General features: G+C 37.8%; 1 protein-coding gene across 4 annotated transcripts; it reads left to right on the top strand.

The window, feature by feature from the left end:
- Window positions 1–31,450: 31,450 nt before the first annotated feature.
- SUCO (SUN domain containing ossification factor) lies at window positions 31,451–117,132 on the top strand. Of its 4 annotated transcripts, none has more exons than XM_035010789.1 (24): window positions 31,451–31,775; window positions 54,775–54,883; window positions 56,945–57,055; window positions 59,160–59,314; window positions 60,919–61,056; window positions 61,284–61,434; window positions 65,131–65,254; window positions 66,033–66,157; window positions 67,200–67,267; window positions 79,800–79,907; window positions 81,521–81,626; window positions 83,997–84,017; window positions 84,204–84,259; window positions 84,750–84,841; window positions 85,326–85,391; window positions 91,323–91,391; window positions 92,178–92,268; window positions 94,799–95,962; window positions 99,216–99,303; window positions 102,203–102,307; window positions 103,900–104,054; window positions 104,528–104,619; window positions 113,990–114,045; window positions 115,096–117,132. In XM_035010789.1, the coding sequence occupies exons 1-24, from the start codon at window positions 31,714–31,716 to the stop codon at window positions 115,537–115,539; spliced, it is 3,756 nt and encodes a 1,251-aa protein (XP_034866680.1). In that variant the 5' UTR covers window positions 31,451–31,713; the 3' UTR covers window positions 115,540–117,132. The 4 variants fall into 4 exon arrangements, with proteins under 4 accessions (XP_034866680.1, XP_034866679.1, XP_034866682.1 ...); XM_035010788.1 differs by having other exon boundaries at window positions 66,021–66,157; XM_035010791.1 differs by lacking the exon at window positions 83,997–84,017.
- Window positions 117,133–144,179: the final 27,047 nt, after the last annotated feature.

Genomic DNA, 144,179 nt, shown 5'->3' with positions numbered 1-144,179 from the left:
AAATTTCATAAAAGAAGTATGGAGTATACAGAAATACAGAGGAGAGGGAAATCAATTTAGCTAGGGAGGATAAAGATCTTGGGAGAAGAATAGGATTTTAAAAGATGGACCACCTTCTCCATCTCTCACTCTTGTCCCACATCTTTGCATTTGTCTTGTGAACTTGAATGATCCTTTCTCAGCACTTCCATGTAATGGCTGGAGGTTTCCTCCAAGTGTGTCAGACAGATGTAAAGCACCTTTCAAAATGACATTTGGGTACAAAGTCAAAAGGTCATCTTCTTCAGGGGCAATAAGAAACTATCCAAAACTGTAACAATAGCTCACACTACACCGCCTGCCATGTGGGCAGCAAACAACAGGGGAGTGTAGGCCAATGAACTGCAGAAGTCTCAATGGCCTTTGGGCAAAGCCAAAGTAAGTGTTTCCAAATCATGAAACCGGAACCAACAATAAATTCCCCAATGGATGGTATAATGATAATTAGCTCAGGCTCAGGTCTCTGAAGGATGCAATTTGGGAATCACCTTGTGTGCTGCAGCCTATGTGATGTAGAATGGGTCTTATAGAAATCTTGGGATATGTTTTTAGGAAGTCCATGGCCATTAAACTGGCCATCTTTGAGAAAAGAAGGAATGGAATAGAGCCTTTTAGTCCACTGATGTCAAATCACTTTATTTCCCATAAGTCCAAGTTGAGATTTAGTTGGATTGGGCTGAAACAGGTCCTTGCAGACTTCCTGGGGTACAATAAACCAGGATATTGTCCAACTTCAGGAAGAAGAAGGTAGCTCAGATGACTTCTCTACTCTGCAGCAGCCATTATCTACATCTAAAAAGATCAGCCTTTCTTCTGAAGCTCGGTGTCCCCAAAGCCACCCTGTTACTATCACAATGGTGCCCACGGTGTATGCAGTTTCAATTCTGACTCTTTGATGGAGGTAGCAAGACAGAGGGCTTAGTTGTCTATCAAAATTAAGTGAAGAATGTATGGATTAGATTTCAGTTTGATGGTCTTCTAAATGACCAGAGGCAAAGTCTAGCAGTTGCCAAGTTGATTGGGCCTGGAGGGGATGCACTCACAGACTCAGTCTCTGCCTCCCATACCCCAAGTGCCGCACCGTCACTAACCGTGCCTGACCATTATTCGACTGATTGAGTCAGTCTTAATTTGCAAGTCTCCTTTCCCCAGATGGGCAAAATGGACTTATTGCCAATTCTTTTATAGAACTGTTGTGAGGGTTAACGAGATTTTCCTTGTACAGGGCTTGAGTCCTGCTAAGTAGAATGCTGAGCAAACAGAGTACAGTCATTACTTAACCCAGCTGACATTTCCTTTCATAGTTAACTCACGAGTAGTGATATCATGAGAACTAGGCCTGAAATTGGAACAGCTATGAGCTATCCAGCCATAAAAGTCAGTGAGTCCTTCTTTACCTAAAAATGTGGGCACAGACGTAGATCTTGCCAGTCTGCTCTGACAGTTATGAATAAGCTATATTACATTTAAGTTCAGATCACTAAGATGACCTGTTCCTAGTGGGCAGGGGAGAGGACATCAGATGGTGTCCAGGCAGTGGCCTAACCTGGGAAGCTCTGTCTCAAGACAGTGGAAAAGACTAGAAGGAATAGAGCTGATCCCACCTCCCCAGGAACTTCACAGTCTGTTGAAGATATAAGAAAGTTTTGTTTTACAAATTGCAGTGTTCAGTTAAAATGTGTGGAGAGACCTCTTCAAGGGCCCTAAATCTGCCATGTGAGTTGCAGTAGATGTAAGGGACAGGGAGTGGAGAGAGAGAACTGAGTCACTAATTGGGGATAATTCATTTGAGTCTCTGGGTTTGGGGCTTTAAAAATCCAGCCTCTTTGTGTAGGACCCACTGGTGTCAGCAGTTTTTCTCAGGTTTCCCCCATTACCTGCTTCCTTGAGCCCCAACTCCCTTTCCCTACCTCACCTCTAAGGAACACTGACCTGGAACAACAGGGTTGGGGAAAAAACTCCTAAAACTTCTCCTATGGCAGGGCAGCTAGAGAGGGGCATGGCCAGGTAGAGACGGCCTCATCTCTACAGCCAAAAGGGTCTGGGAGGGAGGAACCTACAACAAAGTACAGATAGAAAATGACAGATACTTATCTAAAACTTTTTTATCATTTGCTTCCAGTTGAAAAGGAAAACTTAGCCCATGATATCAAAACTACCATCACTCATGGGGCCCCTGGGTGGCTCAGTTAAACGCCTGCCTTTGGCTCAGGTCATGATCTCAGGGTCTCGGGGTCCTGAGATCTAGCCCTACATTGGGCTCCCTATTTGGTAGGGAGCCTGCTTCTCCCTCTCCCTCAGTCCCCCCCTCCCTGCTCATGCTCTGTCTCTCGCTCTCTCTCAAATAAATAAATAAAAATCCTAAAAAAAAAAAAAGAACTATCATCACTCATAACTGTAGGGAGCAAAACTGACCAACAACCCCAGCTGCTGACCCTCCTGATTCCCCACACATTCACACTGAGGCCTATAGCTGCTGGTAGCCAGAGGAACCACAGGAGTATTGAGACAGGCCCATTCCTGCAACATTTGGGACTCTTCCAATAGGTGACTCTGGCTCAAGGACACCCCATCAGCTTAGCCAAACCTTTCTTGGAACTGTGCTTTAGTCCAGTTGTCAGGCCTGAGAGCTCTCCTGAAAAGCTCTCCTGCACCTCCCCCTTTATCCTTCATAGGCATTGACCCCAATAAATTTCTTACACCTGTAATTCGTTCTTGGATCTGCTTCTAAGAGGACCTGAGCTAGCACAATCATTAACAACAGCAATATATACTCTTCTCGTTAACAAGAAAAATCTATTGCATTCCCTGTGGAGGGTACTATACCAAGGTTGAGAGAAGGAAGAAGCATACAAAGATATATAGGCCACAGTCCCTACTGGAATAGGTAACATGAGTCCCATAGATCCAGTGGTGAACAATAAAAAGAAGTATATGCTTCTAACACAATACCTTCATCATTTATTTATATGACTGTTTCCCTGTCTATATCTCAGTGGGACCAGTGTTACTTAAACTGTGAGTCGAGACTCATTAGGAAGCTGTAAAGTCATAGCAGTGGGTCACAACCAGCATCACTTAAAACAAAATAGAAGATATTAGAAGGCAGCATACATAAATACTGCACTGTGAAATGTGTGTGTGTATACAGACACAAATATAAGATTGGGTGGTGGATTTTGATGTAAAATATATTTCTTACATCAAGAAATTTTGAAAGTGACTAAAGGAAACCATGAGCTTCCTGAGGACAGTGACAGTGTCCTTTTTTAGGGCTATATCCCCAGTGTGTAGAGCATTACCTAAGTATATGTAGGGACTCAACAAATGTTTGTTGACTATGTGTACTTTTAATGGCTAATTTTATATGTCAGCTTGACTGGACTAAGGGATGCCAGATGGTTGGTAAAAACATTTCTGGGTATGTCTGTGAGGGTGTTTCCAAAAGTTTTTAGCATTTGAATCGGTAGACTGAGTAAAGATCTCTGTCACTAGAGTGGGTGGGCATCATCCAATCCATTAAAGGTTTGAATAAGCAGGAGGGGAAGAATGAAGGGGGGACATCGGAGGGGGAGATGAACCATGAGAGATGATGGACTCTGAGAAACAAACTGAAGGTTCTAGAGGGGAGGGGGGTGGGGGGATGGGTTAGCCTGGCGATGGGTATTAAAGTGGGTACATATTGAATGGAGCACTGGGTGTTATACGCAAACAATGAACCATGGAACACTACATCAAAAACTAATGATGTAATGTATGGTGATTAACATAACAATAAAAAATTTTAAAAAAAGGTTTGAATAAAACTAAAGGGGTGGAGGGGTTGTGAATTTGGTCTCTGCTTGAGTTGGGACATCTATTTTCTCCTGCCCTCAGACATTGGCACCTTTGGTCCTCAGGCCTTCATACTCAGACCTGTACCTGCACCATCAGCTCCCTTGGTTCGCAGGCCTTTGGGTTTGGACTAGAACTACACTACTGGCATTCCAGCTTGTCGATGGCAGACTGTGGGCTTTCTCGGTCTCTGTAATCACATGAACCAGTCCCTCATAATAAATCTCTTTCTTTGTATTCATGTATATGCTACAGGTGCTATTTCTCTAGAGAAGCAGAATAAGAAAAAGAGAGAATCATTTAACAAAGGAGAGGAAACCCAAGTTAGATCTTGGGGAAAATGTTTAGAAAAATGGAGAGGAACAGAGAGAAAATGCAGGAGGTATGATGTGAGCAGAGAATCAAAGGTCAGGATGCTCATGATGTGTTAGGGAGGTTGAGTAGACCAGTTAGATTGGCTTAATGTCCATTGGCATGGAAAGAAATTCAGGGAGGAATTGAGCTTGGCCGTAAATTGATGTCGAATGGCCAACACACTTCTCTAAGAATGATTTTCTGCAATGATAAGGTAATAATGATAATGACAAAATCATAGCCAGCACTTACAAAAGGCATCTTTGAAAGGTCTCAAATCATGTTAATATGCTGCATTATTCATCTTCTTGATAATTCTATGAGGCAGGTTGGGGAAGCTATCATCTCCATTATATAGGTAGGGAAACCAAAATGGAGTAAGAGTGTCTTAATTCCATATCCCTGTGGTGAGCCAGCTGGAGTCCTAGGTCCGAAATGCAGTACTCCATCTCAGCTATCTTTTCTACAGCCAATCCTTGTGTGTCCCAATTCCCATTCTGTGTAAGTCTGTAGATGTAGATCACTTCCAGGAAACTAACTGGATTTCAAACTATTTTACCTTTTTCCTTGGTAAGATGGACCAGTTATATCTTCTCTTTTAGTGTTAACACAAGTATTTCTCACTGATACTGGAAATGAAATCTTTGTGTCTAAAGGTAACAGAGCCAAATGACACATGGGTCTTAAAGTAAATTTCTAGTCTAATGCAGGTTCCCTACCGTAGCAGACTGATCTCCTGCCCAAGAGCTCCCTAGAGACCATTTTACTTACCCTGAGGGCAGATGCAAGGGTCAGTTGTGGTTTCTCCTGATTTGCCCAGACCTCAGTTGATTAGCAGCCTATACTTTGACTACTTCAAGGTCACCTGAGCGCCAAGAACCCTGGTCATATTGCACCTCTTCCTGCTTTGCAAGGCCGATCAGTATTCCTCCCATTGATTGGATATAGACCTCTATAGTGTCAGGCTCATTCAGGTTCAAATGTGCAATACCATGATTGGCCATGGCTTGTACTTTATTTCCTAGCTCTCCCTGAGCTAGACTGGCTGTGCTTAATGCCAAAGACCAGCATAATGTATCAGAAACAGGATGGACTGTGGAGTGCTACAGACCTGGGTTGCCAGGACTGCTATGCCTACTTGTTTGGGACCATGGACTTGGCCTTTAAGTAACCCCTTTGAGTCTCAGTACTCTGTTTTAGCCTTGTCTACCGTGCTTAGCAGAGTCCTAGACGCAAAGTACATGCAAAATGAATGCCTGTTGACTTGATTTGTCTGAACCTGCCCCTAGGACATTTTAGGAAAGTTAAAGCTCATCCTTCCAAGTGGTATCTAGGTCAAAGGCATCAACAAGAAAAAGACACCGGCTGTAGGAATGGTTTCTGCAGTAGCTGAACATTAGTTGATACTTCTTTTCTTCTTCCAGCTCTCCCAGATGTAAGGACTTCCTCCTACCTCTGGAGTTGAATGAACTTACAGGCTGCTCTGGTATTGGAAAGTGGGTCACACCTCTTAGGGAAACCTCTGAAGATTATATCAGAGCTCTGCTCCTCCCTTATGACACCTACATTGACTGGCATAGGAAGAAATGAAAAACTGAAAGAAACACCCATATCTCTAAAGCCTAAGCCCAAATAAGATGGTCCTTAGAACCATGGGACCATCTGGTATTTAGATGGGGGAGCAGTGGTTGAATACCCGCAGTGCAAGGCCCTCTGGCAACTGCAAAGGTGACAGCATGGACCTTCCCTTCCTCCCTATTCTCCCACCATTTCTCTACGTATACTCCAAGGTCCAGACACACAGAACAACTTGCAATTTTCTAAAGTGCCTGCTTTTTCTTTTCCTCTAGGCTTTTGTAATGCTAATATTCTATCTTCCTAGAATGCCTTCCCCTGCCTGACCTCCTGCTACTTATCCTCTGGGCTCAGTGAGGTATCAGTTCTTCTCTTCCTATGAATCTTTTTCCTCATTGCCATCCCAGATAATGTTTTTATAGTACCTTTTCCCTATCCTCAAACGTCACATGTGATATTGTAATTGTCAATTTTCTTGGCAGTCCCCAGGATGGTGATGACAATGATAATATAGATACCATCTATTGAATGCTTACTATGTTCCACAGTCATACTTTATGTCATTAATTATCACACCAACCTTGTGATGTAGTGTTATTCCCATTTTATAGATGTGAAAATGAAGCTCAAAAAGGCTTTACCCAGATTTATGCAATTAATAAGAGGCAGGGTCAGGATTAGAACACAGGTGTGCTGACTCTAAGTCTGATTTTTCATCACTACACCATGATTTTCACCACTACGTGCAGTTCCCCGCTGGGCTGTACACAATTTGAAGGCGTGGGTCACACCTTTCATCTCTGTATCTTGTGTCTAGCACAGTGCCTGGAATAAAGTAATTCCTTGTTGATGCGTTAAACAACAAAAATTCAACTGAGTTATTTTATTTTGTTTTATTTTTCAACTGAGTAATTTTAAAGATCAAATTGGCTTTTTTCAATGATTCATGAATCAGGAAGAATCCCTGGCAATAGGAAGAAGTTCAACAAAGCTGTAGAAAAGAAAAGGTTTTTAAAGGCAGAAAGTGGGTGGGAAAAGGAAAATATTAGCAAACAGTGCATTGTTTCAGGCAAAGTTGCTTTCCTACAGGAACAGAAGGGGTCCATTGGGCGGATTATCTCACTGGTGCTGACCAGGTTGTTCCATGTTGACTGATTAAAGGTTACATTTGAGGATGGGGGAGGTGGGTTGAAACTGCAATTGGGTTAGGTACTGAGTCTTGGTTTGCAAACATGAGATTTAGCACAAGTGACTTCATTTTGGACGTGTTGTCTCCTTTGTAGCAGTGCTCAATAATGTGTTTGATAAATCAATGAATGATTGGCAATGAATTGTCACTTTAGTCAGCCTTAACTCAGTCCTGATAATCTCAATATGTATTTCCTGGCCGTAGATAATCATTTGGGGGGATCAGTTAAGTTTGAAGTAAAAAGATACTTCAAGGACAGGAGCAAGAGAATATTTTGTAACACGGCTATGACTATATTAGACATAATTGGACTGGGCTGAGTTACTGGGATAGATAGTTATAAAAAGGAGGTCAAGCATGCAGTGATGAAATGGATACAGATAAATTGTATTTACCTCCAAAACTTCCACAAAGGGCTCAACAGAGTTTAACATTCTGCTGAGGCAGGACCTTGGGCTAATACCTTGGCCTTATTTGCACAATAAACAAGTGGTCCCCAGTACAAGCTAACCTCAGTCAGGCAGCCTACTTAGAAAGTAGTTTGGGGCTCAGAACAAGTTTGAATCAGTTTCTCTGTTGGAGAAGGAGGAAAGAATAGGTCACTTTCTTCAAAGAACCTGGAAAGAGACCTAGAAAGGCTTTGTGCACATTTATACAGTTATTAAGAGTCAGAGTCAGGATTAGAACACAAGTCTGATTCTCTCCACTATGTCATGCAGCCACCCCTGGTAAACCATCCCTGGCCACCAGAAGATTGGTGGCAGTATCTAAACTAGAATCTACCAGCTCCACCAAGTTCTTCTCACCTTCTACACAATGGCTCTTCTCTGTAGAGAGCAGAGCTCAAGGAACAAGATCCCTGAGCTTCTTTTTTGAGCAGTCAAATAAGAGATTGTTTCTTCTTGTTCCTTGGGGAAATTCCTCCTATATGAGAGAAATATACCTTTGTTGATTCTTCACAGAATTTGAATTTCCCATCCTGGCTGGGTCCCAAACCTCCTTTTAGCACTGACTTCCATCAAAATTAAGCACAAATAGGTACTAACAAAATTCACAAAAATGCAGTTTTTCCCACTTGGGCAAAATAAGAGGTTATGTACTAACTAAAACTGCCCAATTCTTCTTGAGCAGAAAATACACACCAATCTCAGAGCATACCAATTGCTATGGTGCTTGTCCTCTCTTTCCAATCTTCTCTGTAGGCAGGATACTTCCCTTGGTGCTTTTTGGCTTTAGATAAATAACATGTTTTCTAGTCATAGCTGAGCCTGTGTATTTGTGACCATGGTCTTTGTTAGAGATGAAATCTTTCTTGGTGTTCTAATATATTGCCCCCTAAATTTGCCATTATGTCTCTCTTAGATTTTCCTTACTGAATTGTAATAATCTTACATATGGGCTCCAGGATTACAGACAATTATAAAACCCCAAGCTTGGAAATTACTTAGGTAGTTAACTGGTGAATCTGGGAGTGAACTTTTATAGAACATAACTAAAATTATTCATCCATTTATTCAACATTTATTGAATATATAGTATTGCGGGGCAGAGTACTAGGGGGTTGAGGATATAGATAAATAAAACATTTCTCTGCTCTGAAGGGGTTATAGCCTACTGGAGACTTTAGTGGAATTTCTACTTTAAAAGTTATTTTGTGGTGACCAGGGGCTGGGGAGTGGGGGAATCGGGGAGATGTTGTTTAAGGGTATAAACCTGCAACTAGTAAATAAGTCCTGGAGATCTATTGCACAGCATAGAGATTATAGACAACAGTGCCGTATTTTAAACTTCAAAGTTGCTAAGAGTCTAGATCTTAATTGTTCCCACCTAAAAAAGAAATAATCATGTGACATGATAGAGGTGTTAGCTAATCTAAGGTTGTAATCATATTGCAATATATAAATGCAGCAAATCAATACATTGTATATTTTAAACTTACACAATGTTATATATCAATTATATTTCAATTTTAAAAAGTCATTTGATTCCATTTCAAATCAAAATATATCCAGCCACTGAGGTTGCCTACTTGGAGGTTCAAATTCCTACTGTGAGGTTTGGATACAAATACATTTATTTTAATAAAAGAAGTTCACCTAAAATTTTAGGGAAATTATAAAGCAATTACTGAGATACAGAATGAATACATCAGGTAAGCATGTCTACTTACTAGAAAGAACTGGTACTGTTGGTGGCATAGAATCTTGATGGCTTATTTCTGTATTGACAGTAGATAATATTTATGAAAGTATCTTTTACATTTGTAAAGGGAAAACATAACTGTTGTTGTTACACACTCACATCTAAAGATCTACGACAGTGGGAATTTCATGTGATTGGATAGAAGTCTGGAGGCTGAGCTTATAGCCACTAAAAGTAATCTAGTGGAATTTTCTTGACCTTCTTAAGTTCTGGACTCTTTTGCTTATGGACTCTTTTGCTTATGAAATGAGGTTATATCTAATCTACCTACTTCACCAAGTGGTAGAGATGACCAAATGAGATTGAGAGTTAACAATGTAGATACTGTCTTTTCCCCTTACCTGGTAATCAGTGTCCCCACCTCCTGTTCAGAGGGAGAGAAGACTGCTTTATTCTGGTGACTCCCTGTGAAGAGAGAGGAAGAAGAGGTAGGTAAGGTGGTTTCACTGGCTCACTGTCCCACTAAGTACAAGTCTCAGTGGTTCATTTGCTTTTGTCACAACAGAAGCAGGTTTTTAAGAAACCCTGTAGCATATTTCCCTGTTTCTGCCTAGAACATCAAACATCAAACATGTATTAAATGTCTATCTCATGAAAGACATTGGGCTTCATAGATGAAAAAGGTATAGTTCCTACTCTCAAGGAAAATTGCAGAGGGGAAGTGACTCCTACCAGAGGCTTCAAGGAGAAATAGTTCACAAGACAGACAATGGAGGAAGGAAGATCTTTATTAGTTCATTGTATCAGGATGAAGATTAATTCAGAAACTTCAGAAGACATGTTTAAACTAAGGCTGAATAATTATTCCCATCACTTGACAAGATGCATGAGGCCTCATTTCTTATAGAATGAAACAATAGATCACCCAGAATAATGGAGCTCCTTGCCCACTTAGGAGATGCCTTGGATTTCATTCCCAAACTTTTTCAGATGTGAGGTTCTAAGAATAATCAAGGTTGAAGTAAGACATAGAAAAGAAATAAAAAATATAGAGAGAACACTGGAAAATAACAGAAATGGATGGGTAACTTCAGGAGGATTTGTAAGGGAAGAGAGATCATAGATCAACAACTGAGGGATGGACTCAACAAATAAGCTAGGTATTCACTTTGCAGCAATTATGTTACTAATTAGGGTGAAGGTGATCTAAATAAAAGATGTAAAAAGCTAACTACTGGATGGATCTCAAGTTTTTGATCAGTGAGTTATTAAGTTTAAGTCTTCTTTTATAGTGTCTAGTTATAATTTGGTCAAGACTAAGCCTGATGATATTGAATATTGAATGGATAAAGGCTTGTCTGTCACCTTCTTCTACAGCCCCTTTTAACCCTTTGCTCCAGTATATCTTTGGGCACCAAACAAAACTTGCCACCTTGGTGAAAAACCTGTGTCCATAAACCTCTCCCTGCCTAACACACACCTTCAGCACTTGGGTTCTGGATCCAATTTCAACATGGCCCTGCTCTTCACTGAGGAAGAGAACCCATGAATCAACCACAGTAAAGCTTCCACTGAAGAAGAAAATGGAGCTGGTCAAGAGACAGAGAAGTTTTTAAGAGCTAAGAAGAGAGCTGAAGAAGGGAGCTGTGCAATTGGGTTAGGTACTGAGTCTTGGTTTGCAAACATGAGATTTAGCACAAGTGACTTCATTCAGATGTGCATTTAGAATTCCACTAAACAGTTGGCATGTCTTACCTCCTTGCACAGACCCTATTAAGTAGGTACTATTATTATCACCATTTTACCCATAAGCAAATTGCGACACAGACTGGACAATAGTTTATGCACATTAATTTACTACATCCCATTACTGATAATCTGAAACTGATGAAGCTCAGTTTCAAACTTAGGTCTGTTCAGGTTATTGTGCCTCTTACTCTAGGTTTGTTTGCTTCAGAGGAAAGTAATAGTTTTATCTGAATTTCATGTGGAGAATGTGATTAGGGTGAATATTTATTAAAGCAGGGAAGATATAAGGATACATGTGAGCAGATGGGAAAGGAACAATGGTGGTGGAGGCTGAAGATACAAACGATGAGTCTAGTGGATTGAAACTTGTAGCTGATGGGATAAAATTTCCCATGGAACAGAAAGGACTCTACAGACACAGCTGGACAAGTTAACTTGAAACAGAGAAGGAAGAAAATAGTCACTGGGTTCAATGATTAGGAAATAATTTGGTTTGAAATAGCTTAAAACTTGGATTTCGCAAAGGAAGTCAGTTAACAAATTTTCAGTTATTTCTTTTATGAGTTGTGCACCCTGTCAAGTAGAGTCAACAACAGCATTGCTCATCATTTCTAATCTAATTTTGAGAAATGGATTATAATGCTGAAAAAAATTATCAGTACTCTATCATGTCAAATATTTTCATTGCTCCTTTCATCTGAGGAATTATATTCTTCAGGTTGTTTCAGGATAGGTAGGGCATGTAAATTGAAATTCTTTTGATTTCAACAGTCAGAAACCCAACTTGAACTACTCAGGTAAGAGACGATTGCCTTGTCTCGCACAGGAAGACCTTAGGAAAGAGAGGGATGTAACCACCTAGGGAAAACTGAAACCCCAAGCTGGACTCTCAGCAGGATTTTCCATCCCTTATTTCTGCTTCTGTCTGCTGCTGACTTCATTCGCTCCAACTCCAGGCTACAAGCAGCCCCTAGTCAGTCGCCATCATTTCTCTACCAGAAAAAACAAACCAAGAAAAGCCACTTCTCCCAAACTCCCAGGGAAAGGTTCAGAAAGTTCCAACCAGGTCATGTGCCCACACATGGGACTAACCACTCACCAGGAGGGTAAGGTCAGCTCCCACCTGGGGCAAGGTGCCAAGTGGGGGGCTTCAGACTCTCAGGAAGAAGGGAATGCTATTTCAGAAGAAAGAAGTCCTGATGGTCAGAAACAAATAATAAAAATCTACATAACTGGAGTCAGTTCTTTTACTGATGGGGAGTGAAGCACAGAGGCAAAATAGACTGTGTGTGAGTCAGAACTAATAGATACAGTTCTGTTACCGATCTTGGTACTAAACTATTCCAGTTACTGTGTTAAGAATTGGATTTGGGTTTTGTTGCGATTATTGCTGTTCTCCAATTTCATTTTTTGTAGACAAATAGTGTGCTAGACTAGAAGTTTTCTAGGTGCATCCGCGAGGGGCAGCTTCCCTTCCCTGCCTAAAGTGGTAGGGAAATACTTGTAACAAATTTACCCTGGAGCAGCAAGACTGCTTGCTTCAGGCCTGTCTTCACCTGGATTATTCATGGTGATCTCAGAGAGCCCTGCCTGCAGAGTCAGAGTGAGTGAGCTAAGAAACGGGAAACTTGAAACTTGCACTCCAGTTGATCAGCTGACACAGCCTCTGAGCTATCATTTCATCTTCCATGGTTCATTGAAAGTGAGGACTTGCTTCCTCCCTGGCCCAGAGAATATGGACATCTAGACACCCTAGAATATAGATATCATATGTCCAATTTGTATCTCTTGACTTTAACAATTTGTATCTCTTGACTTTAACTATCGCATATTTCACACAGCTTAAGGATATTTTTCTCATTAATGAAAGGAATTTGCAAAAGTAGTTATTGAATGCTTAGAAGTAAAGCAGAACATAAGGATGATCACACAGACAGAGTTCTTGGAAGTATGCATACATGCAGGAAGGCAACACAGACTTAAAGAATAATGCTTATGTCTGATTTATTGTGTACAGATCTTAGCCTGAATGCCAAAAAGATTCATGAGAAAAAAATCAACAATTCATTGGTTTATTGTTGAGAAAATTGAAGGGACTTTACTAGTGACCTCCAGATTAGTAAATACAACAAAGAAAATATGTTCCTCAACTAACAGAACTGCTTTTAGGACTAAAAATAGTCCTAATGGATGTTTTTGAAGTATTTTGTGTTCTCTTCCACCCACTGGTTCAGAATCAGATTCAACTAATGTTCATGAGTGACTGCCCTGTGTCCGGACACTTTGCCAGGTGCTTCTATTACTTCATTTGATTCCTGTTTCTCCTCCAGAGGAGTCTCACTGTTCTCATTTTACAGACACTTGAGAAATGAAGAGCCTTACCTAAGGCCTCATAAGTGTTGAGTGAGGGGCTAGGGTTCTGGCATTGTAGTCTGGGTTTTTTTTTTCTGATACCATGACCTGTGTTCCTACTGTTGACACTTGTTTCCATTTTATCAGAATTAATAAGTCTTATCAACACTTAGATATTAAATAGCAATGAAGGAGGCACCTGGATGGCTCTGTCTGTTAAGCATCTGCCTTTGGCTCAGGTGGTGGTCCCAGGGTCCTGGGATCGAGCTCCTTATCAGGCTTTCTGCTCCCGGGGAGCCTGCTTCTCCCTCTCCTCCCCACTTATGCTCTCTCTCTCTCTCAAATAAATAAATAAAATCTTTTTTAAAAAAATAAATAAATAGCAATGAGGGTTAGAAGAAAAATATTCTTCTTTCCTAATTTTAATTTTATAAACAAATAATAAGCAGCTGCATAGAAATAATAGAGAATAGAGCAACCCATAATTTGAGTGGTCATGAGTCACAGCATGATATAAAACCCATGTCTTTTATGTGTGTGAGTGTTCCCTTTTTGCAGTGTAAACAAGCTCACTGTGTGACAGAAAGGTGTGAAGGGTGAACACAGCAGATTAGAATTACAGAGAAAATAGGTGTGGGCTGTCCCCCAGCTCATGGAATTTCATCAAAAGCCCTATGTAGAATGTGTTCAAAGACAACTATGTCTTGGCAGAAGCAACATCACACTGGTGATATCAGAGGGTCATGCACCCATGTGGGACCTAAAGATAAGAAGTGCCCCTGCACAGCCTGTCCTAATCAGTACACTATTTGCCAGCTTCATATGAAATGTCTTTTTGGCAAATATAAAGGTTCTCTTAGGGAAACACAGGATGGACCCACGCTGTTATTTTTACCTAAAATTAAAATAATCACGTGGATTATTAAAGAACAAAAATCAATTATCCCTAAATACGTCACCCTATTAACAAGGCTAATCTCACTTTTGTTTAGACCTTACCTGAGGACATCACTGTCTTTAGAATGCATCATTTTGGTTGCATTGGTCTCTTGATAAATGACAATTTACAAGAGTTGGACTACCTGAGCTCGCATTTTATTTTGTAAGACTATGGCCCTCAGGAGCATGATTGCATGGTGTTTGTTTGTCCTCTTATATACTCCCTGGTGGTGTCTTTGTGTTCAAACAAACATAGTAAGAACAAAGTAAGTGTGCTAAGGAAGACAACTTCTCTGCAGGCCTGCCTCCCCCCCAGTTGTTTCTGGTACAAAAGGAAAAACCCATTTTTCCTGATTCCTGATTACACATTTTAAGTTTCTTAAGCAACTGCAACAGGAAGGCTGGGACTAGGCCTATTTCCTATGATGTGGTATGTTTATCAGCCCATTGCCCCTATCACAACTCAGCTTCTTGCTTTTACATTTTTAATAAATCCCTCTTTATACCAAAAACAGCACATTCATTGCTGCCATTAAAATCCACGAGGAAGGAGAAAGATATAGGATCTCTTCCACTGTTCTTTGGGCTTCCTTCACTATCAGTCAACCCTTCAAATATCGATTTTCTTGGAACATGAGGGAGGACAGAGAGGTGGCTTCATGGGGGTCAGCACGATGACTGCAAAGCAGCAGGACTTGTCATGTTCCTCATCACTCTCTCCCTTCCCCCAGCTCCTCCTTCTCTCCTCTTTCTCTCTCCTTGCACCTTGCTTATATTCCCCCGCCACCCCTATGTCCCTATGTCCTTTCATCTGGACAGGTTTTTAATGTTGTGAGGATATTAAGATTAAAGAAATAATGTCTGAGTCTTCTGATGACCTCAGAGGAAGGTTCTTTGGATTTCCTAGTTCTCTGATTACTAATTTCTTCTCTGGGCAGAAACCATTCATCAGTCAGGCAAATAAGCTCTCCTCCAGCACAGTAACCATCTGCTGGTCTTTGAGAGGTAAGAGAGTCATGAGGTGCTTTTTCGCAAGATTTCTGCTGAGAATGTGTATTGGCTCCTCCCTAGAAGGAAATAGAAACAGCTCTTCCAAGGGCGCCGTCCCTGAACCAGGAGAGAGCAGGACTAGTATGAGGAGCTGATGAGGCAGTCAAGGACTTCTGTAATCTGCCCCAAACTGCCTTTTTAGCCTTGTCTTACAACCCCCTCAACCCCCTAACATGTGTGTAGCCTTCTCTCAAGGTAAATGGAGCTTCCTTTTCTCTTGGTAAATGAGGCATGCTTCCAGACCTTAGCTTGTCTGCCCTTCCCACTGTCTAGAAGGCATCATCCTGCACCTGAACCATTGACAGGCATGACAGGCACTCACACAGCAGCTCAGCTGCCTCATGTGTCAAGAAACACATCTGTCCTTTAGAGGTCCAGGCCTAGGCCCATCCTTCCTTTGTTTCCCTTGAGGAGCTCAACTTGCTCCATCCCTCCCTTTCTCCTCTCAACACCTATAAGAGTCGGGCAAGAGTTAATCGCCATCCTGAAAACACAGAGCTGAAACCAGATATGACGCTTTTGATAAATCGAGCAGGGCTTTGAAAAAGTGGTGTGTGTGTGTGTGTGTGTGTGTGTGTGTGTGTGTGTTAGTGAAGCTAAAGGCAGACAGCATGACTGAGAGGGTGGGAGCAGAGATGATGCATACAGAGAGAATAATAAAGTGAGGTGATGAAAATAAAATACCACCTTCTGGTCCTGATCATGTATCCTACAGAATCCATTTCCATTAGGCCTCTCACACGGTTGTGTTAATTTTCCATTCTTTCCATTTTGGCCTTCATCCTGCAACCGTCAGTCTTACAGAGGCTAGAAACTCACCAAGACTTCCCAAACTCCAATTCAATATTTACAAAACATCTTCTCAGTTTGGAGAGAGCACACCACACACACACACACACACACACAAATACACACACTCTACACCCAAAATGTCAAAATGTCCCCTAAATTGCATTTAACCTCCTAAGTGCTGCTTTGGGCTCCTTCTGTATGTCCTTGACCAAAACAAAAAGCTGAATGGTTTATAGTCTCCTCCCTTCCCTTCTCTAGCCTTTTCCTGAAAGTTCTAACTTGGTATCAGAACAAGTTCAGACAGTCTCCATCTCATCCTGCAGTTTGTTGTGTACATTGAAACCTTTGATACATCAAACAAAACCTCCAAGAGCCTTTATTGCCTCATCATGTACATACAGACCTTTAGAATGTTGCAATAATATGCTCTGTAGATAAAATGTGAGTGTTAAAAAATGATTGTGAATACCTGAGCTTGTTTCTATGATATATAACAAATATATATTTGTGAAAGATAATGGAAACATTATAAACCACCTTTTCCAGATAAAATTTGAAAGATATTCATATATATATTCATAGCCACACACATGTCAAATTTATGATGATTAACAACTTGTGTTGTTTTGAGATGAAAGAATTTTGAAATAAATATGGAAAGTATTAGAAGTAAAACCTTCCTTCTACTCTTCTTTTCTTTCAACAAATATTTAGTGTCTATTACATATATATTTAATGGTGTAGGGAATAGAAAGGTTAAAAAACTGGCCTCTGCCCTGAAGTCACTTTCAGTCTAGTTGGGGAGATAAGGTGTAATGGCAAAGATTATATGAATGATACAGACATTAAAAGATAAATACATAAAATGTCATGAGGCACTATGTGATTATGTAGCAAGAAGTGCTATGATTTTGAGGTAGATGTCTCTGTGGGTTGGGTGGTCCTGGGAGTTGGGTGGCCTGGAAGGCTTCCCAGAGGAGGAGGAGCTTCAGCTGGGCAGGAAAGAGAAGAACAGGACCCTTTTGAAGGAGGGAACTAAGCTAAGCAGTAGATGAAAAGACTGTATGTGTGATTAAAATGTATCAGTAATGGAATCTTGATAATGCCTAAAACCAGATGCTTAGAGAAAGAAAAGAAATACAGAAAAACTTATTCATTGTGGTTGGCTTTGAAGTATTGTTTGAGTTACTGTTTTCTTGGTGTTTGTATTTTCCAAATTAAGTATCACTAGTATTTAAAAATGATATCTAATAACACTTTAAAAATTAATGCATCAATTTCCTATGGGCATTCTGCTCACAAACCTTCTGGTGGGAAAACAGGATTACCTCTCCTAGTTTATGCTTACAAGAGACCAGTAGATTATAATTTTTGTTTTTCTCACAGAAAAGTGGGGGCAAATTTCCATGATCAATACTTTGTTCAGTATGTTAGGTAGCCTTTGTATTGTTTCTTTTTATCAAATTAGCCGTTATTCCAGTTATCTTCTGTGTGATAAAATTATCCCAAAATTTTGTGGTGTAAAAACAATACTTTATTATGTGTATGGATTCTGTGGATCAGGTATAAAGAAGGGCACATGGGGATGATTTATCTTTGCTCTATAATGTTTGAGCCCTCAGCTCGAAGATTAAATGGTCTGGGGTAACTTGACAGCCAGAGGCTGGAAATAGCTGAAGATTTATTGGTTGTTGACTGGAATATAAAATGAGGCTATCGGTCAGAAACCCCCTCTCCATGTCATCTGGGCTTCCTTATAATATGGAGGTTGTGTTCAAAGGGTGAGTGTCCAAGAACGAGAGAGATCCAAGCAGAGTCTGTATCTTTTATGACTAAGCCTTGCAAATCACACAGCCTTACTTTTGACACATTCTATTTGTCAAGGGAGTCACAAAGCCCAAGCTGCCCCCCTCTAGTTTCAAGGGGAGTAGAAATAGACTCTGTCTCTTGATGAGGGGGTGGTGGTGGTGACAAGGTTCCAGAAGAGGTTATGGGACTGGATAAGTTCTGGTGAGACTTTTTGGAAAACACAATATACCACAGCCATTGTCACACTTTCTCCTGCAACTAAGTCAGTTGCCCCCAGTTATTGCTGAAAAGGGCAGATGAGCCACAGATTTTTCAGGCCCAGAGCTATTTCAGATGGCAAGAGACTCTTTGTTTGAATGATACCAAGAGTTTGCTGCAAGTTGCTTTCCCACTAGAGAAAGTAAAGTCATTGAATGAATTACTTTATCATTGAAATGGTTTGGTTTATAGACTGGGAACCACTGTTTATTTTATTAATATGCTGACCAAGGCAAGAAAGTTCTGCTGAGACAGTCTCATTGAAGTTGACAGTCTATATTTCTAAATAAAGCTAGAAAGTCATTACTTGGGTGTGAGAGGACAAAACAGACTCAACATAGGGAATTTGGGAAAAAAAAGCAGGAGAGAAGGAATGCTAGTACATGAGGGAGAGAGGACTGGTGGCAGGAGCTTTTCTAGTATCTTCCATTCACCTTTGCCATGTAGGAAATCTTAGATGATAGTAGTTGGGTCTTGGTGGGCAGAAGATAGCAGAATAACCTCCAAGCAACAACAAAATGAATTAAGTCACCATAATTATCAGCAGCTTCCTGCTTTGTCACTAATATACAATCTGATTAATTTCAACTCAAGAAATATGTATTTTACACTTACTATGTGCCTACTTTAGGTCTGTGAGAAGTATAGGTGAGATGAAAACATAATACTCTGCTATCACAAAGAGTCCTTGTCGGGGCGAGGGAGTCAAAGGAGAACCATATATATAATATATTTCACTTTTTCACCCTAAAATGTGAATGTGAGTTGTCAATCAGAGCAGTGGTACAGCTTAAACACTGAATGAGATCAGAATAAATAATGTTTACCAAGTTTTCCTGGAGCCACACTTTTAGTACAGAACAATGGACATGTTTATCTAGTCTTGTGAAAATGTCTCAAGGAGCCCAGAGACGAATGTTTTATTTTTTTAAATTGATTTTATTTATTTATTTGAGAGAGAGCAAGAGAGAGAGCGAGCACGAGCAGGGAGAGGGGTCCCTGCTGAGCAGGGAGCCCGACATGGGGCTCAAACCCAGGACCCCGGGATCATGTCCTAAGCCAAAGGCAGACGCTTACCCGACTGAGCCACCCAGGTGCCCCGAGAGGAATGTTTTAGAACAGTGTTTCCTCATTTATCTGACAATAAAAGTCATCTATTAAGTACAGATTTCCCAGTCCTGCACCTAAACATTCTTTTATTTATCTAGGGTAGGCTTAGGAAACTATACTTTTACAGAGGATTCTATTAAAAGGAAAATTTGGGAAATTGAGATTTAGGAGAAATTGCAATTGACCAAAGAGGAGTGAAAACCCAAAGAACTGTTCCAGCAGGTAAGAGAAAAACAGAAGCACAGCTAACTAGGTACTTTGTGCACCTTTCACAAGTTGAGTCTACACTGACAACATTGCACTGTAAAAAAGAAATTAATAAAATAAAATTAACAAAAAAGAAATTCCTTCAAAATATTCTGTCCACCTATTAAGGTTTTTTTTTTTTTTCAGCAAATGTGAGTCTCTGACTGAAAAGTAGATATAGCTTATTGTAATTGTGCAAATAAATGCATCTCATTAATTTTTTAGTCTATAACTAGGTTCTGAAAAAAAGGTAAGATTGAAAATATGTAATGTTTCAGGGTGCTTGGCTGGCTCAGTTGGTGGAACATCTGACTCTTGATCTTGGCTTTGTGAGTTCAAACCCCACATTGGGTGTAGGGACTACTTAAAAAAAATGAAAACATGTAATATTTAAAATTAACCAAAATTACCTTAAAGAATGTAAAATTTAAATTCTAGTTATAGTGATCACAAATCACTTTCTTCTTCATCCCTATTCTTCAAAATAAGCATTTTTCCTTTCAAGTCCTTAATTTTTCTTTCCCATTGGGAAATGGGACTATACTGACAATCCTTCTAAAGTCCAATTAAGGCCGAATGTTTACAAACATTCAAAACAAGTCAAACTTTCATATCCCATCTCACACATTATATAATGAGGATTATACTGCTCACCCCTAGACTTGGGGTTCTTTGGTCTGTTTTAGTGTTAAATGAAAGAATGCACACAAAAGCTCGACCTCTGTGTAGAAGATGCTCGAGACATTTAAATATCGCCTTTCATGAATCTTCGCCATCACCGTCATGATCATCCTCACAGTTACACTTGATTGAATAGCTCCTTTGTGCCAAGAATAATGCCAAATGCTGTGGAGGACACAGAGATGAAATAAGATACACTTCCCGTCCCTCCAGGGAAGGACACACTAACTGCGGTGCAAGTAAAAAGGTAATCATCCAAGCTCGGGAAGATCACAAAGCGGAGGGCTTGCAGAGGGTTGGACAATGGGAAAAGACTTCATGGAGATAGTGGCTTTGGAGCTCGCCTACAAAACGTTTCTATATTCCATATTCTCAACAGTTTCTCAGCCTCCCCTAGAAGCATCACTGTTACCCTTCCTTAATTATTTGGTGATGTGAAATGATTCATGTTGAATGCTTTCCTAGGGAACGGACTTTCCTAGTGAGATCAACTAAGTTGTTTGAGTGAATTCAGTGTAAGGAACTCAGAGGTGCACACTGGAAGGAAACACGAAGGCTCTTGGATACCAGTTTACCTGAATGTCGGGTCATGTGGATTCTTTAACGATTTCCAGACTGACACACTTTAATATCACATGAGCTCCCTGTGCAATACAAAGAGAGAAAATTACTTGATCCATATAATGATTTTCACTATTCAGGCCTCAAAACAGGATAATGGCTGCATAACCGAGATAAAGTAAGTGTTCCTCAATTATCCATAATTGCTTCACTTTGTAGAACCATTAGAAATATGGTTTTAGAATAGATGCAGATAACAGAGAAGGAGAACATGTCGGGCAAGGAAAAGATTATAAACCTGACTAGATGGTTTTGAAGGCATCGGCAGCAAAGAGAGTTCTAGAAACACTTTCGGATTCTCAGAGACAAATAATCCTTAGCAAAGTGTCCATTCGCCCTATACCTTCTCATTTTATTATCTCCTTGCATTCTCTTCCGATTTTCAAGTCTAGTGACTGAACGGAACAACTGGAAAATGGACACATCCCAGTAGATTGTGTCCTTTGGGCCATATATTCAGTATAGATGAATGGAAAGGAAAAAATATTAAAGCATTTAAAATATGAACTTATTTTGCCTCAAGTCACCAACATTATAATAAAGCATCTGATTTTTTTTTTTTTAAGTTCAAAGTTACCTACGCCCAAGAGAGTTGGACAGTTCAGACAAAGTTAGGAAAAATAGCGATTCCCCGCTGGCCTCCTCTTGCTTCTCCCTGTTCAGAAAATCCCACCGCTTCCCCCTCTTATAGTCAATTGTTATACTGTTTACCTGCATGCCCTAAATTGCATGTGTTATTATTCTTTGTTTTGGCTTTTCCAAGTTTCAGGCAATACTGATTCGCCATCTGCCGTGGAAGCTGAGGATTTTGCTTTCTCCTTTTCCCTGACCGATAACAACGACCATCCAATCCTCCCATCCTTCTGATGTAGTTATATCATAATTTTGGTTACATTAGTTTTTATTGTTATTGAGATCATGCAAACACTATTCACAGATGAATCTGTCCCACATAGCTCTGTTTTCTAAATTGTTTGGTTTCGTTTTAGTTTTCTAAATGATTTTCGCTAATCAGCTGTCTTTCCATGATTGTCCAAATTTCCTCACAAATCTCTCAGATGCAGTAGATGTTCTATCGATGCCATCTTCCTGAAAAGGTCTATCCAAGTGCCTTCTGATTTGCTCTAATCTGCAGTGGCTGCTTCCTACTCGGGGTACTCAGTAGCCGTGCTAGGTTCTTCCTTTGCTATCACCTGGGGATCCCCCTCACCTTTTCTCTTCTGGGTTGCATTTCATGTCTCCTGTATCAAGTGTCTTCTCTTTTGGTTTCCTATCTTGTTTCAGTAGAGCAAAATCTCCTGTCATAAGATATGGTGCATAGCTGGTAACCTTCTTGAGATCTTTCCTATCTCCAAACGGCTTTATTTCCCTAACATTGATGGCTTCGTTGAACATAGAATTCTTGGTTGGAAATGACTTTCTTTCAGGATTTTGAAGACATTGCTCCACTGCCTTTCAACTTCCTGTCTACATGTAGAGAAGTCCTAAACTATTCTCACTGATGGATGATTCTTTGGGCATAGTCTGTTTCTCCCCTATCTTTAAAACTTCTGTGATTTCCTTTTTGCCTCCAATATTCTCAAATTTCACAAAGATGTGCCTCAGCGTTGATCATTTTTTTTTTAAGATTTTATTTATTTATTTGAGAGACAGAGAGTGTGTGTGTGTGTGAGAGAAGAGAGAGAGAGAGAGAGAGAGAGAGAGAGAGAGAGCGCGTGCGCACAAGCGGGGGGAGGGGCAGAGGGAGAGGGAAGAATCGACTCCCTGCTGAGGAGGGAGCCCGAGGTGGGGCCGGATCCCAGGATCCTGAGATCATGACCTGAGCTGCGAAGGCAGACACTTAAGCAACTGAGCCACCCAGCCGCCCCAGTGTTGATCATTTTTATCCAGTGTGCTAGGGCACTTTCAGTTTGGAAACTCTAGGAAAATGTCTTGAAGCTGTTTATGCCTTCACTCTTCTATTATAGCTACCCTGGACCTCCTTCATTAGTCCTTTGCCTTTTTGCCTACTTTCTGGGCAATTTCTTTAATTTTATCTTCCAGTTTTTCTCTTGAGTTTTTTTTATTTGTTTTTGCATCTTTACTTTATAAAAGACCTTTGTTGTTGTTGTTGTTTTTGACTGGTCCCTTTTTTATAGTCTCCTGTTCCTGTCTTATGGTGGCAGTGTCTGGCACTGTTAGAATTTCTTTTTTTAAGGTTTCTTCTCACTGCATATTCTTTTTCTTCTACTCCAAGTTTATATTTCCGTGTTTGTTTTAGATTTTTTTTTTCGGCTGGCAATCATTTTCTTTTTGGCTGGTAATCATTAGTTGTCTGTTCCTTTTAAGAGTGGGGCACTAAAAAGCTTATTGGATACTCTGAGCACATGGCTGGACTTGACTATGATCTTTCCATGGCGTGAATTGGTTGAGAAAACTCAGGTGTCAGTATCTTTTAGGTCCCTCTTAGAATAATCACATTCTCCAGAGAAGACTCCTCTAATCTTCTGCCTGGAGAGGGAGAGACTGGCTGCCAATACCGGAAAAGGGCTGGGGTTTCAGAATCAAGTGTGTGTTCATTCCATCCTCAAATTGCTATTATACAATTTTTAAAAAATATAGAAAAGTTGAAGGGATAGTACAATGGCCACCTGTATCTCCTCCACCTAGATTTGACAATGGCTAACAGTTGGCCGCATTTCTTCTTGCTCTCCCCCTCTCTCTGAACCTTTGAAGGTAAGATGCTGTTATCATGACATTTCACTCAAATATTTCAGCATAAATTTCCTCAAAATAAGGACATTTTCTATATAACTGCAATGGCATTATTATATCTAATAAAAATAACAATAATTTATCATTTAGTGATCAGTCCTTATTCAAATTTCCCCAACCACATATTCTTATTTTTTTACAGGTATTCCTGCCTTAAATTATGCTAGGTGTTCCTCGATCCAGGGGATTGATCCCCAGTCAATCCTCTCCTGATAATAAATCCAGTCTTTTGCTAGAGGTAGGAGAAGAGTAGTCATCTAGCCATGTAGAGTGGAGGAAGGTCTCTATTTCTTAATTTGCAACCCTTTCCCCACTATCGCCACCACCAAACACGTATACCTTTAACGTCATTTCCAGGAGTGCTTTGTGTCATTTCCTGAATGAGCTGTTTGGGGATTCTGTATCACAAACTGGGTCATTTTTTGCCATTTCCTATTGCTAAATTAGGATTTAGTTTTCTCATGTCTGCTGTGTTGAGGATGGTTATATTATTTATTTTTCATTTGAAAGTAAAATTCTCTCTCTCTCCCACTGACTCTCTCTCTCTCAAATAAATACATCTTTTTTTTTAAAAAAAAAGAAAGTAAAAGTTGATACTATTATTAATTATGCCAGGACTGTCAACAGGGGTAAACCGGACTGTCTTTGGAAGACGAGCAAATGGTTACTTTAGGATGTCATTTTCTACCTATCTGCTTTCCAACTTCAAAGTTGTGTTCTAGTCCCTTCATCTGCTTGCCCCATTCTTGTGCCTTTATCTGCAAACAAACAAACCCTTTCCTGTTGTCTTATGGGGTTTTGTAAGTAGAAGTAATGGTATATTTTCACTTGCATTATCTCTATCCAAGTTAATTATCTTGAACTCTCTTTGATCACTTTGTACTTGCACCACATTTTGTTATTTTAATGTTCTTCAATGCCTTGACTGCTCTTTAAAATCATCACATGACTTAAAGTGAGGTGTTTTATATGAGTTTAATAAATATCTATTTCTTTTATTTGATTAGAGCTCACCATCACTGTTTATTTCATACATAGAATACCAAGTAAGTGTCAAGCAGACCAAAAATAGAAAGCATATGATTGTTAAGGTAGTTTTTAGTTAGACTCTAGGATTTATTGTTCTTTTTTTTTTTTTTTTAAAGATTTTATTTATTTATTTGATAGAGAGAGACACAGCGAGAGAGGGAACACAAGCAGGGGGAGTGGGAGAGGGAGAAGCAGGCTCCCCGCAGAGCAGGGAGCCCGATGCAGGACTCGATCCCAGGACTCTGGGATCATGGCCTGAGCTGAAGGCAGTCGCTTAACCAACTGAGCCACCCAGGCGCCCCGGATTTATTGTTCTTTATACCTGAAATAACTTCTCCTCACATTTCTGTGAAAATCCTAGTCATCTGTTAAGGTCCACCTCAAATCTGCCTTCTCCTTGAAGTCTCCCCTGATAATTTCCTCAGAAGAAAGAAAAAAGGAATTTTCTTTTCCTCTAAAATCGTGTGACACCCACAATTTATGTTATATTATATACACAGGCATGCGTGTACACACACATATATATCAGTGAAACAAGAGTACCTGAAAAATACTTCCCCTTACTGAGAAACACTCTGATATTTTTTAAATTATAATCTTTTACTTTTTAAAAAGTACTGATGGACTACCGAAACATTGATTTCTTTACTCTCTAATGAACTGTGACCCACGATTTAAAAAACGTTGCCTGGGGGGTGCCTGGGTGGCTCAGTCGGTTCAAGAGCCAACTCTGGATTTTGGCTCAGGTCACAATCCCAGGGTCCTGGAATTGAGCCCCAGAGCGGGCTCTGTGCTCAAGGGGGAGTCTGCTTGAGGATTCTCTCTCTTTCTCTCTCCCTCTCCCTCTGCTCCTTCCCCCCCCCCCACTCACTCTCTCTCTCTCAAATAAATAAAGCAATCTTAAAAAAGACATTGCCCTAGCGCAGTGCTTCTTAACCTTGTGATCCATGTATACAACTCACTGGTCCATGAACTTGGGTGGAAAAATAATTACATCTTTATTTTCACAACCTTTTACTGAAATTTAAAATTACCTCTTATGGGCGCCTGGGTGGCTCAGTCGTTGAGCATCTGCCTTCGGCTCAGGTCATGATCCCAGGATCCTGGGATCGAGTCCCACATCGGGCTCCCTGCTCAGTGGGAAGCCTGCTTCTCCCTCTCCCGCTCCCCCTGCTTGTGTTCCTGCTCTTGCTATCTCTCTCTCTCTGTCAAATAAATAAATAAAATCTTTAAAAAAAAATTACCTCTTATGAATATAAGATAACTAATCTTAACAGTATTAACAATATCTATAACTTTGTCACTAATAAAAACTCAGATATTTTCATATCACATTATACATATAGGATTCTTGAAATATCTTTTATACTCATCAATGCTTTGGAATTATTGAAGTTACCTGACCTGCTGCTAAGTCTTATTATTTAAAGCATTAAAAAAATACATATGTTACTATATCACAAATTTGCTTTGTAATATTTTGATGATTGTATTTCACTATAGTTGTGTTTCACTATTGTTTCCTTTGTAATCTATTATTTTACTTTATACCTTTATAAACATTCTGAGAAAGGATCAATGGGCAGCATCAGATCATCAAAGGGGTACAGTCTGGAAGAAGGTTAAGAAACCTGCTAAGATGCTGTGAGTTTCCAAATAGCTGTTGCAGTGCCTTTCATATAAGAAAGGCTCAACAAATATTTGTTGAACACATTATTTCTCCAGGTTACTCAGGAGTAATTTAAATCTGAAAAATTCTAGCTAAAGTCAAACAGTGTTATGCTAAAAAAGCTAATTTGGCTATTTGTAGTGGAAGAGATAGTTGGCAGGGTTAGTTAATTGCATAAAACCTTCATGTCCTAGGGGCTTGCTACTCCCAGGAATTTAAATTATAGGGCAGATTGTAATTCAGTATGAGTAGATACATGAAGTAATAGCTAAGTTAAAACATATTTCTTGGGCCCCTGTAATAAAAAAAAAAATCCATTGGGTTTTATATATACAACACATGACCTCTTGTATAAGGAATTCATACACTGTGTGGAGAGACAGAACATCATGAGGACAGAGAATGCAGGTGTTTCAGGAGATGGCAAGCAGTATAGTTTGGTGAGGAGGTTGAGTCATGAAAGGAAATAGTGGGGACTAAGTCTTGAAACCTCAACTGGGTTGGATTATGGAAAGCTTCAAATGCCGGCCCAAGGAGGCAAGACTTTATTCAACAAGAATTTAAGTCCTTTTGGAGATTTTCCCATCAAAACAAGGATATGATGTAGGTAATGTTTTAGGAAGCTTCATTTGAGACCACGATTCAGCAGGTGCTGAAGGGCGCAGCAGTTAGAACGCCTAACATGTTGTCTTCAGTTGCTGCTTTTCTCTTCCTATTTGGAATCTTGTCTTTGTAAGTGCTTGCTAGATACTTGTACCAGATCCTCAAATTCAATACTATACCTCCAACCAAAACTTCCCGGCGAACCTGCAACTCCTGACTTTCTTATTCATGTAATGACCACACTCTGTCCTCGAGACCATCTTTAATTTCTTCTTATCACCCACTTACTGAGTTATCCTTCCTCTGGCTGATTCCATTAATAGCTTATTAAACTCATGTATCCTCAAAATAGACATATATGATAGAAGATTAAATTTGGGATCATAAAGTAGAACATTTTTTAAAGGGAGATGTTATACTTTGTTGCTTGCAGTATAAAAAGAAGTTAACAAGCCAACATCGCAGGTTTTGATTCTATATGTTAAGGGACTGAGTTCTCAGGCTGTCCTAGAGAAGAAGTTTATTTTCTTATCATCAAGTTCTACCTTTACCTCCTGAAGTGGCCATATTATTAGTGCTCTGTTAAGGTAGATTTGACAATGTAGTTTAGGATCCCTATAGATACGGATAATAAATAAAACAGGTTTAAGCTATTTTGTGTATATAGTTACACAAACTCAAAGAAGCAACAACAAATGGAGTGGGGACAAACAGGAAGCAAGCTCTGTTTGTACTATATGTACATGTAGTTAACATCTTAAGTGCTCATTGCCACATTCATCCTTCTTTTCATCTGGTTTAGTCCCCTTTATTGTCTATTTGTCTTTCTCAATTCCCTGACCTTTCTTTCACTGATTTCAAGGGAACTTTTGTCCTAACTGGCTTTTACCTTGGAAACATCTGATATCATTGAGCCTCAGCTGTTCCTCTTAAAGATACATAGTGTCTCAGCATTGAAAGAGGCAGATAACATTTTGATTCATTCAAAATATGTCAAGGCTTGCTTGTCAAATACCACCAACTTAAATCAGACAGATATTTTTTTTTTTCCCTCTGGGGCTTCTTGAATATGATTTACATGTGAAAAAAAGACAAAGATATGAGATGGCCAGAGGAGTTGGCTCCTTTTCTGAGATCTGCAGGTTCTTCCTCACTATCAGCAGAGTATCTAATCTTTTTTTTCTTTTTAAAGATTTTATTTATTTATTTGTCAGAGAGAGAGAGAGAGCACAAGCAGGGGGAGTAGCAGGCAGAGGGAGAAGCAGGCTCCCAGATGAGCAAGGAGCCCAACACAACACTCGATCCCTGGGATCATGACCTGAGCCGAAGGCAGATGCTTAACCGACTGAACCACCCAGGTATCTGATCTTTATCAGGGCAGAGACTTGAGCTGTCCAGAGTTTCTGGACAACATTTAGGAATGAAGAACTCATGTTCGTCAGGCAATTTAGTCCTTGGTGACTTCCAGAATAATCCTAGGTTCTGCAGTGCACATGTGTGGTCAGTGATTTATAGGTTTATAGGTTTTATTGAGTTAGGAGATTCTGTTATAGCAGAGTTTCCTCAAGCTTTGTACTTTTGACTTTTCAGGTCAAATAATTTTTTGTCTTGTGCATTGTAGGATGTAGCATCCCTGGTTTCTACCCACTAGACGTGGCACTTCCTCAGCTGTAACAACCAAAAATGTCTCCAAATATTGTCATTTTTTCCCCCCAAGGGGAAAAATTGCCCCTGGTTGAGAACCACTGTGGTATAGTGAAGAGATGGTGGATGGTAGTTTCTTAGCCCATGTCTTAAAGATTTTCTATATTCTTTCTTGCCATTCTTTGGCATATGTTATACTTTAAATATGGTTGCATTTATCTATGCTAAATTTATTTTGTAATTCAAACTAATTTTCTTGTTATATTTATCTATTGAGTAACAAACTTTCCTCCCTTATGTTTAACAACCATGTAGAAAAACATCCATTTTTGTAGAAAACAGAGAACTCCATGGAACTTCTCTTATTCTCACTATCTGAAGTCTTAAAACAAGGAAGAACTAACACAAATAGAAAGTCAGGTGAAGAAGCTAATTTAGGGGGAAGATGAGTCCTATTATATTCAGGGAAGATTTGAAGTGACGGTAGAATATCTAAATGTGTGTCAAGCAACTGCTTGAAGAGAGGTTGGGCTATAGACCTGGGAGTCGAAGGATAGTTATGAACTGAAATTATGAAGTACCCATTGAAAAATGAAAAAGCTCAGATGACTGAAGACTAAACCTTAACATGAAACTACGGAAATGAAGCTAGCAGAAAGAAAAAAAGGATATTTATTGATTGAAATAGTGAAAGCTAATGATTGAATAGGTGAATGACAACCTTGCCACAGGGGTATCAATAAAGCCCAATGGTAGGAAAAAGTCAGAAAGAAGGAAGAAACAAAAGAAGAAAGAAAGAAAGAAAGAAAGAAAGAAAGAAAGAAAGAAAGAAAAAGAAAAAGAGAGTGAGACAGAAAAAGAGAGAGAAAGTAAAAGAGAAAGAAAAATTCTGTCTACCAGTTGTATATTTCAGAAGATCATTACAGGGACTTGTGGAAAAGTAGTGGGTGGGCTTGTGGTTTGGAGTGAGAAAGATAGGGAATAGAAAAGGTGCTTGGTAACTTGCCAGTCTTGAGATAAGCATGTATTCTAATCAGACTTCCTTGGCTATAATCCACTGAGGATCACCGGGGGAGCACCTGTTCCTTATCCTGAACAAAGTAATTCCTAGAATGAAAGGAAAAGTGTGCTCAACATGGTCAAGAATGTCAAATAATCCCCATCTTTCTATTGTCCTTACCTTCTTTTTAACTTTTGTAGCAATCATTTGCTACTGCTCTTGAATAGGACAAATGCTTGCCTACTGCAAGGATAAATAGAGATGAAAGGATTTTATTGTTATATACTAAGAGTGGTATCAGCAGATCATTGGAACTGTTACCTAATTATTGCCAGAAAAATTAGTTTCCATATCATCATTTATAGAACTTAAAAAATATATCCAGTTGACTTATATCAAGACTCTTAGAATGGGTCAAATCATTCAGGTCCCTGGGAATACAATTACCAATCAATTCAACTTAAAAGGTTAATAAGGAAATTTCGTTTCAAATTTAAGCATTTTACTAAGGTGTTTTATTTTTATCTCCCTACGGCCACATGGGCAATACGTGACCTATGCTCTAATACTATTTGCTTCAAACATTTTTTTTTTTTTCCCACTAAACATTATCCCATGTTCCACAGCACAGACAATTGGAGCCTCTATTCCCCCATTTGTCTGGCTGCTTTCTGGGGAAGAGAGTTTTGAATCTCCCGACAGTCAAGACAGAAAAAAAAGAAACCACTGAGTTATACTTTTATATTTCTTATCTAATAAAAGAAGCATCCCTCGGTAGAGACTAACTTAGTGTCAGGGTCTGAAACGAATATATCACCAGAGACAGAGGATATATTAGGCCAGAGGCCAAACCTCTTCTCTGAGCAGAAGCTAACGCCTCTTCCTCTCTACTCTCGGCGGTCTAAGAGAGCGACAAGAGGGGCTTGGGAAGAAAAGCGGTCAAACATTTTGGAATTTCAGGCAGAAACCGCTTCCGAGAGATCTTTAGGGACCCCAGGGCATAAAAATCTAGAGTGGGCACACTGCTCGTTACTAAAGATTGAGAACCACTTTTTTGCTCCGCACAGTAGCAATAGGCGTGTTACGTGACCGCCTTCCTCGCTTTCGGTGAACTCCAGGACTTGAGGCTCCCTCAACGTGACCCAAGTTTTCCTTTCCTTCCCCTTTGCGGTGCACCCTAAGCACGAATCTATTAGAATGCAGACCAAACCCGGCAACCCCAACACAGCAATCAGGGGCGCTGAAAATCTCCCCGACACAGTGGAGAAGCAGCGAGAGACTTGCCGCTCCAACCAATCAGGTGAGAGGAAATCTTGGCACACCCCCCCCCCCCCTTCCGCTTACCAATCAGCACCTAACTCAATGGGCCGGGCCCATCGACACCGGGAAAACACCTTTTAAATTTTATTAGTTATAGCTTTTTTTCCCCACCGTCATTCTAGGCCATCCATCCACGAACTGTGCTCAAAAGTGGAGAACTGAATATAACAATTCCAAAGCTGGTCATTCTGGCGGTGTGAAGCGAATCTATAGACCTCTCCCATCAAAACTGTGATTCTAGGAGGCTAGGGAAAGGGAACGGAGCGTTCCGGAGAACAAACTACAACTCCCAAGGGGCCTTGCGCGGACTCGGCGCGCCCTGGGCGAGGGGGCGGGCCATTGCAAAGAAGACCGCTGAGGGTCATGGGGCTCCCCTCCCACTTCCTGAACATGAGCCACTGACCCGGCGGACTTTGAGGTGGGCAGGGCTCTCGCGCTTTGTGTCCTCCCCGCTCCTCCGCCAGAGACGTCGGAGGGGGCGTGGCCCGCGCGGAGCCTGGTGGGGGCGCGAGCGCCGCGGGACGTGGGTGACGCGTCTTCTTCCAGCTCAGCGGAGTGTGAGGTGGCGCGGCCCCGCCGGCGATTGGCTGTAGAGAGAGGAGTACGCCGCGGCCGTTGGTCGCCGGCAGCACGGAGGGAGAGCCGGGCCGGGCGGGGGCGATATGGGGCGTCAGTGGCGGCGGCGGCGGCTGGAGGAGGCGGGCGCGAACGAGCCAGCGGCTGCGGCAGTCCCCGGAGTCTTCCTGTGAAGCGCCCCTGTCGGCGCCTCCGTGGGCCCCTCGGAGAGGGCGGCCAGTAAGCGAGCCGCTGAGGAGCCGCTCCCCCAGCGCCGCAGCCCTTAGGACTCTCGGTCCCATCCTCTCGCTCCTGCTCCAGCTCCTCCATCTTGGCCTCGGCAGTGGCGGCTGCCGGGAGGATGTGCCGCCTTCTGGCAGGGGGAAGAAGGAGGAGAAGATGAAGAAGTACCGCCGGGCCTTGGCCCTGGTCTCCTGCCTGTCTCTGTGCTCCCTGGTCTGGTGAGTCGCCGCGACAACACGGGAGTTTCCCAAGAGGGGAGAAGGGAGCAGCCCAGGTCACACCCCCAGATCATCTTGGCTTTCAGGGTGCGGGTCTCCCAGGCCTTTGCGGAGCGACACACCGGTTACTTCGCGCTGTCCCGCTGACTGGCCTGGCTGCGTTCTGTGCGGTTTCCACGGTGTGTTTTGGCATTTACAGAGACTAAGTGGGAGGGAAAGGTGCCTGAGTGGAAGGGACCACCTGAGTGCCTTTGTACTCAGTTACTTTGCCCCTTGGGGACGGTGGGGTGTTGGGGTAGTTCTCAGATAAATGCTAGGTAAGTTGCTCGGGTTTACTGCCAGCCACTCGCTTTCAGTGTGATAAGGGGATGTGATGTGTGCCCGAGGTGCGATTTTAAAAACGTGATTGTCACGAGGGTGAGAGTAATGTACAAGCAGTAGTTGTGGGCATGTCTTACTGTCTTTGGCCTCGAGTACACTTGGGGTTGCTGTTCTTGGAAACTTTGGGGGGCGTTATGAAGCACTTTTCAAGGGGTAGATGATGAAAAGCCGTTGGTTTACTAGAGTGTCTGAGGTGTAGTGTGTACAGTAGGTTCTGGTGGTGTGGCTTGAATAATGTCCCTTAGTAATGGGAGGTTAAGTCCTGTATTTTGAAGGCGGGAAGAGTGCTTTGTTCATAAAGTTTATGGAGTTTCTGTTGATCACTGGCACATTTGGGTGTCTTTGAGGCGCAAAGAGACCTTGTCAGTAAAAGGATTGGTATCATCATACTGGGAAAAGCCATTTTTTCCCTCCTAGGGAATTTCTTTAGAGATGTGTGACGTTAGCTGACTGAAAAGATGCTTCTTTAGTCAAAGCGATTTGCTCTTTATTAAAGTCTAGGTAAACTGAGTCTCTTGTTTATTTCCGGAAAACACCAACAATGTGTTCATTTTTTCTGTGCTTAATAGATTCCAAAGATATTGAAGTTGTGGAGTTGTTGCTTACATAAAATAATAAAAGAGGGGAAAAGGAAAACACTTGCCTAGCTGAGGAATTTTGATTGGAAGATTGATAGAAGTTTTGGAGAACAAGACATTTGGCCTTTTGACTTTAATTCCAAGCCCTTTTAGTAGGGCCGCTGTCACCCTTTCTACTTTTTAGTATCATGTTGGGTACAAAGAAGTGCATGCAGGAGATGAGTCCACTCACCCCATTTTAAATTTAAATTTGTAGGTGAGATACCAAAACCTTGTGTTCATTTCCACCTTTTCCTGGGGGCTGCTTGGTAATTTATAGGATACATATCATTTCTTTCTTCTTTCTCCTTGATCTTGCCCAACTTTAGATTATGTTATTCTTCACCAGCACTTTCTGAAATGGCTCATAGGGCAAAGAGGTTACACTTTTCATTCAAGTTTAAAATGTACCAGTATCTCTGATTTTTTTTTTTTATTGAAATATATTTGACATTGTGTAAATGTCATTGTGGTATTGTGTAAATTTAAGATGTATAACATGTTAGCTTGATATATTTATGTATTGTAATATGATTGCCATTGTAGTGTTAGTTACCACTTTTATCATGTCACATAGTTATCATTTCTTTTTTGTGGTTGGAATAATTATAACCTAGTCTCATAGTAAGTTTAATAATTGTCATACAGTATCATTATCTATATGCACTATACTCCGTATCACTCCAGGACTTAGTTATCTATTGGATGAAAATTTGTACCCTTATACATGATTTTTTTTTTTTTTAATTTTAAGTAGATGGTGGAGAGGAAATCAAACATTATGACGTATTTCCTAAAATCACTTGTGAATTTAAATTAACCATGCTTCTATTACTCTGTGTAACTTCTGGCTGTCTTCTGCTTAGGCTAACTTCAATATGGTTTCTCAGCTTTACTCATTAGTAATAGTGAGAAGATCACGATCTGTTAGGAAAAAAAATCAGTCAGCCTAGTATTGAAAGTAGTAGTCATAAAGTTCTGTAAAGTTTGTTGACTCTCACAGTGAAGAATGGATGTTGAGGGTTTAAGTAAGGAGTGAAAAGTTTAAGAAACTTCAGCTTAAATAATTGGATTAGTATATTTTGAGATTGGTTTGGACTGCCAAATTTAGGGACATTTTAATTATTCTTTATTGAAGCCATTAAAGGGCATTGAAAAGAAGATATTTAGGTTTGAGATTTTCTTGGAAGGGTGATGATGAGATTGGAGAAGAGGAGTGGTACATGGTAGTGATTGGTGGAGGGTATGTTATGTCTTTGAGACACTCTTCCTTGGGGAATTGAAATATTGAAATTACTGCAGTTATTCAACTGGAGGTCTAGTCCTTGTTATAGTCTGGTCTGTATGTTATTTCCCAGTATCTCCATTCTCCCTTTACCAATAATGGGTATGTTAAACCATTATAGGGTTAGATGTTTACAGAAGAGTAGTAAAGCTCCTTTTAGTAGCCATTTTTGTCTTCTTTGACATTTATAAATTGTCCCCAAATTTTGTGATCCATTTCTTTTTTAAGCTGTATCATTTTGTAATTTATGAATGCTCTGTGTTCATACTACAGTTCTGTAGTTTCTAAGGTTCTCCTCCCTCCTACCGATATTACTGAAATTTTTTTACCCCTTTTTTTATACTCTCACACTTCTATAGATCTTGATTATGTCTCCCCTCTCCGTTTGTCTTTTCAGCCTAGAGTCCTAACCTTAGATTGCTTTCACACAAAACCCATTCTTCCATCTTATTAGTCATTCTAGTTGCTATTTTTTACTTTCACATATTTTATGTGATTCTTTATCAAGTAGTACAGAGTATTTTAGGCATAAACATACTGTAGCTTCAGCACAGAGTGATAATGATTAATATTGTCCTCTATCTCTGTGTCTAGCTTGTGGTGTGTATTTTACACATTTTAGTACATTCAAATCTTCACAACCCTATGAGGTAAGTATTATTGTTAACCTTATTTTGCATTTTATAGTTAAAGAAGTAGGTAAATTAAATAATTTGGCAAGGTTAAGCAGCTATTAAGTTTAGGAGCTTGGATTTGAATCTAGGCAGCCTGATTTGTGGCAGAGGATCCTGACTGTTGTCAAAGGTCGGAAGGCCTGTATTCTAGATATGGCTTCATCACTTACTAGGTATGTGTCCTTGGACATGGTATGTAATTTCTTTGAACCTTAATTCTTGTATCCTGAAAGTAGGAAAACTAATTGATTCACACCTCACTGGGTTGTTAAGAGAATGAAATGAGATAATACATATGACAGGTCTTTATAAAATAGTAAGGGTATATTTATATTTCACAAAATATAAATAGGGTATAATCTATATATTTCATCATAAAATTATTCAACAAGGATTTTTCTCCTGCTTATTATGTATTATATGTTGTTATGGGCATTGAAAACCTAAAAATCGGGTGACCAGCTTATCCTGGTTTTGTCAGTGAAAGTCCCATGTCCCAGGAATCCCCTGGGGATTATTTCTTACTGCTCCTGCTAACAAGTTGCCAAAAATTTAGTGGCAGCATATATTTATTATCTTACAGTTCTGGGGTCAGAAGTCCAGAATAAGTCTTAATTGGGCTAAAGTCAGGATGTCAACAGAGCTGGCTCCTTCTTGAGTCTCTGAGGTAAAGAATCTGTTTCTTGACCTTTTCAGCTTCTAGGGCTACCTGCGTGAAGTCTGTGACTCCTTCCTCACATCATTCTAACCTCTAGCTTCAGTCTTCACATCGACTAAATGACTGATCCTCCTGCTTCTTTCTTACAAGCACTTTTGTGATTACATTGGGCCCACCAAGACAATCCAGGATTATAGCCCCATCTCAAAATCCCTAATTTAATCACATCTGCAGAGACTGTTTTAACATGTAACATATTCAGGGATTAGGACTCGGGCATCTCTGGAAGGCATCATGCAGCCTAATATACTACCCTCAGTCCTGGCAAACTGGGAAGATGAGCAATCATCCTAAAGAGGAAAAAGATTTGGTCTGTGCTTTAAGCAGTGGATAATCAAAATTTTTTGAGTGTGTCCCCCCCTCAGTCAGTAAAACCATGTGTATGCACCTTTTAATATGTGCTTAATTGTTTATAAGTTATCTGCATGTGCCAATATGATATTAGTATAATAGTATAATAATTTACATAAATTAGATGTTTAAAAAAGATGAGAAGAATGAACAGTCTAATACTTTCTATTAATAGTACTTTTTTTCCCTCTCAAATAATAATTTCTGGTGAGAGCTTTGTGATTGACCAACTAGATTATTTTACATCATGATGTGATTGATGAATAGCTTGTACTAGTTAAGAGTCTTAGCCCTGCAATTTTCTTGTTGACTTGTGCTTGTGTAGTTACTATCTTTGCAGTCTTCGCAGGAATTTTTTCAAAGCTAATTCTCCATGTTGTGAGAGTCAGTTTAGTTAAAACTAAATAATATAATCCCTAAGTCTACTTAATTGGGCACACATAAATGCCAGTGCCTCACAATGTGCTGGAAGTAAACACCATTTTGTGGGACTTCCACATTTTCCCACAGGTTTCTGACTACAGAGTCCCTGGGGTTATTGATGTGTGACCAGCTGACCTTCAGAACAAGTATAAATTCTTCTATTAAACTTAGTAAAGCTTAATTAATTAAAAAAAGACTATTTTGTAGAGCCATTTTATGTTTACAGCAAAATTGAAATTGAGCAGAAGTTATGGGGATTTCCTATATACTCTGTTCCCACCTTTGTATAGCCTCCTCATTAATCATCATCCCTTATCAGAGTGGTTTATTTCTTTAAGACTAAAAAAAATCTATTCTTGCACCCAATAGGATCATCTTGGAGAAGCTCATATTTAGAGCTAATGAGAAAAACCTGACATTTAAACAGTTCTCATACATTTGACAAGTATAATAATCACAAAAAATAATTACAAAGATCTTTAGGAACAATAAGGGTAGAATTTGTATTCTAGATATGGCTATCACTAGCTGTATGTTCTTGGACGAGTTATTTCTATGAGTCTCAGTACTGATCTGTATAAATGGTTTGCAGGATGGATAGTTCAAAATGGAAGAATTTTGTTTCAGGTAGAGGCAAGATTCCTAGAGTATATGTGGGGAGAGATGGGAAGGGAGGCTAGAGCCAGGTTTTGAAGGGACTTGATAATTATGCAAATGAACTCTGATTTTTTTAACCTGGCTGAGAGTATGAGCCAGGGCAGTAGTTTAAGTAAGAGCATGAGGTCAGATTGATCTTTTAATTAGATCACTATGAGGATAGAATGGATTGGAAGGAACAGACTTTGGAGGCTGGAAACCCTAAAGTGGCAGTCACACTGGAGACACTTGATAGATATCTAAATCAAGGTGGGTCTGTTTTGTTTGCTTTTTTGTCCTTAGTAGTAATTTTTCTGAGTATGTTACCTAGTTTTCATTGACCTCAGAGGTAATATTTCTTGGCTTGTGATTTTATTTCTATAGCCCTTATGTCGCTTTTTCTTTGATAATTTTGCTGGTTTCTTGCTCATTTGTCAATATGCATAAGTGAGCAGAAATATAAGAAACAAGAAAAATATGTAAGCAATTATATCATTTTTAAGATAATTGGAAATATCCTTGAAAATCCTAACTCTGTCTTTTGTCTTTTGTTTGGAGAAATGATTTTCTTTGTTGTGTTTCTGTAACTTTTTTTTAAGACCATAAATCTCTTTTCTGAATAAAATAATATTCAAAATAAAATAATAAAGTAATCCCTCTTCTTTAAATCATTTGATGATTTTTTTTTTTTTTAATCGTTTCTTGTCCTGGGCATGCAGTTTTTAGCATGGTGACTCTAGGTAATGATACTGTGTTGTATATCTTCAAGTTGCTAGGAGTAGATCTTAAAAATTATTACAAGAAAAAAAAATATAGCTGTGTGGTGATGGATGTACTGAACATACCACAATAATATACAAATATTGAATTATTATTTTGTACGCCTGAAACAAACATAATATGCCAGATGTATCTCAATTTTTTTTTAAAAAAAGTCTTTCTTGTGGAACTTGATGTGAAAAACTTTGGGAAGAAAAGTTTATCTTTGTCCTGGGATATACATTCCAAAGAAAGTGTATGGTACTTAAAAGAGGTGTTGAGTTATTAAGTAGGAAAAGGTCTGTGAAAGAAGGTATGACAGGGAGGTACATCTTTGTGTAAAACTCCAACACTTGTGTTCAATAAAAAAGTGGCAAATTACTTATAGTATCCTTTGAATTGTTTTTAAAAGAGTTGTATGTGTTTTATAATAACCTCTTTAGATTATTAAACATTTGAGGATATATCAGAATGGAGGCAGGAGTTGGGTTGGCTGGTAATGAAAAAAACAAAAGATACTAACACCTAAACATACCTTTGGACATCGGTTATTTCATTTTTCCATTGTTCATGAACTCCGAAATTATTCTTTCACTTTTTTCAACTGCATGAATAGAGAAATAGGTCAATACATATAGCTAACATTCTAGGGCTTGGAATGAAAGGGAAGAGAAAAATTTATAAAAACTTAAGTGCTTTATTATTCTTTCAAGCCATCTTCAAGTAGAAACATATGTATGAAATACTTTTGTTTAGTAGTTTATACATAAGTGGAACTCTTTATTTGAAACATATATGTACATGTTGCAGATTGTACTTTAGTGCCAGTTGTATGTTGGTTTGCTTTTAAGGCCATATTTTAAAGTAGTTTCAAAAAATAAAATTGTACATGTTGCAAGGATATGAGAAATTGTTTTCAAGTATTTGCAGTATAAGACTGTTAATCCCTTGGGATAAACTTATTTCATAAATGCAGATTTTTTTGAAAGCTTGATTTTATTTTAGGACTTTATTTTTGTGGAATCACTAGTTAAAATTGTTTTATATTTTACATAGAGATAACACCTAGATTTGTTAGGAAATGTTTTGTGGCTTGTAGGTACTAAGCTAATTTTGTATTTCTTGTTATAGAGTATTTGTAATCTAACAGGAGAAAATATGTGAAGTGCTTAAAACTGCCGTGCTCATAGTAAGCATTGTTATAAGATTTCTTTTTATTTCCTCTGGGTGCTTTGGTATAATTAGGAGGGCAGAGGTGTCAGGGTTCAGAAACAGGAATCCATAAAATTCATTCAAAATGTTATTTAGTTACCAACAATGTATTTGTTGTGGTGGGGAATACTGAAGAAGCAGGAGACTTGAGCTCGGTCCTCTGGAGTATACAAGCTGGTTGTCAAAATACACATTCATACTAGTGTAGTGGAAAGGGCATAAAACTAACTCAGAGCTTGGTTGTAACCCTTTTTTTGCAATATTAATAGTGAGCCTTTATTGGGTGCTTATTTATATTCTAAGTGTTTCATGTCCACCGACTTATTTTATTCTCTTTACAACTCTTGAGAGCCACGCCATTTAAAGATGAAAAAAGAGAGGCACAAAAAAGTTAACCTACTTGCCCAAGTTCTCACAGCTAGTAAGCAATGAGCCAAAGCCTAAGTAGGCTGAGTCTGAGCCTGTGTTTTGTTCTTATTTTTTATTTAAATTCAATTTAGTTAACATATAGATATTATTAATTTCAGGGGTAGAATTTAGTGATTCATCAGTTGCATATAACACCCGGTGCTCATTACATCAAGTGCCCTCCTTAATGCCCATCATCCATTTACCCCATCTCCCCACCCACTCCCCTCCAGCAAGTTTGTTTCCTATAGTTAAGAGTCTCTTATGGTTTGCCTCCCTCTGTGTTTTTATCTTAATTTTATTTTTCCTTCCCTTCCCCTATGTTCATCTGTTTTGTTTCTTAAATTCCACATATGAGTGAAATTATACGGTATTTGTCTTTCTTTGACTGACTTACTTCACTTAGCATAATACCCTCTAGTTCCATCCGTGTCATTGCAAATGGCAAGGTTTCATTCTTTTTCATGGCTGAGTAATATTCCATTGTGTACACATCTTCTTTATCCATTCATCTGTCAATGGACATCTGCTGAGCCTGTGTTTTTATCACTACTCTATGCCGCCAGTAGTCTGAGAGATGGCCTTATGCAAGTTTCTTTACCTTTTCTTTGTGTGTCAGTTTTCTTATCTGAAAATGGGCATACTGGATTGCCTCAACTAGGAATGACCATTAGAATTATTCATGAAGCTTTAAAAAAATACACATGCCTAGCATTCTTACCTTGGGGATTCTGTCTCAGTAGGCTTGGGATATTCTTGTTCATTCCAGTCATTACTACTAGATTAGATTAATTCTGAGTTTTTTTTTTTTTTTTTGTACATTTAACATTCTAAGATACCTTATTTGAACACTTGTGAACAATACAAAAAGCTGAATTGTTCAGCAGGTGCTTAAAGAAGAGAAAAATTTGACCTGGAGTTGTCAGGAAAGACCTGACTTAAGTTTAAGAGAAAATAATGTGTGGCTTATAAAGTTTGCTTCTTTGGAATGTAGATGTTTCATTAACTGAAATAAGATGTACTGGTGCTGCTAATATGAATAATGGTCTTTTCCTAGTGTGGGGTGTGTGTGTGTGTGTGTGTGTCTGTCTGTAGTGGGTAGATAGTACTTAATTGTCAAGGAGAAAGAGAATAAAAGAGATAATGTACTTGATATAGGTGGGAGTGATAGTAAGCAGACAAGCTTGCATAGAAACTAAAAGCTGTATTTTGGGAATTTTAATGGGTTTTACAAGCTAACCCAAGGAATTAGACAGTAAAGATCGAGCAAGAGAAGTAGTGTTCCAAGAATGTTATTTCAACATCATTGTGCTAGAAATATTTCAGAAGAGAGAGACTTGGAGGGATGAATACTTAAAAAAAAAAAAGGCAATTGAAATAATTGACATTTATCATAACAAGTATTTGGTAGTAAAAATGAAGAGAGGGTGCATTGAGCAGAGTTTTGAGGAAGTAAATGATCTGGTTTGGACATAGATCGGCCATTGACGGTGCAATATAGTAGAAATAACATTGGTCTAGGATTCAGAAGAGAACTTGGTTTTATTTATTTATTTATTTTTAAAGATTTTATTTATTTATTTGACAGAGAGAGAGAGACAGCAAGAGAGGGAACACAAGCAGGGGGAGTGGAAGAGGGAGAAGCAGGCTTCCTGCCGAGCTGGGAGCCCGATGTGGGGCTTGGTTCCAGGACCCTGGGATCATGACCTGAGCCGAAGGCAGACGCTTAATGACTGAGCCAGTCAGGTGCCCCGAGAACTTGGTTTTAGTTTGCCTCTAACAAGCTCTTGTTCTTCAGAACTCCCTTTCTGTCATCCATGTCAATGTCGAGAGATATTTCCTGAAGCTTCTGTGTGGTACGTTCTAAATAGGATTCTGGTAGATAAAACAAAGTTAGCTGCTTTCTTGGAGTATACTGGTTGAGAGAATAAATGCTAGGATCTAAAGTTACAAATCCGTGCAATAAAGTTCAAAGAGAGAAGAAAAGTTAATTGTTTTTAACTGAGGCAACTAGAAGAATTGGACATGTACAAAAAGAAATGGAAGAGTTGCAGAGGATTTGAATAGGATGAGCTGTTGAGATGAGTGGAATGATCCAAGTGGAATGATCCAAGTGGAATGATCCAAGTGAGGACATTATATAGGCACTTAAAAATGCAGACTTCTGATCTTTAATTTTCAGTCAGACTGGGTGACTCAGTCGGTTAAGTGTCTGCCTTCGGCTCAGGTCATGATCCCAGGTTCCTGGGATCCAGTCCTGCATTGGGCTCCCTGCTCAGCGGGAACTCTGCTGCTCCCCCTATTGTGCTCATTCTCTCTCTCGCTCTCTTCTCTCTCTCTCTCAAATAAATCTTTAAAATTTTTTTTTTAAAATGCAGACTTCAGTGCATTTAAGAATTGGGCTGGAGTTGTCCTCATAGAAGGGATCATTTTTGAAACAAGTTTGACTGAACGTGGAGCTTCTGCAGATACTTAGAATAAAGAAAGATGCCAAGCAAAGTAAAGCTCTGAAGGGAAGGAGAGTGGTTTGAAATGAAAGATGGGAAGAGGTTTAAGGAGGTCATTTGAGTGGCAGCAATATAAAATGTCTCAGATAAGGCTGAGAAAAGGGCCTTGTTTTCAAAAGAGGGAAGTAATTGGTAAAAGCTTATGGGAGTGGAAATAGAAGATACTTGAAGAGCTGGTAGGCATGAGTTCTCACACATTTGATTGGCAGACAGAGAGATAGGAGAGGCTAGAGTAATCTCACCCTTATATGCTTCAACCCATTCTATACAGTGCCATGATTTATCTTACTAACGCACAATTTTGATTATGTCAGTCTCGCTAAAACATCTTTCAAAGGCTCCTGTCATCCTGAAGAGTAAAAATGTAAACGCTCACCTTAAAGGCCTGAAGTCTGGCCCAAACCTACTTTTCTAGCTTTATTTTTCACTCTTTTTAGATAGGCTTTCTGTTATAGCATGAATAACCTGTTAGCCTGTTTGTAATTTATTTGGGGACCATCTTTGTAGTTTTGAGTTGAAAATTAAGGTCGCGAGGTATTGTGACTTGGGTTTTATAGGCTAAATACACCTGATGCAGTTTCTTAAAATATGTCATTATCAAGTAAGTTTAGTATATGTTTATCTTCAGCAGCTTTGAGAACAATTGTATTGGCTGAATTTCTAATGGTATATGTAAAAACAGAACATACCATATTGTTTAATAAGTGCTACCCCATGCTGGATCCTTGAAATTATAGGTAAATTTAGTGAAACAATCCTCTAAAGATTTTGATACATGGAATAGTTAAGCTAAGAGAATACAAGACCAGTCCTACATCAGAGTGAAAATTAAAGATCAGAACTTTTGAAATTCAAAGGTTTGATTAGAAGCAAACACTAGAATTCAGAGTTTTCTTCAGCTTAGCTCCGCAGTTCCATGTGATTTGACTGGAGACTGCTGTGGCAGCGGAAAAGAATAAAAACTGGGGAGGGAAACGAGCACAGTGTGACCTCTTGTGATGGATCAGCAGGTAGACCTCGCAGAGACAAGCAACCTTAAAGGAGCCCCCAAGCTGATAATAGATAAAGAAGAATATGTCTTTTAATACATCGTGATTAAAGAAAGTAGAGGGCTTATGAAGCGAAAGCGCTGGAGGGAGGCCCAGTGATCTTTTGGTCTCTTGGATTTTGATCGAAGTGGCTTCTATTATACCCATTTCCTACAAATCTCCCTGTACTTCATAGAATTTCTTATAATTTTTTCAAATTTCTGGACAGTGTTCAAAAGACCATAATTTTCACTCTTACCTGAAAGTTAATTTCTACTTTCCCACCTTTATGTTTCATAGATATCTTTCCTGGATTGCCTTTTTTGTTTGTTCGTGAAGGGGGATGTAGGCAGGGCATTACTTTGACCACACTGCTGTAATTGAATGGCTGACACTATTTTCCATACTACGGATTAGATTTGTACTTGTGGTTAAGAAGCAATTCTTCATTGCCCAGTTCTGTTCTTTCTTTTACCATAAATTCCATGATTACTGGGCTCTCTCCCTTTTCTAAGTTCTTATCCAAGCTGTTCCAATCCATAGTCAAAGGAAGAGCTCAGTAGATCACCATGCTGAGAACAGGGCAGTAAGTTCTTTGTCATAGAGGTGCTCAGCGTTATGTGAGGAACAGAAATACAAACAATTAATTTCAGTTCAGCGTTGTAGTAAGTGCTCAGATATGCCAAAGGGTTGTGGCCAAACCCCAGATTGTGGAAATCAGGAATGTGTCCTAGTCCCTAACATGTTCCTGCCCCCAGAAAAAAGAGTAAGAATTTAGTCAGGTTTTGGATGGTGAGGAGTGGGAGCAGGGGCAGAATAGTCTTGGAAGACAGAGAAGCATGAGCCAGAGGCTTGGAAGCATGAGACAGCATAGTATGTGTTCAGGGAACAACTACAAGTAGTTCTGTATTACTGAAGCATGAAGTGGGAGGCAGGGAGTGGCAGAAAATATGAAACTGAAGACTTAGCCAATAGAAGAAAATTTTAGATATTTTAAAATATGCAAGGAAGCTTGAATTTTGTCATGGAGAGTTGATAAAAGGTTCTAAGAAGGAGAACAGTAATTCTGACAATTAGAGTTAGGTTCTTGGCAGTGTGAAGGGTTGATTTGCAGAGGTGGTAAGATAGGAATTAGGGAACTCTGTTAGGAGGTTGCTGTAAGTAAGAGATGAGGGCTTGAGCTAAGGCAATCATAACAGGATGGAGAAACGGGTTACAGAAATTTGAGGTAAAATGAACTGTAAATAGTGGAGGGAGGATGAAAGAAAAGGAGTAGTATAGATGTTTTTCAGGTTTCTAACTTGAGGACTGGGTGGATAGGAGTATCACATGATGAGATCAAGGGTATAGGAAGAGGAGATTTGAAAAAGGAAGATTTTTGTGTTCAAGTTTGGATTTAGTTGTTTTGGAGATATCTTGGAACATGAAGTGGGGGAGATTGAACTTTTAAATGAGGTATACAAGGACGACTGAGAACAGAACCCTGGAAGCACTGGAATTTAATCTGCTGCAGTCCGCAGCTGCATATCAAAGGAGACTCAGAAGACTCTGAGATGGGAAACAGAATTGTATAATTTGACAAACCAAAGGAGAAGAGGGTTTCAAGTGGAAGCAGTAGTCAGAGGTGCCACACACAGCAGAGAAATCAAAAAAGGTAAATCCTGCTACTACCATGCTGATTTCAGTAGTTTAATGAGGGCAGAAATTAGAATTCAGCAGGCTGAGGGCTAAGTAGAAGGTGAAGAAATTGAGACTATAAGTATATGCTAATCTGGAATTTGATAAGTAAAAGAAGGTAGAAAGGACAATAGCTGTTAACAGTAGTTAACATTTGAGTGCATATTTTATGTCAGACTAAGCACAGTGCATGCATCATTTTATTTTCCTCATAATAACTCCATTTTATTTATTAGAGAGAGAGCAAGCAAGCGAGCGAGTGTGCATAGGTGCACGAGCCAGGGGGAGGGGCAGAGGGAGAGAGAATCTCAGGCAGGCTCCACCCTCAGTGCAAAGCTGGATGCTAGGCTCCATTTTAGATCATGACCTGAGCCAAAATCAAGGGTCAGAAGCTTAACTGACCAAGCCACACACATGCCCCGAAGTAACTCCATTTTAGAGTATCGATATTGAGGCACGCAGATTTTGTAATTTACCCAAGAACATACGACTAATAAATGGAGGACTTGGGAATCTTGACTCTGAAGTTCCATGTCCTAGCCACTATGTTACAAAACTTCATATTTCTATTGTTGCCACTATCTAAATCTGAGGTAAATGTTATTCCTCTTTTGTGATATTTCTTATATTTTTGTTATGCTATAACTAGCCTTGACTAATACCATCAATTCTTGAGTGAACAGATCGGTTGACCAGAGAATATTAAATATGAAGTATAGCAATACAGAAAGATCATAGGCTTTGGAGAGAGATAATCTAGGCTTGCAGTCACAAATTGAACGACTTTGGGCAAGTTAATTTCTGAGCTTTAGCTTCTTTATTTGTAAAAATTAGATTAAGACTTTCATCTAAAAGTCTGAATAAAAAAATAAAAACATAACTTTTTTTTTATTCTTATGTTAATCCCCATACATTACATCATTAGTTTAAAAACATAACTTTTTTTTTTTCCCCAAGACATCAGGTACTTAGGATTACATTGCTCATACTCGATGCAGAGTTCTGCATGGGTCCCCTTTTTCACTCCATTTTACATGATTACTCTTTTATCTTCTATCTTCAGTGTCATTCTTTTCCCCATTTTAGGCAGTTACCCCAGAGTATATTTGAGCCTTTCTAGTCAGCTTGCATGTATTTATTTGATGTTTTCTTCCCAAATAGTCGTGTTTTGCTTATATGTTATAAAATTTTACATAAATTGTATGATGCTATTAATCTCATTCTTTCTACTTTTTTTCATTTAACACTTTTAATTGCTTTGGTTATTAGAACCATCATTAAAATGAATTTTAAGTAGTTAATGATGTGGGAGATGCCCTCAGGAAAGCCTCATAATATCATTTATTCATTGAGCAGCACTTTGTGTGTGGCTGCTTCTAACGAGAGACTATATGTTAATAAATGCATTTGGGTGTATTCTGTTCCATTTGCTTGTCTTTTGCTATCCCAGTACTGTAGTCTAGTTAGAATGGTTTCGTAATAAATTTAATTATCTGGCAAGGTGAACCACATGCCTTCGCTTTTTTTGTTAATTTAGCTATTCATGGGCCACTTTTTTTCTTTTCTTTTCTTTTTTTTTTTTTAATAAGATTTTATTTATTTATTTGAAAGAGAGAATGGGAGACAGAGACCACGAGAGGGAGGAGGGTCAGAGGGAGAAGCAGACTCCCCGCCGAGCAGGGAGCCCGATGCGGGACTCGATCCCGGGACTCCAGGATCATGACCTGAGCCGAAGGCAGTCGCTTAACCGACTGAGCCACTCAGGCGCCCTGGGCCACTTTTTTTCTGTATCATATTTAGAATGAATGGATCCTTCAGGTATTTTGATAAGAGTTATATTTGAGTGATGAATTGCTATCTTTACATTGCTGTCACCAGTATTCCATCTATGAACATATTAGATTTTTTGTGTATTTATTTCTTTATTGTATGATCATGACCAGAGTTAAAATTTTTTATCTATAAATCGTTGTGTATTATTTTTCTTAGGTTAATTTCTAAATTGTTTATAATTTTTTTTATTGCCAATAGCTTATTTTCTTTTTGGTTACTGCTGGGAGGAAAATACAAACTTTTCTGTTTCTTAAATTTTTAAGTTGAGATAATTTACATACAATGAAATGCACATATATTAGTTCTATATGTAGTTGGATCAGTTTTGACAAATACATATATTTGTGTAACCTACCCCCCCATCAAGATACAGAACATTTGTATCACCCCAGAATGTTCCTCATGTCCTTTTCTAGTGAGTCCCCTGAAGCAACCTGTGATTCGATTTCTGTCACCTGTGGATTAGTTTTGCTAATTCTGGAACTTCATCTAAATGGAGTTATACAGTATTTTCTTGTGTCTGGCTACTCAGTATAATGTTGCTAAGATTTATCCATGTTGTTTCATTAGTCAGTAATTCATTTACTTTTATTGGGAGTAGTTAGTACATTCTATGAATATATTATAGTTTATTCTGCTGTTGGACATCTGGGCTGCTTCCAGTTTTTGGCTATTAGAAATAAAAGGTACTAGGGCCATTTTCATACAAGCCTTTTTGTGGACATAGTTTTCATTTCTCTTGAGAAATACCTAAAAGTGGAATTGCAAGTGCTGAAACAGTTGGGTATCGTATGCTTCTGGATATAATACCCTGAGAAAAACACACCATCACTTATGAAGGATCCCATCCAGGAATATATAACCTGAATCTGGACATGAAGAAACATCAGATAAGCCTCAAATAAGGACCATATTATTTAAAAAATTAAAGGACTGTGTTCTTAAAAAATATCAGTGCCACATAAGGTAAAGGCCAAAAACTTATTTCAGGTTAAAGGAGGCTGAAGACACATGATACATGCAGGACATGATTCTGGACTCAATTCTGTAGTTGGGAGTAGTGGAGGGGGAACGCTATAAGGATATTATTGGGTTAATTGACAAAATTGCAGTATGGATGATAGGTTAAAGTATTATGTCATTGTAACGGAAGTTGATAATTGCACTGTGGTTATGTAAGCGAATATCCTTATTCTGTGGAAATACATAGTAAGGTAGTTAGAGATAAATTAAATGGAGAGGGAGAAAGAAAGAGTGTAAGAAGGAAGATGTGAGAGTGTGCTATGAGCAAATGACAAGTGATGGAAGAAATGAGGCAAAATGTTAACAATAGGTTGATATGGTTTGTGTATGTTCTTTGTACTATGCTGGCAATTCTTCTGAAACTTTGAAATTATTCCCAAATAAAAAGTGAAAAAAACAAAAACAAAACCTGGTTTGGGATTTTTCCCTTCTCTGTGTGAGGTATTGATTAATCCACTCAAATTTCTTTAATTTTCATTAGTTTTATACTTTGTGCCAGTTTTGCTATTTTTCTAGACAAACCCATTTCTTCTAACTTTTCAAATATATTGGTATTTGTATAATTTGTAATATTTTATAATTTTAAAAATCTGTTTTATCTGTGGTTATTTCATGTTTTTGTAGCATATTTTGTTAATTCACATCACCAACTCTTCTTGATCGGTTTTGTCAGAGATTTATCTTTTTAACATTTTCTTCAAAGAACCAAGTTTTGGTTTTCTGAATCTTTGCCTTTTTCTTTATTTCAGTGTTTTCTGTCCTTATAGCCTTCCTTTTTATTTTATTTTATTTTATTTACACTCTTATCTCTTTGAGTTGAAAGATTAGCTCTTTTTTTCAGGGTTTGTCTTCCAGTGTGTTTAGAAGCATAGTTTTCCTGCTATTGTCTTATCTGCATCCCACCAATTTTGACCAGTAGTCCTCCACTATAATATTTCATAATTGTTCCTTATTATTTCCTCTTTAACGGAAGGATTATTCTGCTGCATCATTTGTGTTTCTAGACTTAGAATGTTGGCTTTTTGTTACTTCAAATATTGTTGCCATGTGGTTGATAGAGTATAGTTTATTAGATCTTCAGTCTTTGGAATTTGAGTCTTCTTTTGAAGTTTTAGTATATGATCAGTATTTGGGAAATATCCCATGTGTGCTTGAAAAGAATGTTTAATTTGATTTGTTATAAAGTTCTATATTTTTGATCAAGCTTGTTTCTTATATATAATATAAATCCTATGTTTCCTTAGTTTTTGTCCATCTCTTATTTTGTAAGAGATAATTTAAAATAGGCTACCAAGGCACCTGGGTGGCTCAGTTGGTCTAACTCTTGATTTCTGCTCAGGTCATGATCTCAGGGTTGAGACTGAGCCCTGCATCAGGCTCCATGTTGGACATGGAGCCTGCTTAAGATTCTCCCTCTACCTCTGCCCCATTCCTCCCAACCCCCACGCTTTCTCTTAAAAAAAAAAATAAGCTACCATAATTTTTGATTATTCTGTTTTCACACGTAGCTTTGGTTGTTTTATATATTTTGAAGTGATACTGTTGGGTGCATATATATTTATAATCATATCTTTTTACTAAGATAAATAAATCTCTTAGTGACATAATGCTTATCAATTTAATTGTTTTAATTAGAATTGCTACTTATTTTTTTTCATGTTTTCTCAATGTATCTTTACTCAAATTTTTAATGAATTGAAAATTATGCCTAACATTTCCTAACAAGCCTCTGTATCTAACATAATATCTGGTAATATTGGTAGTCTTAAGTGCTTATATAGTTTCTTCAGTATAACTCAGAGGGAAACATTAATTCATTTGAAAGTTTGACTTTCAAACTTCAGACTCCAGTTAGATTTGCCCTCTCCCTGCAATTATTAGGCTTGGCTCATTTGCATATTAACATATTCTTTATTGCACATTAATGGAATTTATTATTGCATTATTTTGCTAAATTTCTTTGATAAGATTATAAAAAGTAATTGTTTAAGGTAGCTAGGTCTGTATTTTTGAGCTAGCAGTTGTAAAACACTCTCATTCTAAGCCATTGGTATTAAAAAATGGTGTTTCCTCAATCACTTATACATTAAAGAATACTTTCTCTCTTAATTAAATCTTTTTTTTTGTCACTTTAAGACTTAATTCAGTTGCTATATCCTCTAGAAAAAATTTCCTGAGTCCTTCTCCTGTTCTCTTCAGTAAGAGCTAATTAATACATCTTTTACTTAACATTTACATTTTAACCACTATTTTTTGAAATATTTAGTTTTAACATACCCTTTAAAACAGCATAGTGCCTAGCAGTATTAGACTGTAGGTTCCCACTGCAAGAAAAACTTAAGTCACTATACATTCAAATTGAAAACCTTTCAAGAAAAAACTATTAGTGTCATCTGGATACGAACATTCATTCCTTCCACATTGTGGTACTTTTTTTTAAAAATCTAGTAACCATTAAGACCGTATCTAAAACAGCTTTTGTGGAAATAATAGGCAAATAACAAATATTTGTCATTAAAATAGATGAATATATATTTATTCTATTAATACATGGTAAGCCTATTTTTTGGAGAGTGAACAAAAAAAAGAAACATTAATGATATAAATACGAAATTAAAATGGAGTGCTCAACAACTGCTAATATTTCTATTGCTTTTAAGCTCATACAGTTTATAATTTATCCATATGCTTTTTGTCCATTTTAAAGAATTCTATTCTGGGGCGCCTGGGTGGCTCAGTTGGTTGGGCGACTGCCTTCGGCTCAGGTCATGATCCTGGAGTCCCGGGATCGAGTCCCGCATCGGGCTCCCTGCTCGGCAGGGAGTCTGCTTCTCCCTCTGACCCTCCCCCCTCTCATGTGCTTGCTCTCTCTCATTCTCTCTGTCTCAAATAAATAAATAAAATCTTTAAAAAAAAAAAAAAAGAATTCTATTCTGGCAACTGTACCCAGACAGGTATTACAATAATATATGTAGAAAGTAAATACAACACTGAATTATTATTTTCTATTTAAAAATGGATGGAATTCTAAAACTTTTTCTTATGGGAATTTAAAGACATGCCAAAAAAAGTATAGAAGGAAGAGTGTAACAGGCATGTACCTGTTGCCTAGCTTCAATAATAATTAGCCTTTTGTCAATCTTATTTCATTTCTCTCTGTTCCACTTCTTAAAACAGCTTTATCAGGGGCATAATTGGCCTACAAAAAACTACATAAATTGTACAGTTTGATTCATCTTGGCATATGTATACATCCATGAAACTATCCAAGCAATTGGTGAACATATCCCCTTTACCCTCAGGAATTTTCTCATGCCCTTTTGTAATCCTTTCCTCCTGGCTTCCTCCTCCAGGCAACCACTGATTTGCATTCTGTAGCTATAGTTTAGTTTGCATTTTTTGTATTACGTAAGCGGAATCATACACTATATACTATTTTTTTTTTTTTTGATCTGGCTTCTTTCACAGAAGAAGTTTTTTGAGGGTGTTGTGTGTTTCAAATTCATTCCTTTTTATTGCTGAATAGTATTACATTGCATGTCTGTAGTACGGATTGTTTATCTCTGTACCTGTTCATGGACATTTGAGAGTTTTTTCCAGTTTTTGACTACTATAAATAGAGCTCCTGTGACCTTTTGTGTTTTCCTTTCTCTTGAGTGAATACTTAAGGGTGGAATGGCCGGATCATATATAAGTGTGTTTCACTTTTAAAGCAATGCCAAATTGTTTTCCAAAGTGATTGTACCATTTATATTCCCATGAACAGTATATGAAAGTTTCAGTCCTTCCATATTCTTTGCAACAGTTAGTATGGCCAGTCTTTTAAATTTTAGCCATTTTAATAGGTAGTAGTGGTATCTCATTATGGTTTTGATTTGCATTTCTCTATGACTAAGGATGTTGAGCATCTTTCACTTTTATTTGCCATCCCTGTGTCTTCTTTGGTGATATGATGGTGAAAATCTTTTGCCTGTTTTTAAAAAATTAGGTTGTTTCTTATTTTTTTTTTAAAGATTTTATTTATTTGCCAGAGAGAGAGAGCACGAGAGAGCATGTGTGTTCACACAAACACAAGCAAGGGAGCTGCAGGCAGAGGGGGAAGCAGGCTCCCCACTGAGCAAAGAGCCCGATGCGGAACTAGCTCCCAGGACCCCTGGATCATCACCTGAGCTGAGGCAGATGCTTAACTGACTGAGCCACCCAGGCAACCCCAAAATTGGGTTCTTTCTTACTTGAGTTTTGAGAGTTCTTTACACTGGATACAAATCCTTTACCACATATATGCTTTGCAAATATTTCCTCCCAGTCTGTAACTTTCCTTCTCATTTTAATAAGTGTATTTTGTGGAACAGAAGTTTTTAATTTTGAAGTTCGGTTTCTCAATTTTTTCTTCCATGGATTGTGCTTATTTTTAAAAGAAACTTGTGGGGCGCCTGGGTGGCTCAGTCGTTGAGCGTCTGCCTTCGGCTCAGGTCAAGATCCCAGAGTCCTGGGATCGAGCCCCGCATCGGGCTCCCTGCTCTGTGGGAAGCCTGCTTCTCCCTCTCCCACTCCCCCTGCTTGTGTTCTCTCTCTCGCTGTCTCTCTCTGTCAAATAAAATCTTAAAAAAAAAAAAATGAAACTTGTATTTTGGGTTGATTTTAGATTTATAGACAATATGCAAAGATAGTACGAAGAGTTAACTATATACCTTTCACCCAGCCACCCTGAATGCTAAATCTCACATAACCTACCCACATTGGGGAGGGCGGTCTACTGAGTCTACTGATGCTAATGCTAATCTCATTTCCAAAAAACTCAGAACTTGGAGTAATAGGATTGATTTATGATATTAAAAACAAGGATCTGTTGGTCTTCACAATAACTGTGGATATTAGGAATTATATATACACACACACATAGTTCCTGATGATAAAACTAGTATATGCTTGTGGTAGAAATTTAGAAACTATAGAAAAGGATAAGAAATTAAGGGGGTATCACTACCAAAACGCTAATATCCACAGTTTTGGATATTTGAAACTTTGGTTGTCCCAAATACATACCTACCTTACCTACACACACACACACACACACACACACACACACACACACACCACCCCTCCGCCCCCCGAGAAACACCCCTCCCCCCCCCGAGAAACAATGTAAAAGTCTGTCAGTAAAGAAGTACATAATAAATAATGATGTATCAGTATGAGGTTTTGAAAAGTAATATATTCTTGTGGTTCAAAATTCAGAAGACATAGAGTATTTAGTAAAAAAATGCTCTTGTATTTTTCTTGTGATTCTGCCACCCAGTTTTCCTCCTTGGATGCAACCAAGGTAGTGCTTTTTTAAAAAAAAAATCTTTCAAAGAAATGTATGCACACACAAATACCTTTAGTACACATATATACATGGTAGCCTACTAAGTATGTATATATTATTATGTACCTTGCTCTTCTCCCCCTTTATTTTTTTAGTTTTAATTTTATCAAAATAGTATATCCATATGAAAGTCAGATAGCTCTAAAAGATTTATTTATTTATTTTGGTTTGAAAGAAACCACTTTCATCTCTTGGCTGATTAATTTTATATTCTTTGTCTCTAAAATAATTGCTTTAATGTCAGTTTTAGGTATTCTAGTGCAGATGATCAGATTCTTTTTACTATATGCTGGTAATACAATTCTGTCATAATTTGGGTTAGATCAATATTCATTATTTATATAATTATTGACATATATATGCTATTCACAGCTGAGCCATGTAGTAAAACATGATTACTTTTCCTTTTCTGTACTTCTTTTCTTTTCTCCTGGAACTAATATTTGACTTACTAAGTTTGCTTATTTTTTTATTTAATTACGAACTATCTGGCAGTTACATAGATTTGTACTTAACATTTTCAAAGACCTATCTGATGTGCTGTCAATTTCATCCTCCGAAAGAAGGTTCTTCTAGAGTTTCTGATAACCTCCAGTTTAGACTTGGTTGCTCCCTGTTCTCTCTGTATAGCTGTCATCTTAGGATTTCTGTTTCCAGTCACCAAGGGGATTCCCTTTCCCTCTCTCATCTCAATACTATATTGTTGTGATTACTGTGGTTTCATAGACATGTAGTTCCCTCATATTAAAATCTTCTTGATTATTCTTACTGTTTATATAAATTTTATATCAGCCTACCTACTTAAAAATCTTCTTTATGTCTTCAAATCTTCTGTATATATTAGCTCAAATTGTATAATTTGACTTTTCCATGTTAAAGAATTGTCAAATATTGGCGATTTCGAACAGTTCAACCAAATAGAACATTTCTTGCTAAGTTTGTATTTTAGTTTTTATTGTTCTTTTGCAAATGGGGACTTTTCTTCTGTTTCATCTTGTAACAGGTGGTGATGGTTTGAGTAGAATTGATTTGAATCTAATTTTATACCTAGGAATATAATTTTTATACCCAAGACTTCTTTTAATAGGTGGTTCTTTTTAATTTTCCACCTATATAAAGTAATTATCTGCAATTAAGGATCATTTTCTGTCCCCTTTTCCATTTTTATACTTTTTATCATATTACATAATACTAACAGTAATGGACATTCTTGTCTTGTTTCAGATCTAAATAGGGTTATTTTTAGATTACGTCACTAAGTTTGGTACTGACTTTTAGGCTTGTGTATTGTGCATATATGTTTCCATGGTAAACATCTGCTTATTCTCTATTTTAAGAAAATCTTGATGGATGTATAAGTTTATCAGATGTCTTTCAATGACTGTGGAATAATCATAAGATATTTTTCCTTCATATTTTTGCATGGTAGACTAAATAAATAGATTTTATTATATTGAACCACTTTTGAATATCAGAACTAAACTTTACTTGATCATAACAGTGGTATATTATTTCTTTGGTGTGTTCCTAGAGACTTTCTCTTTTATTGTTTTATTTAGAATTTTTGTGTCTGATTTCAAAGGTTGTATTAACCTGTAGTATTCATTTATGTGTGCTATTTCTCTTAATTTTGGCTATCACGGCTTTGTTTCCTATATCAAAATTATTTGGAAACTTAGCTTCTATTCTTTGAAATAGTTTAGGCAGCTTTAGAATTCTCTGTTCTTAAATATTTAGTAAAATTTAGAATATTATTGGCATCTGATACTTTCTGAGGAGGTTAACTCCTTGAAAACTTTTCCTTCTGTGATAATTATCAGATACTCCTTTTGTGAAATCTTTATTGTTTTACCTTCATGAAATTCATAATCCCTTACTTGGAATGCTGATAACACAGTTTATGGGGGGTTTTTAGGGCATTAAATAAAAATACTTGTCTTACGTACATTTGTCTTCATTAAATTGTTAAGTTCTTGAGGGCATTAGGGTAGGAGCCATCTATTTATTTATTGCCTAAAATTCTAGCCCATAGTAGGGAATATGTTGGCTTAACAACTTTTCCTTCTTTCTTTCTTTTGGTGATGGTGAATGTTTTACAGGCTTCCCAGTTGGCGTGTATGTTGTAAAGAGAGTTCTTCAGCTTCATCATATTACTCTCAAGATGACAATTGTGCACTAGAAAATGAAGATGTACAATTCCAGAAAAAGGTACCTTAAATAAAGTTGACAATGTAATTTGTGTGTCAGCTTTTTAAGACTTCCTCAAAACGTTTGGAATAAAAGTCATTTCAAAAATACTATGACATAGTTTTTGGTGATTTGTAATTCTCCTTGCTGTAATCGGAAGAATTACTCAGGTCATTCTGAAAGTAAGCTATCTTTGAGATATTTATATGTTTATTCTTGGAATGTTGTAACATCGTTAGTCCTAGAGTAGGGAAAAAAATAGTAGCTATTCGGAGAACTGAAAACCAGTGGTTCACTTTTTAATATTCTAAATAGTTCAAAGGTTTCAAAAGAAACCCTTATAAGTAAACACTTAGAACTGAGGATTATAGGGAGACCCTGCAGTCAGTGGCCATGTAGTTTTTTTATATAATTGGGTGGAGTGAATAGACAGAGTCCAAAAAACCAGACCAGATGGTCTTTAAATCATTTATTATTTTATCATTTTAAATTATAAAAGGTGGGGTGCCTGGCTGACTCAATCAGTAGAGCATGTGACTCTTGATCTCAGGATCATGAGTTCAAGCCCCACATTGGGCATGGAGCCTACTTAAAAAAAAAAAGAGAGAAAGTAAAATCAATCAGTCACTCAATAATAGAAGGTGAGTATTGACTAGATTTGGCTCCCCCCCCCCATCAATATATGTATTACAGTTGATCCTTGAATGACATGGGTTTGAACTGTGTGGGTGCATTAATATGCAGATTTTTTTATGGTACAATACTGTAAATGTATTTTCTCTTACAATTTTCTTAACACTTTGTTTTTCTAACTTACTTTAATGTAAGAATACAGTATAATAATACATATAACATACAAAATATGTGTTAATTGACTGCTTATTATTGGTACAGCTTCCGGTCAACAATAGGCTATTAGTAGTTTTTGGGGAGTCAAAAGTTATATGGAGATTTTTGACTGTGCTAAGGCTTGGTACCCCTAACCCCTGCATTGTTCAAGGATCAACTGTATAAAAGTAATTTATACTAACTATAAAATATTCATATTTATATCCTGTTCCCCTCCCCAGAGGAACCACAATTTACTGTTTCTTGTGAAAACATTGAGACTTTTTTTTTTGGTTATCTAAATATGGCACACAAATTAGTATTTTATTTTCCATAAAATGTCATATTATAAATATTCTACAAATGACTTCCCCCTTTGCCCCAATAATATCTCATAGATACCTTTTCATGTTGTTGTATTCTTGTGATGGTTACATTTTTATTTCATTGTATAAATTATGATGTATTTCTTTATTGACAGACTTTAGCATTGTTTCTCAGCTGTGTTTGTGCACGTGGGCTTGTGTGTGTGCATGTGGGCTTATGTGTGTGCATGTGTGTGAACATAAGTTTATAATTACATACTTGGAGGGGTTGGCATGATACTTATTCAAATTTTGGAGTTATGTTGGATTTATTTCTGGGATGGAGCAATTTTGAAGACTGTTGCTGAATATCTCTTTAAAAAGAATACAATTTTATACTTTTACCCACGGTCTGTAAAACTTTGATCTAATCTCTGCTGAAAAATTTGAAGACTAAATGTGAGAATGAATATAAGCGAAGTATTCGGGGGGGAAAACATTCTTTCAGCAAATATTTAAGTATCTGGTATACGTTATAAAGATTTACGTAAACAAAGAATATGAACTTTGCTTTTATGAAACTTACATGCTAGAAGATACATTTAAACTTGAAGGTGTCTGAAATCTTAACTTGTAAGTCAGTGTCAAAAGAGAGATGATACAAAGAGCTGTATGTACATTCATTTATTAGATATTTCCTGAAGTCTTACTGTGTGCCTAATACATAGTGCTGCGTGGTAGGACTAAAGTGCTTATTAAGAAATCAAATGAGGGTCTTCAACTCATTTAGTATACATTTTAAGTGGTGGCAAGGAAGGGAATGCAGGAAGATGGACACATTACACAAATAAAAGTAAGAGTCAAATGTGTTATAAAGTATATAATATTGTTTAGGACTGTTTTCTGAAACAGTTTTATCAGTTACCCTTTTTTCTTTGTTGCAATATAGGATAAAAGAGAGGGACCTATCAATGCCGAATTATCGGAAAAAGTGGGTTCAAACTTACCTATTCCTCCAGAAGAACATAAATTAAAAGATGACTACATTGTGGATGTACAGGTAAGCTATGTTGCTTTGATCTTTAATGATAACGTCTTTTAAAACTGCTTCACAAGACAGAAAACTTCTGTTTGGTCACCATATTGTGTATTGTTACTTTTTCTTTTTGAACTGTTGTGCAATTGGCTTTAATACTATTCACCTGCTAAGAGTACTGCTTTTGAGAAAATGTAAAATTACAGATTTAATAATAAATGTGACTATTTTTTTGTAGTAAAAGTTTGGGTGTAAGTTCTCATGTCTTCATAGATTCCATTTTGGCTCACTATAACGGATCTTTGTCTCCAGATTTTTAGATGTCGGGAAATTTTTTCTAACTTACAACAAAAGAAAGTATTTGTATGTAAAACAAAGTATTTTGATACCAAACTTTTGTCATTCAGTGTGGAGTATGAATTAATAATAGGTTAAAGTATGTTTTATATGTTTCTTATATTACATTCTGAATATTATTTTCCATTTTGTACATCAGATTTTATGAAAGATGTTAAAAACTATAAACTGACCAGAATGCTGAAGCATCTGGAACCCATTTAATATCAGGAATAGCTGAAGGAACTAGGGATATTTGATCTGGAGGACGAAGAACTAAGGAAAAACTAAGTATCTCAAATATTAACAAAAACAAACTTCAGCTCAAAATGAGGGAGAATTCTTTTTTAAAATACAGTTAGAGCTATTTTATGACTTAATTGGGCTATCTAAGTACAAATAGTGAGTTTCATTTTATTGGATCCTAGAAGATGTTTGTCAAATGTTTCTACGTAAGAGTAAGAAAGTGTTCTCTGTAGCCCTTCTAGTTATATGACTATCCCGAACAGTCCTGCCATTGTTCATTTTCTAGAATTTTTATCATGGTATACTCTTGCTCAAGTACTTTGAAGTGCTTACTGCGTCTTATAGATCTTTGCTGTTCAGTATAGTAGCCACTAGCTACATTTGGCTATTGAGCACTGGAAATGCAGTTAGTCCAAATTGAGACTCGCTGTAAGTATTAAATACATATTGGATTTTGGAGACTTAGTAAAAAAAAAAAAAAGTAAACTATCTCATTTTTTTTTAATACTGAATACATATTAAAATGATAATATTTGATAATAATAAAAACTCCTTTTCTCAAGGCCTCCACCATAAAATGCAAACTATTTGTATTCCTTTGTGTATTTTTCATTTCAGTGTAAATAATTCCCCAGATGATTATATTTTATATTCCACTGACTCTATATCTTATGTTTTCTTTCTGTTCTCATACTGGGTCCTTTTTTTCTTCAAAGTCCTAGTTTTTCTAGTCCATAATAGTCTATAGTTTCTCTTTTCCTTGAACTGAGCATGAGTACCTCACTTGATACTCACTTAATAAGCATTAAATGTCTACTATGTGCCAGGGAACATGAAAATCAAGAGAACATAGTTCTTACTCAAGACATTTATAGTATACTTGAAAAAGAGAAGGAGACCTAAATAAGGCAATTGAGGTTTTACAGATGCTCTATTAAGTCTATACAGAGAACAGTAGAGGTATAGAGGAAGAGGAATGGCTAATTCTATTTAAGGTTGGTAGTGGGGGAGAATGTGCTGATAGAGGTTTCAAATATGAGTGGTATTATGTAGATTTCAGATTGTGTTTTGGAGGAGTGAATGGCCCAGAGCATCCAAGGACTGAAGGATCAGTGAGAATCATTTATTGCATTGTAATGTTACTTGTACATGCCCTGTGTTGTTGTTTATTGATGTACATTATCTTCTAAACTGCTCTGCGGCAAGAAGTATGTGTTGTTTTGTATATTTAAATATGATTTCTGTGTTGCTACTAGCATTAATTAAAGTAAGAGGGAAATATATGTAGGTCCTGATAGAAAATAGGAAAGAAGAAAGGCAAGCTCCTTTGTTCTAGTTTGTGAAATGACATGAAAAATGTCTAGAGCTTGTATTTTAATATGAAATATATTCCTTGGGAGGTGTTGTTGGAAGATAGGATTTTTATAAAAGTACATTCTTGATACTGTCACTTTTGAGACATACTTTTATAAAATCCTGTATAGCTAAAGAGATAATTTATTAATCTCAACATTTAATATAACTGACTTTTTTTTTTTTTAAACAGAATATGGAGTCAAAAAAGTTAAGTCCATCTGTAATTGAGACACTCCCTACAATTGATCTACATGAAGATTCTTCCAGTGGAGTTGTGGGCAGTGAAAACATTGAAAATATTTCCAGCTCATCTACCTCAGAGATCACTCCAATCTCAAAGCTTGAGTAAGTTATTACAAAGAAAAAAAGAGAATCTAATTAGGTAATGATAGAAAAATGTCTTAAGAAGATAAGGCAGCTTGAAACTCAGATTTGAAGTTTAGACTGTATAGCAGACTTAAGTTATGATGCCTCTATTTTGCATTTTTATTTTATTTTAATGTAAGGATCTTTTGATATAAGGAGTATTTATTCTGTTTCTAAACCCAGTGAGGTTGATTAGATCTCAGCCATGAAATCTCTGCATCACAAAAAATGAGGTTCTACTTGTTTAAGTAACTACTTATTTGAATAATCTTCCCTATAATTATCAAAGATTCAAATGTCAGATTATTCATTTCTATCAAATATTACTGAAGCATTCCATTCATAATTGTGTCTTTTTGTGAATAGCTACCTTTTTCAAACTTGATAATAAATATTCAGAATATGTAGCTGTAAGAGTTCCTTAATTTAGAAAATCTATTGTGTACTTTCCTAGTCCTTACAGCAACACTACAGAACAAAATTCCCTTCTCTCATACTACATTAAGCATTTCCTTTATCAAATGAGTTAATATATATATTAAAAATGAATAGAACAATATCTGGCACATAATGATAATATATATGTGTCAGTTAATATTATTGTTATCTTCACTACTTTTTAAATTTTTTTTCCCACAGCACTTTTTAAACACTTATTCTTCTCAAGAATGGAAGGGACTGGGGTAGAGGAGTTGTATTCAAAGATGTTAGAGTTGCCATTTAGGGGTTTATCCTAGGTAAGGAATAAAGAAACAAGACATTCTTAGAAGTAACGGTAGTATTTAAAAATTTAAAAATACTTATTCCAGAAAGAATTTAAGGCTAGATATTACAAATCTGAACAGTACATCTTATTTTCCCATTGTACTGAACATGACTGCTTAGTGAATTGGAAGTGAGTAGGACAGAATATTAGGGTAGTATTTTTAAAAATGAAATTCTAAAAGTGCCTTAAGAACTTAGTGAAATGTTTTAAGATAATAGATTATTTTTTGATAACTATAGGCAACAACTCTAATACTGGTAGATTATACTAACAGAAAGGAAACATTAGAGAAGATACAGTTAAGATAAATTTTAAGGGCACCTGGGTGGCTCAGTCAGTTAAGCATCCAACTCTTGATTTCAGCTCAGGTCATGATCTCAGGCTCATGAGATTTGAGCCCCAAGTCAGGCTCCATGCTGAGCATGGAGCCTGCTTAAGATTCTCTCTCCCTCTCCCTCTGTCCCTCCTGTCCCCACTTGCATGTGCTAGTGCACTCTCCTTCTCTTTCTCTAATAAATAAATACATACATAAATAAATTTAAAATCTTATTTTTTATGAGATCAAATACTAAGCTATGATATTTTGTTTTAAAATTTGGTAATTACCTATTTAACAGCCAAAGCCATTAACAGATCAAGAGTCAGCAGTTAACTTTACATGATTTAAAATAAGTAAATTCTTGAAAACAGCCTGTAGAACAGTAAGGCATTCTTCTCTGGTTTAGATTATGTTTTGAAAATCACTAATACAATTTGTAACTTATGCCACATTATGTTCATTAAGTTGCCAGATTGTCTTTTTTGTTTCTATTTTTAGTGAAATAGAAAACCCTGGTACTATTCCTATAGCAAAACCAAGTGAAACTGAGCAATCTGAAACTGATTGTGATGTTGGTGAGGCCCTTGAAGCAAATACTCCAGTTGACCAGCCTTCCTTTGTCAGTCCACCTGAAAGGTGGGTGTGAGCTGTTGTTTTCCTTTTGTAATAATAGCAGTGTCATGTTTGAATGGACTTTGGTGTGTGCCTAATTCCACTTTATGATCGCGAGAAAGCTGCGAGAAAGCTAATCCCTTTGTGCTCTTTTCTTGGTTTATTTTGTACATGATAATTTTAACAGTTTAGATTACATAAACTTGTTATTCAGTTAATTTTTTTTAATATGTCTTTTTGGTTTCAAATAGCCTTGTTGGCCAGCATATAGAAAATGTGTCATCTTCACATGGCAAAGGAAAAATAACAAAATCAGAATTTGAATCAAAAGTTTCAGCAAGTGATCAGGCTAGTGGTGATACAAAATCTGCATTGAACGCTTCAGATAATTTAAAAAATGAGGTAAGTTATATACTTGACTGTTTCCTACTTTATTATATGCATTTTTATTATTAGCTAATCTTGCAATTTGCTAACCATATTTGCCATAAAATTAGGGATTAAGTAGTTAATGAGGAATGTGGAACTGAGGTGAGCTGTACTTCCTGAGAGCAAATGGTTACTTCCTGGGTACTCTTACCAGTATATTATTTATACATACAGTTGTTCCAAGTATGAACAGCCCTTAGTTGTATATAATTAAGTGGTTTTCTGTTACCATCAACTGTTTGATAGCAGATACATAAAGTCCTTACTTAAGAAGTTTCTGGAGAGCTATATAGAAGAAGTTATGACTATTAAATTCAGGTATCTTCAGAATAATAAGTTTAACTCCATATACACTGTTAAATTTAGGCTTTTCAACCAGAATTATTTTAAAGAGACATTTTTACCTTTTGTTATTTGTGTGCAGAATACAGCTTATATTGAAGAGTATGAATTTTACAATTATACTAGCCCCATGTAGCAGTTTTACTTTCCTTTCTCCTTTTGAGTTCTGCTTTGACTTCATATAGAGGCCAATGCAGAATTTCCTGAAGAAATGTTGACAGAGGAGTCTAGGCCTCCTTCAGGTAAGAAATAACTGAGTAACAGAGATGAAGTCCACTCCATGAACTTAACAAAAGTAAAACATGCGGAATCAAAGAGAGGTTCAAAGTACTGAGTACCATGTCCACATTTGTTCCTTTTTAATTTGGATCTTCTGTTCTCCACCTTCTCTGTCATATATTTTCAGTGAATCTGTACTCACAACTAACTAAACTTCCTTCTGGAGACTTTACTATCACTACCAGCTGTTTTTATGATGCTTCTTACAATTATAGGAGCTCAACATTTCGTAGCCCACCATCTTGAAGGAACTAATTTTCCCAATGAAACCAAATCAAGCATATGTTATAGTTCAGTTGTCTACAGCCATAAATAAAATTAGACAAACATTACAAAAATATCTTCTTTGGAGGTATTTAAGATTCATCTGATACTACATAGACTTCTCTGATACTACATGGCAGCCAGTTTTGTCCCAGTTTTGCTTGTTCTCCTTCACCATTAGCAGACTGAAACTGCCCTTCATTACCTAGTATATAAAAATGGTTTCTGAGTTTGTGCTAATAGGCAAAATGGTATAATTTTTAACTATATTAATATCCTGGAAAAATTATCAGATAATAAGCACATTATGAAATATCCAGTAGTTTTATGTGTTGTCCAGTTCAGGATAATTCTTCCCAGTTAAGTTTGTGTGACTGGAGAGAGTTTTTTTTCTGATGCAAAAGATCTTTGTGTTATCCCTGTTATCTCAAGAATCTGGAAGACAGTCTTTGCCATACTGAGAGACAGTACTTTACCATGTGTTTTTATTGTATTGTTTAGTTCTCTTATTTGTTGCTAAGAGGTGATAGTGATTGCTTTGCCTGGATCTCAAAAAGTGTGTGTATGTTCCTCTAACTTTTTGTTGTATTTCTTTTAGTATTTGGGCTTTATTCTTAAGTACTCAGGTTAATTTTTATAAATATATGTTTTTTGCTTATTTTCTCATTGTGCTGAAACTAGGTTTTTATTTAATAGCCACATTATTTAGTCAGTTAGCTTGTTCTGCAAAAGATGGAGGTTGTATGGGAGCCAATTTGCTGTCTTCCTAGAGGGAGATTATGGGTATTTGTATTCGTGTATTTGTGTAATTCATGTAATTCTAATAAGCTAGTGTATTAGTGTAATTCTAATATACTAGTATCAGTCCTTAAAAGTGTGCTTTAGGGGCGCCCGGGTTGCCCAGTCGTTAAGCGTCTGCCTTTGGCTCAGGTCATGATCCCAGGGTCCTGGGATCGAGCCCCGCATCGGGCTCCCTGCTCCGCGGGAAGCCTGCTTCTCCCTCTTCCACTCCCCCTGCTTGTGTTCCCTCTCTCACTGTCTCTCTCTTTCTCTCTCTCTCTGTCAAATAAATAAATAAAATCTTAAAAAAAAAAGTGTGCTTTAATATAGCGAGTATTAGTTCTCAAAATGTGCCCTACACTATATATAGCACACGTACACTACATGAGACTTGTGCTATTTACCGGAGTAAGCTGTCTAAACAGATGTTGTGCACTTCTCAGGGAACTGTTACTAAATATGTTATGCACTGTTTTAGGAATACAGAAATAAATAATGGAATGAGCATCTTTACATATATTATTCAGCTTACGGAAAAAATTACAAATTAAATTGTGTGCCTTTTCCCAGTTATATTTCTTCTCTCCTCTTCAGATAGAACACCTGTGTCAAATTCAGCGTGTCTATGTGTGTGTGTAAGAGTGTGTTTTTAAACTTTTTCCAAAACTGCATTATTATAAACAGTACATACTATTATTTAGCATATTTTGAAGCAATATAAAGTGGTATCATTCTTGCCTTAAATATCATTTTACTCACCATTGTTTTTGAGATTTGTCTGTTCATTGTTTACAATGTTGTATTTCACTACCACAATTTATCTGGTCTTCAATTCAGGTTTTTTCTAATTTTTTGATGTTACAAACAATGCTGCAGTAAGCATTCTCATGCATATTTTCCTAGGCACATGTGCATGTTTTCACTCATATTTATACATGGGAGTGGAATTATTGGGTCATAGGGTATGCACATCTTTACTTAATATGGCTAAGTCTTTTTAAGTTTATTTAAGTTATCTCTGCATCCAATTTGGGGCTTGAACTCAGGACGCCAAGATGAGAGTTGCATGCTTTTCTGACTGAGCCAGCCATGCACCCTTAATATTGCTAAATTTTGAACCCCCTTCAGCAGTCTAATAGATGTCCCATGGTCCAACAGACATGCCACACTTCAAACTCCATCAGATTGGTATAATTTATTCAGCATCTCTGGTTTTCATTTGCATTCCCCTGATTATTACTGAGATTGAGCATTTTGTATTTTCTCTTTGCTGAACTTATTGTTTATCTCCTCCATTATTGATTGTAGGTAGTGTGTAGTTGGTAGTAATCCTTTATTGGTTGCAGATATTGCAACTACTTATTTCAGCTTGTGGCTTATTGTACAATGTAGTTTATGGTCTTTTGATACATTTAATTTTAAATTTTAATCCAGCCAAATGTATCAGACTTTTTTTTATAATTTATTCTTTCTTCACCTTGTTAAATCCTTTTATATATGAAGCTTTTTCTATACTTTCTTTAAAAAGCTTTGTTTTTCTTTAGACTCTTTGTGTTTCTTTATGTTTTTAAATCCATCTTAAATTTTTATGTGAATGGTAATTCGTGTTAAGGATCTTTTAGAAACTATATGCTACATCTAAAATTAGTTCGCTTTTTTTAATGCCTATATTATTTTAACTTAAATTTTAAGATGGTTGCATTACAACTGTAGTATTTATTGATTTGTACAGTTTTATGTGTAAGTAATTGCTTAGGATATAATACAATTTTTTTTACAACCTATACTTATATTGTTAATATGAAGGAATAGATCTTGTGCTTAGGTAGAAGATTTCAATTTTTCAAGAGAAACTCAACTTTTAAGTAAACCAAAACTTTTTACATTTCATTTTTTTTTGAAATATTATCTATCAACTATAAAATTGGACTTTAATTTCACATAAACATTTGTACTTTTATAATTTATTAATCTGTTTTCTCTGTTCTTTCACATTTCTTTAAGAGTTCTGATTATACAAAACCAGGGGAAATTGACCATATATCTGTAACAAGTCCCAAAGATCCAGAAGATATACCAACATTTGATGAATGGAAGAAGAAAGTTATGGAAGTAGAAAAAGAAAAAAGTATGGAAACACTGTGATTCCATTTATTTATTTATTTATTTATTTATTTATTATTACTTTTGGGGGGGAGGGGCCTGGTTTAAATACGCATTTCTCTTCATAGTGGGTAAAATAAAATAAAACCTTTGAAAGCTTTTTAAAGGTGAAAATTACTAAGATGTATAATTATCAACCTATGTAATTTACCTGTGTATAATTATATAGTTTTAATCTTAATTAAAATCCATTTTGTAAATTATTAAATGAGGAAAAAATAAGATAAAGTAGGCAGAGCAGTAGTTTTCATTTCAGTTTATAAGGAAAATTGCACAGAAACTTTCTGTTTGTTTTTTGGGGGGCTTGTCTGGGATATGAATGAAACTTTTGAGTCATAAAGCTTTAAACTGTAAATAGAGTTGGACTGAGGTATTACAGTTTCTTTTTGTAAAGTAAGTCTCAGAGTTAAAAATTCTTAATGCTAGAAGGACAGCATTCATCTTTAATAAAATATGTATATACAATATTTTGATTCTCATGGATAAACTTTATTTTGAGAATTATATTACTTAGACATAAATCAAGTAATGTGGATTTTTGTAGTTAATTTGGTTTGGGAGAGTATTTTAAAGCCAATGAGGTAAAGCATTTTGAATTTAACAGGTTTTTTAAAACATTCTCTTAAGCATTAGAACCTGTTCTTCAGTACATATCAGCTATTGCTTTTGAGATCATTGTTTGTTGGGAGTATTTTTAATCATAATCATCATATATATATGTTTATAATAAGGTTTGTCTGCAGGTCAGTCAATGCATCCATCTTCTAATGGAGGTCTACATGCAACAAAAAAAGTGCAGAAAAATCGAAATAATTATGCCTCAGTAGAATGTGGTGCCAAAATTTTGGCAGCTAATCCAGAAGCCAAGGTACTTAACTATAAAATTCTTCTATACTTGTAGGACACTAGTAACTTTATTAAATCAAGATAGCAGTTTGCTGAGAACTGTATTTTAACATGAGCTACTTTTCTGATTCACTGATAAATGTAAGATTATGCTTTTAAAGACATTTTCTTGTATGAATTCTTAGTTATATTGGTTGATACATCGCACCTTTTTTATTTCTTTCAAAGACTTTGTTTTTTTAAGAACAGTTAAGGTTCACAGCAAAATTGAGAGAAAGGTAGAAATTTCTTTCATAACCCTTACTCTCACACATGTTTAGCCTCCTCCATTATCAACATACTTCCCACCAGAGTGATACATTTGTTACAGTTGATAACTTACACTGACACATTATTATCACCTGAAGTCTATAGTTTATGTTAGGGTTCACTCTTATCATATGGTCTATAGGTTTAAACAAATGTGTAATGACACGTTATCAATCATAGTATCATAGAGTATTTTTACTGCCCTAAAAATCCTCTGTGCTCCACCTTTTCATCCCTCCCTCCCCTCAACCCCCGATCTTTTTACTATCTTCATAGATTTGTCTTTTCCAGAGTGTCATGTAGTTGGACTCATACTGTATGTAGCCTTTTGAGATTGGCTTCTTTCATGCAGTAATATGCATTTAAGTTTCATCTGTGGCTTAATAGCTCATTTCTTTTTAGCGCTAAATGATATTCTGTTGTCTGGATGTGCTGCAGTTTATCTCTTCATTCAATGAAGGGCATTTATCCTGTCTTTTAACTTTTAAAACCTGTTTGAAATTTTAAAAAGAAAATAGCTAATAGAAAATCATTTTTCCTTTATAGTAACAGACATTTAATTTAAAATGTTTTGTTGTAAGGCTAACTTAACACTATAGACATAACCAGTAAATTTTAGCCATTTTTATGCCTTCTTCTCAGATGAGTGTTTCAGAATCTTAGTATTTTAAGATCTAAAAATAGAAATCCTAGAAATCTTTACAGTTGAAATATTTTTCCTTAAGTAATTTATTCCCTTCCCCTTTTTAAAATAGAGCACATCTGCTATTCTTATAGAAAATATGGATCTTTATATGTTGAATCCTTGCAGCACTAAAATCTGGTAAGTAAAGTGCATTCTATGTGTGTACATATTATGTTAAGCTTTTATGTTAGGATTAGATTGATTTGTTCCTATAGTCACTTAAAAAGCATTTATGATTGATAGGTGCTGGTACTGTACTTACCTTAGGTCCTGGGATACAGAATTGAAGACGAAATACCTTTCCTTTTGAGAAGGTCACAGCCACAGGCAAAAAATAGATCTAGCCAAATAATTATGAAATAGTATTAAAAGTATTGCTGAAAGATTATGATAGGAACAGTGATGATATTTAATTGTGAGAGAATAATTCCTGAGCTGAATCTTGAAGGATTCATAGGAAGTCACAAATGAGGGAGAGGTATTCAGGAACTGTAAGAATAAGGGAACAGTGCTAAAAGGAACATATTTCTTATGGCAGCTGTAAGTAGAAGCAGCCTGAAGAGGTTATTTTAGTCATGATAAGAATAAAGGTATAACTAGAGTGGTCGTGGAAGAGGAGACAGGAGATATAGTTTACCAATAACCAGGCCATCCAATGCTGTGTATACTTACAATTTTTTGAAGTTTGTTAAAGACCATGGAGGGAAGTGTTTGTTTTAAGTAAGGAAGTGACATGATTTCACTGGTGTTTTAAGAAGGCTTGTCCTCAAAGGATGGCCTACAGCAGAATGCAATTGGGAGCAGGGAAACCAGTTAGGAACCTGCTTTAATTAAGGCATTGGCAGTGTAGATATAGAAGAGAGGGCGTTATGAAAGATATTTATAGCAGATAAAATTGGCAGCTCTTGGTTAGTAATTGGATGTGGAGAGAGTCATCTAGGAAATCTCCCAGGATTTTGACTCCTACTTGGATCTATAATTCTGCCATTAACTAAAAGAATATAGGCAAAGGAACAGATTTATGGAGGAAAATAATGTGTGATATACCAACAGTTTTATTAGATTATTTGATTTAATTGCTCAAAAGCAGCTGTTCAAAAAAGAATTGAGGTAAATTATTGCCATCATATTGATTTACTAAAAATATATATATTGATTTTTTTTTTTAATTTGAGGAGAAACTCTTTAAACCTTAAAGATAATGCTTATTTTCTATTCTTGGCCTTCACTCCTTTTGGTACATTTACACCACAAATTATTTAAGGGTATTAAGGATAATTTAAAAGTGTATTTTTCCTTATCTCATAGATTGGATTTGAGGAAATGATTATCTGAGATTATAATTACAGTGTTATTTTGAGGTTTTTGTTTTTATTTGTAGGAACCTCTGTAGTCAGTAACAGCTCAAGTTTTAGTCTCTAAAATTTTGTATTTCAAGCAGAGACATGCTGGGATGAAGTTATATGAAGTAGTCATAGCTACCCATTTGTATTTTAACATTTCTGCCAAACAGCATGCATTTCTGTATATATGTTTACTGCATATTTAGTTTTCGCTCACTTACATATGTGTCTTTTCACTGTAATTGAACTTCAGAGCACCTTTAACTGATTTCACTTGATTTAAGTAGGTTAATCCTCCTAAGGTATATTAAGACCACACAGTCTTACTGTAGTTTTATAAGTCTTAATATCTGGTAGAGTAAGTTTATACCTCATCTTCCTCAAAACTTTCGTCACTATTCTTGTTTTTATTTAAATTCAAGTTAGTTAACATATAGTATAGTATTGGTTTCAGGAGTAGACTTTAGTGATTCATCACTTACATATAACACCCAGTGCTCATTACAAGTGCCCTCCTTAATGCCCATCACCTATTTAGCCCATCCCCACCCAAAACACCTCCCCTTGAGCAACCCTGTTTGTTCTCTATAGTTAAGAGTGGCTTACAATTTGCCTCCCTCTATGTTTTTATCTTATTTTTCCTTCCCTTCCCCTGTGTTCATCTGGTTTATTTCTTAAATTCCACATGAGTGAAATCATATGGTATTTGTCTTTCTCAAACTGACTTATTTCGCTTAGCATAATGCACTCTAGTTCTATTCATGTTGTTGCAGATGGCAAGATTTCATTCTTTTTGATGGTTCAGTAATAGTCGAGTGTGTGTGTGTGTGTGTGTGTGTGTGTGTGTGTACACCACATCTTCTCTACTCATTCATCAGTTGCATGGATACTTGGGCTCTTTCCATAGTTTGGCTATTGTTGATAATGCTACTGTAAACATCAAGGTGCGTATACCCTTTTGAATCTGTATTTTTGTAGCCTTTGGGTAAATACCTAGTAGTGCCTTGCTGGGTCATAAGGTAGTTCTATTTTTAACTTTTTTGAGGAACCTCCATATTGTTTTCCAGAGTGGCTATACCAGTTTGCATTCCCACCAGCAGTGCATGAGGGTTCCCCTTTCTCTGCATCTTCACCAACATCTGTTGTTTCCTGTGTTGTTAATTTTAGCTATTCTGGCAGGTGTGGGGTGGTATCTCATTGTGGTTTTGATTTGCATTTCTCTGATGATGAGTGATGTTGAGCATCTTTTCATGTGTCTGTTAGCCATCTGTATGTCGTCTTTGGAAAAGAGTCTATTCATGTCTTCTGTCCCTTTCTTAACTGGATAATTTGGTTTTTGGGTGTTGAGTTTGATAAGTTCTTTATAGGTTTTGGATACTAAACCTTTATCTGATACTTCATTTGCAGGTATCTTCTCCCATTCCATAGGCTGCCTTTTAGTTTTGTTGATTGTTTCCTTTGCTATGCAGAAGCTTTTTATCTTGATGAAGTCCCAATAGTTCAGTTTTGCTGTTGTTTCTCTTGCCTCTGGCAACATGTCTAGTAAAAAGTTGCTACAGCCAAGGTCAAAGAGGTTATTGCCTGTGTTCTCTAGGATTTTGATGGTTTCATGTTTCACATTTAGGTCTTTCATCCATTTTGAATTTATTTTTGTGTGTGGTGTAAGAAAGTGGTCCAGTTTTAATCTTCTGCATATTGCTGTCCAGTTTTCCCAGCACCATTTGTTGAAGAGACTGTTTTTTTTTTCAATGGATATGCTTTCCTACTTTGTCAAAGATTAGTTGACCAGATAGTTGTGGGTCCATTTCTGGGTTCTCTGTTCTGTTCCATTGATCTGTGTGTCCTGTTTTTGTGCCAGTACCACACTGCCTTGATGATTACAACTTTGTAACGCAGCTTGAAGTCCAGAATTGTGATGCCTCCTGCTTTGCTTTTCTTTTTCAATATTACTTTGGCTATTTGGGGTCTTTTCTGGTTCTATCCAAATTTTAGAATTGTTTGTTCTAGCTCTGAAAAATGCTGGTATTATTTTGATAGGGTTTGCATTGAATGTATAGATTGCTTTGGGTAGTATAGATACTTTAGCAGTATTTACTCTTCCAATCCATGAGCATCTAATATTTTTCCATTTCTTTGTGTCTTCTTCAATTTTTTTCATAAGTGTGCTATAGCTTTTAGAGTACAGATCTTTTACCTCTTTGGTTAAGTTTATTCCTAGGTATCTTATGGTCTTTGGTGCAGTTGTAAATGAAATCAGCTCCTTGATTTCTCCTTCTGCTGCTTCATTATTGTTGGTGTATAGAAATGAAACAGATTTCTGTACATTGATTTTATATCTTGCAACTTTGCTGAATTCATGTATCAGTTCTAGCAATTTTTGGGGTGGAATCTTTGAGATTTTTAAGAAGATCTTTGAGAAGATCATATGGTTCTTATCCTTTCTTTTATTAATGTGGCATATGATATTGATTGATTTGTGGTTATTGAACCACCCTTGCAGCCCAGGAATAAATCCCACTTGATCATGGTGAATAATTCTTTTAATGTAGGATTTGATTTGCTAGTATCTTGTTGAGAATTTTTACATCCATGTTCATCAGGGATATTGTTCTGTAATTCTCCTTTTTAGTGGGGTCTCTGTCTGGTTTTGGAATCAAGGTAATGTTGGCTTCGTAGAATAAGTTTGGAAGGTTTCCTTCCATTGCTATTTTTTTGGAACAGTTTTAGAAGAATTGATATTAACTCTTCTTTAAATGGTTGGTAGAATTAACCCCTGGGAATCCATCTGGCCCTGGACTCTTGTTTGTTGATTTTTGATTATTGATTCAGTTTCTTTGCTGGTTATGTGTCTCTTCAAGTTTTCTATTTCTTCTGGTTCAGTTTTGGGGGTTTGTATGTTTCTAGGAATTTATGCATTTCTTCCAGATTGCCCAATTTGTTGTTATGTAATTGGTCATAATCTCTTTTAATTATATTTCTGCAGTGGTTTGTGATCTCTCCTCTTTCATTCCTGATTTTATTTATTTGGGTCCCTTCTCTTTTCTTTTTGATAAGTCTGGGCAAGGCTTTATGAACTTTGTTAATTCTTTCAAAGAACCAGCTCCTAGTTTCGTTGATCTGTTCTACTATTTTTTAAAATTTCTGTATCATTTATTTCTGCTCTAATCTTTATTATTTTCCTTCTCCTGCTGGTTTTAGGCTTTCTTTGCTGTTCTTTTTCCAGCTCCTTTTGGTGTAAGGTTAGGTTGTATATTTGAGAGTTTTCTTGCTTCTTGTGGAAGTCCTGTATTGCTATATACTTCCCTCTCATGACCGACCGACTTTGCTGCATCCCAAAGGTTTTGGACTGTTGTGTTTTCATTTCAATTTGCTTCCATGTATTTTTAAAATTTTTTCTTTAATTTCCTGGCTAACCCATTCATTCTTTAGTAGGATGTTATTTAACCTTCATGTATTGGTGGTCTTTTCCAAATTTCTTCTTGTGGTTGACTTCAAGTTTCATAATGTCGTGGTCTGAAAATACACATGGTATGACCTCAATCTTTATGTACTGGTTAAGACCTGATTTGTGACCCAGTAAGTGATGTATTCGGAGAATGTTCCATGTGCGCTTGAGAAGAATGTGTATTATGCTACCTTAGCATTAAATGTTCTGAATGTATCTATTAAGTCCAGCTGATCCACTGTGTCAATCAAAGCCATTGTTTCCTTGTTGATCTTTTGCTTAGATGATCTGTCCATTGCTGTAAGTGGGGGTGTTCAAGTCCCCTACTATAGTGTATTGTATTATTATCAATGAGTTTAAGTTTGTTATTAATTGATTTATATACTTGGCTGCTCTCACGATGGGGGCATAAATATTTACAGATGTTAGATCTTCTAGTTGGATAGACTTCTTTATTATGATATAATGCCCTTCTCCATCTCTTATTACAGTGTTTGGTTTAAAATCTAGTTTGTCTGATGTAAGTATGGATACTCCAGTTTTCTTTTGATGTCCATTAGCATGATAGATGGTTCTCCACCCCTTCACTTTTAATCTGGAGGTTTCTTTGGGTATAAAATGAGTCTCTTGTAAGCAGCATATTGATGGGTCTTTTTTTTTTTTTTAAATCCATTCAGATAGCCTGTGTCTTTTGATTGGAGCATTGAGTCCATTTACATTCAGAGTAATTATTGATATGAATTTAGTGCCATTGTATTACCTGTAAAGTCGCTGTTCCTGTGGATTATCTCTGCTCCTTTATAGTCTCTGTTGCTTTTTGGTCTCTCCTGCTCAAAGGGTCCCCTTTAATATTTCCTGCAGAGCTAGTCTAGTGTTCATGAACTCCTTTAGTTTTTGCTTGTCTTGGAAACTCTTCATCTCTGCTTCTATTCTGAATGACAACCTTACTGGATAGAGTATTCTTGGCTACATATTTTTCCTATTTAGCACGTTGAATATATGCTACTTTCTTCTGGCCTGCCAAGTTTCTGTGGACAGGTCTGCTGCTAACCTTATGTGTCTACCATTGTAGGTTAAGGACCTTTTGTCCCTAGGTGCTGTCAGAATTCTCTCTTTCTCTTTGTATTTTGCAAGTTTCACTGTGATATGTCTGGTGTTGACCTGTTTCTGTTGGTTTTGAGGGGAGTTCTCTTTTCCTCTTGGACTTGAATACGTTTCCTTCCCCAGATTAGGAAAGTTCTGAGCTGTAATTTCTTCAAATAAACCTTCTGCTCCTCTTTCCTGCTCTTCTTCTTCTGGGACTCCTATGTTACGGATATTATTGTGCTTCATGGAATTGCTGAGTTCCCTAAGTCTGTATTCATGATCTGCTAGTTTTCTTTCCTTCTTTTCGTCTTCATTATTTTCCATAATTTTATCTTCTGTTATCACCTGTTTGTTCTTCTGTTTCTTCCATCCTCATTGTGATTACATTCAGTCAGTTTTGCAGCATCTCATTTGTAGCATTTTTTTCGGCCTGACTAGTTTTTTAGGTCTTTTATCTTTGCAACAAAGGTTTCTCTGGTGTCTTCTATGCTTTTTCAAGCCCACCTAGTATTTTTTTTTAATTAATTTATTTGAGAGCGAGAAAGAGAAGGCACAGGGGAGTGGGGCGAGGACAGAGGGAGAGAGCAGACTCCCCACTTAGCACGGAGCCCAATGTAGGGTTCAATCCCAGGACCCTGAGATCATGACCTGAGCTGAAATCAAGACTTGCTGCTTAACTGACTGAGCCACCCAGGCGTCCCAACAAAATACAATTTTTTAAAATATATTTACAATTGCAACAAATAAATAGCTGCTCAGAAATGAATTTAACAAGATATATATTACTTTCATGAAAATTTTTAAAAATAATCTTATTGAAAGACATTAAAAGACAAAAGGATATGTCCTATTTATACATAAGAAAACTCAATATCTGAGTCATCTGAATATTCAGTAAAATTCCAAACAAAATTCGACATGACATTTGGGGAATTCAACAGGCTAAGTCTGGGATTAATAAGGAAAAAGCAGAAGCAGAAGAATAGCCAAGATGGTCCTGAAGAATATGATGCAAAAACTTGCCCTTCCTGATACTGTGATCCATAAAGCTAATGAAAGTGTGGTGTTACTGCAGGTGGTGATAAACTGAAAAGTGGAACAGAACAGGGAGTACAAAAACAAACCCATGCTTATAAGGAAACTTTATGATAAAGGTATATTGTAAATCAGAGGTAAAGTGTGGAACTACTGAATAAAAATGTCCGCTCTCTCCGACATTAAAAAAAAAAAAAGATAGCTTAAATTTTTAAATTCTAGAGAAAATTTGCCTTTCACCTTTAGGTTTTTGATCCCAGTGGAATTTTTTCTATATGGTGTGTAGGAGGGATTCATTCTTCCCTCCCCATTTTTCTGTTAGATAATTTTTTTTTAAATCAGGCTTATCTTACCAAACAAATCAAAGCACACACCTAGTTAAAGGTCCAAGCACTCCCCACTGCAAGCAAGAAGGAACTCTGCAGAGGACTGACCTGTGGGAAAGAGCAGCCAAACACAGCAGCAGAGTGCACACAGCATACACCACAAACACTTCCTGAAGTGCCAGGCCCCAGACAGTGTATGACCCCTTCTTAATAGAGCATTACTCTCAGGAACAGGAAACATTACAAGCTTTCATAATATGCAAAAGACAGAAACCTAGACAAAAGGAAATCACAGCCAGGGATTTGCTCAAAACAGTTAACAAGGAGTGTATCTGAACAAGAATTTAGAACAACAGTCATAAGAATACTAGCTGGGTTTGGGGTGCCTGGGTGGCTCAGTCAGTTAGTGGCCAGCTCTTGATTTTGGGCTCTGCGCTCAGCTGAGGAGTCTGCTTGTGGATTCTCTCTCCTCTCCCACTGCCCCTCCCCCTGCTCACACTCATGTGCACGTGCTCTCTCTCTCTCAAATAAATCTTTAAAAAAATTACATTTTAGGGTGGGGGGATGGGTTAGCCTGGTGATGAGTATTAAGGAGGGCACATTGCATGGAGCATTGGGTGTTATACGCAAACAGTGAATCATGGAACACTACATCAAAACTAATGATGTAATGTATGGTGACTAACATAATAAAATAAAATTTTTAAAAAAATTACATTGTATTTACAATTACATTGTTGTATATAGATGTCTAGTTTTTTTTAAACGAATCTTATATCCAGCTATCTTTTTATATTCTTTTTCTAATAATACGTAGATTTTCTTTGGGATTGCTATGTAGAAAATTATAGCTTCCCTACAAATTTTTCTTTTTAAAAAAAATTTTAATCCTTTTCATTGTATTTTGCTTTCTTTTTGTCATTACATGCTGGCAAGGTCCCTGAGAAAATCGTGAATAGAAACAGTGATAGTAGTCAGTGTCATCTTATTCCTTATTTTGGAGGTATTGCTTCTAATCTTGTACCATTAGGTATCTTCTAAGTTTGGAACTTAGTTAGAAAACCATCTGGGCCTATGGGAAGATACTAATTTTCTTTTAAGGGTATAATTTAAAAACTAATACGTTCACATGGTTCAAACCCAAAAAGGTATTTCAAAAGGGTAGGGGAGTTACAGTGAGAGATATTCTTCTAATCTCTGTCATCCATCTTATTCAGTGTTAAATTTTTAGTTATCTTTTTAGTTTCTTTATGCAAATGTAAATGTAAATTTTTATTGATCTCCCTCTTTTCACAGAACTTAGTATATTATACACACTATTTTTCACCTAGAGTTGAATTTTAACTTAACAATATCTGGTCATCTTTCATCCTTTCTTTCTTTTTTAAGATTTTATTTACTTATTTGACACACAGAGAGGGAGAGAGTAAAAGCAAGCAGGGGGAGCATCAGGCAGGGCAGAAACAGGCTCCCCGCTGTGCAAGGAGCCTGATGTAGGGCTCAATCCCGGGACCTTGGGATCATGATCTGGTCATCTTTCTATTTTGTTCATAGAAAACTTTTTCATTCTTTTTGATAGCTGTATAAAATTTCATTATATGGTTTTACCAGTATTCAACTAGACTTCTGATGGTGGATATTTGGTGTTTTAATCTTTTGCTATGGCAGACAGTATTACTTATAAATAAGCTTGAGCATGTACTGTTTTGTACTGGTGTGAGTAGATGGGAATGTTTTTAAACTACTTTTAAAAGAAATAGGGTTTTTTGATAGCTGCATAATATTCCATTGTATATATATACCACATCTTCTTTATCCATTCATCTGTTGATGGACATCTTGGCTCTTTCCATAGTTTGGTATTGTGAACATTGCTGCTATAAACATTGGGGTGCACGTACCCCTTCGGATCACTACATTTGTATCTTTGGGGTAAATACCCAGTAGTGCAATTGCTGGGTCGTACAGTAGAGGTTATGTGGTATGGTGAGCACTGTGAATTGTGTAAGACTGATGAATCACAGACCTGTACCTCTGAAACAAATAATACATTATATGTTAAAAAAAAAAAAGTAGGAAGGGAAAAATGAAGGGGAGGAAATCGGAGGGAGAGATGAACATGAGACTATGGACTCTGAGAAACAAACTGAGGGTTCTAGAGGGGAGAGGTGTGGGGGGATGGGTTAGCCTGGTGATGGGTATTAAAAAGGGCACGTATTGTATGGAGCACTGGGTGTTACACGCTAACAATGAATCATGGAACACGACATCAAAAACTAATGATGTAATGTGTGGTGATTAACATAATAAAATTTAAAAAAAGGAGTAGTTATAAGACTAGGTTTACTGTTCTTGAGTTAGTTTTAGTAAATAATATTTTTCTAGGAATTTGTCTTTAATCCATTTTCAGAGTTTTTGTAATAAAGTTGTTGGTAGTATTCTTTTATTGTTTTAATGATTTTTTTAAAAATTCCTAATATTTTAATTTATGTCTTCTCTCCACAGACCAGTTTGACTTTATTGATTCCCTCTATCACGTCTTTTTTTTGTTTTGTGGATTTCTGCTTGAAACTTTATTATCTTATATTTTCTTTAACTTCAGCCTATTGAACTTAATTTTTTTTCAGATATACACATTAAGGTTATAAATTCCCTTCCTAATTGTATCAACTAAATTTTGATACATGGTGTTTCATCACGCTACTCTTGTGTTTAGATCTCTGTCTGATCTTTTAAAATTCCTGACTTATAAATAATTAAAAAGAAGCATATTAAAATTGGATTTGTCAACTTTTATATGTAGTTCTATTAATTTGCATAGAATATTCTTTGCTTCTAGGAAAACATAAAAAATGAGGCAAAAAAAATGAAAGAGCATTTTATTTTATTTTATTTTATTTTAAGATTTTATTTATTTGGGAGAGAATGAGAGACAGCACGAGAGGGAAGAGGATCAGAGGGAGAAGCAGACCCCCCGCTGAGCAGGGAGCCCGATGTGGGACTTGATCCCGGGACTCCAGGATCATGACCTGAGCTGAAGGCAGTCGCTTAACCAACTGAGCCACCCAGGCACCCTGAAAGAGCATTTTAAAATCAACTAACTGAGGAATAATTACATACCTGCTTATATTTTATATATTATGAGACTATTTATTAGGTGCATACAAGTTTTAGAATTGTTAAATCTTGGTGAATTCCCTTTTTTTTTTCGTGTTTTTTTAATTTAAATTCAATTAACCAACATACAGTACATCATTGGTTTCAGATGTAGAGTTCGATAATTCATCAGTTGCGTATAACACGCAGTGCTCATCACATTGAATTCACTTTTTATACCTGGTAATACATTTGTTTGAAAGCTCATTTTTTCTGATATATAGCTCATGTCTTAGAAATGGAGAACATTGTATGCAAAAGAAAGGTGTGGGAGAATTAGCATTTTATTTTCTTCTTAATGCTCTTTTAGATTTATTTTCTTTGTTGTTAATAACAAGCAAAGTCTGAGTTCGATTTTCTTTAGTTCCCTCCCCCAAAGGTGTTTTGGTGGTATGGGATATGTTTAAGCTTTGGAGCCAGATAGATAGAACACTTAAAGGACCCACACACTTTCTGTCATGTTCCTTTGGCTCCTCTAAGGTGTTGTCCCTGCCTGCATTGCTGAAACGATTTATTCCTACCACATTCTCTTTCCAACCTGTAAGGTGGGAGAAAGCAAATGGAGAAGTAGCAGCTCCCTTTTAAGGGCTTGACCTGGAAGTTGCACTTGACACTTCTGTTCACAGCCCTTCTTCACCCCAAACTAAATAACACAGCCAAGACTGAGAAGCACAGTCTTTGAGGTGTGGCCATAAGCTAGCTACATTTGGGGTGGTGGTGGGAGGGGGCCTCTTATTAAAAGGCAGACGAGGAGAATGTGAAGTAACCAATTAATGTTTATTGAATTGTTTTATAAAATGGAGATAATGTTCTTTGCAGTTTGGTTGTACGAATTAAGTCAAAGAGTGGATGTAAATCATCTAACATAGTATCTGACCCAGAGTAGGCATTCAGCAAATGTTAGTTTGCTTCTCTTTATGAGCTTTTCTCTGAAACCTGATTGTTTTTGCCATCTGCTAGAACTTGGTTCTTTTGCTCTCATAAATTAAACACAATATGTTAATTTTAATGCTCTTGATTTATTTGTCAAGATATTGGTATAGTAATTACTTTTTGAAAGTATTGATTAGAGTGCTAGATGTCATGAGTATTTTTTTGTTATTATTTTACATTTTTAAAATTTTATTATGTTATGTTAATCACCATACATTACATCATTAGTTTTTGATATGAGTATTTTTTTTCCCCAAATGCCACGCTGTGTGCAGTTTTATTTTACACACATGGCACCATATTTGTAATTCTTCCTAAGAAAATGTTTTATGGCATTTTTCTGTGTCCATAAATATAGGTCTCTGGCATCATTTTTATAGAATAGCTTTATTGAGGCATAATTGACATAAAAATATATATACACACATGTAAAATAAGCTGCAACATGTCAAAACGTACAGTTTCATAATATTTGACATTTATACATCTATGAAACTATCACCACAATAAAGATAATGAACATATCCACCTTCCTAAAATGTTTTTCATCCTCCTTTTCCTTCCTAACTCCTGTGCCCCTACAGCAATTACAGATCTGTTTTCTATTACTATAAATTACTTTACATTTTCTAGATTTTTATATAAATGGAATGTATAGTTTTTTTTTTTTTTAAGATTTTATTTGAGAGAGAGACAGAGCACAAGCAGGGAGGAGGGGCAGAAGGAGAGGGACAGGCAGTCTCCCCGCTGAGCAGGAACCTGAGATCATGACCTGAGCTGAAGGCAGATGCTTAACGGACTGAGCCACCCAGGTGCCCCGGAATGTATAGTTTCTAATAAAATTTTTAATGCCTGTTGGTATTTCATTGTTTGGGTGGACCATACTTGAATCGTCTATGCTAATAAATATGTAGGTTGACTATTTCTCCCTGCTCTTATAAACTGTGCCTTGCTATATTACAATGTATATACAAGGGTGAAAATTTATCCTATATGTCCTTAGGATAAATTTCTAAAAGTGTATTGTTAAATCAAAGACTGTGGTACCCTTTGAGACCATGTATATGCCAAATTGCCCTCTAGACTAGTCACTTTACATTTTTGCTAGCTTTCCTTAGTGAGGTCATTCCTTCTCCAAGAATTAAAAAAAGAACCTTTAAAAAAATATTGTAGGACAAAAGCAATATCTTGCGTTATTATAGTTATCCCACCCCCCCAACTAATAATATGCTTGGGAAATAATGAGTGACTTAATGGAAGTCTAGTTTATGCAAACCGTTTATGTTTAATATGAACTATTATTTTGGTTTGCTTATCTCAGTAATTGTCTTGTGTTCTTTTTAAAGGTTTGTTATTGAACTTTGTGAACCAATTCAAGTAAAACAGCTTGATATTGCAAATTATGAATTATTTTCTTCAACTCCTAAAGACTTCCTGGTTTCTATCAGTGACAGGTAAATGCTAAAGCTGCTTTCTACAAGTTTATGTTGGATCTCCAGAATAAAAATTTTAAGATGGGTCACTTTTTAAAACTTCATTTTATTTTTTATTTTAATATATCAATTTGTAAGAATATAATAATACGGTAGTATTAGGCACTTGCTAATCAACTTACTTTCATTAAATCATATAGTGTTTATAATCATATGATATTATTCCTTTATAAGGTGAGGAAACAGACAAGGAAAGGTCACATAATTTGTGAATTGGAGAATCAGAATTCAAACCTAGATCTGTCCTTATTTTTAATTATTATGCTCTGTTGCTGCCAAACATTTCTTTAAAAAGTTAGTAAAAACTTTCATGAATACTTCATTTTATATATCATGAGGTATATTTTTGTTAAAGTATAATTTAAAACTTTGTTATGTGTGTGTGATTATGAAAGAATTAACATAAGGAATTTGATAAAGAATCACAATCCATTCAATCAAAGATAACTTATTAGCATTGTAATATATTCCTTCCAGGCTTTTCTGTATATTCATATATTTACTAATTCTATTTAAAAAAATCAGCTTTTACTGCTTATATCCTGATAATATCCTTTTGCCTTTTAAACACCATTTAAAAATTTTTGAGTATAATTAACATACGATGTTACATTAGTTTCAGGTGTACAACATATTGATTCAGTAATTCTCTACATTAAGTATACATTTTTAATGAATGGTTTATATTTTTCCCCCACTGGAGGTGTTTACTCATTCAATAAATACTTTTTGAGTGTCTCTGATGTGGCATGTAGAGTGCTGTTATTTATTTAACCATTCTTCTGTTGTTGATCATTAATGGTTTCTCATGCTCTTCTCCCACCTCACACTCTGCACTGCATATATGCAGTTATTGAAATTAATTCTCAAGACCTCTTGAATTCCATCCATTTTTCACCTAATAACCTTGCTCAGATCACTTCTTTTTCTCTAAGCTGTTATTTTCTTACATGTCAAGTGGACATACCCAGCTTTAACAAGTAAAGTGTTTTTTTGTTTTAATAGCACTCCATTACTTTGAGGTATTTTTAAAACACTGTAGTAAACAAAAATAATACTTTAAGGCTTTTATGTTTGATTTTCTTTTAAAGATGGGGAAACAGCTATGTAAGATCTGTGAAATTCTAGTCTAATGGTAAAGGATTTTTTCTGTTTCCCTTTCCACCAGCACTTTTATTTTTATTTTATATCATCACACACTTCTTAGTACATGAAGAGTAGTACCTGCTTCCAAAACAATCTCTTGGCTACTCTGTTTTAAAACCTCCAGTTTACTTGGAAGCCCAAGAAGCCACTTTGGTCCTACTTTTTGTCTTCTCCTTTAGTTGTTTTCTCTTTGATAATGGTGTGAGTTTTGCAAGATATTCTTTCCTATAAAGAGGAACTTGTCACAGTTTAGTTGGAAAAGAAAATGCATTTCTTCAACTCAATATTTTACTATTTAAACTATGTTAAGTGAGTGTGTGCACCTGGAGAGGAAAAAATTAAACAGGATATATTTTGAAGATGTGATGGAACCTCTCAATATGTGGTTTATAAATTTTAAAAAGAATGTTTATATTTATATTTCCTAGATATCCCACAAATAAGTGGATTAAGCTGGGTACTTTTCATGGTAGAGATGAGAGGAATGTCCAGAGTTTCCCTTTAGATGAACAGATGTATGCAAAATATGTGAAGGTAATGTTTATAGCTACAGGACTATGTTTTATAATGAAAACATACCTATTATTCATACGTTTTTATACCTCACCCCACCTTTTTAGAAATCATAAAACTTAAGAGGAAATTTAATGCAATGTTCTTTTTGATAAAATGATTCTCACTTGCATTTATTATTTTATGAACAAATATTAATACATTTCCTTTTGTATAACTGGAAAGTTAGGCTAATCGTTTTGATATTTGCAGCTCTGATGAAATTTCAAATTTTTAAAAAAATTTTATTTATTTTCTCAGAGAGAGGGGGAGAGAGAGAAAGAGAAAGAGAGGACACAAGCAGGGGGAGCGGCAGGCAGAGGGAGAAGCAGGCCTCCCGCTGAGCAGGGAGCCTGATGCAGGACCCGATCCCAGGACTCTGGCCAGGATCATGACCTGAGCCTAAGACAGACACTTAACTGACTGAGCCACCCAGGCATCCCTGAAATTTCAAATTATGTCTTAATATTTTTTTGAGTCTTAATGTAAAATGTCATCTTCATAGTATCATGTCTTTCTGTATTTCAAAGTCCAAATCATTGTTAGTCACTGAAGTCTTTAAAGCAGGTCTGATTTTTTTATTAGAATCTGGTTCTTAGATCGTTTTAATTTTAATATCCAGTTATTTGTCTTACATCTTTTGCCTTTTCTGTTGTATATTCAAGTGAAATATTCTTTGTCCAAATACCAATTTCAAGTAAACTTTTAAACACTTTTATTCAGTATTTCTGCTGCTTCCTCCACCAATGTAGAGAATGAATTATCTACCAAAGTAGAATTATTACTCTTGAATTGGATTTTAGACAAAATACAGGAATTTCCTACTCCTCTCCTCCCCTCTTTTTTTCTTTAAAATAATAGCACACCTTAAAGTACCACTGTGTTTTGGAATAATAGCAGCTCTGATTTCTGTCTTTTCTTCTTTAAATGTGAGGACTTATAGCTACCTGATCGTCCTCAGGGATTTTACTGTCTGTCTTTTTTAAGCATGTATTAAATTGGCTTCTATGAATGGGTAAACTTGTAGTATTCCTAGTCTCAATATAAAAATGCTAAATTCTATTTTTAAAATACAGTTGATATTCTCAGTTAATGGTTCAGCAGTGTTCAGAAAAATGAAGGTATATTTTCCATTTCTTTTTTTTTTTATTTTTATTTATTTTTATTTTTTTTTTAAAGATTTTATTTATTTATTTGAGAGAGAGAGAATGAGAGAGAGCACATGAGAGGGGGGAGGGTCAGAGAGAGAAGCAGACTCCCTGCCGAGCAGGGAGCCCGATGCGGGACTCGATCCAGGGACTCCAGGATCATGACCTGAGCCGAAGGCAGTCGCTTAACCAACTGAGCCACCCAGGCGCCCTTTCCATTTCTTTTAAACAATTGTTTAATGACCTTTTTATATAGCAGTTTCTACACTGTGATAAGGAAAAATTTTATAAATTATTTGGCAGGTGGTACAATTAATTTTACAATTAAGGCAACCCACCTGTTAATGAAATAGTTCCAAGAATTATTCTTTATACCATCTACTTTATTAATAATGGCAGAACATAATTTATTGGTGGTATAAAAAGTGTCATTTCCTACTTGGTTCTTCTTATGGTGGGACACTATAGAGCATCTTGATGATGACTATTCTAAAAAGTTCTTTTTGGTAGCATTCTAAAAGCAAAAAACATTTAATTCTAATTCTAATATCGATAAATATATAAATTTACGTGGGTTTTCCTTATCCCAAAACTAAACCCAGATATACGGTCTACTTTTAATAGCCTATATTTTAAAAGTGGATTGATATATATCTTTTAGTTCTGTAAGTTATACTTGAAATAACATAGCATCCAAAAAAATTCATGCTTTCCCTAAAAAAATTTGTATACAGTATGGTACAAGAATAAATGCTGTTTTATATTATGCTAGTTAATCTTTTTATCAATATGTATGTACATGTGTATATCCACATATGTATCTATATATAGGTATATACATGATACATATCTATAATAATTGAATTAATATAAGACACAGGTTGTTTCTAGATACTCTTTATTACTTTTAGAATGTTTTTATCCCTGACAGATAAATAAAACAGCAGCAATGAATTTTAGGTTATTCAGCTTAACCTTAAAGTTAATTTCATTACAGTTAGATTATACTTTCTAGCTGTGATGGTAAAAATTTAAATCACTGATTTGATTTCTGCAAAGAAATAAGAGTACTACAATGTTATCCATCACAGTACATTGCTTTCTATAGTTAAACAATATAATTTACAAATATTAAATGTTGCTTATGGCATGTTATCCAGACTTTGGAACTGATTTCTTTTTCTTTTCCTTTCTCTTGCTTCAGATGTTCATCAAGTACATAAAGGTTAGCAACCTTCTCTTTTGCAATATTGAATAACAGGGCATGGCATATTACTGCATGGCAAAAAAGCAAAACTTTACAATTATTGATTTTTGGGGAAATGAGGACTTTATTTTTAGAAATGTTATAATGAAAGAAACTGCATATTTTGTTAGATAATCTCATGTGCGCTGTGCTTTTATTCTTTAGGTAGAGTTGGTATCACATTTTGGATCAGAGCACTTTTGTCCATTAAGCCTTATAAGGTAATACCGAACAACAGACATTTATTGAGTGATTTTTTTTTTAAAGTGATACACAAAAATCCCAGCATATTTAAAGTGAAGAAATAATTTTCTCCTATGTGAAGTTAATACTATAGAAACATAAGCTCTTAAGCCCTTCTTGTCCTTGAATCCGTTTTAGAAAAACGTAAAAATTAGCTCTAAGAAAAAATAACCATTATGTGGGTCTGGCCTAGCTTGCTTGCTGTTTTGCTGTGATGATAGTATATGGAAAATTCTTAGACTGATAAAACTGGCCGTCAAATTTTAAATACCTTAAATAGATAAAATTTTAAGGGAAACAGTGGATGGATGACTACAGTGTAAGAAACAGTCATTATTTTGGAGTCCAAAAGCTAATGGCCCTCAAAAAAATGACCAAAGTTAATGTATTTTGTCATGTATTATGAAGAGATGAGTCTTAACAATTTAGTTTTATTTTGAAAGTCTTTAATGCAATTGTTGTTAATAGGGTATTTGGCACTAGCATGGTCGAAGAATATGAAGAGATTGCTGATTCCCAGTATCAGTCAGAACGTCAAGAATTATTTGATGAGGACTATGGTAAGTGACTTTAAGACATGTGACTATTATGTATATTTTTTTGTTTTTTAAAGTCTAATAGCCTGAAGGGATAGGAGAAGGTTTTATGACACCCTCCATTTCTACTTTATTAAGTCCTTGTTTTAAGAGATCTTAAATCATAGCCTGAAAAAGAGAATTTTTCACTTCCTTAATTTTCCTATAAGTGAAATGAAGACATTTAGCAGGGGTTGGTAAAGTACATGGAAAACTTAATAAAGTCTCATAAATGTGATTAAAATTCTGGTAAGCAGTGGAATTATTTTCCTTGGCTTAAAACATCTGTTTGATAAATGGCTTCTGAATCTCATTTTCTTTTTGTGAACATATTTTAGGTGTATAGTGAATATTTATTATAAAATATGCTTTAAATGACAGCTGACTTCGACAGGACATAATTTGAGCTTTTAAACATATTACTGAAGGTAGTTCACAGTGTAATTACCTTCATTTTCTCTTTAAACAGATTATCCGTTGGATTATAATACTGTGGAGGATAAATCCTCAAAAAATCTTCTTGGTTCTGCTACAAGTGAGTATTTGGGATTTTTCTAGACACTATTAAAATATTTCCCAACCTTTTTTTCCCCCTGACATATGTGGATATTTTGTTGTGGTATATGGTTTGGGAAGCTCCTCCTCCCAATGTTTAACTTGAGTTGAAATCAAAGATACTAGCATTGAAATGTATTTCCTTAGGGATAAAATAGGAGGGGTGAATGAAAAGAAAGAGGAGAGGAAAAAATGCAAGCACAAGTTGGTTCTTCTACCCTAACTAAGTGCTTATATTTTTAAGCAGATTCTTTAGAAGAATAGGCTATAAATTTACTTTGGGAAAGAATTATTAAAGAGCTCCAGACCATATGAGTAGAAGTATCTGGGTAGTCATTCTAAGTGGGAAGGGAATTCGAATGGTAGTTCAGAGGTAGTAGGCATCAGTGAAATCTTAGCAAACAAGAAATCGTTGATCTATGGATGTGGTTAGTTTCCTAATTAATTACAAATATAAAGGCTGTTCTTACTCATAATAATGATTCTCGAGCAGGACAATAATAATAATACACTCTTTGTAAACTAAAGAAATAATGACTAAGATACTAGTAGTTTAGTTTTTGTCATGCCAGCCTATTAAATTCTGAACCTAGTGGTAAGCTGGCTAAGGAGACTCTTAGAAAGACCATTACCAACCGACACTTAATTTTTATTGTTATAATTCAGGTAGGTATATTTTAATGGTGGTTATTTTTGGTTATTCATAAAGAACATAAAATACTGGAGGGAGTTTTGTTTTTATTTGGAGATTAATGATTGATTATAATAAAAGTAAATCTTTGTAAAATCAATGACCAATTTCTTGTGCCTTTCCCTTGTTGCCCTTAGTGAGTTGAGTTGCTTCAATCCCAGTCTCATGGTGTACATTGTCTTTATACCTTTTTAAGTTAATCAGTCAGTAGTATATATACTTAGGTAGATATTTTGTATAGCTACAGTATATGGAGCTAGGAGTTACCTCTGGTTTTTTTCATCTTTTATTTTTTCTGTTCCCTTCTTCCCCTTTTCCTCTCCATAGAAAACTAGTCTTCAGTGGGCTGTTTTTTTTTTTAATTTTATTATGTTATGTTAATCACCATACATTACATCATTAGTTTTTGATGTAGTGTTCCATGGTTCATTGTTTGCGTATAACACCCGGTGCTCCATTCAATATGTACCCTCTTTAATACCCATCACCAGGCTAACCCATCCCCCCACCCCACCCCCTGCCTCTAGAACCCTCAGTTTGTTTCTCAGAGTCCAGAGTGTCTCATGGTTCATCTCCCCCTCCGATTTCCCCCCTTCATTTTACCCTTCCTACTATCTTCTTCCTTTTCTTTTTTTAACATATAATGTATTCAGTGGGCTTTTTAAGGCATAGGGGGAAGAATGCTAAAAGTACCTGTAGAAGAGGAACCCTTTATATAATATGTAACTTCGTTGCATATTAGCTCAATATATTTTGTTTCACTCTATTGTTAGTCAACTGACTATATATTAGTGACTACTTTTAAGTAGGATTCTTAGCTATCTAGTTGATAATAGTATTAAAAATAGGTTCTTCATTCACTGCTATGGGATATAGTTTTTTAGGAGTGAAAACATGATGCTGTGTTATCTCTCTGGATATTAATATTATTGTTCATGTCCTTAAATATGTATTAAAAATTCTGTGCTATGTAATAATCATCATAGCTCAATGATGTTGTATTAGTTAGCTGTGTGGAAGCATTGTTATTTTATGGAGTCAGAAAATAGCCCCAGACTGAAAGATCTCTAGCTTCTGATAGTTGCTGGAGAGGAAGGGGCACCTTAGGGAAGTGTATGCCTTACCATAGTTGTAGGCAAAGGAAAATCCTGTTAATATTCTTGGTTTCTTTTTCTGTATTCTTACGGTATTAACTCCTAGACAAAACCTAGTTTATATCACAGTGGAGGGCATTTCCCTGTTTGTAATCACTTCTGTGACCAAGGTATTATTTGTATTAATTAGATAAAGAATCTTCTTTATATCCCACTTTTGGGATCTTTTTCCTCAAAGATGTGTTTTTTGGTAACATATCATTTATTTTTCTTTTTATGGATCTCTCTATTTACCTTTCAGTGTTCTAGTGTTGACAAAATTTGTCTAGTGAGAGGGAGGGAGGGTGGGAAGATGTCAGCTAAGCCTAAATATAGTAGGGTTTAAAAAGATCTCCATCTCTTGAAGTTTCAGGAAAAAAGAGAGGCCATAGTAGCTGGCAGTGATAAGACTTTGGGTGTCATAAAGATTATAGACATGACCTAACACAGCTGTGTTCTATACCTGTCCTTTTGAAGAGTCTGGGACTGTTTCTGAGCCTGACTTTGCTCCCACCTCTAAGGTGGTATAATATTTAAGGAGTAAATAACAGAGTGGAATCAGGCCAAAGAGCTAGTCTCTGGCACTGAAATATCTGAATTTTACTATCATCATCACACTTTATGAATTAGCTTGAAATTGACCAATTTTGAACCTGATTTACTTTTTAAATTTAGATAGTGGCACCAAAACAGAATTCCGTGGCTTGGGGTGGCTCAGTTGGTTTAGCGTCTGCCTTCGGCTCAGGTCACGATCCCAGGGTCCTGGGATCGAGTCCTGCATCAGGCTCTCTGCTCTGCGGAGAGCCTGTTTCTCCCTCTCCCTCTGCTGCTCCCCCTGCTCTTCTCTCTTTCTCTCTCTCTGTGTGTCAAATAAATAAATAAAATCTTTAAAAAAAAAAAAAAGAATTCTATGGCTTTAATCTTTTTTTTTTTTTTTTTTTAAGCCGGGGCAGAGGCAGAGGGAGAGGGAGAATCTTAAGCAGACTCCATGCCCAGCACAGAGCCTAACATAGGGCTCAATCTCACAACCGTGAGCCAAAATCAAGAGTCGGACACTGAATTGACTGAGCCACCCAGGCGGCCCCCACCCTTTTTTTCCCTGTAACTTTAATATTAATAGAAACTCCCTTTTCCTTTTGGTATTGAGCAGTTAGTAGTTACAGGAAATATATGTCACCAGAGTACATTGATTCTGTTGGAACTTGGTTGTCAAAGAGCATACATACTGAATGTTTGGACATTCTTGACATTATATAATTTTCTTAACTACCAAAAAGGGGGAAACTACGATGTTGGGGAAAGCAGCATTCTTGACTTTGTATTCATGCCAGTTACGGCAGCTCTTCTGCTTGATTCTTTTATTTACATTCTTTAACCAGAACATTTAAATATTTTACTTACACAAAAAATTCTTAATATCATTCTGCTTTCCTTGTACTTTGTCATGTGGATTTTCCAGACCAGTCTCTACTTGGATTTTCTTACAAGTCTGCCTTTACTTCTAAATATGGTTTGCATTTTGTTAGAATCGCTTAAAGGCCAGGTTTCTGTGTATATGTTTAAGACAAAATACAGTTTTTGTGTTCTCTTACATCAAAGTATTTTTTATGAATGTATATATTTTATAGATCTAGAAGGAGAAGTGAGAATGAGGGTGGGTATGCAGCAGAGGTATCTAAATACAAGTGGTAGAAAATAGTTCTGTTGGTTTGTCTTGTTATGTTGTAGCATAGGTAGTTTGTTTTCCATATCAAAAGGAGCCTTAGTGGCTGGAGACTGAGTATAACATGTTGATGGTCCCTGGGGAGAATTTCATTCCTAAAAGAATGAGATTGGATGAATAGTGCCCAGCTCAAAGATAAAGGAGTTGGCTAATCTGGGAGAAATTAAGGACAAATGTCTAGTTTGGTACTATATTCCAAATTATTACCTTAGCCTATTCAGAAGGTCTTTTAGTGGCCACATTATGATTGTGTCAAACTATCATGTGTTTGGATGCAAATTGGGAATGGTCAGAATAGAATATACACAAAGTTGCTTTCTCTCAAAAGACAAAATAAGACTACATTTGGCAGTGTTCTGTGAACAGAAGCAAAATTAATTTTTAGATGGACTGATAATGTAGACATTTGCCAAATTTTGCTTTTGTTACCAAGTAGCCTTCTGAAATGATGATAAATAGTATTTTTAAATGAAGGATGGTGTAAATCTTTTTTATTATGTTTAGGTTAAAAAGTAATACTCTAAAGCTGCTCTCTTTACACAGATCTGTAGATGTGTTCTGTTCTTGAATTCTTTAACAATAAATACCCCAAAATTTAAATGCCAAAAAATTTGTTATCTGAGGTCAGATTGCCCTTTGAAGCACAAGAACTTCAGACTATCGATTTGATTCCATAATTTGGATTCTATGAAGCAGTCCATTTTGACTGAACTTCAGCTGGCAGGTCAGATACTATTGCAGTATTGATTGACATTAAAAGTGGATTTATGTGGAAATAAAAGAGTTTCCATTGCTACTTTATTTTGGTTTGTGTGGAAATATGTGTTTCCATTCTTGTTTTTATCTCATGCTTTAGCCTAAGAATCAACGCTGCTTCTTTGTTTACCAGTTTGTCTGGTCAAAGGAGGGGCAAGGTTGACCTGTAGTCCTAGACATTTACAAAGCAAGTGCAAAGCTTTTGTGTGTTGTACCAGTGATTGGAACAAAGTACCATTCCTGTACTTTGTAAATATCGAAATTTATGACTACCAGTTATCATTTTAAACTGTTTAAAATTTCTTAGTATTTTCTCCTACTATAAAACATGTATCTACAGGATCAGCTCCAGGTGACAGTGCTTGGCTTCCTCTCAATTTTCTGAATAGGGTGTTAGCTTTTCCTCCCTTAGAGCCTTTCCTACTTTTCACATCTATGATTTTCACTGAAAGTGTGATGAAAACCCTATGGATCTCTTGGGAAAGGAAAACAAGACAGAAATAACTGATGAGACTTAATATGTAGCCCTTGCCAGATATTAATATTTTAATAGGAGAAATACCTGATAACTGGTGAGTTAACTTCTAGTGGAATGTTAGAGATTAGATTGGGGATGGAAATTAATTTCCCTTAAAATTACATCATAGAAGGAAGCCACCTATTCTCAGCACCAGCTTTTTATGGAGTCAGGTATTTTGTGATACTCATGTGCCTTTGGCTATTTATTCAGATGTTAAAGTTTGTACCACTTTACTCATCATCCAAGTAACCTCTTTAGAAAGAGGCAGAATTTGCAGGTATGCAGATTGCTTTACCTACAGCACTGAGAGTTTTATGACTTTTATGACTTTTATGACCTGCCCATGCCCATACCCACCCAATTCACAAAAGATTTTGTGTCATGTGTTATCCATTAAACATCATTAAAAGTTACCAAAGAAATTTGATTCTGTGCAGTATCAAGTTGGGATTTAACCATATTATCAATAAATATGTTCATAGTTGAAAATAAAATTTTCCTGCTCTCCTAAGATATGTTCATAGTTGAAAATAAAATTTTCCTGCTCTCCTAAGATATATGTTCATAGTTGAAAATAAAATTTTCCTGCACTCCTTTGGATAATAATCTTCCCATTTTGTTTATATCTATAAAAATCACCTGTTTAGGAAAAACTACTTCTTCAGACTTTTTTGTTTTTGTTTTAAATGGTAGAAACTTTTAAAGAAAAACAAGCTTTTCTGTAAAATACTAATTTTGGTTGTCACGTATTTTTCCCTGCCCCAGTAGAGGCTATATGTTGAATTTTACTTGAATTTTGTAATATGCTGAAGATAGTGTTTTAGCAAAAGGTTTGGGGAAGGCTAACCAAAAAAGTATAATTAAGTTTTAAATTCCTTCTGAACATAAAAATTCAGATTTATGTTTTATACTTTTTGGCTGAAATTTGTGTCCTATATTGGACTTACATAGTAAGATGAACAAAAAGGTAATTAGTCCAAAAAAAATGCAAAAAGACCATTATAAATGGTTTTTTGGCTATCTGATATTAAGCTATATAAGAATTTTTAGGTGTATTGGTATTTTTTTCTGATTGAATTTTGTTTTAGATGCCATTCTAAATATGGTGAATATTGCCGCTAATATTCTGGGAGCAAAAACTGAAGACCTGACAGAAGGTACCTAATCATTTTATGGGTCTTTTAAATATCTGATACTCCAGGGGTCATTCTAGTTAGGAAAATTAATTAATAAGCCAAGGAACTTAATTTTCATTTAGAAATATATAAATGAATCAAAGGGACTTACCAATCTTCTATTATTCATTGTTTATTTGAATTTCACAAGTTCTCTCTTATAATACAATCCTGTCTATATAAAATTCATGAATTTCTTTTTTGACTCTTCCTGCTGTAGAAGTAATAATTTTATCCCTTATCTCTTTCCTGAAGTTTTCTAGTAGTACTTCATGCATGCTTTTATTTATCAAATAACTACTCAATTTACAAAGTGATTTTTTTTTTTTCCCTCTACAGAATGCCAAATAAGAGTATTAATAGCAAGGAGAAACCACCTGGCCTTTTTTTGTTCTTAGAAAATACTTAGTTCCAAGTGCGAACTTAAAATGACCCATACATTTCTTCTTATTCTCTTTAGTAACTCCTTTAGATGTCTAGAAGGCATGTTAATCATGTAAGATTACACAGAATTTATAGTCATTGACTTGCTTTAATTATCTGAGAAGTTGAGAATATGAGAATATGAGAAGTTATTTGTAGTTCTGACTTTGTATGATCATTTCTTTCTAAAAGAACCTTGATGAAAGAAAATAAAGTCTGCAGTAGCAAACCTATTTGACTTTTTTTCTCCCCCAGAAACTAAAGTTCTTTATTTGCTATAGTGAAATATCGTCATGGCATAGCTTTTTAAAATTAAACTCAACATGGGTATCTTTCTTAAAATAGGAAATAAAAGTATATCTGAGAATGCCACTGCCACAGCTGCACCTAAAATGCCTGACTTAGCTCCTGTTTCAACTCCTGTTCCATCACCTGAGTAAGTTATATTGTGATATTAGAGTTCTGTTAAAATGGAGAGCTAAATGTACTAGTACATAGAAAGGTACTTGCGGTTTATGTGTGAAATGATTATCTATAGAAAGCTCTGAATCATAGGGCAAGCATTCCACAGCCACTTAAAATATCTTTGAGTTGCTTCTTGGGTACCAGGAATGCACTTCACTCCAGACCAGATGTTTGTTGTTTTGATATTATATATTACTTCTATTATTCACAATACTGAATCTTTTTCTTATTGCAAAGAATTGGCCTAATTCTGCAGGTATAGGTTTGAGGACACATTTTAAAAGCTTGCATTTATTCAGTTCAAATTTAAAAGCATTGATTAAGTACCTGTGCTGTGCCTCAAAAGCTACAAAGGTGCCTGATATTCCTAGAGCAGTGATTCTTAAATTATGTATTTGTCTCAAAACAAACTCTTACAGTGTTCACTTTCTTAAATTGAATTAGATAGACGTCTTCTCCTGGATTGCAGTGGGGCACTTTGGACAGGAATGTCTGTCATGTAGTTAACATAAAATATCCTCATTTCTTTAGTCTTTTCTACCAGAGATGATTAAGGTTTTTTGCCACTTCTTATCTATAAGAGATAAGCTCATAGACTGGATAATTGGGTATAGTTATTGTAAGTTTATGTGTATTTCATTAGATATACTCTGTAAAATGTTGAAAGCCTTTTGTCTCAGAACTCTGCTTGACAGGATGAGATATTTGAACAGGAAATATGTAATGAAATGTGCAGTGGGTATGGTTTGAGCTGTAATTCCTAAATACCATACTAAATAAAAAATGAGATTTTTGTGCTTTGAAGGGCACAGTGACATACTTGTATTCTGTGTTTATTTGGAAAGTGACTAAAGATATTTGTTTATTGGATGACTAGAGAGAAAATATAGCATTCTATGTCATTGAGTCCTCGAAGATCCTAAGAAATCTATTTAGGATAGGGACATTCTTGGTGTTGTTTCTAATTATGTGGAGCTGTGCCTGCTAGTCCCAGTTTTAGGACTAGGCTTCTTCAGTTAACAACACATAGTATGTCTTATTTTTCAAAACTAAAGGAAACTGATTTCACTTTATATATGTGCGCACACACATATATACACACTCCTCCATATAGACATATATTTATTGAAAGATACCACATCAGGCTTATATAGTAGTTTTTACTTTTCTCTATTAGTTTGATTTTAATAGATTTTTTAATATAATTGCTTACTTTTTAGTTTAATGTTTCTTTATATTTGTTTTAAATTCTTTTTGATTACTATATGCAATCCTTTGAAGAAGATAAATGAAAATGAAAGAATCCATGATAGGGTGTCACTGTTAAAGTTCCTATGAAAAGATGACTTATTTTCTTTTCCCACATTTGAGTTTTTTAAAGTATAGCTCTGATTAGGGTATATATAGATGGTATATAACTTAATTTGTACCAAATTCGCTCCCTTTCTTCAGACACTGCTCCTTTTTACTGTCTAAATTTATGTTGTAGATAGTAAGCAATAAAGATGTAAGAAATGTTATTAGAGACTATCTATCTATATATCATCTATTTACAGAAGCGTAGTCTAATTGTGTTTTAGTTTTGTCCATTTACTTACTGTCAACAAGATGAAAATCTAGCTTTTAGATACTATTTTATTCCTACCTTTGCTACTATGATATTAGTCTTTATTCAAAGACATTTCCTGGCATTCTTAGTAATTTTTCAGAGTAGGAAAACTATATATGAAGATGTTTCTTTTTGGTATTCAAGTGACTTTATTTTTTCAGTTTGTACCTTTTGTACTGTAAGGGTTGCACCTGGAAATTTATTTTTATCTTGGAATGAACCACAGACATTATAATTTACAGCCTATTCCTACCAGCTCCATCCCCCTACTCCCCTACCTTACATACATACTCTAGATCCTACAGATGGTATTAAGTTATAGATGGGGCACTATTTATTATTAGCCAGGACTTTCATTAGAGTTGTTAAGTATTTGGCTCTAAATAATAGAAAATTAGTCCAGATGATGTTAAGACTATTTTGGGGAGGGAGGGATGCAGATAATCGTGTGTGTATGTGTAATGCTACCCTGGAATTCCTCAAGTCATCCACAGAAAAATTTTCTTTGAGAAATCTAGCTACCTTTTAAAAGTATGATATTCAAATACACAGTGCATTCATATATTAAGAATCCCAGATTCTAGTTCCTAGACTCCACATATAAGCAATTCTTAAATAGATATTTTTAAAAAGCAAGTTTGATTTAGTAAATAGTGATTTGAGTCATCTGACTGATCACTTGATAAATGGTCTTTCTGTTACCATTTCTGAATAATACTTGTTTTTATAATAAAACTGACTTAAAGGGGAAAAATTCATCCAAAAAAAATTTCAGTTTCTTCTATATTTCTAGTCTTCCTTTTATTTGATGTATGATACATTGATTTTTTAGCATAATTTTAACTTTAGATTTCTAATTAAAGTGATATGTAATTATCATATGTATTTCTAGGTTTGTAACCACTGAAGGACACATACATGATACGGAGCTATCATCACCCGATACTCCAAAAGAGAGTCCAATTGTACAGCTGGTTCAAGAGGAAGAAGAGGAGGCAAGTCCATCTACAGTGACCCTTCTGGGTAGTGGTGAACAGGAGGACGAATCATCACCCTGGTTTGAGTCAGAGACACAAATATTTTGCAGTGAACTGACCACAGTTTGTTGTATTTCTAGTTTTTCGGAATACGTATATAAATGGTGTTCAGTTAGAGTTGCTCTTTATCGGCAACGTAGCAGAACTGCTGTGAGTAAAGAAAAAGATCATCTCATGTTGGCTCAACCACCATTACCACTTCCTGCAGAATCAGTGGATATTTTAGTATTGCAACATCCGAGTGGAGAATTGGACAGTAAGAGAAAGGAAAAGGATACTGAAACTATTGTTCTAGGTGACTTAAGTAGTATGCACCAAGGTGATTTGATTAATCACAGTGCAGATGCAATTGAACTTGAACCAAGCCATCCTCAAACTCTTTCTCAGTCTCTTCTCTTAGATGTTACTCCAGAAATCCATTCATTACCTAAAACAGAAGTGTCTGAGCCTAGTAAATATGAGGCAGGACCTACACCATCTCAAGTGATCCCTCAAGAGAATTCTGTTGAGTTTGATAATGAGACAGAAAAAAAGTCTGAGAGTTTTAGTCCTATAGAGAAGCCAGCTGTGATCTATGAAACAAATAAACTTAGTGAAGTAATGGATAATATTGTAAAAGAAGATATAAACTCCATGCACATTATCACAAAGCTATCTGAAACAATAGTGCCACCTGTAAACACAGCTACTATGCCAGACAGTGAAGATGGGGAAGCCAAAATGAACATAGCTGACACACCAAAGCAAATTTTGACTCCTGTTACGGATTCTTCTTCATTACCTGAAGTGAGAGAGGAAGAACAGTCTCCGGAAGATGCCCTTTTAAGAGGGCTACAGAGGACGGCTACAGACTTTTATGCTGAATTGCAAAATTCGACAGATCTAGGGTACACTAATGGAAATCTTGTACATGGATCAAACCAAAAGGAGTCAGTATTTATGAGACTTAATAATCGTATAAAAGCCTTAGAAGTTAACATGTCTCTCAGTGGCCGCTATCTGGAGGAGCTTAGCCAAAGGTAAGCTTTATTATCAATTAGCACATTCTCCTTTGCAACGTGAGTAGCATGGTATGTTTTCTGAGTAGAGGATTAATTATCTCATGATATAGTAGTAATCAGTACCATTTTAGCTGGAGAGAGTGTTACTTAGATGTTGATCAATGACTTAAAGAATTGATTTTCTTTTTTAGAAGTACTAAGTGATGTAATACCTTTAAATATTAGGGTGACCACAAGTTTGAATTATCTTTAATCAGTTTTTCCTATCTTCTCTTGTTTAACTTTAGCCACTTTTACTGTTTGGCTCCCACAGTACTCATGTGAAAATTATAGTATTATATAACATATATATATATATATATATATATACACACACACACATACACACACACATACACACACACATATATATATACACACACACACTGTATATGTAATATCTATAAAAAACATTAGATATTGAAGCTTTTATTGGAATTAGACAAGAACAAGTAAGAGTTTAAATCAGTGAAGACTAGGGGCGCCTGGGTGGCTCAGTCGTTAAGCGTCTGCCTTCGGCTCAGGTCATGGTCCCAGGGTCCTGGGATCAAGCCCCGCATCGGGCTCCCTGCTCCGCGGGAAGCCTACTTCTCCCTCTCCCACTCCCCCTGCTTGTGTTCGCTCTCTCGCTGTGTCTCTCTGTCAAATAAATAAATAAAATCTTAAAAAAAAAAAAAAAATCAGTGAAGACTAGAGTAGACTGAACTGGATGATTAGGCAACATTTGCAGTCTTTCAAAGAAGTCCTAGAATCCTAGTTGTAGTTGTGATAATTTATGCTATTGTGTTCATAAGTGCCAGTGTGCTTATGCAGTGATTAGGGACCCCAGGCACAATTCTCCATTTTTTTATACCTGTTTACTCTTTTTATTCCTTAAGTGTCCAGTGTCCTCAGGGCTTTTCCAACATTTTGCAACCACCTAGGCACTAAGTGTCCAGAATGTGTGAAACACCACCTTTCCCTACTCCTTTTAAATTAAAATGCTACTACTGAGATGTCACTAAGGTCATCATTATATCCTAATGAGTTTTCTCCTAATCCACACAATTTATTGGCAAATTGTGTGTGCATGTGCATGCATGCCCACTTAAATACCTCCTACCTGGGGCGCCTGGGTGGCTCAGTTGGTTAAGTGTCTGCCTTCGGCTTAGGTCATGATCTCGGGGTTCTGGGATCGAGCCCCACATCAGGCTCCCTGCTCCGTGGGGAGTCTGCTTCTCCCTCTCCCTCTGTCCTTCCCCCTCCACCCCCACTTGTGCTCTCTCTCCTCTCAAATAAATAAAATCTTAAAAAAAAAAAAAAAAAAAAGTACCTCCTACCTGCTTCTCCCTACCCTAATTGCCCCCCTAAGGGAACCACAGAAATTACTGATTCTTTTTAATTTTTTTTTTTTTTTTTTTTTAAGATTTTACTTATTTATTTGAGAGAGAGAATGAGACAGAGAGAGAGAGCACGAGATGGGGGAGGGTCAGAGGGAGAAGCAGACTCCCTGCCGAGCAGGGAGCCCGATGCGGGACTCGATCCAGGGACTCCAGGATCATGACCTGAGCCGAAGGCATTCGCTTAACCAACTGAGCCACCCAGGCGCCCCTCTTTTTAATTTTTTATTGAGATATAATTGACATTAATTTCAGATATACAACATAATGATTTGATATTTGTATATATTGTAAAATGATCACCACAATAAGTCTAGTTAACATTCATTACCACACAATTATAAGATTTTTTCCTTGTGACAAGAACTTTCAAGATCTACTCTCCTAGCAACTTTCAAATATAGAGTATTATTAACTATAGTTACCATGCTATACATTACATTCCCATTACTTATACATTCTATAACTGGAAGTTTGTACCTTTTGACCCCCTTTGCCCATTTCTCCCATCTCCCATCCCCTGCCTCTGATAACCACCAATTTGTTCTCTCTATCTCTGAGTTTGAGGGTATTACTGTCATCATTATTATTACTATATTCCACATATAAGTGAGATCGTATGGTATTTGTCTTTCTCTGACTTATTTCACTTAGCATAACGTCCTCAAGTCCATCCATCCATGTTGTTGCAAATGGCAAGATTTCCTTCTTTTTTTGTGGCTGAATAATATTCCATTGTGTACAGATACTGCATTTACTATATCCATTTATCATTCGAAGAACACTTAGGTTGTTGCCATCTTGGCTATTGTACATAATGCTGCAGTGAACATCGGGGTACATACATCTTTTCAACTTAGTGTTTTTCATTTTCTTCAGATAAATACTCAGAAGTCGAGTTGCTGGATCATAAAGTAGTTCTATTTTTAATTTTTGAGGACCTCCCTAACTGTTTTCCAGAGTGGCTACATCAATTTGCGTTTCTACCAGCAAGGGTTCCCTTTTCTCTACATCCTTGCCAACATGTGTTATGTCTTATCTTTTTTGATAATAACCATTCTAACAGATGTGATCTCTCATTGTGATTTTGATTTGCATTTCCATGATGATTAGTGATGTTGAGCATCTTTTCATGTACCTGTTGGCCATCGTATGACTGTGGAGAAGGCCTGTTTAGATCCTTTGCCACTGTTTTAATTGGATTCTTTAATTTTTTATTATTCAGAGGTATACGTTCTTTATGTATTTTGGATATTAACTCCAATCAGATATATGATTTGCAAAGTTTTTCTCCCGTTTGGCAAGTTGCCTTTTCATTTTCATTGATGGTTTCCTTTGCTATACAGAAGCTTTTTAGTTTGATATGTACTCGTTTATTTTTGCTTTTGTTGTCAAGTCCAAAAAGCCATCACCAAGATCAATGTCAAGGAGCTTACCACCTGTGTTTTCTTCTGAGTTTTATGATTTCAGGTCTTACATTCAAGTCTTTAATCCATTTTGAGTTACTTTTGGTGTATGGTGTAAGATAGCAATCCACTCTCATTCCTTTGAATGTGGCTGTCCAGTTTTCCCAACACCATTTATTGAAGAGACTGTTCTTTCCCCATTTTATATTCTTAGCTCCTTTGTCATAAATTGATTGATCATATATGTGACTAATCTTACATAGTAGTAAGGTAGCAAATACCTCAAGGGATCTCTTTATTTTACCTTTGTAAGTGTTCCAGGCCTCAATAAGGGTCATTTTCAAAAAAGTAGATTTATCTCCTGTATTGCAATCAGAAGTGTTTCCAGTAATAAGTTAAGAAATAAGAAATTAAAGCTAATTTAATAAATTCTTTCTTACTCCATAGGTACCGAAAACAAATGGAAGAAATGCAAAAGGCTTTCAATAAAACAATAGTAAAACTTCAGAATACTTCAAGAATAGCAGAGGAGCAGGTTGGTCATCTTCAACCCTTATTTACTTTTTATATAAATTGCTTTTGAATTTTGTAGGCTCTTGCTGGTAAGAAGGATAAGTAGTGTTGGTTCATTTTTTTCCCCTGATAGGTGATGATAAGCCTACTATATGATGTCATGTTTGGAAAATTACCTATTAGCATCTATATCTCCTCTAGAGAAAATTTTCTTGAGCATTATTCCTATTACATTTCTAAGTTTGTGTGTGTATATGTGGTGGAAAGGCAGTGGCTTTTTTTTTAAGCAGCTTTGTTAAACTCAAATCTTTTGTGGTTTTCTACACAGATAATCTAATTGATTGCAAATAAGTACAGTTCTGTTTCTTCTTTTTAATCCTTATACCTTTTCATTTCTTCTTTTTTCCCCCTCTGTCTCTTGCCTGTGATGCAGTATGACTGGTAATATTGGCCATTACCCTGTCTTCTTGATTTTAAGGAAACAATTTCAGTATTGCACAGTTTCAGTATTGCAATATCCAGATGTTTATTAAAAGTTTTTACAGTGTGTTACTATGATGAAGAAATTTTATACTTTGCTAAAAGTTTTTCTGGGACTAGGGGATGGTGAGATGAAGTGAGGAGGCCTGAGGTTTCAGAGTTTAGTTGCATCTTATTGCTAGTTCCTAACACAATCCAGTCGTGGTTCCATACAGATTTCCTCCTTTAGTTTTTTTTTTTTTTTTAATTGAAGTTTGAGAGTTATTTAAAATGTATTCAGAATACAAGTCCTTTATTAGAGATATACTTTGCAAATATTTTCTCCCAGTTCATTATTTCTTTTGTCATTCTCTTAAAAGTGCCTTTTGAAGAGAAGTTTTTAATTTGTTAAAGCCTATTTATCTATTTTCTCTTTGCTCTATAAAATCTTTCCCTAACCCAGAGTCACAAAGAATTTTTCCTCAGTTTTCTTCTAAAAGTTTTATAGTTTTCATTTTACATTAGATTTATAATCTATTTTAATTTTTACATGTTCTGAAGTATGGCTCAAAGTTTTTTGGTGGGGAGGGGGATAGAGAAACATGAATAAATTTCCCTTTATTCCGGTATCATTGTTGAAAAGACTACCCTTCCCCCCTGAATTTCCTTTGCACTTTTGATAAATACAAATATAAATCAATTCTCTCTCTCTCTCTCTATATATATATTACATATGTCTGTTTCAGGGCTTCTCTTTTGTTCTGTTTATCTATTTTTATGCTGATACCAGACTGTTGCGATTATTGTAGCTTTATAGGAACTCTTGAAATCACATAGTGTGAATCTTCCAACTTTGTTCATCTCTTCCAAAATTGTTTTGGCTAATATTGATTTTAGAATCAGCTTGTCAATTTCTACAAAAAACAAACTGTTTGCATCTTGATTAGATTTTATTGAATTTATACATCAGTTCGTAGAATTAACATCTTAACAATATTGTCTTCTGACCCATGAGCACAGTAGTTATTTAGTTCTTCATTAATTTTAATGGTTAAAATGATTTCCCCTCTATATTTTCTCATCTCAAAGACTTATTTAAATACTTGTAAATAATTTGTGTGTTATTAACAGTATTGGAGGTAAACCTTGCTTAGAAGTGTTGACTAACTTATTAAATTTCATAGTTTTTTCTTTAAATGATTATAACTATCTGGAATTTATCAGTATTTGTCAAATGTGAGTCAGAAGAAACAGTTTAATGAGTCAGGTTCAGCATTTGAAACAGATGAAGTAGGATAGAAAGTACCACAGAGTATTGCAGTAAGGGATGTAAGTGAAACTTTTTGTTACAGTTTTATGTATCCATACTGCGCGCGCGCACACACACACACACAGAGTTGAGATTTAAAACTTACTTATTTTAAGATTTTTATTTATTTATTTGAGAGAGAGAGCACAAGCAGGGGGCCTGGAGGCAGAGGGAGAGGGAGAATCAGGCTTCCTGCTGAGCAGGGAGCCCGATGTGGGGCTTAATCCCAGGACCCTGGGATCATGCTCAGCCAAAGGCAGGCGCTTAATGACTGAGCCACCCAGGTGCCTCTAAAACTTATTTAAATCTAAATTTGAAAAACTTAGGTCTAAAGTGATAAATGGTTATATAGCTATTTCATAATGATCCTACATAGAGTGTTAGATTTTCTTTACATCTGCCCTCTTCCCCCCTCCCCAAATTCAGTAGTAAGTTGAAATTTTCAATGCAGTCTTCCTATTAATATAGGTTCCTGACCATGAGTATGATGCATAATTCCCTAAAATACGCATGCAGATATTTTACATAAAGGCATATTTGTTGATTATAAAAGTTTTAAAAATCTAAAGCTGGAAAGATGGATGTTTTCGATTAATTTATTTTCGTTGATGATATCCAACGTTGACTAGATAAACTGTTGCAGGTTTTTGACTATGGGACATCCTAAGTTCCATCCTAGTGTACAATAGACTAGAACTTTTAAAAGCTCCTTGGTATGAGCCTGCTTTATATCCAAAAACATTTTTCAAAAATTTTCAACATGTTTTTGTGCTGACTGCTTTGGTTTAAAAATACATATTTGACAAAGTGATTGTTTTGCATACAGCTGACTATATGCTGGTTTATACTTGTAGAGCCCATATTAACTTGAAAAGCAATTTTTTAATGTCTATTAGATGGTAATCCAAATGGTAGCAGTAAGTGGCAAAATGGTTTTTTGGAGGGGTAGGAGAGGAGGGTTCAACAGTCTCAGATTCATTTTTTGTTTTTTTTTTTTTAAATTTCTGGTCACACTTTATTCATTCATTAGAAGCTTCCTATTAATATTTTTTTTTCTTAAGGAACTTAGTAATTTTACTGGAACTTACAGTGTATTTAATGTACAGATGAAACTTTCACACACACAAAAATAATATTTCTTCCTTTATGATAGGATCAGCGGCAGACTGAAGCCATCCAGTTACTACAGGCACAATTGACCAATATGACACAGCTTGTTTCAAACTTATCAACAACAGTGGCAGAATTAAAACACGAGGTATTGTTATTTGCTGGTATTGTAAGACACACTGCATATATAGAGGTTGTCATAAAGGCAGGCTTGTTAAGAACATGGTATCTAAGAACTTCAACCAAACAAAATGGTCATTTATAGAGAACTTGTTTAGAATACCAGAATGTGGCATTTTAAAGTTTTGGAAATAGACTAATTATGATAATTTTTTGGAAAACAAGGCATTCATAGTTTAGGTCTTACCTAAAATATGATTATAAAGCAATTCTATTAGGCCTTTTGCAAACCACTGATACTTCATTTTCAGTTCACAAAGGCTTATTGAGTTGTTTAACAAAGCAAAAAATTTTATTGATTTAATAAGTATTTATTGAGCATCCATTGTATGTGAGTGTGAGCTGTACAGTCCTTGGGGCATACAACAATGAGTAGTCCCTGGCCGCACAGAGCCTCTCTTCTGGGGGAGTGAGGGAATAAATATAGTAAATATATGTGAAGGACAGTGGGATAGAAAATGAAATGTGTGTGTGTGGAGTGGTGTGGTAAGAGTTGCTCCTTTAGCTAGAGTGATTTTGGAAGGCTTATCTGAGGCAGTGGCATTAGAACTTGACTGCTCAAGAGGAGAGCAGCCACATGCGGCCTAGGGTCAGAACAAACCTGTTAGCAGCACTAGGGCAAAGGACCCACGATTAGAAACAGTGTAATACATCTGAGGGCAGAAAGAAAGTTGGCATGGCTGGAGCAGAATGAGGGGAAGGAAGGTAAGAAGTACCTTCAGGATATCATGGCAACTGGGTCTTGTAGGCCTTTGTAGGCAATTTAGAATTTGAATTTTATTCTAATCATTGCAACTCATTGGAAAGAATTAAGAAGTGACAGGGGTCATCTCATTGATAATACTTGGAGAAACTCCCCATTTGTCGCTCTGTGGAGAATTGCCTCTTAAGGAACAGCAAAAGCAGAAGTGGGGAGGAGACCAACTAGGATACAGTCGCAGTAACCTGGGTGAGGTGATGTTGGTTTGGACTAGGGTATTAGAAGTGGAGAACAGTGCAAAGTTGTTGAATTCAGGAAATATTTAAGAGAAAGACAAGCCTTGATGAAAGATTGGATATATGGGATGTGGAACTAAGGATGACCCCCATGTTTTTGGCTTAAATAACTGGGTGATTGCTGGTTCAGTATTAAAAGATGGCAAAGACTAGGCAGGAGCAAGATTTTTTTTTTCTCCCTAAGTAGGAGATAGTACAGATGGAAAACACAGCAAATGTGACAAAATGTTAATTATTGGTCAACATAGGTGAAAGGCATGAATATGTTCATTGCTATTTTTAAAAATTTTCTATAGGTTTGAAAATGTTCAAAGATTTGGAGGGGGAAAGGAAGACAGAGTAAGACATTACCTCAGGAGTACATTTTCTAAGAGCATGCCCTGCATTTTATGGTTTTGAAACACATGAAAAAATGTTTAAAATGATTTGTCCTTTGAATTTTATATCCCACTGTATTTTTCCTAATATAATTTTTAAATTATAATAACAAAATATAATAATGTAATATTTAATATTACTATAATATATAAAATATATAATAATTAAATCCTTTTCTCCTCTCAGGTTTCAGATCGACAAAGCTATCTTGTCATATCTTTGGTTCTCTGTGTTGTCTTGGGACTGATGCTTTGTATGCAACGCTGTCGAAACACTTCTCAATTTGATGGAGATTATATTTCAAAACTTCCTAAAAGTAATCAATATCCAAGCCCTAAAAGGTAATATCAGCATTTTATTTCACATTTTTTACTGTTTTTTTATATTTTTGAGAAATTTGACTGAATAAGGGAATACTGAGATAATTTCTTTTCCCCATATGATATCTTAATATTGCAGTGTTAAAACATTATTGGAACTAGCAAGATAGTCCTGTATCTGGGAGGTTCTGTAGACTGGAATAAAGAAAACATTAATAGGAAGTGCATAAACCCTTGAAATATTTTGGTTGTGAAGGATGCTTGAATGTGGAGTTCAAAGGGAGAGGATAATAGGTATTTTAATATAGCACCTTTTAGAGAATGATCCTTAATTTTTTTTTTAACATGTAATAGTAATAATTGGTGTGTTACATTAGAGGTTAGTATTCTGTGGCATGTTCAGTTCTCAATAGCTTCCATCAAGCCCCAGCTGCAGAGTAAATTATATGTAGTTTACTCATTGTGCCCGATGTTGATTTTTCTTCATGTTTTAGATGTTTCTCTTCCTATGATGATATGAATTTGAAAAGGAGAACTTCATTCCCACTCATCAGATCCAAGTCTCTACAGTTAACTGGCAAAGAAGGTAGATTTTTATGCAATATACATATATATAAACAGGAATCCAGCTTCTGGCAGAAGTAGAATGTCAGTGTTGTGTTCAAAACCATCTGCAACAGAATAATGGGTATAAGTAACCTTTGTGTTTGTGCTATGCCAAAACCACCTTATCATTTTCACACTTTATATCTATCTTTATTCCTGAAAGCCCAGAGGGTGGGGAAGGAGGGCTTAGTTTAATTAGCCATTGGTGGCTTTGTTTGCACATGCTCCTGTTTAGAAGTATTTCTTTTTAGAAAGGGATGTTTGAGAAAGTTCAACAGATTTGGAAAACCTGAATGTGCTCCCATAGCATCCTGTGCTTATCTGCCTCCTCCTCTTGTACAGGTAGGACCCCTTTTGTCTCTAGTTTAGGACTGTGAGGCACTTTCTGAAAAAAAAAAAGATCTAGTCTCTCTCTTTTTTATAGGCCAGGGTCTATAATAGCATTCCATCATCTAACACTTCAGTGAATACTTAAATTTAAATGAATGAATTTGTACCGAGTAGCTATTTTTCTGTATTAGTTTTTTTATAATTAGCGCTTACTAATTAACTAACTTAACTTTATAGCAGTATTAAAATAACCAAGTTAATTGTATATTTCAATTAGGATTGCTTTCTTTAATAATTGTTAGCTTCTCTTTCTTCAGGATTTACTAACAGCAGCATGTTCCAATTGATTAAATAATTCAAGTAATCATTGCTGAGCATTGCTGGTTTACTGTTATCACAAAGCTTCACAAATTTAACCCATTACATGTGTGCTTGCTTAGGACTAGTAAATCTCTTCTTCCTTCCTGCTTTTTTCTTTCTTTTTTTCTTCTTTTGGCTGATTTTCTTTTATAACTGAAATTTTTAATTGAAGTGTTACATGTAAGAAAAGTGTAATCGTTATATGTAAAGCTTGATGAATTTTCATAAACCAAATGAGCACACCTGTGTGGCCAACACCCAGACTGAGATAGAGAACATGCTCCAGCATCCCAGCAACTTCCTTGTGCTCTTTTAGTCACTGTCCACCCCCTCCCAGGATAGCCACTGTTTTGACCTCTGACTTTGACATAGTGATGTTGAGCATCTTTCATGTGCTTGGGGGACATTTGTAAATCATCTTTGGAGAAATATCCTTTTTAAAATTTAAAAGATTTTTTATTTAATTTTTTTGTTGTTGTTAATTTCTCCAATGTCATGAAGTTTCCTCTGTTTTCTTATAGGAATTTTATAGTTTTACATCTTACATTTAGATCTTTAATCCATTTTGAGTTAACTTCTGTATATTGTGTAAGGATAGGGTTCAGCTTCATTCTTTTGCATGTCAATATCCAGTTTTCCCAGGACTGTTTGTTGAAGAAACTGTTTTTCCTCATTGACTGGTCTTAATACTTTTGTTGAAGATTATTTGACCATATGTGTGAGGGTTTGTTTCTGGGTCCTTTATTCCATTGGTCTACTTACCAGTCTTTATACCAGTACCACACTGTTTTGTTTTGTTTAAAGATTTATTTATTTATTTATTTGAGAGAGAGAAAGAAACAGTGGGGGGGGGGTGGCGCAGAAGGAGAGGGAGACAGAAGCTTAAGCAGACTCTGCTCAATGCAGAGCCCCATGTGGGGCTCGATCTCACAACTCTGAGATCACACCCTGAGCCGAAACTAAGAATGAGAATTGAAAGAGATAGTGGTGGGGAGGGACAAAGGGATAGGGAGAGAGAGTCTTAAGCAGACTCCACACTGAGTGTAGAGCCCGACACCAGGATTGACCTCATGACCTGAGCAGAAACCAAGAGTCCTACGCTTAACTGACTGTGTCACCCAAGCATCCCAGTACTGCACTGTTTTGATGACTATAGCTTTGTGACATGTTCTGAAATCAGGAAGTGTGAGTCCTCAAACTTTATTCTTCTTTTTAAAAATGGTTTGGCCTATTTGAGGTCCCTTGAGAATCGATATAAATTTTAGGATGTATTTTTCTATTTCAGCAAAAAAATACTGTTGGGATTTTGATAGGGATTGTGCTGAATCTGTATATCATTTTGGTAGTATGGACATCTTAACAGTATTAAGTGTTCCAGTCATGAACGTGAGATGTTTTCCCATTTGTGTCTTCTTTTATTATTTGTTTGTATATTCTTTAATTTCTTTCATCAATATTTTGTAGTTTTCCTACACTTTCTTAGGCTTATCCCTAAGTATTTTATTCTTTTTGATACTATTGTAAATGGAATTGTTTTCTTAATTTCCTTTTTGGATTGTTCATTGTTAAAAGTATAGACGTGCAACTGAAGTATAGACGTGCAACTGGTTTTTTGTGCTTTGATTTTGTATCCTGCAACTTTTCTGAATCCATTAACAGTTTTTTTAATGCAGTTCTTAGGTTTTTCTACATATAAGATCATGTCATCTCTAAACAGAGATAATTTTACTTTTGTCCAATTGACGGGGGGAGGGGTGGGGGAGGGGAGGCAGAAGGAGAGGGAGAGAGAATCCCAAGTAGGCTCCACGCCTAGCATAGAGCCCAACACAGAGCTCAAATCTCTGAGATTGGAATTCCTATCTAACACCAAACACAAAAAAATAAATTGTGAGACAACCCTGAGATCATGACCTGAGCTGAAATCAAGAGTACAACGCTTAACTGACTGAGCCACCCAGGTGCCCCCCTTTTGTCCAATTTGGATGCCTTTTATTTCCGTTTCTTGCCTAATTGCTCTGGCTAGGACTTCCAGTACTAAGTTGAATAGAAGTGATGAGAGCTGACATCCTTGCCTTGTTCCTGATCTTAGTGGAAAGCTTTCAGTCTTTTATCATTATTATATTAGCTATAGGCTTTTTCATAAATGACCTTTTAATATGTTGAGGTTTCCTTCGGTTCTTAATTTATTGAGTATTTTTATCATGAAAAGGTGTTGAATCTTGTCATATGCTTTTTCTGCATCAGTTGGGATGATCATGTGGCTTTCGTCCTTCATTCTTCTAATGTATAGCACATTGATTGATGTTCATATGTTGAATCATCCTTGTTATTCTAGGAATAAATCTCAGTTGGTCATTGTGTAATATCCTTTTAATGTGCTATCAAATTTGCTTTGCTTATATTTTGTTGAAGATTTTCATGTCAGTATTCATTAGGGATACTGGTCTGTAGTTTTTCTGTACTGCCTTTGTCTGGCTTTGGTATCAGGGTAATTCTGGCTATATAGAATGAGCTTGGAAGTGTTCCCTCCAAATTTGTGGAAGAGTTTCAGGAATTGGTGTTAATTCTTCTTTAAATGTTCCGTAGAATTCTTTGATGGAGCTGTCTAGTTTGGGGCGTTTCTTAGTTGAGAGGTTTTGATTATTGATTCAGTCTCCTTACTTGTTATTGATCTGTTGATATTTTCTCTTCGTGATTCATTCTTGATGTGTGTTGCTAGGAGTTTACCCATTTCCCAATTTTTTGGCATACAGTTGTTCATAGTAGTCTCTTATAATCATTTTTCTGTGGCTTGGTTGTAATGCTCCATGTCTTATTTTTATATAAAGCTAGGACTTTTGTACAAAGTTGATATGAATTAATACAAAATTGACAAATTACATAATCTGTTGCCTGCTAAGTATTTGAGGTAATAATGGGGCTTAGATAATCCATGTTGTAACTTACATTAATTCATTATAAGTTTTCTTTTCTTAGTGTCCTTCTCTCTTTTCATCAGGTTTATACTTTGATTTGCAACTCTCATTTTTGTTGACAAACTAGGTGGATCAAAATTGTTTTGATTTTTGTGACACATTTTTACTGTGAAATATAAGGGAAACAAAAAAAACCAAAAAGTGCATAAAACTAGAATGTACAACTTGCAAAGTAATTATAAAGTGAATGCCTGTGTAACATTCAGATCAAGAAGTAGAACAAGATCAGCACTCTTGGTATTGCTTCTCCCAGAGGTAGCTATCCTGACTTTTGAAATAATCATATTCTTGATTTTCTTAATAGTTTTACCATTGGTCTTTGGATTTCTCACAGTGTAAGTTTTGCCTGATTTTGAGCTTTTGATAAAATAGAATCATACCACATGTAAACTTTTTGTTCTTCTTCAGCGTTCTCTTGGGAGATTCATATACATGATTGCGTCCCATCCTATTTCAGTAGCTCATTCACAGTGTATTTATCCATTCTACTATTGCTTACAATTTGGGGCTTTACAGATAATGCTGCTGTAAACATTTGTTTGTATACTGGAACATAGTTGTATGAATTTCTCTAGGAATATTGCCTAGATGTAAAACTGCTGGTTGTAGAGTATGCTTATCTGCAAGTCATTAGATAATGGCAGGCTTTTCCAAAGTGGTCATAAAACATTTTGTGCTTCCACCAGTGCTGTGAGAATTTCCATTATTCTGCATTCTTGCCAACAAACACTTAGGATTCTCAGGTTTAAGGTATTCATTAACCTCAGTGCAGTTGTAGTTTGCATTTACCTGATTACTAATGAAGTTGAACAAATATACTTATGCCTTTTAGTCATATGACTTTCCTGGGCAATTTTAAGGTTTTTGCCTGTTCTTCTGTTGGGTTGTTTATCTCTTTTGTACTGGTTTATAATTATTTTTAAGATTTTGATCCTAGTCATTGATTAAGTATGTTGCAGATATCTTATTTTGCTCTGAAACTTGTGTTTTATATAGAGTTTTTTAAATAAGAGAAGCTCCTGTTAGTGTAATCAAATGTATAAATTTTCTCCAGTTATGGTTAGTGCTTTTTATCTCCTGTTTAAACAGAATTTTTTGCTCCAAGTTTATGGATGATATTCTCTTATATTTTCTTTTAAATGTTTACTTTGGTTTTTATTTTTAGGTCTTTAATCTACCTGGAATTTATTTTTTTGTGTTTGGTGTTAGATAGGAATTCCAATGTAAAATTTTAAATGAATTTTCAGTTGCTTCAGGTTTCTTGGCCATTATTGGCTCTTTATTAAAAGTGGGCAGAGACCCTGAATAGACATTTTTCCAGAGAAGACATATAGATGGCCAACAGACACATGAAAAGATGCTTAACATCACTCATCATCAGGGAAATGCAAATCAAAACCATAATGAGATAACCACCTCACACCTGACAGAATGGCTAAAATCAAAAACACAAGAAACAACAAGTGTTAGGATATGGAGAAAAAGGAACCTCATGCATGTTGTGTGGAATGCAAACTGGTGTAGCCATTGGGGAAAACAGTGTGGAGGTTCCTCAGAAAAATTAAAAATAGAATTACTATATGATCCAGTAATTCCATCACTGGCTATTTACCCAAAGAAAATGAAAACACTAATTCGAAAAGATATATGCACCTTTGTGTTTATTGCCGCATTATTTACAGTTGCCAAGATATGGAAACAAACTCAAATGTCCATCCATAGATGAATGGATTAAGATGTGGTGTATATATATACATACACAATGGGACATTACTCAGTCTTAAGAAAGAATGAGATCTTGTCATTTGCAACAACATGAATGGACCTGGAGAGTATAATGCCAAGTGAATTATTAGTCACATAGGTCCAGAATTGTTTTTGTAAGAGGAGTTTTGGTTATAGGAACCTGATTTTTTTTAATTAAAAATTAAATTTTTTAAATTAAAAATTTCCATTAATTTTTTCCATTTCATCTAAATGTTAAGGGGCGCCTGGGTGGCTCAGTTGGCTAAGTGACTGCCTTCGGCTCAGGTCATGATCCTGGAGTCCCGGGATTGAGTCCCACATCAGGCTCCCTGCTCGGTGGGGAGTCTCCTTCTCCCTCTGACTCTCCTCCCTCTCATGCTCTCTGTCTCTCATTCTCTCTCTCTCTCATTCTCTCTCTCTCAAATAAATAAATAAAATCTTTAAAAAAAAAAATAAATAAATGTTAAAATTTATTAGCATAAAGGTATTCACATATCTTTTACCTATTAACTCTTTTTATTTTTCCTCCCTTTCCTAAAGAGATTTTTTGTTGGAGCTAGGAAGAGATTCTTCTCTTTTTCTGTCATTAGAAGTTGTGCATTATCTTTGACATCTTCTCATACTTTAGAATTTACAAATACTTGTCAAAGTCTGCAGTTAATCCTTTTCTCTTCTTGGATAGTACCAAGATCTTTTATCCCCAACTTGACTTACATGTTAATGTTTTGTGTATTTAAATTCTGTTTTTTTGCTTAGTTGTAATTCAACAAGGTATACTATTATTATTTTTTACACTAATGTTCATTTACATTTATCCACATATATACTGATTTCTTAATTCTTCAGGTCTGCTTTCTGAGACTTTCCATATGCCATTACTTCCCTTCATACTGAAACATTATCTTTTTTTCTTTATTCCTGTTTAAATTTGTTGGGCTCTTTGAATTTCTCAGTTGGTATATTTTATCAGTATTGGAAAATTCTTAACCATTATTTTTTCCCCAAAAACATTCCCTCTACCTCGTTCTAAGAGTCCCCATTTAATTCAGTATGTTACCATCCTTCTCACTTTATCCTCCTAAACTCCTATTTCCATTCTTTTTGCCTTTCTGTGCTGTATTTGGGTGATTTCCTCCGAACTGTTTTCCAGACCACACATTCTTCAGCTATCTGTAGTCTGCTATTAAATTCTTCCATTGAGGTTTTAATGTCAGTTACTACATTTTCCATTTCTAGGAGTTCTTTTAGTATTTTTTTAAACATCTGGGTCCCTTTTTTGTTTTATGTTTCCTGCAGATATTTTCAAGCTTTTTATTAAACATAGTAGTATAACTGTCTTTATAGACTTCTGTTTGATAATTCTGATATCTTAAGTCTTTTTGAATCTTTTCATTGGTTGTGTCTGCAGGCTCTCGCTCAAGATGCCTTGTGTCTTTCTGTGCTTGGTTACCTTTGTGTGTTGGTCCTTCTCTTTGAAAAATTATTTGTAGAGATAATTAGAGAGCTAGGAGGTGTAGGTCCTTATTCCAGAGAAAATTTGTGTTTGCTTTATATTCAGGAATATTTTATGTTTGTAGCATGAGGTTAGTTGGACCACCAGATGATGGGAATTTGGACTGTAAGTTCCTGCATTGCATGGGTTAATTCTTTCTCTGAGGGTAGTTCTTTAGAGTCCTAGCTTACAGAGGGGAGAGTGAAGGTTTCTTATTAGACTACTACTTTGGGTGGGTCTGGAGATTTTATTTCTGACTCATTCCCTTGATACCATCAGAGCTAAAGTTCGCATACTCCTGCTTTGGCAAATGCTGTCAGGACAAAAATGACTTTTGTGTTCCATTTCACTGTCTGGCTTCCTACTTTTACTTCAGATTTGGCCTAGAGATTACCTACTTAATCTTGGCTGCTCTTCAGTGCTTTTAGTGATTTTTTAAAAAATTAAAATCAGTTAATTAACATAGTGTATTATTAGTTTCAGAGGTAGAGTTCAGAGCTAGAAGTGATTCATCAGTCCTATATAACACCCAGTGCTCATTACATCACGTGCCCTCCTTAATGTCCATCACCCATTTACCCCATCCCTCCATCCCCACCCCTCCAGCAACCCTCAGTTTGTTTCCTATTATTAAGAGTCATTTGGGGCGCCTGGGTGGCTCAGTTGCTTAAGCGTCTGCCTTCGGCCCAGGTCATGATCCCAGGGTCCTAGGATCAAGCCCCGCAACGGGCTCCCTGCTCTGCGGGAAGCCTGCTTCTCTCTCTCCCGCTCCCCCTGCTTGTGCTCTCTCTCCCTCTGTCAAATAAATAAATAAATCTTTTTTTAAAAAAAAGTCATTTATGGTTTGTCTCCCTCTCTGGTTTCGTCTTGTTTTATTTTTCCCTCCCTTCCCCTATGCTCCTCTGTTTTGTTTCTTAAATTCCACATATGAGTGAGATCATATAATAATTGTCTTTCTCTGATTGACTTATTTCGCTTAGCATAATACCCTCTAGTTCCATCCACATCATTGCAAATGGCCAGATTTCTTTTTTTTTTTTTGATGGCTGTGTAATATTCCATTGTGTATATATATCATATCTTTATCCATTCATCTGTCGATGGACATCTCAGCTCTTTCCATAGTTTGGCTATTGTGGACATTACTGCTATAAACATTGGGGTGCAGGTGCCCCTTCGGATCACTACATTTGTATCTTTGGGGTAAATACCGAGTAGTGCAATCGCTGGGTTGTAGGGGAGCTCTATTTTCAACTTTTTGAGGCATCTCCATACTGTTTTCCAGAGTGGCTGCACCAGCTTGCATTCCCACCAACAATATAAGAGGGTTCCCCTTTCTCCTTATCCTCGCCAACATCTGTCATTTCCTGACTTGTTAAATCCACATTTAGTTGCTTTCAGTAGAGAGGGTGATCTGAGTAACAGTTAACAACCATTCCTAGAAGTGTCATTTTTTTTTAAAATCAATTTGAGCGAGATTAGTACCCTGGTAGAAATGGCTATTTAGAGGAATGTTTAGATATTTTTATATATTTGATGACTTTCTCAACAGATTTCTAGTACATAATGCAAAAAAATTATAATTGGTTGAATCATGTTACTAGTAAATTTGCAGCATAAAGTTTTATAGTGAATTTTGCAGCTTTTATAAACTTCTGGGTCTGTGAGACCACATATTGTTTACTTTTAATGGGTTCAGTAGGACTGAAATCTCATTTATCTTGTCAGTCAGATGTCTTGTCAAGACATTTATCTTGTCAGTGTGGGAGTGGTATACAGCTGTCTTTAATGTGCTTAAAGTAATGAAATCTTAGAAACCTAAAGCGAATATTTCTAATTTACTCACCTTGCCAGCAGTGTTTATTCATTATTGCTTTGTCATTTATATTGCGTGTTCAAGCTGTTTTTAGATTTTGGCGTTCATAGTTTTGGTCACAGTAAAATACAATTAGAAAAAACTTCTTAAATCTCTTTTTTATGTGTATGTTCCTTTAACTGGCTTTTGTACCTGGTCACAACTGCTTGTTGCACATATTAACCCACATTTGTGACACAGTGTAGTTTAGTTTGAGTATTTCTCTAGGGAAATACTCAGATGATCTCTAGGTTTGTTATTAGCTTACCTGGTGGTGGTGTCTTTCTCATCAGGTAAGAGGGTAGGGCTGGGCCCAAAGAAGGATGCTTACTGTGTTGGCTGATGGCTAGCTGTCAGTTAAAATCTTAGGGAAATTATTTGAAGGAGACCAGGCAAGCCCAAAATAAGAACCACCTTGTTGCTTTTCACTAATTTAAAATGCATAAATATATGCTTAATCTATTATTATAAATTCATTGGATCTGTTAGGAAAATAATCACTAAGGGACAATATATAATATTTTCATAGTGTTTATCATAGCATAACCTACTTTACATTTTACATCTGCTTTTTACTTTCTCTTACTTATAGTAGACCCAAATGATTTGTACATCGTAGAACCCCTCAAGTTCTCTCCAGAAAAAAAGGTAATATTTTGATTAAGTGTATTGTTGTGTTATGTGATAGTAGATGAAGAACTAAGTAGAAAGGTTTGATATGATCTTTAAGTGGTCCTTAAATTTACTGTTTATTTCCAATCATAGTAATGATGATAAATAAATGTTACAGAGGTTAGCAAACTATGACCCACAGGCTGTATCTGGCCTGTGGCCTGTTTTGTATGAGCCTGGAGCTATCGTTAAAGGGTTGCAATATAAAAAAGAATATGCAAGAGAGACCCGCAAAGCCTAAAATATTTACTGCCTGGCCTTTTACAGAAAAGGTTTGCTGAACTCTGGCTAATAGTCCTTACTTATTGAGTATCAGTGTGTGTCAGGCACAGTGTGTGTGTGTGCTGTTCCTGTATTCCTCACAGCAGCCTGGAGATGGTAGTGTCCCCGAGTTGATATGAGAAAACTGAAACTCAGAGGGTTTATGTCGTCCGTCTTTGAATGATTCATTAAATCAATGGTAAACCTCAAAATATACTTAGGCTTTTTGGTTACAAAGTCTGTGCTTTTTCCATTTTGCCTCTCAAAGTAAGTTGTACTCATTTTGATTAGAGGTAATGATCTCTAGGTGAAAGAACTTGGACTTTTAGAGCCAAATAGCCCAGGATTCAATCCCAACCTGACCACTTACTGTTTTGTAACTTGGGCAGGGAACCAAACCTCTGGACCTTGGTTTTCTCATTTAGTAACCAGGGATAAAATACTCACTTCTCAGGAAGTAAGATACACATGAAAGCAACTAGTATAATACCTGGTGCGTAGTAAACTAGTACTCAGATGTTAGTTATCACCCCCTAAATCTGTTTTCAGAGGTGGCAGCTAAGTAAAGAGTTTTGATTGAGTAGCATTTACAAAATGGGAAGGTAATGGTAATATCTATACAGAACATAACAGTATGTATGCTGTTCATAATACTGTTTTACTTTTCACTGGGAGTTTGCACTTTTCTCCATTAGCTCAGCTCTCTAGATGTTTTGATGAGGTAACTGTTGGAGGTCTCATTACTACCTTGTTTTAATGTTATAGAAGAAACGCTGCAAGTACAAGACTGAAAAAATTGAAACCATAAAGCCAGCAGATCCATTGCACCCTGTAGCCAATGGAGACCTAAAAGGAAGGAAGCCCTTTATGAACCAGAGAGATTTTTCTAATATGGGAGAAGTTTATCACTCTTCTTACAAGGGTCCTCCGTCTGAAGGAAGCTCAGAAACATCATCACAGTCAGAAGAGTCTTACTTTTGTGGCATTTCCGCTTGCACAAGTCTGTGCAATGGACAGTCCCAAAAGACAAAAACTGAGAAGAGGGCTTTAAAACGAAGGCGATCTAAAGTCCAAGACCAAGGAAAATTGATAAAAACTCTAATACAGACTAAGTCAGGATCATTGCCGAGCCTGCATGACATAATCAAAGGAAACAAAGAGATCACCGTGGGAACATTTGGTGTCACAGCGGTCTCGGGACATATCTAAAATGAATAGAACTTTTCATACTGGAGACTTTTTGTTGTTGTTCTTTGAAGAACAGTCTGTGGTATTTGAAGGGTTTGGGGGAGGGAGAAATATTAATGGGAAAAGTATTCAGAAATTATGGTTTCTGCCTTTTTAAAAAAGTAGGTGGGATTGTGTCAATCTTGGTTAATGAGCTGCAGTTTTACAAGGCTGATCACGTCCTACAAGGACAATGGTAGACATTTTATAAAGATGTTTTTTCACAGATTAATTACTGGGACAAACGTAATTTGGAAGCCCAGTTCCTTTGGGTGGGATAGGAATGAAAGCCTAAACCTCTTCCTTTAGCTTTGTTCCTATTTCTTGCACCTTCCCATATTTATGTGCCTTTTGTCTATTTATAATGCCACTGGAAGAGGAGGGAGAACTTTTTCTGTCATTTGATTTCTTTTATAACTTTGTTAGTTTTTTGAAGCTGCAAACACTACAAGGCTTTAAGGTGATCTGCACCTGAAGTTCAGTAATGTGGGTCAGACAGTATAAAGATCCTGCAGACTTGCCAAATAGACTTCTGCGTAGCAAACTCACTTGAAACAAAAACTTGCTGGAATTTTTTCTGTTCTTTTGGGTAAACGGCAATACTGATATTTTCATTTAACTTATTCACACTCATTTTTCTCTAGTTACTGACTCAATGAGAAAAAAGCCTACAAGATTTTTTCTTGCAAATGACTGGTATTTGCAACTAAATTTTTTTATAAATTCACCTTTTAAACACATTTAACCACTTGTTGTAAGGGTTTTCGTTAGCTACATTACATTTTAAACATTCACAATAAGCACTAATCCTCCAGACTTTTAGGTAATTGTTTCCTGTTACTACAAGTAGAACATTTGAAGGTTTGTCAGATGAGTCCAGGTCTCATATGGTAGAATCACTGCCTATGTACATAAGCACGGAACCAGTGAGTGAGTTTGCCAGACCTCGTCTAATTGGTCAAGTCTAAAGGGATCATTATTCCTTGATGTTTGCTTTGTATTGGCTACAAATGTGCAGAGGTATACATGTGATGTCAATGTGTCTGTCTTCATTTGGTCTTTTGTTTTCTTTAAAAATAATGGGCAGCGACTGTATTTGAGTAAAATGATTTCTTAGTGTGTGTTTGTACAGTAATGAGTGAAAGTGGGAAGTTTCTTTTTGAAAGGGAGAGAATTGACCATTTTGTGTTGTAAGATTTAAGTTATAACTTATTGAGCACTTTTAGTAATAACTTTTTAAGCTTGTCTAATACCTTTCTGGGGGTATTGTTTGTAATGTGACCTATTTAAAGCCTTTTTTTGTTTGTTTAAGTTGCTGCTTTTAGGTTAACAGTATGTTTTAGATGATTTAAATTTTTTTCCAGTCTGTACAATTAGCCATTCAGAGCAAGAGGGCCTGATTGTATGGATCATTGAGAAGAGGTCCAGATGAGAGTGGAGGGAGACCGGGAGTTACACAATCTGCGTGCAGCACCCAGGGTTGTGGAAAGATGACTTTCAGTTTGTAACTACGGAGCTGTAGCGCCATTAGAAACTGTGAATTTCCAAATAAATCTGAACACTTGTCTTTATTAATTACTGGCTCTTCTGTTCTTTGAAGGAGAACTTACAAATATATTACTCGGAACATGGGAATGAAGTTTTTGCCACTTTAAAAACTACAGCAACATCTCATTACATAATTGATCACATTTCAGCCAACTCTAAACTGATTGAACTTACACGTAAACATTTTGTTCCCTATACAATTGTAATTTCACCATTTCAAACACTAAAATGAGAGTTTTTGATCTTTATTTAGTAGAATACATGTAAGTATATTCTTATCAGGTGTCATCTTGAGGACTACTAATTTTTAAGTTTTTCCACATCTAAATAGAGTGTAATGCTTTACAATTTACTTTTCAACTTTTAAACATCTAACCAGAGCATAACATTTTACAATTTGGGGCTTATTTTTCCTCTCTGAGATTATACTTACATGAGGAAAAAAAAGAGTTCTTGCCAGTTGTAGACGTGTGCCTGGTGGGAAGCGAAGCTGCGTATGCAGAACAGGCTTTCAGTGTGGCTTGATAGTTGGCCTCATCTTCTTTCTTCTAAAAGTTAGCATTAAAACAGCATAAAATAAAAGGAAACTGAGGGATCATAAGAGCAAAGATGCCAAGTAAAACAGTTCTTTCAATTGGATTTTTAAAAGTACTGTGTTACATACAATTTGTGGAATTAAATAGCTTTTTGATAAGCCTTACATGGGAAAACAGGAGTTCTCTACTGTCTGCCACTGCCCCCGGGGGCCCCTCCAAGGACTGTTTGCTCCTCAACAGCAACCTGCAACTCCTGTCCCCAGTTGGTGTGCTGCTTTTACCACCTGCTGGTTTTCCAGTTTTAGAGGTGTTCCCAATTTGAAGATACAAGCTTACATCTATGAAATACAAAATGGGTATTTGTTAACCTACTTGAACAGATCTACGTAAGAGCATGGCATATGAAGTAATGTCAGTCATCAGATTTATTAAGAACCTCATGCAGACCCTTTGTTTGAATTGTCCAGTTTGTGACAAGACCTTCCCAGCAAAAGAGAAGCAGATCTTTGAAGACCATGTATTCTGCCACACTCTCTAAGTGTCCCAGCCTCCTGGATCTATACCGTACATTGATTTTTATAGAGTAGAACCTATAGCTTCTACTTAGAGCTATGACCCACGATCCTGCCTAACATGAAATTACTAGGATTTAGTCCTGTTGCCCTAAGGATGGAGTCCTGTCGATTATCTGCAGAATAGTGGTGCGGGCTATTACTTCATCCCTGTGGGTTACTACCTTTTAAATCACATAACTAGCTGCGTCTTCCTCACCTCTGGTGCCCATTCTTCTGAGGGTCTCCAGTACAAGGGCCCTGGGCTGCAACTGAGCTGGCCCTTCATTCACAACAGGCTTGACTTGAGTACTAAGTGATTCGTTTTCCGAGTTGTCCCAGTGCCCTTCAAGGTCAGGCCTTGAGTGTATTCGCAGTCGGTTCTCAGTCCTAACCCTGCAGCTGGTGATTTGAGTAGAGGTTGAGAATTTCTTCCTCCAGCTCCTCAGGTCTCTTTCTCCCACTGTTTGCATTAAACTAGCCATAAATAACCACCGCAGAGAACTCCGACATCCAATTGGGATGCCAAAGGTTTCTCATCTTGATTTCTCAGCTCCCGGCAGAAGCATCTTATTCCCGAACCATGGACCCAAAATATTTCAGTCACAGAAAGCCTTCTTTCTCTCTGGATACTTCTGTTTGGCATTTTCTACTCTTTGATCTTTCCTATGTACATAACCTTTATTGTAAGTCCTTTCTTAATGATTAGTATGACTTGTTAGAAACTGGGCCTGCAACTTTCTGAGCAGGTGAGTTTGAATATGGGTAAGTCAGAATAATGAGAACTATTGTTAATCTCATTAATACTGAAAATAAACTCGTCCTATTTAGGGAAAAAAAAAAAAACACCTCATGCTTTTCCCCAGCTTTTTAATTTGAAAAATTTCAGTTGAATATCTGTGCAGCTTTACCCAGATTCAGCAGTTAACATTTTTAGTTTGTTTTTTTTTTTTTCTGTGTGTGTGTCTATTTGCATACATAACACGCACAATACACACATTCTTTTGGGTGAACCATTTGAAAGTTAGTTGGGACAGTAAGACCCTTCACCCCTAAATACTTAAGCATGTGTTTTCTTTTTTTTTTTAGTTTTAATTTAAATTCAATTAGCCAGCATATAGTACATCATTAGTTTTTGATGTAGTGTTCAATAATTCATTAGTTGTGTAACACCCAGTGCACATCAGATCACATGCCCTCCTTAATGCCCATCACCCAGTTACCCCATCCCCCCACCCCCCTCCCTCCTGCAACCCTCAGTTTGTTTCCCTGAGTCCAGAGTCTCTCGTGGTTTGTCTCCCTCTCTAATTTCTTCCCATTCAGTTTTCCCTCCCTTCTCTTAGGGGGAAAACATGCATCTTCAGCCATAAACCTTGGGAATGCTGCTCAGTCCCAAAGATTGCAGACTCCTTGCTCATACCATCAGAGTACTTAGCAAGCCAGCCTCTCAACTTTTTCATTTTCTAGGTGGGAATCAGTCACCAGTCTTTTGTGCTCCTTCTTCCCCCAACTTCATGGGCACATACTCCTGGGGGAGGTGATCTTATTCCTAGATCAGATGTAAATCTTGGTCAGTGTAAGTCAATCATGGTAAATTCATTCATTCGCCTTACTGGTGACTGGTTTAGGTATGGATATGTGGTGAAATTCTGACCAGTGGCAAATGAAGAGAAGTCTGCCAAGAGAGGGGCTTCTTTGTTGTTAAAAATCAAGTTGTAGTAAGAGAAAGATGTTTTCCCTCTGGACAATTTCTTGTCTGGATGATATACATAAATTTCTCACACACAAGGGCAGCCTGAGGAAAATCTGACATGGTGAAGAGGGTAGAGTAGAAAAAGAAGTTGCTCATGACCTCACGCTAAGCCACTGAACCAACCAATCCAGGATCCACCCTACCTTGGGACTCCTTGTTAAATGAGATAATAAATCCTTCTCATGTTTAAGCCATTCTCAACTGGTTTTTGTGTTACGTATTTGTGTTACGCCAAAAGCATCCCATCTGATAGAAGTTGCTCTTACTGGGTGCCAACACCATGCGAACGCACTGTATACGTAGCTCTTGTTTAACAATCTATGAAAGTGCTGTTATTGTGCCAGTTTTAAAATGAATAAACCGAGGCACAGTTTGTTCATTCATTCATTCATTCATTCATTCATTCATTCAGTAAACTGCGCCTCAGTTTCTTATTTATTTATTCATGGTGTTTATTCAGGTCACAAAATTAGTAAGTGGAAGAGCAGGGAATTAAGCCCGTATCTATCTGTAGGGCTTCAGTGACTAGGCTCTTCACCATGCTGTAATGCCTCCTGGTGGAGACATGGGGGACACTACCTGAGAATGCCCAAGAGCCCTCCGAGGAACTCACAGAAGCACCACTTCCTGGCATTAGGCTGGTTGGACCTGACCTGTAAAGTCCTTATTTTGTAGTCACACCCTGGTGAGACCAAAGACTCAGAAATGCATTAACTATACATATTTGGGACAGAATGTTGCATTTAGTATCTGTCCTCTCAGTGTTCCTTTAAAAAATTTTTTTATGATAACTAAAGTAGTTACCATAAAAGTTCCAAGGTTATGTTTTGCAATAGTTCTTGGGGGGAACAAATCCATAATACTCTTTGAAAAAATTATGGGTACCAAATTTCCTAATGGAAAAGTTGTAAAATTTTTTATTTATTGTAACTATGTAAGGTGACAGACATTAATTTGACTTATTGTGGTGATCATTTACAAGCATACGAACATCAAATCATTATGCTGTACACCTGATATTAATGTTATATGTCAAGTATACCTCGGTTTAAATTTTTTTTTTATTTACGCCAGGGAATTGGGGGCCCGAAGTAAGTTCTTTAAGAGAAAGTTCCAATTTAGAAAAAAAAAAAATGCCAAGAATATGTTAGCATGTAGTTATCAGGTAAGAATATGTGAATCCTTCCTTTAAGGAGGTATTCTGTTCAGTGAGGTAAACTAATATTCTATGAACACGATTCATTAGGCAGGGACTGCCACAGCCCTTAACCTTAAGGGGTCTGGAAGTCTACACAGTCCGATTCCAAGAACCAGGGAGCAATGAGGAGAAATGAATAGTATTTATATCAGTGGTAAAGTCTGTTTTCTCCAAGAGCTGGCAATCAGTATTCTTTTTTATTGGGGTTTAAGGAACTTTAAAAGAGGAAGTATAAAAATGACTCAAAATCCCCACATGAAAAAGAATATTGAAGGACCATGAAATGCTAATGTACATCACATCAAAGATGCTCTGCTTTAAAAATAACAACTACTAGCAGAGAACGGAAGCTGTGGCTCTCCTTTTCCCCCAAGACTCCCCCCACTGCTCCAGAACACCCTTCGCATGTATTGTGTGAGCCCTACCCAGGCTTCATTAGCTCTGATCGTTTTGTCTCTGTATCCCAGAGCCACTGAGCTCATTGAGTCGCTCAGAAATACCTGAAATATTTACCAAGGGCCATATGGCCTATCCAAGGCTCACTCTGTCACATTGCTGATTTGCCTAATTATAGTTCTATCAAATAACACTGGGCATTTTAGAGTGTTTATTATGTTCACTATAGCATAGATCGATTAGAGCTGTCTCCTCTGGTTCTTTGATTGTAAAGATTAGTGAGCCTCTTCAGATGTTATCAGGAGCGAGAGTTCAAGCCTTTAGTCGATCCTATGGTGACTAAATTGATTCACAAACTGTTATTTATGACAAATTGTCAACCCATCTTTGAAAAGTGGCTGTGGTTTGTATTTCCATTCTGCAGTATTTGTGAAAGAGGAGTCACATAACTAAGAGACGATGAAATTTAAGGAAATGATTCCTTGTTCTCAAGATTTCTACTGAGGAACATTAATTGCTAACAGATTTCATACCTCCTATAAGAGGAGTTACAGATGAACAAACTTCCACTAGTAATTAGGTGAACTAGTTTCCCCCAAATCTGTCATTTGCTGACTTTCATCATGTGTTTTATAGGTCCTAGAGCTCTTTCTCTGGGGGATCCAGTAACTGTTACCTGTTAGTAACTCATTTATAACCCTGAGTTCAAAGGGGCCTAACAGAAGATCTTTGCCTGACCCATTTCAAAACTTTTCCTGAGTAGCACAACCCAGTCCTTTAAAATCTTCACAGTCCAATAAAACATTCTCACATACAGAGACCCTCGTGGTAGCAGTGGTGGTAGGGGGACCAGCAGCCGCTGGGCTGTGTCAAGTCTTGTTCTGTTTTCTTCAAGGTGTGGCCTGAGAAGAAGAGCAGGTCAAACCTACTTGGCCTCCTGCCTTGGTCTGGTTCTGCTCCCATCTCCCAAGGCACAGTTTGGACAAGTTCACACGTGTTTGCACACACACACATTCACCCACATGCTTGTTCATGTACATATGCCTTCCAAAAAAACAATCCATACCTCTCAAAGACTGTCAAATGCACATTAAGAAAACAAGTTCTAACCATCGTCCTCTCTCTACTCATATCCTATTTCACATTAATCATAATATTATAATGATGACCATTGGCTTATGTCGACTCCTCCTTACTACAACTGTAAAGTTCCTGAGAAATTGAAGTTCTAGAATAAGGCCAAAAGATATGCATAGTTCACTCAAAAATCATAGCTAATGTATTCCCAATTAAGATCTCTGTTAGAAACATCTTCATTTGGGTTACTTTGCAGTTACAAAACTTCCCCAAGAACAAATTGCAGATGCTCCAGGCCAAGCTAATTTAAGTGTTACGTTACATGGAAAAAACAGAGTTCCTAATATCAGGAACTTCATGGTCTATGAGCAGAGTGGACAAAGAAGTGCAAACATATGGCCATCAGTATAATATCATAGTATTCTAGCAGCGGTATGATGAACATCTATAGGAACGAGGAGGGTTTAATTCTGCCTGAGCAAGGCACATTTCACAGAGAAATTGCCTTTATAAGCTAGGTTGTGAAGAGTGAGTCGGAGTTTACCAGGCAAGAGAAGCAGGGGTGATAGACATTGTCAGGAAGGGTAGGAGTTAGGACCAGGCATCAGAAAGGTATTTCTTCCAGAAAGAGCCCTAAAAAGCCCAGAGGCATAGAGGGCAATGATCTTAGTAGCCACAGCTGGTGATTGATCAGATGGATTTCAATTTCTTTCCCAGGATAAAGGTCATCAGAGTCTTATATCTCCTCTTGGCTTTCTCTTATCATATGACTAACCACCATCATAGAGCTTTCTGCTCTTGGAGATTAATTAGTAGGTGTGGGGCCTCCAAAGTATCGTCTAGTCCTTGTTGTGACCGTAGACTTATGTTTGAGAGGATGGTTGACTGGGGATTAACGAAGGAGCCTTGGCTGTGATTGTGGACCCCTATGAGTCCTTATTGGTTCTATTCTGGGTGAATCAACTGAATTAACTTCTGTTTCTAAAATCTTTGGGTGCTGTAGGAATTTTAAATCCCTTTTAGGCAAAGGATGGAGAAAAGTGAGTCACTTCTCATTTTCTTCATTGCCTTTCTCCAGAGAGGACAGAGAAAAAAATTCCAAAGTAAATATAAGAGAAAAACTTAGTTTTTAAATAGTGATCAGCATGCAAGAAACTAAGGACACAAATGACCAAGGAGATTGAGTTCAGAAGTCTGAGTCAAGACAGGATCAGTCCTGATAAGGTGAATTTATCTCAGGAAAATTTTCATCTTCTTAATGACTCTACAGAAAGAAGATTTCACATCAAAGAGGTAAACCACCTGGAGGAATTATTTTCCTTGAATAATGCGAGACTGAGGACACACATGGGATCTCTTTCTTGTTGTTCAAAATGTTTTCAGCTGGTTGTGCTGGGTGTGTGTCTCAGAGTGGGAGAGAGTGTGGTGTAGAACTTGAACCTCCTTGCCCAAAGATCGGAGGGACCTCCCAAGGCCCCTAGACTTTGTGAATCACTGGTCAGGATGGAAGTTCTTAATCTGGGCCTGGCAGAGGGTATCTGAGAAACCTGAAACTCTATGCAAAATGCTGAGTTTGTTCTTTGTCTAGGGGTCTTTGATTTTCATCATTTCACAGAAGGCTCTGTCATTCCTAAAACCTTGAGTGTGATACAGTGTGTTTGAAGTCCTTCCATCTTAGGGGGCAAGCAGGGTTGGGGGAGGGGAAGAGAAAGGTGAAACCTCCCTTCGATGCTGTGTCACATCTCTCTCAAGAGGGATCCGAAGGACACAGGAAAAGTCACATCAGAACCCTTTCCATCTGGCTATTTAAAAAAATTCTGGCAATCAATCACAGATTACTCTTGTGAGGAAGAAATGGGAAGACAACATCTGCAGAGACCCATCCTTCTCCACTGGCTCAGATACAAAGAAAGCTTGTGGGGCAGGAGGCTCTGTGCGGGGACAGAGAAGAATGGCACAAACAAGGATACTTATTAAGAGAGAGACCAACGGAAAGAGGAAACCATGAGGCCGAGCTTGTAAAACTGCAACAGGGAATTACAAGGACCTCTTTTTTCCTCTAGAGGAAGATAAATAAGAGATAAGGACGTCAGCCACATCGTTGACTGATATGAGAGAGCAGGCAGGATAATTCCCCTTGTCTCGGCCTTGGAGAAGGGGGTGGGTAAGAAAAGCCATCCCTACAAGGGGGAGAGTACTGGCTCCCAAACTGGTTCAACTGGCACAGTCCCTGGACAGTTTTATCAGCAGGACAGATGACCATCTAGGTCACCATTTCTGATTCAGATCCTGGGGGCCGAATGTGCCTCAAAATTTTGAAACGTTTCCATTTTACAAAGATAACACAGTACATATCTCGCTATGATGTAATACTCACTCTGGATCAGCTTTTCATGATCGAACTAGTATTTGGTTGTGAAAGGTGGAATGAAACAGGGTCACTTATGTCAAGGGGTTTTACAATGGAGCCGAGAGGCCATCAAGGAGGTGGGCCTTCTGCATGTCCTCGCCGGGTGGAACCATGAACTTTTGAACTGGGCCAAACCTCAAAAATTACCAGGACTCAGCCCGAACACTTGCAACTTGCTACAGTAAGAGACTTTGCTTAATAGATAGCCTTAGCAACCAATTACATTCAGTCTAAGTCAGCTTTCTGCCGCCAACGCCAATCAAAAATTCTTTGTAAACAAGGTATGCAAGCATTCCCTTTTTGCTTTAAAAACCCTTGGCTTTTGCTCCCTAATGGGACACTATTGGGGTTGCTTCCCAAATCTGTGTACCCCAGACTGCAATATTTTGATACAAAATAAACACTCTTAATTATTGCCTCCTGATAATTTTAGGTTGACGTGATCAAAATTCACATTTTGATCGTTCTATGAATATTCACACTAGTAGAGGAAAAAAAAGACTCTATAAAGACTCTTAAGTAGCCTCATGACCATTTAGGTCAAATATTGTCACCAAATGAATTCAATTTAGGGCCAAGTGAGTTTTGAAAAATTTCCAGTTTGGAAGAGGGACTGTAGGTCTGTATTATATATACATATACAGATCTCCACAACTCAACAAGTGAAATATTTCATAGAAACCATGTACACACTGTAGAGGTTGCTTTTAGGCAACAGGCTTGAGCCATGGAATCCTGAGCAAGGCAAAAGGGCCCACTGCACCCACAGAGCTGAATGCAGTCAAGCTCATTAAGCGGCCCACCTCGAAGTAGCCATAGGCCCTAGCTGACCAACAGGCTACTTACAACCAGGCATAGTTACCAAAAAAGGGAGAATTCCATATGTCGCCATACCTCCTCATCTTCCCCCTTTAAAAACAGCCCCCACCCACTGCCTCCTAGCCTCTCCTCTGCTGTATTGCCAGTGACTCCCTAACAGTGTATACAGTACACTGTTATCTCTTTCATTCTGCTTTGGGTGAATTCTTTTACCATCCGCACTGCTGGCCCCCATCCGACTGGGGCACCCCAGATACACCACCTATAAAAAATCATTGAAGTTTTCCAGGTATTAATGTCCAGTTTCAGTAATTTCCGTTTTCAATTCCGTTGAACAACTTTTTTTTTAAGACTTATTTATTTGAGAGAGAGAGAGCATGAGTGGGGGGAGGGGGAGAGAGAGAGAGAATCTCAAGCAGACTCCATGTTGATCACGGAGCGCAATGTGGGGCTTGATCTCACCACCCTGAGATCAGGACCTGAGCCAAATCCAAGAGTTGGATGCTTAACTGATTGTACCACCCAGGGGCCCCTAATTGAATAATTTTTAAAATTTGTTTCTCTCAGACATCTCCCACTCCTAGTTTCCTTTTCTGGAGAGTTACAAATTATCTCCACATTCAAAGCAGCAAGTTTGGGATATTTTGGAATAAAATTAGTCTAAGCATGGTGAATGTAGTATGATAAAAAAAAAAATACAGATCCTTCTCAATTTATAAAGGGGTTACAGCCCGGTAAACCCATTGTAAGTTGAAAATACCATTAAGTGGAAAATGCATTTCATTCACTAACCTACCGAACATCATAGCTTAGCTTAGCCTACTTTAAACGTGCTCAGAACACTTAGATTAGCCTACAGTTGGGCAAAATCATCTAACACAAAGCCTGTTTGATAATAAAGTGTTGAATGTCTCATGTAATTTATCGCAGACCAGACTGGAAGTGGCGAATATCATGGTTGTACAGGCACAGAATGACTGTCAGGGTGTCTGTGTTTCCCCCTGTGACCTTGTGACTCACTGGGAGTTGGGTCCCTGCCACCACTCAACATTGTAAGAGAGGGCTGTACTGTATATCAGTAGGCTGGGGAAAGATCAAAACTCAAAATTCGAAGTACACTTTCTACTGAATGCGTGTCACTTTTGTACCATTTTAAAGTCGAAAAATGGCAAGTTGAACTGTCATAAGTTGGGGATGATCTGTAAATGTTTGGCCCTGTCCTGGGTTTCTGGCGTGCAGCTCCTAAACCTTTGGAATCTCCAGAGTGATAAGAATATCTCTTGTAGGGCACCTGGATGGCTCAGTCGGTTAAGCATCTGCCTTTAGCTCAGTTCATGGGTCCTGGCATCAAGTCCCAAGTTGGGCTCCTGGCTCAGTGGGGAGCCTGCTTCTCTCACCCTCTCTGCCTCTCCCCCTTGCTCCTCCTCTCTCTGTCATTCACTCTCTCTTGCTCACTCGCTCTTTCTCTCAAATAAATAAATAAATAAAATCTTTAAAAAAAAAAGAATATCTCTTGTATGCTAATGAGGTGACTGATTAGAGGGTTGAATTTTTAGCCCCCACCCCAACCTCCGTCCTGGGAGAGGAGAGGAGTTGGACATTGAGTCACCAATGGCCCAATGATTTACTTCATCATGTCTACATAATAAAACCTTCATAAAACCCCTAAACATCAGCGTTTGGAGAGATTACAGGGTTGTAAACGCTTCAAGGTGTTAGGCAGGTGGTGTGCCCCACCAAGGCATGGAAGCTTGAACCCCTGATTTATAGCCAGTCAGAAGAACGGGATCCCAAGCTTTCCACTGGCATCTGATGTGGGGGGCAGTCTTGTGGGGCTGAGCCCTTAGGCTGTGAGGTCTGCACTAACTCTGGAAAGTTAGTGTCAGAATTGAATTCACTTGTGGAACACCAAGTTGGTGTCTGGAGAACCGGAGAATTGGTTGTTGGTTTTGGGAAATACCCTGGAGTCTCACTTTCATCTTAGTGATTCTCAGACTCTGATCCCACGAAACAGTAGTGTTTGCTGAGCTGACTGAAGTCCTTTGTGGTGATAGTTGAATAATGATAGTTTTATAAAATTTGCTGGAAAAAGAGCAGAGGTTCTCACACTGTGCTTCATGAAAACAAAATTCAGAGAAACTTAACACCCAGTCAGAAAGGCACATTCAGTTGCTAACATCTGACAGGATATCAAAGAATTCCGTTCAGTGCCATAGATTCCAAGCAGTCTCACTGGGGTTAATTTGAAATTCAAAGGAATCTGGGTTCTGATCTTGACTTGGCTATTTATAAGCTGCTTGACCTTAGGCAAATTGCTGAGCTTTCTAAGACTCAGTTTCCTTTTATTTACTTTCTCTCTCTCTCTCTCTCTATTATTTATCACTACTATTATCTATCATTTCTATCTATCCAGGTATCCATCTATGGTAGATATTAAAGTATTCATTAATATTTATTTCCTTTTACTTCTAGGCATTTAGGATGATCACACACACACACACACACACACACAGAGCTACACATGACCTGCTCTGGTCAATGAAATAGGAGAGAAGTAGTGACCTGTGTCTTCCAGCATTTTCCATCTTCCCTCCTCCCTGCTGCAGTGATTGGCAACATGGCCACTGTGCCTCAGCAGTCAGGGTCCCTGAATGAAGGCCCTGTGGAGTCCAGCCACTAAGGACTTTTGTGACCAAGAAATACACTGTAATTTTGTTAAGCTAATGTGCTTTGGGGATTATTTGTTACTTAACCTAACTTAACCTGACTAATACATCACCTTCCCTTGTTCCAAAAAGAAGTTAAAGTAACTTGAAGAGATATATAGCACCATAGGATAAAAAAGTGACTAGTTAAGGATAACATTTGTCTTAGAGAATCACTGGGAGAAAACATGTATACCCATCCATGTGACTGATGATCATCAGGTATAACAATATGAGCCTCTAGGGTTTTGTTTTTGTTTTTGTTTTTGTTTTACCTTTGGATCCTTCTGTATGGTGGTCCTTCCGAACCCCAGTATTGTCTTTCACCTTCCACCATCTCGGGAAAGCCTTCTTTGATCTACTTACATACAATTACAACCTAGTTTCTTCCAGGTCACACTTATTATCACTCTTACTTATTTTTTTCCATTGTATTTATCACCACCTGCCATACTACATATTTTACTTCTTATTTGTTTGGTATTTGTTCCTCAACACAAGAATCGAAGTTCCCCGAGGGGTCTTTATCTGTTTTGATCACTGCTGTACCCCCAGATCACCTAGAACAGTGCCTGACATATAGTCAGTGCTCAATAAATATTTTCGAATGGGGTTTGAGTTAATCGATCGTAATTTGATAGGAGTTCCCAGAATCCTTAGTATAGACATAAAAATGAAGGAAATGGCCAACTGCCTGGTGTCTCAGGGTTTAGGATATCAAGATATATGCACCACACGGTCTTCTGCGTGGACACCCTCCTTGCCCCTGGTCTGTCCATCAGCACCTGCCCTGCCTCTGCTTCCTTTTTTGACATGCTGGTTTTGAGAGATAACTACCCACTATAGAGACTTCAGCAACAACAACTTTGACATCTAAAACAAAATAATGATTAGCATTTATCAAGCACCTAAGATGTGCCAGCTTTAAAGCTAAGTACATTCCATTCATGATCTAATTTGAATTTCAAAAAACTCTGAAGTCAGTACTGTTACCACCATTATTTCAAAGATGAACGAATTGAGGCTTAATGGTGCTAAATAATGTACCCAAAGCCACATTCCTAGTAAGTGGTAATGTGGGTGTTTGGCTATCTATTGCTGTGTAACAAGCCACTTCAAACATGGTGGCTTAAAATAATTTGTTATTGTTTGTCATGATTCTGTGGGTTGAATGGGCTCCGCTAGATGGCTCTCTCTTGGAGTCTCTCACATGGCTGTGGATGGTTGCAGGTGGGTGGCGGCTGGGCTGGGTGTCCCAGATGGCTTTCACAGGTCTGGCATCTCCGAAGGGAGGGATAGAACACTTGGCGACTGTCCAGCCATCTCTCCGTCTATCTGGTCTCTCCACATTGCTAGTGTAGGGTTCCTCACTGCGTGGAGGCCCCAGAGTGGTCAGACTTCTCGTGTGGTGACTGGCTTCTTATGAAGTGGCCTTGGAGGTCACACAGTGTCACTTCCCTCGCACGCTATTAGCTACACAGGACCAGCTCGTAGTCACTGTGGAGGGCATAAATACATAAATAACATTGGGGGATTATTTTGGAGACTTGCTATCGTGGTGGGATTTTTAAACCAGACATTCTGAACCTAAGCTAGTAGTTGCAAACCCAAGTATCTAAACGGAGCAAGCAGGTGACATATGAGGAAGGAAGGCCTGATGCAAGACACGTGCCACTGGAGGAGACAGAGGGGAACTGGAGAGCACAGGCCTGACTTTCTATTTTATTTATTTTCATTTTTTTATGAGTTTCAGAGGTAGAATTTAGTGATTCATCAGTTGCATATAACACCCAGTGCTCATTACATCCCATGCCCTCCTCAAGGCCCATCACCCAGTTACCCCATTCCCCCAACCCCCTCCCCTCCAGCAACCCTCAGTTTGTTTCCTATAGTTAAGAGTCTATTATGGTTTGTCTCCCTCTCTGTTTTCATCTTATTTTATTTTCCTTCCCTTCCCCTTTGTTCATCTGTTTTGTTTCTTAAATTCCACATATGAGCGAAATCCTATGGTATTTGTCTTTCTCTGATTGACTTATTTCACTCAGCATAATACCCTCTAGTTCCATCCATGGCATTGCAAATGGCAAGATCTCATTCTTTTTGATGGCTGAGTAATATCCCATTGTATATATGGACCACATCTTCTTTATCCATTCATCTGTTGTTGGACACCTTGGCTCTTTCCACAGTTTGGCTACTGTGGACATTGCTGCTATAAACATTGGGGTGCAGGTGCCCCTTTGAATCACTACGTTTGTATCCTTTGGAGCACAGGCCTTATTAAAGGACCACCTGCTATCAGCACCAGCAACTTTGTCTTGCAAGACTTCAGGGCCCGAATTACCGCGTATTAAGGGAAGCCATATATATATATATATATATATATATAATGTCCTAATTTTAAAAACATGCTATAGGTCAAGCAAAACACTCATGTGTTTGGTCTGTGGGCTTCCAAATTATAAACCATGTGCTGGATCTCCAAGGTAATGTTCACCGTCTCCAGTGCAGCACACGATGCCCTTGTGATTGTGGGGGCCAGCTTACCTGACTCCCCAGCTTCATTTCTCACTCCTCTCCAGCAGTCATGCATTCACCAAGATTTATCGATTCCTACTAAATGCTAAGCAAGTTCTAGATGCTGGGGATATAACAGAGAACAAAACAAAGTCCCTGCCCTCCGGGGGCTGATATTCTAGTTGGCAGAGACTGCCAATACACATATAAAGGTATAAAATGTCAGATGGCACTGAGTCGGCGAGAAAAATAAAGCAGGCTGGTTGCCGGACATGCCTTCTTTGTCATGCTCATCTGTCTGCCTTGAATGACTTTCCCTCCCTTGCCGCCTAGCTGCTTCCTACCTACCTATCACTGGAGGCTTGGCTTGAGCATCACAATCTTGCGGTATTTTCTCTGACTCCGCATTCTGCCCTGTAAGGTTGGTGACCCTCCTCCTAGCTCCCAAGGCACTGTGCCTACTCTTACTGTGAGGTTATAACTGTTTGTTAAGCTAGTATTCACTTTCTGGTATCTACCACCAGATAGTACTAAATTGAGGGCTTCTGTATTTCCTTAAATTTTCTATAAATCTTTGTCGATCAATGGAGCACCCTCTTTGTGAAGATCTTTAGGGAGGAAGCTGCTGGGTGGGAGAGAAATGCTCCCCACCTGTTTTCTTCTTTCCCTTTCCAGTAAGAAAAGTGCTTCCCTCTGCTGTCCAAGCCCAGAACTGTGCTTGTGGTTACTTGGGAAATGAAGTTAAAGGTCATCGTTTATATCCTTTGGTTTAGGGGCAAGATATTAATGAGTGTGAAATATTGTCTTATATTATCAGTGAGTCAAAGAGCCAAAGCTAACTTTACCTGGTCATGAGAAGATACTGATGTACTCATTCTCTTTGCATACTCATATATTTATAGTTGCAATTCGTGTTTGCATAGTCACGCACACATTCATACACATCAGGTGAAAAACACATCCCCTGTGTGTACAGACTGAACCATGTGCACTTATGCTGGGCCACTGAGGCAAACAGGATGCAGATTTACGATTGACCAGCATCAAATGCCAGAAGCTGCTTCTGGCACAGCCCCATCTCAGATCCGTATCTCTGACTGGCTCTTCGCTGTGCTTCCTCCATCTGGCTCCTCTGCCTGAGTTTCCAGTGAGAAAAACCTCCTTTGGCTCAGATTCTGAGGACACCGGCAAGTGGGCCTGGATGCTGGCTCGGTTTTCTAGAAGACCCGGGGCAGGGGCTCCCTCTGCACGCGTGTGGCCGCCCTGTGGAACAAGGGGAGGGCTGGCTGACTGTCTTTCACTGGCGGGCGGGGCATACGTGTTCCACTGCGCGTGGAACGCTCGAGCTCTCAGCCCAGCTCGCACAGCCATTTCCAGAGATGAGATGTGTCTCATCTCTGGAAATCCTGAGTTTCAGGCTGTGTCAGAGCCGCCCCAAAAGAAAGTGACCGGGCTTGGAGCCGCGTGGGGAGAGGAAACTCCGGGCAGCAGGCAGCTGCTGGGGAGTGTGTGCCCTGAGGGGCGGCTGTGGGGAAGGGCCCCTGGGAGCAACCCAGGCGGGTCACCTGGAGGAGGAGGACCATGGGGCTGTGGCTCAGGGACAGTTCCCTGGAGCTCTGAGCACACTGAGCAGTGGAGATTCGGTCACAAACCTGATTACAACTTCTCATGACTTGTTTGCCAGCTTCATTCCTATGCCTGTGTGTTGTTAAACATAAAGCTAAGATAAACAAGAGGGGCTGATTCGTCAAGCCCCCTCACTGTCCATTCCCCCAAACTCAATCCAAATAGGACTTTTCTCCCAGTACTCATTTGGAGGTCCCCAGAGTGCTTGTCACCCTTGGTCTTGCAATGCAGTGACTGTCACATGGAGACTCTTCAGCTTTAGGGCCATCTTTCTGACTGGGCAACCAGCATGAGGACTGGCCTGCTCTCTGCCTCCCTGATGAGTACAGCACAGAGCTTGGCGCCAGGAGTTCAGGGATTGAGGGTAGAACCAAGGACACTTACGCTCACCCCTTTCCCTTGTCCACTCCTGGTGACCGACAGCCCGCATTGGTCACATTGTGGGAAGGGAATTGCCAGATGCTGTACATGTGTTTTGAGTAGATCAGGTCAGGTTGGTAGAACACACAGCACAGCATGAGCTGTGTTATGTGTTATGTCTTTAGCCTGCCCATAATTTTACAGCCATTTTGTAATCTAGGAGCCACAACCCTCACTGATGGGTTGCTGGGTAGAATCCTTGAGGACCAAGGATCTCTTGTGCTTCATTGCATCCCCACAGTGGTATGCAGGGCCTGATGCTCAGCAGAAGTTGGGAGAATGACTGGGTAGCTCCTGGTTTGGTGGTGGCGCATCAGTCTGTATCTTGCTGCCTCTCTCCAACTCCAGATGGGAAGGGAGGACTGATGATTTGCAGGAAATGAACCAGAAAGGCAGCAAGAAATCAAAGCATCTACTCAAAAAGTAGGACCTGCAGTCAGTTATGAAGGTCTAATACTGTGCTTTTGTTAAAGAACTGATGTCCTCCCTGTTTGTGCCAGGTGAACACAGGGAAGGGCAGCCGTCACGGAGAAAGAAGGACTTTGGATCAGATGTCTATTATCAATGGAGGAAGCTTGGGTTTCAGCAACAGAAAAAAATGTGGCTGGTCGTGAATCCCAATTCGGGCATCTTTGGGTGCCTTTAAATTAAAAATTATATTCTGAGGACCTGGAAAGCACTGTGGGAGTCAGAGGAGGCAAAACCTCATCAAAAGCAGTTTCATATTCTCACACTGAATCTCACTGGAAAGTTAGGTGGGTGGAGAACTAGATGTTAGCTCTGTTGTCTGGGTGAGCTCTGCTAGGGCACCAGGGCACCCCCTTAGGGCCCACACCCCCGTTTGGGTGGGGCTGACCTTTCTTCTTCTCAGGAGCCGCAGGACTCAGGCCAGGTGCCCAAAATGTTGTCACTGCCCTTTACTGAAGCTCTCATTCTCCTTGAGCAGTGACTCAGTGTCCTTACTATGGGTTCATTAGGTCTCTTTTGGTTGCAAGTGACAGAAATCCAACTTAAATAGGCTTATACTCAAAAGAAAGAAAGAAAGAAAGAAAGAAAGAAAAGAAAGAAATGAAAATGAAAGGTTATGGTTTCCACAACTTATAAAACAGGGGTAGAACTCCAAGATTAAGGCCCTGCTGGACTCAGATGATGTCACCAAATATCTATCTTTGTCCATCTCTCAGCTCCAATCACTGGGGCCAGCAGGATTCGTGGTTTTCATGACTGAGCAGGAGGGTATCCAGGTGGGATTAGCTGTGACTGAACCACATAGACAGAGAGGGAAGGCAGGTGATCCACCAAAGAAAATTGGACTGTTGTTACCACATATGGGGCAGGGGTGGTAGGGCAAGATTCCACTGCAGTGAACAAGTGCAGTCACTGATGAGGATTTTGGCATCCTCCCTGCGTTTAAGTGTTCATATAAAAACACTCATGTCTATCTAAGCCTTAAGGGCTGGGCTCCCAAATTGGGTCCCCCTTCCCAACTCCCTTCCGGTTCCATATAGGAGCTGGGTTTTTTTGGGGGGGGATGTCTGTTTTGTTTTATTAGAAAGTTGGCTATTTTCTTGTGGAGGACAATCGCCAAGGGGGCAAATACCATTTCACTATTTCTAGTCCAGCAAAGCAATCAAGAAGTGCAATCTCTGCTCTTAGATGGGGACAAAAGTTGGATTGAATGAAAGAAAAAGACTTTCTGTCTGATTCAAGAAGAAGAGTGTCAGTGACAATAACGTCTAACCTTTGTTTCAGGATGAGAGATGTCACTTAGGACGTGGTATATATCTTCAGTGTGGACCAGACTTCGTCTCTTGGGAAACAGTCAGCTATCAGGTGTGCCCTGACCTTGTGCACAAAGCTGCTCACCACCAACCGCAAGCAGACGCCCCTTGCGTGCCTGACTTGTGGAGAACAGGAGACTGGGAAGGACACATCCATGCACGAGAAACCTCTGAATATAACACTTGTAATATGTAATTGCTCTGACATAGTTTATTTTTGGAAATGATATGCTGCCAGCCAAGATGCTCAGCGCATCTGGGAAGGTCTTTCACCCCAGACTTCCAGCTGGACAGACGATGGGGAGGTTATAACTGGATGGCCACACTGCGTGAAGGCCAAGGGCAGGGTCCATGCCTGGCACAGGGGCGCGTGGATGCAGAGTGAGTACGTGAATGAACACATAGCCCAGTGCTGAGAGGCATTCCAGTGCCAACTCCCCTGACCGTGAACGTGAACGCAGGGATCCCCCACCAGGACGGCAACCAGCACGCCACGGGTATCGGAGAATGTGAAAAAATGCCCATCCACTAGAGAAAGGGGATGCGGGCAGGAGAAATTTTTGGAAGGAGATGTGATGACGCTTTGCTTTCTGCCGCCCACTGACCACTTCCTCAGCACCCACCTCACTCTGTGGAGCTGCAGCCTGAAGAGAACCAGGCCAAGGAGTGCTGGGAAGACTGAGCTGCTTTAGCGACCGCAGTCATCTGTGGGTCATCTGTGTCCTTCTTCTCTGCACCCGTCCTCTCCAGCCTCCCTGCCCCCCGCCCCGCGTGGTGGTGTTGGTTAACTGAGCACAAGGAGTGGAGCAGACCTGTGCAGGAGGTCACACACGCGTGTGTGCACACGTCAGGCTGCTGGTGTGAGAGAAGTATTCGGCGTGCAGCAGTGAGGAAGGCCAGGAGCCGAGAAGTAAGTGAATTCAGAGCTGCGAGGTGAAGGGACCTTTGCTCCCTTGGCTGAAATCCGCCCCCCACCTCCGCTTAGATCAGAGCCCGAGGAGTGCCAGGCCCGGGGCTGACATCTCCCTTTCCTTGCTGTCAAGTAACCTTGACAGGTGAACAGTGAGACATGCAAGGATAAGGGCAGCGTAGGATCAAGGGCACTCACGGGTTAGATTACAGCAAAGAAGCAGCTGATTCAGCCATTTGTCGGTCGCTCTCTGGAGATGCGTTCAGGTCTCGGTGTGTGTTCAAACCAGTTCTGTTGGGGGAAGGACAGACTAGACATGGACAGCACGAGGCAAAGGTTAACCTCTGTAGTGGTGGTGGGGGCGGGTTTCTGAGGCTGACCATAAAAGGGCAAGCAGGCTGGCCCCCATAGCAGTGAGGCGTGGGACAGGAGACGGCTGGGAGGCACCTGGGTAGGCCGGTGGGGCACCTGTCAGCGGGCTGCCTCGGGGGGGGCTCAAGCACAGGGGCCAGGGAGGAGAGCCTGGGGCAGGGGAGCGGGCCTCGGAAGACAGCAGGGTGCAAAGCAGGGTCTGAGTGTTTGAGGACAGAACATGTGGGCAGGGACTCTGGGATCAGGGAGCAAGTCTCCATTCCTGGATGGCCCTGCATCATGGGCCCTGGAACTGGTTTAAATCCAGGCTCTGCCCCTTAATAGTTGTGTGTGTGATTTTGGAAAAACCACTTAACCTTTCTGAGCTTTAGTCTCCCGATCTGCCAAGAAGAATATTTAACCTTATTGGCTTGTTTAGAGGAATCAACATGAGAATCCATGCAGAGGATCTGATTCAGTATCTGAACATAATGGGTACCCCGTAAACGTGAACACTCGTGATGTTTGCAAACATCCCTGGGGGCAGCAGGGGGCTGTGTGCTGATAAGAACCAGGCCATGAAGTTAGAACCGGACCCATAGCAAAAGTGACATGAGTGCCGGTCTCCTATTCTTGCTGGCCTAGGAAATTGGACGGGTCCCAGAGTTTGTTGGCTCGGGGCTGGCCAGGCTGCAGCCCGTCGAGTAGGGCCAGATGGCACAGGGCTAATATGTTTTGGAGAAAGGGGATGGATGGGGTACGGAGCCAGCGGGTGGCCAGAGCTGGAGGCAGGATGCCCTTTGCAAGTTCTGTTGCTTGAGGACCGAGGCTCGGGCGTGTTGGCTCGGGGCTGGCCAGGCTGCAGCCTGTCGAGTAGGGCCAGATGGCACAGGGCAGAAAGGGCGTTCCCGTGTTCCTGTGTGGCTTGGTTTTGTTCATTGCAGCTGATTTTCTAGGATTTAGTTCCTGCCTGGGTGGAATGGGCATCAAGTCCATTTCTGGCTGGTTTCCAGGAGCAGCAGCTTTCAGCATGTCAGCTTTAATACTCTCTACAACTCCGGCCTCCGGGCTAGCAGGGCTCTCGTGAGTCTGGCCATGCTGGTGTGCAAGCACTTCCCCATGGTTAAGGAGCCCCGCCCTCCTGCGTTCCTCTTCTTGCCAGTCCTTCCAATGTCCTCCCTTTCTCCAGGACTCAGCCTGCCTTTCCTCACTGACCCTTTATTTCCCACCTTGTGCCTCTTTTACTTCCATTCCTCTGTCCTCCATTTTTCCTGTTTGTCTTTTGAGCTATTAACCAACCTCTTGCTCACCATGGAACCATGCTCTTTGGAGCTACAAGGGAGCTCGGATCATCTAGTGCAGCCCCTTGCCCCAAATCTCTGCCAAGGCATCATTGATCCAGTGCTCAGCTAGCTCCTGGAACCGGGAACTGATGGTAGCCGGCGGCCACTCCTTCTGTGTTTGTAGCTCTTTGTCGGCACAGTGGAAATCCACCGATGGAAGAAGCTGTCTCCCTGCCTTTGCAGAGCTCAGAGTCTAGTGGAGCAGAACCTTCCACTGTTTGGTTCTTGTTTTACCCCATAGTGTCTCTTCGGTTGAACAATACTCAGAAAATATTTATTGAGCAGTTCCTGTGCGCCAGCCTCCGGGCTAGAGATTGTGATTGCAAAATGGACACGAAAATATCCCTGTAGTGAAGATGTTTGAGTTTAGGAAATAGGAGAGATTTCCAGTGACTTGGTGGGTTAAGGGCTATAATCAACAGGCCACAGGAACCTTGAGGAAGGAAGCATTCATTATACCTAGGGAAGGTTTTCACAAACGGGGTGTTGTCTGAGCTGACTTTGGTAGGAAGAGTTCATCAGGAAGACCAAAGGACATTGTGGGCAGAGGCTATTCCCAAGTGTGATTTGGGGATACTGGGCTAAGCTAGAAGAAGATGACTAGGATTAACTGTGAAGGAAGGCACAAACCAAGCAAAGGGCTGGAACGATGTAGCGATTCCCAGGAAAAGGGGATGAAAATCCCATGTACCATGATGTGGGAGACCCGCACATGTGCGGCGCAGTGAGGTCTAGGATCAGGAGCCCTGAGGATGCGGTCGGGGGGTGGGGGGGGCTGGTCCGGGCATTCTGGTGGAAGGACAGCCTGGCTGGGCTCTCATGTCCTCTTCTGTCAACAGAGGAGGTGGTAATACCTGGGCTGCCTGTCTTGAGGTGCGGGTGAGGAGAGGGGGACGGTGGGGTCTGTGAAGCCTCAGGGCCTGGAACACAGTGCCTTTAGGGAGGTGAGGATAGTTAATGGCTGAGAGTGAAGCAGGTAGGTGTTATAAAAACAGGAGGGGCAGGGAAGGGGGAGGGGGGTGGTGTGGGGATGGAAAAGTGTGAATGAAGACCTTCAACTTAGAACTCAGGTTCCCTAGAATGACAGGAAGGATTTTGAGGTTACGTGTTGGGGGAGGGGAACTTACCTGTCAAAGGTTCTCCTTTAAGCACTCTTGTTTCCTAATCATTTTCACATTGTGCCTTTTTTGGGTTAGAATTTTGGCTCAAACATCAACAGGCTTTGTGACCCAGGTGCCTGAGCCTCTGCAGGACAAGAGGATGGCTGTGGGAAGAAGAGAAAGCTAAAGAGTGATGGTGTGGTCTGGTGGAAAGTTGAATTCAAATCTGAGCTCAGCCACTTCATGAGTTTTTCAGCCTTTCTGAATCATTTCAAAATGCAGATAATACTTACCTCAGAAGGCTGCTTGAGAGTCAAGTAAGAGAATGTATAGAGTGCCTGGCATATAGTGGTCGCAAAATCAATGTTTCTTTCCTTCCCCCCTCCTCCCCACCCAACCCAACAGGACACTGAGTCAGCATTTTGACTGCGAGGGACAGGAAAGGCCTGTGGATTTGAGGGCATGTGTAGAAGATACAGGGACACCCCACCCAACCGGGAGCTCCTTAAGGCATGTGCCATGGCCAAGGGCGTGTCTTTGCACCCCCCATGGTGCTTTGCATGAATTGGTGCTCGAGAACGTAGAGATGGACTTGGACAGAAATAAATGCTGCGTTTTTCTGTCCAGATACTTACGACGTGGTGGGAACACACTGGGAGACAAGATAGGTTTTCTTCCTAACTCTTCCACACTCTGGCTGTGGCCTTGGGAGAATCCTCTCACCTCTCTGGGGCTCAGGTCCACATCTGTGAAATAAGGGGTGCGGCAGGATGATCTCCACATTATTCTAGCGATGAGGTTCGAGAGCCCGGGAAGGTGTGAGGTTGATACGACAATATTGCGCCTGGTTTGCAAACAAGGCTCAGAGGTGAGAGCCTCATTTGTTGACTAACAAACTGGTACAGAGCTCTGGACTCTTCACTCATTGTGCTGAGGCTGTCCTTTTCCTGTTGTCCCAAGGCCCGTGACAGCAAAGCATATCCCAGACTCAGAGGCTATGCGCCCAAAAGTTGATTCTCGTGAGACCCCCAGGCTAGAAGGCTCTCGAGGCATCCAGATGCACAGCCCTCACCAACATCTGCTAGACACTCAAAGGAAACAGTGGTTGACAAAGACACAACGACTTTGACATTTGAGTCAGTCTTTGGTGCTTCTGACTTTCCCACAAACCCACCATGACATGCGCTTTTGCAATGAAGCATTTCAAACATCAATAAGGGGCTCATAAAAGAGCCCACAAGACTCAGGCATTTCCATTCTTAAAAGATGTTGTTTAGGGGTGTGCCCCACACCCTATCCTACCTCCTCACTGCCCTGGAGGCAGCGTGCTCCCAGCCCTATGCACCTGGGGCTGCTGCTCATGGGGTAGGTTTAAGCACTCTTGTTTCCTAATCATTTTCACATTGTGCCCTTTTTGGGTTAGAATTTTGGCTCAAACATCAACAGGCTTTGTGACCCTAGGTAAGTTGCTTCACTTGTTTGAGTGTTAGTTTCCTCACTTACATTCATCTCATCAATAGATATTTATGAGTGCCTTTAATGCCAAGTACTATTCTAGATTTCTCTAATTGGCAGAAATCCAGACAGTTAGACATTCACATGATTAATAACCAGCATCTGACCTCAGTGCTGTTTGCAGTGGTTCTAATGTATTATTGTGCTTGCATATGAGGACTCAGAAGAAAAGATGGTCAATCTGCTTACACTACAAAGCTGTAGTAAGCAAACGGTATGGTACTAGCACAAAAATAGACACATAGATCAATAAAACAGAATAAAAAACCAAGAAATAAACCCATACTTGTATGGTCAATCTAGAACAAAGGAAGCAAAAACATAAATAGGAAGGAGACAGTCTTTTCAATTAATGGTGAAACTGGACAGCTACATGCACAAGAACGAAACTGGACAACCACTTTCTCACGCCATACACAAAAATAAACTCAAAATGTTAAAGACCTAAATGTGACACCAAAAAAATAAATAACGCAATTAAAAATGGGCGAGGACCTGAATAGACATTTTCAAAGAAGACATACAGATGGCCAACAGACATACGGAAAGGTATTCAATATCATGAATCATCAGGGAAATGCAAATCCAAACCACAGTGAGAGATCAGCTCACACGTCAGAATGGCTAGAGTCAAAAAGATAAGAAATAACGAGTGTTGGTGAGGATGTGGAGAAAAAGGAACCCTCATGCACTGTTGACAGTGATGCAAATTTGTGCGGCCACTATGGAAAACAGTATGGAGGTCCCTCAAAAAATTAAAAATAGAAATGAGCCAGTAATTCTATTACTGGGTATTTACCCAAAGAAAATAAAAACACTAATTTGAAAAGATATATGCACCCTTGGGTGTATGTGTGTGTGTGTGTGTAGACATACATACATACATACATATATAATGGAATATTATTCAGCCATGAAAAGGATGAGATCTTGCCATTTAAAACATGGATGAACCTAGAGGATATTATACTAAGTAAAATAAATTAGACAGAGAAAAACAAATACTATATGAGTTCACTTACATGGGAAATTTAAAAAATAAAACAAAGAGCAGAAAAAGACCCTTAAATACAGGGAACGAATTGATAGCTGCCAGAGGACAGGGGATGGGGGGATGGGCACAATGGGTGAAGAGGAGTGGGGGGCACAGGCTTCCAGTTATGGAAGGACTAAGTCATGGGAATAAAAGCTATAGCACAGGGAATATAGTCAATGGTGTAATAGTGTTGTATGGTGACAGATGGTAGCTACACTCATGGTGAGCACAACATGATATATAGAGAAGTTGAATCACTATTTTGCACACCTGAAACTAATATAACACTGTGTGTCAACTGTACTTCAATAAAAATACAAAAATTTGGGGGTGCTTGGGTGGGTCTGTCAGTTTAGCATCTGGCTCTTGATACCAGCTCAGGTCTTGATCTCAGGGTCGTGAGTTCAAGCCCCGCATTGGGTTCCACACTGGGCGTGGAGCCTTCCAAAAAAAAAAAAAAAATCAAATAAAAAGATGGTCAATCTCCTGAGCCACCACCTAAACTTTATCACGTCAGGGTCAGCCACCAGGGTTCTAACTATAAGAAAACTTGATAAGCCTCTTGAGAGAAACAGTGACTGCATTGAATGGTGTTCAGACTTTTGAGTCAGGAGTGAGGACAGTCTTTCCCTGGCTTCTTGGGACATTCTTCAGTGGCAAGGAGGTCATCTGGAGGCAGGAATGACCAACCTGGCACCCAGCTGGATTATTAATGGGGTGGATGCCTTTGGGTGTAAGCCTATGAGGTTCCTGTCAAATGCCTTCTGACTTGTCTCAGGGTTTAAGAGCCAAAATTTGATGAGAGACTGAGAAAGTGAATGAGCTGTGATTTGAGGGTGCTATAGAACTACTGTATGGGGAGTCTGGTAAGAATTATTTCAATATTTATTGCACATTAGTTGCCAGGCACTGTGCTAGGCTGCGTATACAAGAGAGTGCAGAAGATAGACATGATTCTGTATCTATATCTGATGATATCTATTTATGAAATTGTGCTAAGTACAAGAAAAGGGAAAAAAAAAAAAAACAGAGTATGATGAGAGAGAATGCTAACTGGGATTATCTCATTTAAATGGAGTGACCAGTGAAGACCTCTTTGAGGAAGTGATATTCGGTTTAGAATTGAAGGATTCTGGGAGCTGGTCATATAAAAGTAGGGCCGAGGTGGGGCAATTCTGGTCAATGGCAGCAGCTTGGGCAAAGGTCCTGAGGTGGGCAAGAACTTGCCGTATTTGATGCCATATTTGAAAGGCCCATATGACTGCAGTGTGGCATGAGAGGAATAGAGTAGAAAGTGAGTTGCAGAGTAAGGAAGCGCCCAGATAACGAGGGGCTTGGAAGTCACCTTGAATATTTCAGATTTTATTCTTAATGGCAATGGAAATGCATCGGTGGCGACGGAAGGAGTGCTGGCCTCAGAGAAAGGAGGGGACAGTGCAATGCTGTGTGCTTCCCCATGTTGGCAGCAGGACCGCTGGCACCTGCAGCGTGTCCTCCGAAGATTGCACGCTCAGCATCACTGAGTGAGGTGGCAGAAGGATCTTAATGGTTCCATTGTGCACCACCCCGGGCGACTGCTGAGTCATGTCTAGAGCTCCAGGCCATGACAGTCCACTGAGGCCACTCCCCTGCTAAAACACGGGAGGGACGGAAAGAAAGAGGAGCCCCTTCCCCTTCCTCTTCTGTTCTTTTAACCTCCATGTGGCTGACATTGCTAAGATGGGGAAAGATCACTGGAATTCTTTTACTAAAGGGTCTGGACAATTTCTGAAGGGAATTATGATGCTAGAGGGACCATCATTAAAGATAATTTAAATTTCATCTAATAAGGTCAGATACCTAAAAAAAATTCTAACAACTTGTACAAGGAGCGTTCTCTGATTTGGTCCTGCGCTTAAATTTGCTCCCAAGCCTCACCCACATCCCATTAAATCTCTACGACAGGCAATCCTACCCCTTATCTGAAAGAAATCACCAGTTCTGAATCTTTCTCCCCCATCCATCCTCAAGGAACGCTGGCTCGAGAATCAGAGAAGCCGCCAGCACAAGTAGAGGGATGAAGTGAGAAAGAGAGAAGTTCCTCAATTGGAGTTTCCCACACGTGGGAGCTGCCAGCCTGCTGTCCCTTTGATTTATTTATTCAGTGCATCTTTTTTTTTTTAAGGTTTATTTATTTTTAGTAATCTCTACACACAATGTGGGGCTCAAACTCACGGCCCCGAGATCAAGAGTCGCCTGCTTTAATGTCTGAGCCAGCCAGGCGCCCCTTCAGTGCATCTTTCAAAGGCAAATATATGTGTTTTCCCCCCACACCCCCCAGCAATCACAGAGCTAACATCTTATTTGAAAAGATTATTTCTGCTAATGAACAAGGTTCTGGTAGTACCCCAAACTATGACAAGTCCCTGTTATTGTCTGTTAGAGTGTTTATTTCTCCATGATTTAGCCAACATATGATATTTGGTGGCATTATCAAAGAGCGATACTGGTGTTTAAAGACTGCACTCTGTCTCTATTTCTGTTCAGATTCTCCCCAGGATCCGAGGACACTGGATGGGTTGGGGGCAGATATAGGATTCTGATTCCTCCTATCCCGGATTAAATCAAGAAGCAGGGCAGAGGGAGGTGTGAAAGTATAGCATAATTCTTACTGAAGAATGCTAGAAGTTTCTGTGCGAGTTTGAGAGAGAATCTTAGCCTGAAACAGAGGGGTCCATCAGTCCATCAGTCCACTGGTAGAATCTCTGCGGATCCTGGTTGTTGGGCATTGACTTGTACTTCTTCCTGCAACCTATCTCCCCTCTGCACCTTCTTTTATCTTTAGTGGAAGACCATCAGGTATGTTAAGTCTAAGGATGGATTACATGTGGGAAGATTTGCTGCATTTATAACAGCAAGGACAACATTTGCTAAGAGCTTACTCTGAAGCTAGGGACTATTTTAAGTGTAACAAGTGCTTTGACTCACTTAGTGCTCACAATGCCCTATGAAATAAATATTGTTCTGATCAGGCCCGTTTTTATAGATGAG

The sequence above is a fragment of the Mirounga leonina genome, unplaced genomic scaffold (genome assembly GCF_011800145.1).
Source record: "Mirounga leonina isolate KUSES-001 unplaced genomic scaffold, KU_Mleo_1.0 Mir_154, whole genome shotgun sequence".
Lineage (NCBI taxonomy): Eukaryota > Metazoa > Chordata > Mammalia > Carnivora > Phocidae > Mirounga > Mirounga leonina.
The sequence above is the reverse complement of the archived record's forward strand: the minus strand, read 5'-3'. Positions and strand labels throughout refer to the sequence as shown.

Coding starts and splice junctions, on each gene's coding strand:
- SUCO (XM_035010788.1), top strand. CDS start 31,714: ATGAAGAAGTACCGCCGGGCCTTGGCCCTGGTCTCCTGCCTGTCTCTG. Junction 81,627..83,996: donor TGTATGCAAAATATGTGAAG/GTAATGTTTATA, acceptor CTCTTGCTTCAG/ATGTTCATCAAGTACATAAA. Junction 92,269..94,798: donor ACTCCTGTTCCATCACCTGA/GTAAGTTATATT, acceptor ATGTATTTCTAG/GTTTGTAACCACTGAAGGAC.